The sequence below is a fragment of the Rhinatrema bivittatum genome, chromosome 4, assembly GCF_901001135.1.
Source record: "Rhinatrema bivittatum chromosome 4, aRhiBiv1.1, whole genome shotgun sequence".
In the NCBI taxonomy this organism is placed as follows: domain Eukaryota; kingdom Metazoa; phylum Chordata; class Amphibia; order Gymnophiona; family Rhinatrematidae; genus Rhinatrema; species Rhinatrema bivittatum.
The window spans coordinates 49,605,485-49,749,663 of NC_042618.1; the positions used below are offsets into that span (position 1 = coordinate 49,605,485).

The 144,179-nt window shown below is 44.0% G+C and overlaps 1 long non-coding RNA gene across 1 annotated transcript in view; it reads left to right on the forward strand.

Annotated features, from left to right (window-relative positions):
- The window catches only part of LOC115089304, a 4,862-nt gene extending 3,387 nt beyond the window's left edge, over positions 1–1,475 (forward strand). The window contains exon 3 of the long non-coding RNA XR_003856057.1: positions 1,069–1,475. This is a non-coding gene — a long non-coding RNA (uncharacterized LOC115089304). The remainder of the gene's footprint in view (positions 1–1,068) is intronic.
- The last annotated feature ends 142,704 nt before the right edge of the window (positions 1,476–144,179 follow it).

The following is a 144,179-nucleotide window of genomic DNA, read 5'->3' on the forward strand; positions in this document are numbered from 1 at the left end:
GAGCCCGCTGACAGCCACAAGTTTGGAAACCGTACGCCGGCAAAATTGAGCGTCCAGTTTTCAACCCGTGAGCCGCGGGCCTATTTCAAAATTTTTTTTCTACTTTTTTAAACTTTCGGGACCTCCGACTTAATATTGCCATGATATTAAGTCGGAGGGTGTGTTTTTACTGCTTTTCTGTGCACTTTCCCGGTGCCCGGAGAAATTAGCGCCTACCTTTGGGTAGGCGCTAATTTCTGAAAGTAAAATGTGTGGCTTGGCTGCACATTTTACTTACTGAATCGCGCGGGAATACCTAATAGGGCCATCAATATGCATTTGCATGTTGCGGGCGCTATTAGGTTCGGGAGGGTTGGACCCACGTTTTGGATGCGCTATTACCCCTTACTAAGGGGTAAAGCTAGCGCATCCAAAACGTGCGTCCAAATTCCGACTAACAGTGCGCTCCGTCAGAGCACACTGTACTGTTTCGCCCTGAATGTGAGCTCGGCGGTATGCTTGCAGGTCCTCTTCTTTCTGGGCAAAATTAGAAAATTTGACAATCTCCGTTTATGCTTGGTTGCAGTATGCTAGTTTCGTTTGCCTGCAGAGACCCTTTCCAGCCTAATGGCACCATGTTTGGAGTACACATCCAGTGCACATGGAAGCCAATCAGCCAGTTTCTCTGCTAACTCGTTATTGGGAACGCTTTCTGGAACTCCAATGAAGTGGCTATTGCTTCTTCTTGATCGGCTCTCCAGATCTTCCGGCTTAGCCATATGGGCATCGCAGGCAGATTTTAAAGCAGAAATGTTGGCCTTCAGTGTGCTTACACGGTCCTCCGTGCCCGACCCCCGTGACTCCACTTTGTGTTAGCGCATTGTCGCACCTGCAAAATAGTGAGTGCAGCTCGTAGAACTTCCCATAAGTTCTTTCAAAATGGCTTCTAAAATAGCTGCAATTATTACCACGGCTGTTTCATTTACCATTGGGTCTCTGGCCTCAGGGGAATGGGGAATGGGGAATTGCTTGCTACTCCCATCATTTTCTTCCCCTGACCTTGGGCCATTCTCTGTCCTTCTCTTGCAGTTTTGAAGCCATCACGGAAGCCAGCACTCACAGTCTGATTCCCTGCGGAGCCCTGAGACTTGGCCACAGTATATGTTAAAAGGTTGCACCCGAGTCAACACATTTAACTGTGCAAAATAAGGAAAAAATGGGGGCATCGGGTCCCGGAGCGTTACAGGAACACGTCCTGCACCTCACAGCCCATCACGTGACCTCTCATGTACTAAGACTTTTTAAAAAATGCTAAAGGTGCATCTGTTTTGAGTCTTTTCGATTATCTTTTTACCCTGTTTTATTACTCTCTTCAGTAAAAGTGTTTTTCTTTTTTACATTTGAATACATTTATGTCCAAGTATTTTAGACTGTTGTTTTAGGAATGTACTTTTATTTCATTTAAAGCATTATTTTATGATTGTATATAACATTGATGTCCAGTATTTTAGCCTGTGTTTTTTTAGAATTGCTATATTTCTAAGACATGAATCTTTGATTGCTTTTTTTTTTTTTTTTTTACCTTGAATTTGTAAATGTTTAACTTGTCGACCGCTCTGAGCTTCGGCACGGAGTGGTATATACATGGGAATAAAGATACAGACAGCGTTGATAAGTTCCTTTGAATACTTTAGCTGAACACAGGGTATAAAGACAATGCATTTGTGGGGATCTCAGGTAGAAAGAGAGAGAGAAATAGTATTGCAAGCTTAGCTCAGAGACTTGTTTGAAATGGAGGGCTGTTTGCCGGAGAAAAACAACTTCCCCAGCATGCCCTGGAATCACTAGGGGTGACCAATTGGGGGGAAAAGATTACAATCTGAGTCAGAAAACAGAGAATGTCTACTCAGTAAGTGTCAGAATACCCACAATACACCTATCATGACCTAGTGGATCAATGGTTACATGCTCTTATAGTATAACTGAATTAATCAATACAAAAACAGGTCACAGGGTGGCAGTATAACAAAAAAAAACCCCAACATATTAGCTATAACAAAACAAACTGCTTCATCCTGAGATAGCTGCTCTTAAATTATGAATTACATTTATAGATTAAAGAGGACTAGATCTGTTTCATGGACAGAGTATAAATTCTGAAGGGAACTGGTCTGAATGTCTGACCCTGAATGTTTATTATGTTTTTCTTATACTTATATTTTTTAGCTGCTTATTTGACAGAATCCAGTTTTAAATCATTTTGTATATGGTTAAGGTTTTTTTTATATCTTATGCTTTTATTCTGATTCACTTTTATATTTCATGTTGTGTATAATGTATTGTGCAATGATTTACTCTGGAATTGCAACTAATAAGAAATCAGTTTGAAATTGAAAATTGGTAAAATTAACATCCTTTAACGGGATTGCAAGTACGGCTTCTGCTTTCCTGTTTGGGCTGGTGATGTCACCCCTACAGTGCACTGCATTCCCACCTAAACGGTGATGTGCCTTGGGCCATCCCCTCATGGCTCTGTACTCTGTACTTGTGGCTCCTGTCTCTTTAAATTATGGCTACAGCACACTTTAATAAGGGCCCCAATAACATAACCTGTGGCATTCGCCACTTTACTTTTTAGAACCCCCTCCAATGTGGATCTTCAACCCAGCTTTTGCTGCCATCACTTTATTATCCTCTTCTTTGCAACAACCAGAAATGGTGAATTTCTTGTGCACCACTGCAGGCCAGGGCACCTGTCATCACTGCAGCCTGCCTCTGGTGCTGTGGCCCACTGGGGTGGCTGCTGCTGCTGCTTACCACCACTACAGCTCTGCTGTGCTGGGGAGCCTGCCACTGCCGTGGCTGAAAGCCAGGGTCCTACAGGGAAGTCAGCTGATTCTGCAGCTATCAATCTCCCACAGTATCAGCCAGCTCAATGGGGCAGTACCCCCACCTTCTGGGTGAGTAGTTAAATGACGTTTAGTAGCAGTAGTTGTATATTGTTTTAGTAGTGTGATTTGTCTGATGTACGTATTGTCTGTAAATTAAATGTTATGTAACCGACAGCCAGTCCGTTACCGTTACGGCCTTGTTGTGCCATAGTAAAGCTGAGTATGGGTGAGTGACTGGCGAGGATCCATTTAAATTCAGCGCCTCCCTTCGTGGGGTCTGGAATGGCCGTCCCCCTGAAACATTTTATAAGATCTCTCTTCCCAGAGGCTGTGAGCAGTCTTTGTTTTTGGAGCGTTAGGAGATGGTGAGGAGCTTAACCTGTTTAATGATTTTTCAGGCCCAGTCAGAGGAAGCAGGCTAATCCAGCCTGGGGATCCTGACCAGGGTCGGAAGGGGTTTTCCTTCCTGTGCGCTCGCTAGCTGGTTGGGACATCCTTCTGGGTTGTTTTTGGGCTTAAGAGTTTTCATTCTCTGGTCTCGGAGAATGGGGAATCCTGCATCCGGGGCTGTACAGGTTAAGGAAGACCGGCCCTTCAAACCCTCTACGAGGACAGAGGTGACAGTGGCCTGCTGAAAGCAGGAACTCCGGTGTTAATCTTGTTTGAAAGGGTAAAAGGGGCATTAAGTTAAAAGAGCCAGGAGGAAGATTGTTTTGGCTGCCCCTTCCTGGCTGCATTGGAGCAGGGTAAGTCACCTGCATCCAGGGATCCAGAGGAGAGACTGAACTGAGAAAAGATTAAAAAAAAAAAAAAAGATCCTGTAGATCTGTTAACTGTGAGTAACAGAACTGCAAAGAAAGATTATTGAGATTTGGACTCTGTGCAGAGACAGGGATTTCTACATTTTTGCCATTTTGGAAGGGGTCTATGGCCCAAGCAAGGGATATGCTGCTCGCTTGCGAGCTCTAATTATCCAAACCCTGGAGGTTAGAAGTTCTTGGACCCTGGTGTAAATTATTCCTGCACAGTAAAGAAAGCGAGAAAACCTGTGGTGCTGGAATCATATGTATTGTGCCATTATTCATCGGTGTGTGAACAGTAGAGACTTTTTAATTTGGACACTAACCCATGAGTCCAGTGTGGATTTCTGAAAACACAGCCTCAAACAGTGAAGAAAGTTACCCCTCTCCCAGGAGGCAACACTAAGGAGTCAGTCACCCCTTGCACCTGGACCCTGAAAGCAAATCTTTCTCTCCATTAAAAGGATCCACATCCTGGGGGAAAGGGGGAAAGAGAAAAAGGAAGAACTAGACAGGTGTCTCTGCCGCGAAGACCCACAAATAAGTTTATGGCCCCCAAAGGAGTGTGATGTACCTCCAAACGGTGAAGTTACAGTTACATGTAGTGTATTGTCACAACAAGCTGCCATGGAACTGCAGCTAATAATAATAATACATTGAAATGTAACAATAAGTAACACAAAATTCATGATTATATTTTGAGCCCTACTCATAATTTACTCCAAGACCCCCAATTCACGGAATAGAAGATCCATAATTCTTCACCAGCAAGCGGGAAGACTTGCACCTCCTGCAGGTAACCATTGCAGACTAGAAAAAGTGATGCTGACTGGCGGTGTCTCATGGCACGCATAGCAAGACTGACAGCATCCTTTGGCGGATGGGCCTTGTGTGCGTTATTTACTGCATAATTCAGTTGGCAAACACCGTTTTATTTAACTTCCAGTAGATGGCAAACTTCCCCTATTTTTATTAGAGGATTATGTATTATACTTTGAATTGAATAGTCTGCTTATGAAATTGTACATAACTGAAACCTATGTAATTCATAACAAGAAAGCCCCATATAAAACTAAAAATACATAACTGTGTGCACATTGTATGAGTAAATAAAAATTCAACAGAACAGATTCCATATTTCAATCCATGCAGTGCAGAAATTCAAGTTAATTATCTGCCACAATATATGTGGCAGAAAATCTTTTTATAGGATTCTCCTGTTATACCATGTGAAAAATTCTGATGTACCTTACTTATGATTCAAATATATGCAGATACTTAATGCTTCCTGTGGCTTCCAGATGGTCTAAGAGGGAAGTTTTGCAAGCTTTGATTTCTAGTGTAATTAATATTATCAGAAAAAATAGATTTTGAGAAGGAAGCAGAGCACTTGAGACTGATATCAGTGTCAAAATTTGAACCATTTCTCCTCATCTATTTCAATTTAGTGGAAAAAATAGGTTAGTTTTGACTCCCTAATACTGTGGACCACCTGTCTGGAAATAAAATCCAGAGGATAGCAGGATGATCTGAACGCACTTTATTCACTTTGGTACATTATTATCCTTTTTTGCAGAAGTCATTTATTCATTTCTTATTTATTTATAGAATTTATAGTCTATGATCTACAAAACTCAGCAGAGAACATATAGGGGTAGATTTTTAAAAGGTGTGTGCGGGCATACATATGCGTGCGAGACCTGGTGCGCGCACATGGATACCTGATTTTATATCTTGCGAGCGCAAGTTATAAAATCAAGGGTCGGTGCTTGCAAGGGGATGCACAATTGTGCATCCGTTCCCTCCCAGGCCGCTCCAAAATCAGAGCGGCCTGTGAGGGAACTTCTCTTCCCCCTAACCTGACCTTCCCACCCCTTCCCCTAACCTTTCCTCCCCCTAGCCCTACTCTAACCCCCCCCCCCCCCAAAATTTTTATTTTACCTTTTGCGCCTGCCTCTGGGCCACTGTGTTGCAAGCCTCTGACCCCACCCCTGCCCCCGGACCACCCCTTTAGTAAAGCCCTGGGAGTTACACACGTCCCGGGCCTTTATACGCATCGCCGGGCCTTTTTAAAATAGGCCCGGCGTGCGTAACCTTTTAAAAATCCAGCCCATAATCCATTTTCAGAGATTCAGGGAGCTCATTCAGGTAGATGGACGCAGCCACCCCAAACATATGGTCCTGAGATTCCTTCAGCCGAATGTGCTTATGTAAGGGAATCAATAATAAATGTTGAGAAGATAAGTACAACATTTGAGAAGGACAATATGCATTCAGTTCAGCAGATAAACAAGACTTAAACACCAAAGTTAAAATCTTATACCTAATACACTATTGAATAGGGAGCCAGTTAGTTAACACTGGGGAAATATGGACACACAAAGTTCACCTAGAAACTACCTGTGCTGAAAAATTATGTATTAACTGCAAGGACCTTATTGATGACTGCATAAAACCTAAAAGTAAAGAATTACAATAGTTTAACGAAGAAAAGATTAAGGCCTGCGTTACAGTCCAAAAATAAGCAAAACTCAGAAAAATGCTTTATGGAACTCAAAGGGCAAAGCTTACGTTAAGTTTACGCTTCCAATGCTACCTCTAGACAGGGAGCTAGAGGCAGTGCAGAGGTGCCAGGAGCAGGGTAAAGTGTCCCTTGCACCCGGCAAACTAATTAAAGGGGGTGTGATCGGGAGGGTCGGGGAAGGGGGTGGGGGCACCCCCATATTGTTTTGATAATTTTTGATACATGGGATGGGGGGGGGGGGCTTATTTATATTTTAAAGAGTTGGGGTTAAGGAGAGCATGGGCAGACAGGGCCTTTACACGATATCTTTTAGGGGGAGGGTGGGGATGGGGGATGGCTTGCTGTATGTATTTTATTGTCTTTCATTTTGACAGTGTTACTTAGGCAGATATCTTTAAAGATATCCAGTAGGGATGTGCATTTGTTTAAACAAATGCACAAAAAATGATGAATGGGGATGATTTGTTTCATTTCGGGGGTCCTGAATCTAATTGGAGGCCTCCCCGAATGAAATGAACCTTATTTGTTGCATTAGTTTTAAATGATTGCAACAGGCCTAGCCCTAGACCCAAGGCAATGCTGTACATTAAAATGGCACTGCCTGCTGGAGTGAATGCACTGGGGTTGATTAAATCTGGCATGACCCCAGCATACGGCATCAGTTGAAGAAGAAAAGAAAGGGCGTTTGACCTGCTCCAAGGCCCAGGCCCAGGTGACAGGTCCCGGCCTCCAGGCCCCAATGTTAGGCTTGGGTCCGGGGTGAGGCCTCAGTGTTGGGACCCGGTCTCCAGGATGGGCTGCAGCATTGGGCCTGGGCCCGGCCGAGGTCAAGGTGTCTGCCTTCAGTAGGCCAATGTAGGCCAAGGCTGAGGTCATGGCAAACTCAGCCTTGGCCTCAGTCATGGCGACCTCAACCTTGGCCTAGACAATCGCAAGGCCAAGGTGTCAGGACCTAGACTCTGGGCCGGGCCCCAGCATTGGACCTCAGTCCAGGTCTAGACCCTGGCATTAGGACTCGGTCTTTGGGCTGGGCTGCTGCATCAGGCCTGGGCCTGTGTTCCAGCTTAGGCCAAGGCATCGGCCCTACATAGGCTGAGGTTAAGGTCGTGGCAACCTACCACATCCCTAGCCTATGCAAAACTGACACATCGCCAGCAGTCTGTGTAAGTGACTGCCGGGGGAAGTCCTGGCTCTAGCATTTTTCCAGGTGGGTGGGGGGCCTTGGGAGGCCTCGTTTTTGTTTTTTTTGGGTGGGTTTTTTTTTAAATATTTGATTCCTTTTTTCACAGGAAAGAAATGAATCAAACATGCCACGAACTGAAATTTGTGGGAGAAAAACCTCCTGAAAACAAACCGAAAAACAAAGACACATTTTTTTCCTTGCACATTCCTAATATCCAGTTAAGTAGCAAGTTATCTGGCCACACAGAGTCAGATAACTTTAGACCTGCTTGGAAACAGGCCTAAAGTTAGCCAGCTAAACTAGCCTGATATATGCAATATTTGGCTAAGTTAACCAGCTAACTCCACCGCTCCCCAGAATGCCCTTGAAAAGCCCTTTTTATATCCAGCTAAATTATAGCTGGATAAGTAGTTATCTGGCTACAATTTAGCCAGATAAGTAGCTGAATATGCCTAATTTGTCATTTAGATGGATAACTTTTGAGTTATCCTTTGAAATGGCTTTTGAATATTGACCTCCTAGAGCTTCCAGTAGCAGTGGAAACCTAGCTAAAGAAGTGGAGTCACAAGTTTATTATATCTTTCTTCTCTTATAATTTATTGAATGGAATTAAGAAACACATAAAAGTGTAATCAACTATCAGCAAAGAAGTTGGAAACCACCATTCATTGCATGTTTATTGGATGCAGAGACAGTGTTAAGTAGCAGTGCTGTGTACATAGGACGGAGAGAGACTGATATTTAAAAAAAAAAAACCCAAAAAAACCCCAGATATAAGAACTATTGTTAGTCGCCACAGTTGGAATTCTGGAACTCAGAAAGTAAAGCTATCTGATGGGGAGAGTGAGAGATTGAGAGACATTTACGGAGTGATGTGCAGAAAGGGTCCATCTCTTTTCTTTCTTCTATGTGCCCGGGTGCAAGTTAAAGGATCCGTCCCACCCAGGGGTTACTCATGAGATAGCAAGAAAATCTCTGTCTTGCTGACATTCATGACCAGATTATTGTCAGTAGCCAAGCTCTAATTCACAGAAAACAATTAGAGTATTTTCAAAGCAGCATCAAAATATATAGTAATATAGCTATCCGAGTAACTTAATGGGGATATTCAGTGGTGTAGCCGTGCTGCTGAATATCCCCGACTAGCTTAAAGTTAGCTGGATAAGTATATCCGGCTATCTTTAGGACAGCCCTGCGGTGCGACCAGAGTTAGCTGTTGCGCGTCCCGGCCGCGCTGGTGCCACAGCCGGGCCTGCTCTCCTCGAGGCCTGGACCGTCCTCCCTCGCAACCGCAGCCAGCCCGCAGCATCCCACGACGTCTCCAGGTCCCTCGGGGCCTTCGACCTCGCACTGCTCCTGACGTTGGGGCTCGGTGTCCTCGTCTGCGTCGGGTCCGCCCCTAGGCGTGCGCGTATCACCCTTTAAAGGGCCAAGCGCGGGAAACTCCTCCGTGCTGTGTGACGATGACGTCACCTGAGCCCTGCGTAAAAGGCAGGGCTCAGGCACCAGTTCCTTGCCTTGACAAACGGGTCGTCTCATTCGTGAGAAGCTAGTTGCCGTCCTGTGTTCCTGCTTCCTTGATCCTGTGTTTGTTCCAGTGTTCCTGCGTTCCTGTGTTCCAGTGCTCCTATGTTCCTGTGGTCCTTCCTGTGTGCCAGCGTCTGTTCCTGATTCCTGCTTTGCTTCCCAGGTTGTACCTTCTCGGACTGATTCATGGTATTTAATTTATTTATTTAATGTTTTTCTTAACAGACATTCATCAGAGATATCAAGCCGGTTTACATGTAACAGGGGAGAGCGAAGTAGGAAATGAGCAGTTACAAAAAACGGGGTAAAGAAGAACTGGGAGGTGCATAAGAGGAATGCACGGTGTAGGAGCGCAAGAGGCATGTACTGACCGCGGCTTGCCTCTGACCATGTTTGGACTGATACCTGGTATTCACCTCTGCTCGCCACTGACCACGTTTGGACCGCTGCCTGGAACTGACCTCTGCTTGCCACTGACCATACTCGGACTGATAGCTGGAACTGACCTCTGCTTGCCACTGACCACGCTCGGACTGATATCTGGAACTGACCCTTGCTTTGGCTGACTACCTTTGGACGGATACCCTGGCTTTGACCCTTGTGCTTCACTCGGATACTCTTTGCTTTTCCTGTGACCACCAGGTCTGCCTGCTCTGACTCTGCCCGCGGCCTTCTACAAGCTAGACCACTAGGCGCTGCCTATCCTGTCTGGAGGACCTTCAGTTCCTGTTCCCTTTCAGTGGTCTCCGGTACACTCTGTTCCTATCTAGCTCAGCTGTTCTCCACTAGCTGCGCACCCTTGCTCTTGGTGGGCACACCTCTCCGCTGAGGCCCACCTCTCCTCTGAGGCCCACCTAAGTCCAGGCGGTCCGGGTACCCAAGGGCTCAACCTGCGGAACCCCTGGACTGTTATTGGTGAAGCTCCAGCTTGCCTCTGTCTCCTCATGTGCTCCGCCTCCTGGCGGCAGGCACCCTCTGGGACCTCCCTGAGGGCCGTCCAATCCTGCGCCAGGCCAAGGGTCCACCTCCAGCGCAACATTAGCCACATAAGTTAAGTGGCTAACTCCAAATATTGCCTGGAAATACCTCCTTCCTGCTCCTGGAATGTCCTTAACTTATGCGGCTAAATTCTAGCTGCATAAGTCATTAGGATTTTAATATAGCCGGTTAGCCTTTTAGATGGATAACTTTTCAGTTATCCATCTAAATGGCTTTTGAATATCAACCTCACTATGTGCAACTGTGATAATATCTTAAACAGAAGCAAATGAATGTTGAATAGAATAGCGACAGAGCCAAACCTTACGAAACATCTGTAAAAAGAGTACGTGATTTTGAACTAACCTTCCCAAAAACCACCTTAGAGTGGTTAGACAAAAAAGAAGAAAACCAAGATAGGACAGTCGATGACATCCCCAATGATTCAAGATGGCTCAATAAGATAGAGTGATCTAGGGTGTCCAACATGGCAGAGAAATCTAAGAGAACTAGAAAATATCTGACATGTGTCAAATCCTCATCATATCAAATCAAAACTAGATAACAGCAAAATATCTGTGCTGTGACAAGGACGGAATCCAAATTGAGATTCAAGTAGAAGATTATTATCTTCCAGAAATTTCTGAAACTGGTGAAGGACAACCTTTTCAATAATGTTTGCAAGCAAAAGGAGAGAGGAAATAGGGCAATAATTCGACAGATCAAACCCATTAGAATTAGACTTCTTAAGAAGCAGATTTTAGACCAGCCAGTAGCAAGGCTTGAACTAATAAAGCGTGTACAATAGCCATCATGTTTTATACTCATCGTGTCACACAATGCATGCACATTTTTGTACAGCTTTTAGGAAACGCCCACCATGTCTGCTTCAACAAAACAGATCCCAGAGAGATTAATTTAAGTTTTATGTAAAAGTAAAACAAAAATTCAAACAGCCTACAAGTCAGGATGTTGGTACAGTTTTGAAACAGTGCATCTTTTGCCAAACAATCATTTGCTGAAGCTTCAGGAAGGAAAAAAGAACTATTCCGCAGACATAGTCATACAGCACAAGCAAAAGCGTTTATGGAAAAAGCACTGTGGGATTTCTGCCAGTTTCAAAAGTAGCATTTTCAGGCAAAACCCCCAGAGTACTTTCTGCTTTAAATTTTTGCTTGCACAGTTTTCTTCTGTGAATTCCTTTCCTGTCTTGAAGTTGCAGGAAATAGCATAAGTTTAGGTGAAGGATACCATTTCAAAATTGTGCAAACAATGTCTGGTTTCAGTGCAGTGGCGTGCGGTGACATTCATGGTAGGGGATTCAGTAAATGCACACCACCCCCTCTTCCCCCCACAAGCATCTGGCATCATCACATTTCTTTACTTCCCTCCCACCCCCCACCACCCGTGCTGTACAGCAGTAAACTATGGCGCTTACACAGGGCTATATCATGGTGACAACTTCCATAGAAAAAAGATTTGATCACAACGGTATTGCAGATAATTCAGCACCTGCCACAGCCTGCACCTGTGCCATCCCATCCTCACAGATGTCTACGCTGCAGAGCAGTCCCCAGCTCTCAGAATGGCCCAGGGGTAGGTCTCCAAAAGAAATGCCATCACATGCTAGCAAAAAGCCCAAGGAAGGAAAAGGGCTATGACGCACACAGGTGCAAAAGCCTCAAAATTGCACTCAAAGATGACATTTCCAATCAAGCTAGGCCAATCCTGGAAAAGGAACTCAAATTTTTGTATATACCTAGATGTTGAAGTTGAACTGATGTCCAACTTTTTACCAATAGTAAATCAAGATCGGCTCAGTATGCTGTGATGGTCAAAAAAGCAAACAGAATGTTAGGAATTATTAGGAAGGGAATGGCAAATAAAATGTAGACTGTCATAATGCTTCTGTATAGCTCAATGGTTAGACTGCATCTTGAATACGGTGCAATTTTGGTTGCTGCAACTCAAAAAAGATATAGTTGCACTGGAGAAAATACAGAGGGGGGGCGAAAAAAATGATAAAGGGCATGGAATGGTTCCCCTATGAGGAAAGGCTAAGGGGATATGATAGAGGTTTACAATCATGAAAGGACTTGAACGGGTAAATGTGAAATTGTTATTTACTCTTTCGAATAATACAAAGCTAGGGGGCACTTCATGAAGTTAGCAAGTAGCACATTTAAATCAAAGAGAATTCTTTTTCACTTAGTTCACAATTAAGCTCTGGAATTCATTGCCAGAAGATGTGGTTAATGCAGCTAGTGTAGCTAGGTGTATAAAAAGTTCCTGAAGGAGAAGTCGATAAACTGCAATTAATCAATAGGGAATAGCCACTGCTTTTGTGGACATTAGTAGCATGGAATCTATTTAATGTTTGGGTATTTGCCAGATACTTGTAATTTAGATTGACCACTGTTGAGACAGGATACTGGGCTTGATGGACTCTTGTTCTGATCCAGTATGGCATATTTTATGTTCTTAACATCGCTGATTAATAATGTCAGCCAAGTGACTAAATGCAAAAAACATGTTTAACAAAACACATTTTAAATAATTGTGCCCCATTCAATGGAATCATTTAATCCAGAGGATACCATTGTGTTTAATCTGAATATCCACTGTATTTCATAGATATTCAGATAGGCTACATGGTCACCCACTCTAGGAGATACATGCATACAATCAATTATAGTCCAGCGTAAATCTGAAAAACTGTGCGCATTATCCAAACAATATGGACGCAAGAGGAGACAGCTCTGTGTTCTGTAAATGGCATTTAGTAGACCCAGTGGTGGGCCGGGTGGGCTGTGGCTCACTCACATTTGGCTCAGGCCCATCTAATCAGTATTACCCAGTGGCTTAACAGGAGACACTGCTGCAGGACCTCTGCGGAATTCATCTCATGGTGGCCGGAGAAGAGGAGGCCTCACATCAAGGAGGCTTGGGGGAGAAGGAGAGGCCCTGACAGAGAATGTATGTGTGAGAACGAGCATGGGAGTCAGAAGCCTGTGTGTATGTATGTGTAAGAGAGAATATGGGGGTGTGAGAGCATGTATGTGTGAGAGAGAGACAGCATGTAGGAGTGAGAGCCTTTGTGTGTGTGTGTGAGAGAGAGAGCATGTGGGAGTGGGAGCCTGTATGTGAGGGTGTGTGCGAGTGGAAGCCTGCATGTGAGAGCATATGAGAGTTAGTGCTGTGTGTTTGTGTGTGTGTGTGTATGAGAGTGGCAGCCTGCATGTTAGAGAGAGCATGTGAACCTGTGTGTATCTGAGTAGTTGTAAATTAATCCTGATTGTAGTGAGATTTGTTTTTCCATTGATAAGCAAGCTTAATTAGCCATGACATGTGGAAAATGCCTATCTCTGGTGTTCCTATTGTTAGAAAACTAGATCTGAAGTATAGAGTTCAGAAGTCACTGAGGTTCAGAGACATCCAGATGCCTCAAGAGTCCTTCATTGTTGAGGCCACACTGAAAACAGCAAAAAGGACAAGAATTTATTTGAATTCACCTCCAGGCAAAAACTATAGGCTACTAGACAATTTTGGAGCTCCATGCTTACCACTTATATCTCTACTCACCAGTTTGTTGTACAATAACTACATGACTGCATTCTGCCTTTCTATAACTTTAAAATGGCAACAGTTATTACCCCCAGTTGCTGTTGGATGTGAAGGAATGCATAAGACATCTTCTCCATTCTGTCTATGAATATTACTGCCTCACATACCTCTTCAGCCTCCATCAGAGCTCGACCTATGGCATGGCTTAGAGCAAGTAGCATTCGAGACAATCTATAAGAGAAGTTGGCAGATTTCCCTTGTCTGAGGGCCAAACGTTTTGGCGAAAAACTCAGCAAAATGATAGCTTAAATAGAAGAACAAAATGTTGCGGTCCAATCCCTCCTGATAGCCTTCCTTTTTTAGATGCTCCTTCATTTCTTACAAAAGGCCATATTTTCAGAAACTCCTGTCCCAATCTTTTCAACAATACTGCCCATCTCGTCTCTGGCTCAACAGCAACCTCTTCCAGCCAGTAGGGGTGTGCATTTGTTTTGAACGCATATGTAAAACGCAACTTATATTTTTAAAAGAGAAAAAAAAGGTTTGAGGAGAAACGCATCGCGAGTTCCAGCGTATTCAACATAGCTATGTTGAATACGTTGACGCTGACGTGACGCCGACGTCACGTGCTCCTCCGCTCCCGGACCCCCGCTGGACCCAACCGGAACTTTTGGCCAGCTTGGGGGGGTCAGGAGGCCCCCCCAAGCTGGCCAAAAGTTCCGGTTGGGTCCAACGGGGGTACCGGAGCGACCTCCTGCCACGTGACCTACCTGTCACGTGGTAGGAGTACAAGATGGCGCCGGTGACCATGTGACAGGGGCTGACCAATGGCACGGCAGCCCCTGTGACACAGGCTATCGGCGCCATGAGGAAATCGCAGACGAGTGCAGGGATGGCTTCCTAACTCCCCGCTGGACCACCAGGGAGTTTTGGTAAGTCTTGGGGGGGGGGATTAAGGAGGGTGAGGGGTTTACATTTTTATTTAGGGAACCGGTGAACGTATGGACAGACCCTCAACTTATGGAATTCTCCATATATCCATATTGAACGAAATCGACCCTCAACTTCAACTTATCAACGTAAACTTTTTGTCTGCACATCCCTACCAGCCAGACTTTGACAGCGGGAGCGCCATTAGCCTAAAATACTACAACAGGCCCAACCTAAACCTGGGTCTAGTTTTTGATCCCTCTACCCCAATCAGCATTCCTCAAGTACGGTGGGAGGAAGAATCTAGGCCTTCTTGGACTTGTGGTACCAGATAACCATGGAATTCTGAGTCCTCAAGTTTGTGGAGCCTGGATACAATCTGATATCTCCCAGCTACCACCCCTTCCATGTCATTCAACTCTCAATCCAGATCCATCTCACTTAACACAGCTTCATCTGGAAGTACACTCTTTCAACAGTTGATAGAAATTTCAGATCTATGAGTTAAAATTTGTAACCTATCATTAAAATCGTCCTTTGTACCTGAAGAATGGAGAGTGGCCAATGTAACCCAAATATTTAAAAAGGGCTCCAGGGGTGATCCAGGAAACTATAGACCAGTGAGTGACTTCTGTGCCGGGAAAAATAGTGGAAACTATTCTAAAGATCAAAATCACAGGGCATATAGAAAGCCATGATTTATTGGATCACAATCAGCATGGATTTACCTAAATCATCGGTTCAGTGTGCTGCGGAGGTCAAAAAAGCAAACAGAATGTTGGGAATTATTAAAAAGGGAATGGTGAATAAAACGGAAGATATCATAATGCCTCTGTATCACTCCATGGTGAGACTGCACCTTGAATACTGTGTACAATTCTGGTCGCCGCATCTCAAAAAAGATATAATTGCGATGGAGAAGGTACAGAGAAGGGCTACCAAAATGATAAGGAGAATGGAACAGCTCCCTTATGAGGAAAGATTAAAGAGGTTAGGACTTTTCAGCTTGGAGAAGAGGCAGGATATGATAAAGGAGTTTAAAATCATGAGAGGTCTAGAAAGGGTAGATGTGAATCGGTTATTTACTCTTTCGGATAATAGAAAGACTAGGGGGCATTCCATGAAGTTAGCATGGGGCACATTTAAAACTAATCGGAGAAAGTTCTTTTTTACTCAACGCACAATTAAACTCTGGAATTTGTTGCCAGAGGATGTGGTTAGTGCAGTTAGTATAGCTGTGTTTAAAAAAGGACTGGATAAGTTCTTGGAGGAGAAGTCCATTACCTGCAATTAAGTTGACTTAGAAAATAGCCACTGCTATTACTAGCAACGGTAACATGGAATAGACTTAGTTTTTGGGTACTTGCCAGGTTCTTATGGCCTGGATTGGCCACTGTTGGAAACAGGATGCTGGGCTTGATGGACCCTTGGCCTGACCCAGTATGGCATGTTCTTATGTTCTTAAGGCAAGTCTTGCCTCACAAATCTGCTTCATTTTTTGAAGGGGTTAATAAACACATGGATAAAGGTGAGCCAATAGATGTAGTGTATTTGGATTTTCAGAAGGCGTTTGACAAAGTCCCTTATGAGAGGCTTCTAAAGAAATTAAAAAGTCATGGGATAGGAGGCGATGTCTTTTCATGAATTACAAACTAGTTGAAAGACAGTAAACAGAGAGTAGGATTAAATGGTCAATTTTTTCAGTGGAAAAGGGTAAACAGTGGAGTGCCTCAGGGATCTGTACTTGGACCAGTGCTTTTCAATATATTTATAAATGATCTGGAAAGGAATACAATGAGTGAGGAAATCAAATTTGCAGATGATACAAAATTATTCAGAGTAGTTAAATCACAAGTGAATTGTGATAAATTGCAGGAGGACCTTGTGAGACTGGAAGATTGGGCACCAAATGGCAGATGACATTTAATGCTGACAAGTGCAAGGTGATGCATATAGGGAAAAATAATCCATGCTGTAATTACATGATGTTAGGTTCTCTATTAAGAGCTACCACCCAAGAAAAAGATCTAGGTGTCAGAGGATAATACATTGAAATTATCAACTCAATGTGCTGCAGCAGTCAAAAAACCAAACAGAATGTTAGGAATTATTAGGAAGGGAATGGTGAATAAAATGGAAAAATGTCATAATGCCTCTATATCGCTCCATGGTGAGACCGCATCTTGAATACTGTGTACAATTCTGGTTGTCACATCTCAAAAAAGATATTGTTGCAATGAAGAAGGTACAGAGAAAGGCGACCAAAATGATAAAGGGGATGGAACAGCTCCCCTATGAGGAAAGGCTAGAGAGGTTAGGGCTGTTCAGCTTGGAGAAGAGACGGCTGAGGGGGGATATGATAAAGGTCTTTAAAATCATGAGAGGTCTAGAATGTGTAAATGTGAGTCAATTATTTACTTTTTCAGATAATAAAAGGACTAGGGGGTAGTCCATGAAGATAGCAAGTAGCACATTTAAACTATTCAGAGAAAATTATTTTTCACTCAATGCGCAATTAAGCTGTGAAATTTGTTGCAAGATGATGTGGTTAGTGCAGTTAGTGTAGCTGGGTTTAAAAAAGGTTTGGATAAGTTCATGGAGAAGTCCATTAACTGCTATTCATCAAGTTGTCTTAAAGAATAGCCACTGCTATTACTGGCATCAGTAGCCTGGGATCTACTTAAATGTTTGGGTACCTGCCAGGTACTTGTAGTTTGGATTGGCCACTGTTGTAAACAGGATGCTGAGCTTGATGGACCCTTGGTTTGACCCGGTATGGCAATTTCTTATGAATCAGTCTGTGACCCAATGTGGACATGGCTTCTTCTCCCAATATTTCCTCATCCCCTAGAAATCAGGAGGCCCATTCTGGATTTGAACAAACATCTAACCTGAGAGAAATTCAAAATATATTTCCTCAGCACAATCCTTCCCTATATCCAGACGGGGAATGGATGCACGCTCTCAATCTGAAAGATGCTTATGCTCACACACCTATCTATACTTCCCACTGGTGCTATCTTCATTTCAAGGTGGATTCTTCCCATTATCAATGCATAATACGCCATTTAGCATGTCAGCAGCTCTGAGAGTTTTCACCAAATGCCTTGCAGTGGTAGCGCACACCTGCATCATCAGGGGATTTGTAGCTGGACAACTGGCTAGTCACAATGAGCTCTCGGGAAGAAGCTACCATCCCCACCACCAATCCCTCCTAACTGGAAAAATGTTGTGGCCAGGATCCCCCCGGTCTCCACTTACCTGGCCTGGTAGGGATCCACTGGCAAGACCTAGGCCCAGGCTAAAGCCTTGGCCTTGTGTAGGCTGAGGCCATGGTAGGTCTCTGTGACCTTAGCTTAGGCTCTAAAGAAAGCCAAGGCTTGGAGGTCTTGTCCTGTTGCCTCAGCCTAGGCCTGACGCCGGGACTTAAGCCAGATGCCAAGGCCCAAGCCCAGGCCCAACACTGGGGCCCGGTCCAGAGGCTGGGTCCCAATGCCTGGGCCTTGGCTTATTCCAAGGCCCAGGCCCAGATACAACATCATCCACTGGGTTTATGCCGAAGTAAATTAACTCCTGCACATCTTCCTCAGCGGAAGGTGCCATTTTGCTGTACAGCATTGCCATATAGCAAAATGGCACCCTGTGCTAGGGAGGATACGCTGGAGTTTATGAACTCTGTGACCCCAGCAGACAGCATCATTACCAAGAAGAAGAAAGAAGACCTATGAAGAGAACATCTGAGGCCTGGACTATGAGCCAGAGCTTGACCATTGGCTGAGGCCCAGGTGTTAGGATCCGGTACCAGAGTCGGGCCTGGATCCGGGTTGGGGACCTAGCACCAGGACCTGGCCTCTGGGCCAGAGTGCATTGTGCCTGGGCACAGGACCTAGTGTAGGCCAAGGCCCTGGTCAGGCCACTTCTTCAGATACCCAATAGATAAGGTAAGTAATTTTTAGAGGAGGCCTGAGTCTTTCCTCGGGTCTCACCTGAGGCCCCACAGTCAGCCAGGGCCTAGATTGAGATCCTGGTGTCACGCTCAGGCATAGACCGTGGCCCTTGCTTTAAACTTTGCCTATGCCCTAGGCCAGGCTCCAGCTTCGGGCCTAGGCATAAGCCTGACAGGAAGTTTTAACCAGGTCCCCTGAATGAAATTAATTGGCCATTATTCATTGCATTTTTGCAAGTTTGGTTAAAATTAATGCACATCCCTAATGGCGGCTGCCATTTACATGGTACCACCAACCTAGCTTCATATCTGATGCCTACAGTGGGATCTGCACTATCAATGGGATTAACTAACTCAACCTCTGTCAACTATAGTACAGATTTCCAGAAACATGAAGCGGGAATTGCGCTGCTGGTTGAACCCCTGCATGCTTCAGGATGGAGCCTCACTTCATGCTCTCCCCCATCAAGTAACCCTAATGATAGACACCTGCACAAAGGAATGGCATGCACACACACTCCTTTCAGACCCAAGGCACTTTGTTTCTAAAGGAAACCCATTTTTAGATCAATCTGCTGGAACTAAGAGTAATCAGATATGCTCTAATGACATTCACACATCTTCTTCAAGAAAAGAATATCTTGATTCAAACTGACAACCAAGTTACTATGTTTTGTATCAACAAACGAGGTACAGGGTCAAGGACTCTCTGCCAGGAAGCATTAGGGATTCGGCAGTGAGCAACCATGAATTGAGCTGTGGATCAACTCAGAGTGATTCACCCACAAGAGTGGTCTCTATAACAATCAGTAGCCTACAAATGTCTCGACTTATGGGGTTTACCATCATTCAATGAATTTGCTTTTGAGCAGAACAGAAAACACAAATTTTGCTCAGTTCTACCCAGCAATCTCAGGTTAGCTTATGAAGCTTTCCTGATCAATTGGGGATCAAGCCTTTTGCATGCTTTTCCACCAATTCCACTGATTGTCTAACCGGTACAAATGCTGCTGCAAGACCATGTTCGCTTGATTCTCTTAGCTTTGGTGTGGCCTAGACAGATGTGGTTTGCATAGCTCATGCAACTTTCCAGCAGTACCCTCATACATCTGGGGACAGACCCTGGCTTGCTAACTCAAGATGAAGGAATGTTATATAATGCAAACCTTCTATCCCTTAAATCTGATGTCATGGATGTTGACCATTCAATAATCTCTGGTCTATCTTTGCCCTGAAACTTTGAAGATATAGTGGTTTCAGCTAGGAAGCCTCAACTAGAAGAAACTATGCCTTTAAATAAAAAAAGATATTCCACATCATGCCATCAGAGTGCCTTGGATACGTTTTCTTTCAAGCCCAGCATTTGCTAATGTACCTGCTCTTCCTTTCTATCTCAGGCCTCATTACATTCTCTGAAAGAGTATCTCAGTGCCATAACGCCTTACCATGTTACAGTAGACAATAAGGGGTAGATTTTAAAAGCTGTGTGCGCACATGCACGCAGGATTTTATAATCCACGCACGCATGTGCGGGCAGCACATGCAGGGGGGCCTAATGTTAGAAAAATACACATGGCAACGAGATTGGGCCTCTCCCAGTTCCCTCCCAGTCTGCTCCATACTTCCTCCCTACTCTCTAAATCCTGAAGCCTACCCTCAATTTTTTTTTTCTGTTTACTTACTGCTCTGTTTGAGCAGAAGCAACTTGTGTGCGCTGTCCAACTGCCGGCGCATGTTTCCTGGCACAGCGGCAAATGGCCGCTGTACAGGCTGCCTCCAGTCCCGCCCCTCTCATAGGCCCCGGCACTTAATCGCGTGCCGGGGTTTGCGTGCGTGGCCGGACCCATTTGAAAATAGTCCCAGCACACGTAAAACCCGGCCACGCATATAAACCCCTGGGCAGTCCAGGGTGGGGCAGGGTCAGACACTCCCTGCACAGTGGCCATTTGACAGTGTCCTGGGGGATCGCATGCTGGCAGGCTGCCGGTGCACACAACCTGCGCCTAACCTGAGGCAGGTGCAGAAGGTAAGATAAAGGTCAGGGAGGGTCTAGGTTTTGCTTACGGGGCAGGTAGGTTAGGGGGAAGGGGAAGGGAGGTTAGTTTAGGGGGTTGGGAAGTTTCCTCCAGGCCACTCTGAAATCGGAGCGGCCTGGGAGGGAACAGGGGAAGGCCGCGGGCATCGGCGCGCACAGTTTGCATTGTGCACCCGCTTGCGCGTGCGCCAATCCCTGATTTTATAACATGCGCGCACCACGTGTACATGTTATAAAATTGTGCGTCCATGTGCACATGCCAGGTAGTGCGCACACATGGATGAGTGCACGTAGGTCTGAAAATCTACCCCTAAGTGTGGCATCTTTTTGTCCAGTTATTTCTTGTAAATATTCCTTTCCAATTTGTTGTGAACAGGGGCGGATTGGCCTATCGGAGGATCAGGCAACCTCTGGTGGGCCGGTTGCTCTAGTCATGTGGTCTGACGAGCGCGGCAGTGACAGAGCCGCACTCAGCAGACCATGTTCTACCCAGCAATCTCAGGTTAGCTTATGAAGCTTTCCTGATCCTGTGGTATCTCCTGGGCGGCGAATCCCCGGCTGGTCATCATCGGGAATTCGCCCCTGGTTGTGAAAGTGTTTTGTAAGTTTCCGAATTTTGCTTAAATTTTTCATTTTGTAATTTAGCTGTTGGTACAGCAATAGTTCTCCCATCTTAGGATTTCATCTTTTCTACCTGGTTTAATTATATTATTAAATCTACACTGTGCAAATAGTGCCTGCTTGCCATTGGTTTTTCACATGTTGAGTTGGGCTTTACTTCTCAAAACAGAAATGTAAACTTGCATAGAAACATGCAAAAATGCTTGTTTATGGTGGGCAATTGTAAAAACTGGAAGTTTTATATTTTATAACCAGCATATCAAATTCTGTAAAAATATAAACTGCTAGTGATAATCTGTATTTCACCTTGATACAGCAGCATGCTATTCTCCATATGGATTGATCTGCATACCTTGTCATTTGCAAACAAGATCTGACTTGTTGGTTTGCGTAACTAATTTTCACTAGACTAGGACAAAATTACCCCCACTAAGAAACTTGGGATGCACCATATTCTGTACAGGAATTTATGGGTATTCATTGTTGGTTCCCATTTCCATGAAAATAATATGTATCCTATGAGATTTATAAATAACCAGTTTAATATGTCAGCTGACTGAGTCAATCCCTTTTTGAGTTTTATATAATTTATTGTTTGTGTGGTGCTCTGATATATGTTTTAATGTTTTTATATTATCTGTTTAGAATTTCAGATAAATGGGATATAAGTGTTTTAAAATAACTAATACTGACAGGTCTGGTGGAATACTTTTTGACTATAATATAAAAACGAACTTTGTTTCAAGTCAGTTAACTTCTCCCCTAAGCTTGTGTTGTATAGTGATACAAGTTAACACTGCTACAAGAATTGGAGAGAGGTCATACAGCTGTACCAGAACTTCTTTATTGCATGGGCCATTTTCCCAGGGAAGCATACTATCTGACTATTGATAAAGAGGTGATGAAATATTTTTATCCTTAAAATAGTTTGTTTTATATAGGGCACACCTAGGTTTCTAGTAAGGCACATCTTACCATACAAAGCATTTGATCTATTAAAGGCACTATCCCATTCCGGGCCTTTGGGAAAACTTCTTGATAAATCAAGCCCATTCTTGCTTTGTATCCTAAAACAGCGCACATTTAGGAGTGTTTTATTGTTATTTATTGAACCCTGGAAACTGAGGCCCTGCTGTGACTAGACCACACCAAGTCACATAATCAAAATATTTTCTTCTGTTGCCTTGTCAACAATGTAGAGCACAACTTTGTAATCAATGGCTCCTCAGTCAACATGCAAGTTTGGGGTTTTTTATGACTATCAAAAGAAAACCACCCAAGTTTCTGCAAACAGGAAACAGTAAAGGTAGTAATGCTGCTATTCAAGAAAGGCTAAGAAGAAAATTAGGGAGACTGGAGAGATGAATTGTCCAGTTACAGTGAAAATTCCTTGCTTTCAAGGTAAACTTGAGATGACAATAATGTTACCATTAATATTATGATTACTAAGTCATGTTTTTACCCCCTGGAACATTTTCCACTGTACAATCCAATCCATACTTCCTGAAATCCTGTTTCACATAAAAGTATTTCAGGGAATATAAACCTGGTTATAGTAGATGATTTTCCTCCATAGAAGGGCCTTATGTTCTCAGAAGTTCATATACTCCACCCTCTTTAGATTATTCCTGCATTTGGTCCAATTAAAATACTACAATTTATAAAGATTTCAGTTTTTCAGGATATGGCTGTTAGAAAATACATTTCATAGTTGAATATTACTTGGCAAAATGTTCCTTTATGAGATATATGACTGGGGTAATAAATTAAATCTGTTTCACATCCTCTTACAAATTCTGTGAGAACATAATTCACAAATGAATCATAAAGGAGTTAGACTTGATAGAAACATACAAAAGTACCGTATATGCATTAAAAACTGCAGCCGCACACACGCCCCTTCTTTTCTCAGTGTATACCACTCCCCCCACTCAAGTCACAGGACACCCACCACAAGCACACTCACACTTCCACCCAAACATCCTCCCTCTAACTCCCCCCCCAGGGGATGGTGTTTTAAGAACAAACAGCAATGGAATCAAGCGTGAACAGTAACAATAAATCTGAAAGAGAAAATATGGCACAGTCCCGGCAAACTTGTGAACCTAAAGGCATTGGGGTAATCACGGTTCTGTCCACGTAGTATGGTATCCAGTGTTTAAGAGTTGGGTTTGTATATCCAGAGGTAGTAAGGCAAAACAGGCAGTCCAATGAGCCATAGAAGTAGCATCCAAAGTGTGGCCCGTTGAAATAGTATCTAGTCGTGCCAGCTGCATAGTTGACGCAAGTTTAGAGTACCAAGCTCTCAGTAGAGGCTGTGTCATGTATGGAACAGTAAAAGGCTCTGTCAAAGATGGCTTACATCTATCTGTAGCAGGAAAAAGGATCCTAATTGGAAAAATTCAAAACATATGTCATAAGGCATTTAAACTAGAAGACGGAGGTAGCAGGAAATTGGAATATCACCCGTGACATCTAAGAGGTGGGTGAAGAAATTAACAAATTCAGCTGAATAAGGCAGAAAAGATGTACAAAAAGAGCAGCAAACTGAGGGAGAGAAGCTGGAAAGATATGAGCACAAATGCTCGAAGTCTGGGCAATAAAATACCAGACCTGCAGGCTCTAATGGTGGAAACAGATTTGGACATCGCTGCGCTGGATGGTTCACAGAGTTACATGATAGGGATACAGCCATCTCATGTTATAACTTATTAAGGAAGGACAGAGGGGACAGGAAAGGGGGAGGAGTAGCAGTTTATGTCAAAAACAATATCCAAGCAACTGACGTGGAGTAGGGAAGAATCACAGACTGTTCCAAAAAAAGAAGATGGTGATTCCATTTTCATCAGTGTGGTTTACAGGCCTCCAAATTCAGTCAGAAGAGCTGGACAGAGATCTGATTGAAGACATCCATAAAGTGGGGAAGAAGGGAGAAATATTAATCATTGGAGATTTGAATCTGCCAGATATAGATTGGAGTATCCCTTCTGTGGAATCTACGAGAAGTAAAGAAATAGTGGCAGCCCTTCAAGGGGCCCTGCTCAAACAAATAATAAAGGACCCCACGAGGGAGGGTGTGAGACTCAACCTGGTGCTCACAAATGGGGATAATGTCTGTAATGTCCGAGAAGGTGCCCATCTGAGCAACAGTGATCATCAGACAGTAGGGTTTGATTTTGCAAATAAGATACACAGAAGTTGCACAAAGACCCAAGTTTTGAATTTCAGAAATATGGACTTTCAAAATGGCGATGTTCCTGGAAGAGGAACTAGAAGACTGGGAGAAAATGGGTGAGGTGGAACAAAAGTAGGCCAAATTAAAAGAAGTTATTGCAAAGGCAACAAATCTGTATGTTAGAAAAAAGTAAGAGGCAAAAGAAACCAATCTGGTTCTCAAAAAATAAAGGCAAAAAGAACAGCTTTCAGGAAGTATAAAGGATCCTAAAAAGAGGAACATGAGAAAGAATACCTGATAAAACTGAGGGAGACAAAAAGAAATCAGGAAAGCAAAAGGTCAAGTGGAAGAAAAGATTGCCAAAGAGGTAACATGAGGTGACAAAACATTTATCATATAAATCAGAGAAAGAAGGGAAACCTGTTGTGGTACAATGGAATTGAAAGGTGATGAGGAGCAATGTTGGAGAAAGACGAAGAAATAGCGGAAATATTAAACAAATACTTCAGTTCGATGTTCACTAAAGAAGACCCTGGAAAAGGATCATTGTTGATTAACAAGACCGTGGATGGGAATGGAGTAGATCCAACCCTGTTTACAGAAGAGAATATATGGGAAGAGCTAGGAAACCTGAAAGTGGACAAGGCCAAGGGGCTGGATGAGATACACCCCAAGATACTGAGGGAGCTCAGAGATGTGATGGCGGGTCCATTAAAAGACCTGTTCAATAGATCTCTGGTAACAGAGATGGTGCAGAGTGACTGAAGAGCAATTGTCCTGCTTCAAAAGAATAGTTGCAGGGAGAAGGCTGGAAATTACAGGCCAGTTAGCCTCACTTCTATGGTGGGAAAATTAATGAAGACTCGGCTACAGGAAAGGATAGCGAACTGTTTACAATCTGATGGGTTGCTGAACCCGAGGCAACATGGATTCACCAGAGGAAGGTCCGGTCAAAGAAATCTGATTGATTTTTTTGATTGGGTGACTAGAGAACTGGATTAAGGAAAAGCACGCGATGTAATTTACTTGGAGTTCAGCAAATCTTTTGATTCAGTGTAGCATAGGAGATTCATGAATAAAATGAGAAGTTTGGGAGTGGGTGCCAAAGTGGTGACATGGATTACTAACTGATTGACTGACAGGAAAAATTGTATATTGGTAAATAGCACCAACTCTGCTGAGAGAACGCTGCTAAGTGGAGTACATAAGAACATAAGAAAATGTCATACTGGGTCAGACCAAGGGTCCATCAAGCCCAGCATCCTGTTTCCAACAGTGGCCAATCCAGGCCATAAGAACCTGGCAAGAACCCAAAAACTAAGTCTATTCCATGTTACCACTGCTAATAATAGCAGTGGCTATTTTCTAAGTCAACTTAATTAATAGCAGGTAATGGACTTCTCCTCCAAGAACTTATCCAATCCTTTTTAAAACACAGCTATACTAACTGCACTAACCACATCCTCTGGCAACAAATTCCAGAGTTTAATTGTGCATTGAGTAAAAAAGAACTTTTTCCGATTAGTTTTAAATGTGCCACATGCTAACTTCATGGAGTGCCCCCTAGTCTATTATCTGAAAGAGTAAATAACTGATTCACATCTACCCGTTCTAGACCTCTCATGATTTTAAACACCTCTATCATATCCCCCTCAACCGTCTCTTCTCCAAGCTGAAAAGTCCTAACCTCTTTAGTCTTTCCTCATAGGGGAGCTGTTCCATTCCCCTTATCATTTTGGTAGCCCTTCTCTGTACCTTCTCCATCACAATTATATCTTTTTTGAGATGCGGCGACCAGAATTGTACACAGTATTCAAGGTGCGGTCTCACCAGAGGCATTATGACATTTTCCGTTTTATTCACCATTCCTTTTCTAATAATTCCCAACATTCTGTTTGCTTTTTTGACTGCCGCAGCACACTGAACCAACGATTTCAATGTGTTATCCACTATGACGCCTAGATCTCTTTCTTGGGTTGTAGCACCTAATATGGAACCTAACATTGTGTAATTATAGCATGGGTTATTTTTCCCTATATGCATCACCTTGGAGTGATTGTATCTGGTGATCTGAAGGTGAAAAAGCAAAGTGAAAAGGCGGTAGCTAAAGCCAGAAAGATGTTGGGCTGTTTAGAGAGAAGAATAACTAACAGAAAAAGGGAAGTGATAATGCCCTTGTATGGTTCCTTGGTAAAGCCTCACCTGGAGTACTTTGTTCAAATCTGGAGACCGTATCTCAAAAAGGATAGAAATGCTGTGAGGAAGGCAAACAAAATGGTGGGGGGGGGGGGGGGGGTGTCTGTTTCAGAAGACCTATGAGGAGAGGCTGAAGGATGTGAATATTTATACCCAGGAGGAGAGGAGGTGCAGGGAAGATACAGACCTTCAAATACATGACACTTGAAGGAATTAACAATGCACAAACTTCAAATCTTTTCCACTGGAAAGGAAACAGTACCACTATGGGTCATGGTAGGAAACTCCAGTGGAGAAGACTCAGAACCAATTATCAGGAAATATTTCTTCACGGAGTGCATGCTGGATGCCTGGAATGCTCTCCGAGAAGAGGTGGTGAAGACGAGAACAGTTAATTAATTCAAAAGGGCATGGGACACTGCGGTTCCCTAAGGGCATAAAGAAAGGGAAGGTGTAACATTTATACATTGGGGTAACCTGCATGGAGCGGCAGTTACTACCCGTAACAGACTGTATAGGGATAACCTGCACGGAGCGGCAGTTACTACCCGTAACAGAATGAATAGGGATAACCTGCATGGAGCAGCAGTTACTACCCGTAACAGAATGTATAGGGATAACCTGCATGGAGCGGCAGTTACTACCCATAACAGAATGAATAGGGATAACCTGCACGGAGCGGCAGTTACTACCCGTAACAGAATGAATAGGGATAACCTGCATGGAGCAGCAGTTACTACCCTTAACGGAACACATAGGGGTAAGCTGTAAGGAGTAGCAGTTACTACCCTTAAGAGAACGCATGGGAGTAACCTGCAAGGTGTGGCAGTTATTGCCATAAGCAAATGGCTTGTCAGACTGGATGGATCATCTGGTCTTTATCTACTGTCTTTACTATGTTACTATGCTACTATGAAGGAGTAGAACCCGGAGCAGGCAATGGACTTAGGTAAATGGCGCAGTGGGTGGTGGTGATAGTGCTATCTGGGGTAACCCTAATATGTGGGATGAACTTGACCCTAGAACCCCGACCACCAGCTTAGCTGGTGGCAGGCCAGATGAAAGGGAGTAGGGATTTGAGGTACTTCCCTGGATGGGATCCAGAGAGAGTGAAAACGCTTGGACCAATGGGCCCAAACTAAGGAAGATAATATGTGAAAGAGTGGCCCTAAACCCCTGCCCTTAACCTGTGCGGGACCAGGCTTCTAGCCTGCTACATCTTAAATCCTGTAGGAAGAGAGAACTCTGTGGGTGAGACCCTGCTGGGAGAGAGATGTGTGTGAGCCCAGCTGGGATCAGGAACCCCCTGTATCTCCAAGAGTAGGAGCTCCTAAACTATCTCTGTGTGAAGGTATTGGAGAAGTACACTACTAGAAGAACATAGGCAGTCTGATGATGTTCATGGTTGAATAGAAGAACAAAGTTTAAGTTGTATGAAGAAAGGCTGGAGTCAGTGTGGTTTCTGTTTCCAGCCTGTGAAGAATTGCTTGGCTATCCCACAAGGAGTTATCACCCAGGAAAAAGATTTAGGCGTCACAGTGGATGTTACATTGAAATCAGCTCAGTGTGGCTGCGGTGGTCAAAAAAGCAAACAAAATGTTAGGAATTATTAGAAAGGGAATGGTGAATAAAACGGAAAATGTCATAATGCCTCTGTATCGCTCCATGATGAGACCTCACCTTGAGTACTGTATGCAATTCTGGTCGCCACATCTCAAAAAAGACATAGTTGCACTGTAGAAGGTACAGAGAAGGGCAACCAAAATAATAAAGGGGATGGAACTGCTCCCTATGAGGAAAGAGGTTAGGGCTGTTCAGCTTGGAGAAGAGACTACTGGGGGAGGAGGGGATATGACTGAGGTCTATAAAATTATGAAAGGTCTTGAACAGGTAAATGTGAATCAGTTATTTTAAATTTTTATTTGTAACAAAAGCTGACAAGGCTTTACACTTTGACAGACAAACTGCTATGCAAAATTAATATTAACTCTTCCCATACAGAATAATTAAATTATATGTGGTACCCCGCTCTGACCCACTGATGTCTTGCCTACAAAAGATTTTAAGATGTGAGAGAAACCCAATACTGGCCCCATATTTTATCACATAATACAGATTTGTGCTGCAAGGAATATATGAGCTTTTCAACCTCTGCAATCACTTGAATCGCTTTCATATATTACAAAGACTAGGGGGCATGCCATTAAGTTAGGAAGTAGCACATTTAATACAAATCGGAGAAAATTCTTTTTCACTCAATGCACATTTTAAGCTCTGGAATTCATCGCTAGAGAATGTGATTAAGGCAGTTATAGTAGCCTGGTTTAAAAAAAGGTTTTAACAAGTTCCTGGAGAAGTCCATAAACTGTTATTAATCAAGTTGACTTAGGGAATAGCCATTATTTATTACTGGCATTAGTAGTATGGGATCTATTTAATGTTTGGGCACTTGTCTGTTGGAAACAGGATACTGGGCTTGATGGACCCTCAGTCTGACCTAGCATGGCAATTTCTTATGTTCCTATGTTCAGGCTGGCAAGACCCTTGCTTTGCAACTCTTTACCAGATGACTTAACAAATGAGGCCTTGGTTTACAAAGGTTAAAGTCCATCTTATTCAGACAGGCATTTAGCCATTAACTGGATTATGCTGGGAATAATATGATGAATGTTAATAACTCACGGAAGGCATTGAGAGTGAATTGGTAGGGGCTGCTCACGAGGTAGCTTCTTCCCATCCAAGGCAGGATGTCCCTCTGAGACAGCTTTTTCTGTATGGCTTAGATGTTGGGGAAAAGGGCACATGGTAATGTTGTCAGTTGCTGACTGGATTAGCTGATGTATGGTGATGCCTTTGCTATCAATGCTGTGGTTAGTTGGTGCAAAGATAACTGCAGATGTTCTGAGGCTTCAGGATAACTATCAAAGTTGCCACTGCTGCTGGAACAATACAGAGTGTTTGCAGAAGGTGGATGATGAGATGCTGACTCAGGACTGGCAGAGTTCCTCGCCCTGGTGACAACTGAATGAATGTGCCAGGGCTGGCCGAGGCATCTTCTGATGCCAGTCAGTTCTCATCTTGTCAGACATCTGAAGTGCCTGCTTTTGGTCTGGGATTCCTTCTCCTGTAAGTTTCATCTCCTGTCCTGGGGTCCAGATGCTCCCCCAGTTTTACTCTTAGAACTAACAGCCAGCCCCCTATTCCAGGCTTACTTTTATATACATTTTCCACTGGGGGGGGGGGGGGGGCTGAGTCATGAGAAAAAGAGGACTTTGCATATTCAGCTTAGCATATATAAACTATTCCTGCACTGGCCTTGTGGTAACTTGGGCGGGTAGCGGCTTGGGAAACAGCCAGGAAAACAAAGGAGGCTGACTTGGGCTGTTTCTTACCTGCACTTTTATTTATGGTGAAAGCAAAACAGAAAATCAGATGAAGCTCACATTCCTGTTCTGGCAGTATTCAAACAATTTGCAAGGCTTCCTCTCTGCGGCCTCTCCCAACCCTCTGGCTCTGGTCTGCAGTGATTCATCCTAGCCCAGAATCCCTTGAAGGGTTGGGACTTAAGGGGGACCAGTTCACATAGCTGGGGCTGGTCCTTTAAGGTGTTCTGAGGGAGTTTCTTATATACTCGCTCACAGGCCTCAGGTTATTTAGTAAACAAACGCTATAGTCTTATGGTTAGTCTGCATGATAGTAATGTTCCTGCCCTACTGAGTATATTTTTCCAGTGTGCATAAAAAATGTAATCCATCCAATGTTAAGTGGTGTTTTAATGTGCTCACTAAACATTTTTTTAACTGTGTGCACTAAAATCTTTTTAGCGCAAGATTAAGGGCCGGATTTTAAAACATAACGCGTGTGGCCTACATGTGCGCGCTGCCTGGTGCGCGCACATGTACACCCGATTTTATAACATGCACGCTCTTTCCCACCTACCTTTGTTGCTTTCTTTTTTTTTTCCCTTACCTCCTCCACCCTTTCCCTCCTACCTTTGTTGCTTTCTTTTCTTTTTGTTTTAAAACTTACTTCAGCCCTGGGGTTGAAGTAAGTTGTGCGCGCCAGCGACTGCCGGCGCGCGATTCCCAGCCCAGCAGCCATGCAGAGGCCTCTGTCCCCGCCCCTGCCCTGCCCCCAGACCGCCCCTTTTGTAAAGCCCCGGGGACTTAACATGCGTCCTAGGGCTTTACGCGCGTCACCGGGCCTTCTGAAAATAGGCCCGGCACACGTAAACTTTTGAAAATCCAGCCCTTAGTGCATAGGTTTAATACTGTTTGCATATTCATTGTCTATGTATTGAATATTGCAGCCATGTGAACATTTCTCTTAGAGATGGGGCAATCCAAAATTTGTGATCTGCACTTCATTATTCTCTGTATTTTGCACACCCTGTTAAATGTAAACCGGTTTGATGTGATACCTGTCATGAATGCCGGTATAACAAAAACAATAAATAAATAAAATCAATCAGTGAATATTCAGTTGTCTGGGGTTTTTCTCTCAGCCACACTCTTTTAAGGGTCTTAAATTTAACAATGAAACTAGGACCCTAAATTTAGGCACATGGCCTTAGTAAATTTTTAAAAGGATCAACTTAGATCCCTAAACCTTTTGAAATTTGCTCTCAGAATAACCAACCTTGTATAAAAAGTACAAGGGGGAAGCATCCAAATTCTGGCTTTCTAAATTCAGACAGGAAATTGAAGTAAAAATGAATCCACAAATAATGATCCATGAACTTTCTGACTAGTAGTTACATTTCGTTTTGCTTTTGCTGTCCTACCAGGTGATTCAGCAATTGTCTCTCAGAAGGGAATCTGACTAATGGGAAGTGATTTGACTCATTCTTGTCTCCTGTATGGTGCTTAAACCGCTTACCCACAAGTAAGGCTGATTGTTTAGCACGAATGGTATATTTACGGTGTCTGGCTGGGTCAAAACAATGACTAAAATTTGTGGCTACCTCATTTCCCACACTATTTTCACTAAACATCTGGCTGTGCTTCTGAAACACACCCCTTCCTGGCGGGGGTGGCGGGAGACAGCAGGCTGCCCTCAAAATGGATTGCAGTGGGAAGAGACAGTGTCTTAGGAGCTGACAGCTTAGGAACGTCACAACCAGAATGAAAAGGTGCTGTGAAGGTTAGCAGCTCCTTTTGTTAGAGGGATGAGTCAGAGTTTCAGGTTGGAGATTATCATATGACAGCCACCTGAGCTTTACTCCTGAACTGTAGTCAAATATCATTTTATCAACCAATAATGGCAAAATCCTAAATTGTAGGACTAAAAGAGGACTTTCTGTTGAAAGTGTATTGAAAGACAGCGTTAGTAAACAAACATGTCTTCTCCCTGAACGGAAAGTGTATGTGTGTGTGTGTGTGTGTGGTGGGGGGGGTGTCAAAATCTTTGGGAATTTTGCTTTAAGGGTAGATGAAAAAGATCAGACAGGATGGGAAAGCTTGTTCTCGCACTCTCTCTCACTCTCTCTCTCCTGCCACAATCTCAGTCTTATGGCTGTGAAGAAGGGTTTCTTCTAGCTGAATAAAAGTGGTTTAGTAGGATGTGGATTTAGCCAAGCCTGAATCACTTGAGAGCTATAATCACTGAACAATGGGCACCTCATGAGCCTAGCAAACTGTAAACTCTAGCATCAGAAAACCCCCTACTGAGGAAGGAGGCTGTGGGACTCTGGCAGTGCTGCCGTGGAAGCTGATACAGGAAGAAGATCCAAGGCCCCATATTTAGTTGAGATCCAGCTGTCTGAATTAGCTGGCATATTTTGCAGATTGGCTGCACCATTGAATATACTTGGCTATCTTAAAGTTAGCCAGATAACTTCATCCAGTTAACTTTAGGGCAACCAAATAGCATTCCCACTCTTATCTAGCTAAGCCGTATAACATTGAATGTTGGTGTTTATATGGTTACGTTAACCAGAAAAGTGTCCTTGCCCAAGAATGCCCTCCACCCCAAAATAAATTTACCATTCTTGTATAGTACTGACTGGATGGGAGGTCTGGGTAAACTGGGAAAAGTTCAGGCTGAAAAACCAGAAGGGCTCGAAGACTCAGAAAAGGCCTGATGTACTACTACTAATTGGTAAAACTAGTAATTTCCTTGATGTTTTAAAATATACCCCAGTGTCGACGGCTAAAGATGTAGGAGAGGTGTTCCGGGTTTTTTATTCTACATTATACAGAGCAGACACACCCCCACCTGCCGTTACCGAGCAGGATTTCTTCTCCGATGTCCAACTACCTCAGATTACTACTCAGCAGCGGGAGTTTTTGAACCATCCTCTACAGTCCTATGAAGTGATGCGGGTTATCACATCCATGGCCTCGGGGAAATCACCGGGCCCAGACGGGTTCTCGTATGATTTTTACAAGTTGCTTAAAACGCAGATTGCGGTCCCCTTAACAGAATTTTACAAAGACGGACTGGTCAAGGGTAGTTTCCCCCGGGAATTCAACCAGGCCCACATCATAGTTCTCCCCAAACCTGGGAAGGACCCTCAAAAACCAGAGTCATATCGACCAATTTCCTTACTTAACAGTAGGGATGTGAATCGTGTCCTCGATCGTCTTAACGATCGATTTCGGCTGGGAGGGGGAGGGAATCGTATGTTTGCCGTTTGGGGGGGTAAAATATCGTGAAAAATCGTGAAAAATCGTGAAAAATCTAAAAATCGAAAAATCGCAAAACCGGCACATTAAAACCCCCTAAAACCCACCCCCGACCCTTTAAATTAAATCCCCCACCCTCCCGAACCCCCCCCAAATGACTTAAATAACCTGCGGATCCAGCGGCGGTCCGGAACGGCAGCGGTCCGGAACGGGCTCCTGCTCCTCAATCTTGTTGTCTTCAGCCGGCGCCATTTTCCAAAATGGCGGCGAAAAATGGCGGCGGCCATAGACGAACACGATTGGACAGCAGGAGGTCCTTCCGGACCCCCGCTGGACTTTTGGCAAGTCTCGTGGGGGTCAGGAGGCCCCCCACAAGCTGGCCAAAAGTTCCTGGAGGTCCAGCGGGGGTCAGGGAGCGATTTCCCGCCGCGAATCGTTTTCGTACGGAAAATGGCGCCGGCAGGAGATCGACTGCAGGAGGTCGTTCAGCGAGGCGCCGGCTCACGATTCTAACGATTTATAACGATAAATCGTTAGAATCTCTATTGTATTGTGTTCCATAACGGTTTAAAACGATATTAAAATTATCGGACGATAATTTTAATCGTCCTAAAACGATTCACATCCCTACTTAACAGTGATCTTAAGATTCTGGCCAAGGTGTTGGCTGATAGATTAGCTTTGATTATCCCCACCTTGATCACAGAACAGCAGGTGGGATTTGTCCAGGGACGTTCGGCTACCAGTCATATTATCAAACTTCTCTCTGCATTACAATTTTGTCAGCAGACGGCTACTCATGCGCTGGTGATAGGTTTCGACTCTGAGAAGGCGTTCGACAGGGTGTCTTGGTCATATATGTTTTCTGTGTTACACAGATATGGGTTGGAAGGGGAGTTTGAACACTACATCCGGTTGCTATATGCCTCACCACTATCCCAGATTATTGTGAACGGAGTTAGTTCGGCCTCGGTGGAGATCCAGAGGGGAGTCCGTCAGGGATGCCCTTTATCTCCCCTTTTATATATCCTGACTATTGACCCGCTTTTGCGTAAAATTGAGGCACACCCGCAGATAATGGGTTTTGAGAAGGCTGGAGGGCGGTTCAAGGTAGCAGCCTTCGCTGACGATGTCCTGGTATTTTTGTCGCACCCTGCTACATCCCTGCCCCAGCTGCTTAGTTTACAAGAACAATTTGGCTCCTTTGCTGGCCTTAAAATAAACAGAGATAAGTCAGAGGCTATGGATGTTACCGGCGACCTACATGACACCTGGGCAGGAGCCTTCCCACTAAGATGGGCTCCTGGGGTGCTTACCTATTTAGGAGTGAAGATACCAGGAGATTTGGGTGATATTTATAAGTTAAATGTGCAACCACTTCTGAAGTATACTCACACTACACTTGATAGATGGCAGGCATTACCCTTATCTCTGAAGGGGAGAGTTCACTTGTATCAAATGGTCATTCTCCCCAAATGGCTGTACATCTTACAGATGGTGCCCCTTATGCTCTCGACACAAGACTTTCACTCACTTGGTCGAGACCTCAGAAACTACTTGTGGGGTGGAAAGAAGGCGCGTATCTCCTTGTCAAGTTTATGCCTGCAGACTCGGAGAGGGGGTTTGGGTTGTCCGGATTTAGTGCAATATAACTTGGCCTGCATGTTGAGGCTTGTACAGGATTGCCTGTGGGGTACATCGCACTATATACCGAACTCCTTATTGTGCAAATGGTATGGGGTTCCCAATCTTAATTCTTTGTTACACGTGAAGGACACCGCTGTCCTGCAGCAACTTAAGGCTCATTTATTGGTGGTCAGCTGTAGGACGGCTTGGGTACAGCTTTGTAAAAAACTCGGACAGCCTAAAGGGATTACCCCTTTGCTTACTTTATCTAACAATCCGTACTTTTTACCGGGTACCCAGGGGCTGGCATTTCAAAGATGGTGTGACCTGGGACTTACATACATTTATCAATTGATCCATCCTCTCACGGGTCAGTTATACAGCCTCTCGGAACTCCAACAACAATTCAGACTTCCAATGAGGGACAATTTTGCCTATTTACAAGTTAGACACTTTATGCAGTTTTGTAATAATAACTGGAGGGGGATTCCCACCACTGAACGATTAAGAAATATTTTCTCCACAGGGACCTCTAAAAGGCCTACTATTTCCCAATTTTATAAGGGGCTGGGTGAAGGTCTTCCCGATGCGACTCTGCAGCGACTTTATACTAGATGGACGAAATGGCCTCTATTCTCTTTGTCCTACGAACTTTTTATCAAATGTTTTGCCCAGATCGCCTCCATATCGGTAGCGGAAGACCTGAGGGAGACCCAATATAAATTTTTGTGGCAGGGTTTCATCACACCTGTAAGGGCTTTTCAGGCCCACCTTTGTGAGTCTCCTGTATGCCAGAAATGTGGTCTAGCCCCAGGGTCTTATTTTCATGTATTCTGGGAATGTCCTGTCATACAGACTTTTTGGACTGAGGTGCGGAACTTCTGTGTGACACTCTGGCACTGTGATATCCCCTTGGACCCCTTGCTGTGGCTTTTTGGGGTACCGTCTGATACCATGGTGAAGGGCCCACAGTTCAAAGGGTTGTTGAGATTCCTGGTCAAAGCTGCAATTCTGGGCAAGAAGGGGATTTTGGCTTGTTGGCTAGACGTTCAGGGCCCAGTGTGGGATCTCTGGTTTAAACTTATGTTGCGGCTTTGCTCCCATGAAATCTATTTATCCAGGCAACAGCCTTCACAGACGGTAGCGGTGGAGCACGTGTGGGACCCATTCCTTAAGCATTTGCAACCCAGTCCGACCACATTCTAGAGGACCCTTACCCTGGACAGGGGTTATAAGACACCTGGGAAGGCAATCTGGGGCAGCAGTACAGCCTGGGACCATCCTCTTGATAGCTGGCCATCCCGAATCCGGACACTGTACATCAGATCTTGTAAAATATCATCCTTTGCCTCTGCCACCGGACCATGTCGATTGTCTCCTTTTACATCTTCCATCTTCCATCTTCCATCTTACGTCTTACGTCTTACTTTTACATCTTACTTTTACATCTTACTTTTACCTATTACTTTTATATAAGCCCTTCAGTTCACAGCTTGGTTTTTATCCACCTACTGCAAACCACATACTATACCTCGGGGAGGATGGGGAGGGTGGGGGGGGGACGGTAGGGGACGGGAGTTAGGGTAAGGGGAGAAAATAAGAAACATTATTTGTATTTGGGCATAGTTTGGTACGATTGTTATCCCATCCAAATATCAGGATATGTTGTACGTACTGATACGCATTTCTGTTTATGTTCCATCTTTGAGATGTATTGTTGAACTTTTCCTGTTATCGGTTCGTTCTTTTTTATGTAAGGCTTTGGATTATACTTGTGTCTGAATACAATAAAATATAATCTAAAAAAAAAATAAAATAAAATATACCAACTTATGTGTGTAAATCCTGACCTTCTTTATTTTCGTACATAAAATATGTGTGCGTATATTTTTAAAATAGGTAGGAAAAATATGCTCATTCAATGCATTGATATATGTTCTTTCAATGAATTCCATGTGTTCGTGCATAAGCCTACACACGTGTGTAAGATGCAAGGTAGAGGTGCATGACATATTTTATAGAACATGTGTATATCATATGCATGGGTTGTAAAATACTAGCGTAGATCTGTTCACGGCCATATACACGAGTATATGCTGCTGCACGCATTTGTTTGAAAGCTATCCTGTTAAATTGTATATCGAGTCGTGTCCCCCCCCCCCCCCCCCCCCCCCCCCCCCCCCCCCCCCCATTCCTCATTCAGAGAGGCAGTCACTCATTTTGGTTAAAAAAAATTGATTTCAGTGCTCAGTCCCTTAAAAGAATTCCTGTTCTCCCATTTATTTGAATGGAAAATTTCAAGGTTGTTCCTTGTTTTCATATGTCCTTACTGTTTTCAAAGTTTTACAACTTTGGCTCTAAATAGAACATAAATAAGTAATGTAGTCCCTAAATCAGGGGTCCACAAACTCTTGACAGAAGGGCCTCAGTGAACATTTCAAATCACCAAGAAGTGTCCTGAAGGAGGGGGAGAGAGGGATTTGAAATTCTGGGAAAAAGAGGTAGGGGCAGAAAAACAGAGGCCAGAGGTTCTTAGAGTTGTGACAAATCAAAAGTAGTGATATTTCTCAGAAGTTGGCAACCCTGTCACATTCCCCCTGCCTACCCTTCCTCTCAGTGTCACACGTCAGAAAGGTGAACCCTTGGGCTACTGTCAGATTGGGGCAGCCTGGTTCATGCAAGCATGGACCAGGCTCCAACAAGTGGCAGCTGAGATGTTGCAGGCTGCATTCGGGGCAGACAGAGACGAGGAGTGGACAAAGGTCAGGGCTAGCAGAGTTCAGGCAGAAACAAAGGCAGGCTATGGCCAGGGCTGGCAGAGACAAAGGCAAGCTATGGCTAGGGCTAGCAGAGGTCAGGCAGAGACAAAGGCAGGCTATGGCCAGGGCTGGCAGAGGTCAGGCAGAGACAAAGGCAAGCTATGGTCAGGGCTGGAAGAGGTCAGGCAGAGACAAAGGCAAGCTATGGTCAGGGTTGGCAGAGGTCAGGCAGAGACAGAGGCAGGCCATGTGTATGGTCAGGGCTGGCAGAGTTCAGGCTGAGCAATGTCGAAGGTCAGGGCCATTTAGCAATGAGAAGCCAATCCAAAGGCAAGGGCAATGTAATGGGTATGGTATAGGAGAGCCCTTGGTGATGTGGCGTGGTTGGTGTAGCCTAGTGGATGAAACTACTAGGCCCATGCCAACAGCTGATGAAGGTGCCCTACAGTGGACAGGCTGGAACTTCGCCTTTACAAGTTGTCTTCCCCACAGGTTGAGCCCTTGGGTTCTGGTGGCCCGCAGGACTTAGATGAGTCCCAAGGGTGGTCAGGAGCACAAGAGTCCAAGGGCAAGTGAAGGACAGGTGATTTATTGGTGTTTTAGGGCCTGGTGTAATATTTGTAGTGTTGCCTTTTCAAAGGTAGGGTTGTTACTGTTTGAGTGCTGTTTTGATATGAAAGGTTTACCATATTGTAATAGTAATTCAGTTTACTGCGTGACAAGCCCACACCCAATATGCATTACAATAGGCCTAATACCATTTGGGTTCCAAGTGTCTTTTTTACTTTTGTAGCAGGGTTTTCTGTTTGGTATACAGCAGTGCCTGTAAATATAATATACATGTTGTAAGTGATAATTTTACCTCTGAAAATAATACTTTGAATGTCCATTTTTGTGTAAAATCTGTTATTATATATGCATAATTTTTCATTGTGAATAGGGCAGGCCCGGGTGAAGGGAGGAAGGGGCAAGGCTTTAAGATTTGCCTAGGGCGCTTAATACCTTTTGCTCCCGCCCTGTTGTAATGAATTTCATGGAATAATGCTGAGTGCTAATGCTTCCCATCCATGTGGTAAAGATATCGTGACCAAAGGCCAAGAAATCCCACAACAGTTCATTTTCAAAGGCGTTACGCATGTAAATGTAACGTACTATCTTAGCAATTTTCAAAAGCCACTTTGTCACGCTAAGTGCACTTGACGTGGATAAAGACTATTGACAATTCAACGACATATATTGTAGCAGTTTTCAAGAGCCCACTTACACGGGTAAAGTGCATTTCCACATGTAAATCCCAGTTTTAAGCGTGTAAATGCTTTTGAAGATCAGGCTCTTTCCCTTTAATACTTTGGATATTGGCTGAAATCAAGGAATTGCAGCTCTGTACTAGCCTATGATTGCTAGGAGCTGTGGTATGCTTATTCTCTTGGGCAACTCTTAGCTTATAGCTCCCTTTTGGCAATTTGAAGAAATTGCTGACCGTAACATATTCATGAAACCCATTTAAAGTGCTGTCCATAATTTGTTTCTGCGATTTCTTTCTATTACCTCTTGCACCCTCTATTTACAACTGCAATGAAATTCTAATTTAGGGATATATTTCTTAAAGCACATTTTTAATATGCATTAGTTTACTGCTGTTTAGCATCAAGTACCTAGTAAATACCATGTTAATGGTTTTACCATGGCCAGTAACACAAGGCTGATAAGAAACCCCCTCCCAAACCATGAAACCACAACCCCTGATACCTTACTAGAGGAGCCTTCAGCCCCCAGCCCACCCATCCCCCACTGTACCTTCCCACCCATCTAATCCCATCTTGTCTGATAAGAGATCCTGAGCAGGATCCTCCGAGCCCCACTTGCTGCAGCCACACCAGCTCAGATTTTAAAAAATGGTTCTGGCTGACCCAAGACTTCCATTCTGCACTGCAAATGCATTACGGCAGGTTTTCGAAGGGCAACAACGCACGCAGCTTCTCTTTGAAAATTAGCAGCCTCAAAGTATGCACGTGCTAGAAGTGCCTGCATATTCTGCTCCTGTTATTCGTGCCCATAGCGATTAAAATGGCATGTGGACATTTGAAAATGTGAGGGGTGTGTGTGATGCTTTCCTCCCCCAACCTAAACGCCCCTCCCCTCTCCTTTTAACCCGGCTAAAAGCACATGCACTAACGTAAGCCGGCTCGTTCTTTTAGCCAAGTAGAGGAGGGAGTAGCTAGGTAGTTTTATCTGGGTAAATGGCTTTGAAAAATTGTCTATGAAGACAAAAAAACCTGGTTGCTGTCTATGTTCCCTCTAATATTTTTCAGGGTATGGGGGGTGTGCACTGCTGTTGGGGACAAGATTTGAACAGTATGCAGTGGAGTGGAATATGTCTTCCCCATTGCAACCCTCCTACCAATACATAGAAACATAGAAACATAGAAATGACGGCAGAAGAAGACCAAATGGCCCATCCAGTCTGCCCAGCAAGCTTCACACATTTTTTCTCTCATACTTATCTGTTTCTCTTAGCTCTTGGTTCTATTTCCCTTCCACCCCCATCTTTAATGTAGAGAGCAGTGATGGAGCTGCATCCAAGTGAAATATCTAGCTTGATTAGTTAGGGGTAGTAGCTGCAGCAATAAGCAAGCTACACCCATGCTTATTTGTTTTACCCAGACTATGTTATACAGCCCTTATTGGTTGTTTTTCTTCTCCCCTGCCGTTGAAGCAGGGAGCTATGCTGGATATGCGTGAAGTATCAGTCTTCTCCCATGCTGTTGAAGCAGAGAGCCATGCTGGATGTGCATCGAAAGTGAAGTATCAGGCACATTTGGTTTGGGGTAGTAACCGCCGTAACAAGCCAGCTACTCCCCGCTTTGTGAGTGCGAACCCTCTTTTCTTCTCCCCTGCCGTTGAAGCAGAGAGCTCTGCTGGATGTGTGAATTATCAGTTTTTCTTCTCCCCTGCCGTTGAATCAGAGAACTATGCTGTATATGCATTGAAAGTGAAGTATCAGGCTTATTTGATTTGGGGTAGTAACCGCTGTAACAAGCCAACTACTCCCCTCTTTGTGAGTGTGAATCCTTTTTTCCACATTTCCTCTTGCTGTTGAAGCTTAGAGCGATGTTGGAGTCACAGTAAGCATGTGTATGTTTATTTAATAAGGGTATTGACTCCAGGCAGTAGCCATCATTCTGGCGAGTCACCCACTCTTCATTGGCAGCCTCTTGACTTTATGGATCCACAGTGTTTATCCCACGCCCCTTTGAAGTCCTTCACAGTTCTGGTCTTCACCACATCCTCCGGAAGGGCATTCCAGGCATCCACCACCCTCTCCGTGAAGAAATACTTCCTGACATTGGTTCTGAATCTTCCTCCCTGGAGCTTCAAATCATGACCCCTGGTTCTGCTGATTTTTTTCCTACGGAAAAGGTTTGTCGTTGTCTTTTGATCATTAACACCTTTCAAGTATCTGAAAGTCTGTATCATATCACCTCTGCTCCTCCTTTCCTCCAGGGTGTACATATTTAGATTCTTCAATCTCTCCTCGTACGTCATCCGATGAAGATCCTCCACCTTCCTGGTCGCCCTTCTCTGTACCGCCTCCATCTTGTCTTTGTCTTTTTGAAGATACGGTCTCCAGAACTGAACACAGTACTCCAGGTGAGGCCTCACCAAGGACCTGTACAAGGGAATAATCACTTCCCTTTTCTTACTCGATATTCCTCTCTCTATGCAGCCCAGCATTCTTCTGGCTTTAGCTATCGCCTTGTCGCTTTGTTTCGCCGACTTCAGATCATTAGACACCATCACCCCAAGGTCCCTCTCCTGCTCCGTGCACATCAGCCTTTCCCCCCCCCATCGAATACAGTTCATTCGGATTTCCACTCCCCATATGCATGACTTTGCACTTCTTGGCATTGAATCTCAGCTGCCATATCTTCGACCACTCTTCCAGTTTCCTTAGATCTCGTCTCATTCTCTCCACTCCTTCCGGCGTGTCCACTCTGTTGCAGATCTTAGTGTCATCCGCAAAAAGACAAACCTTACCTTCTATCCCGTCCGCAATGTCGCTCACAAAGATATTGAACAGGACCGGTCCCAACACCGATCCTTGCGGTACACCACTTAAAACCGCTCTCTCTTCAGAGAAGGTTCCATTTACCATCACACATTGTCTTCTGTCCGTCAACCAATTTGCAATCCAGGTCACCACCTTGGCACTCACTCCCAAGCTTCTCGTTTTATTCACCAGTCTCCTGTGCGGAACCGTATCAAAAGCTTTGCTGAAATCCAAGTATATGATATCGAGCGCTCTTCCTCGATCCAATTCCTTGGTTACCCAGTCAAAAAAGTCAATCAGATTTGTCTGACAGGATCTTCCTCTGGTGAATCCATGCTGCCTCTGGTCCATCAATTCTCCCGACTGTAGATAGTTCACTATTCTCTCTTTCAACAGTGACTCCATTACTTTTCCTACCACTGAAGTGAGGCTAACCGGTCTGTAGTTACCAGCCTCCTCTCTGTTCCCACTCTTGTGAAGCGGGACCACCACCGCTCTTCTCCAATCACTCGGCACCACTCCCGTTTCTAGGGATCTATTGAACAGGTCGCACAACGGTCCCGCCAGCACATCTCTGAGCTCCCTCAGTATCCTTGGATGAATCCCATCAGGCCCCATGGCTTTGTCCACTTTCAGATTCTTTAGCTCTTCCCATACATTATCTACTGTAAATGGATTTTCCTCTGTTCCGCTTCCCTCCAGTTTCTTGTTGTGTAGAGATGGTCCTTCTCCAGGGTCTTCTTTAGTGAACACAGAGCTGAATATTTCTGCCATTTCTTCGTCTCTCTCCACACATTGATCATTTCCACCTTTCAATTTCACTATACCACTTTGGACTTTTCTCTTTTCGCTGATGTATCTGAAAAATGTTTTGTCACCATATTTTATCTCCTTGGCAATCCTCTCTTCTGCTTGACTTTTTGCCAACTTGATTAATTTCTTAGTCTCCCTCAGTTGAATCAGATATTCTTCTTTGTGCTCCTCCCTTTGGGATCTTTTGTATTTCTTGTATGCAGTTCTTTTAGCTTTAATTTTGTCAGCCACCTCCTTTGAGAACCAGATAGGTTTCATTTTTCTTTTGCTTTTCTTTACATTTCTAACATATAGAGCAGTTGCCTTGGCGATTGCTCCTTTTAGATTGGTCCACTGTTGATCCACATCTCTCTCATTTTCCCATCCATTTAGTTCTTCCTCTAGGTACTTCCCCATTTCCTCAAAGTCTGTGTTTTTGAACTGTAAAACTCTGGTCTTTGTGCTTCTTTTCCAATGTTCCTTTGTTTTATGGGGGAGGGTGTGCACTACTGTTGCACACATAGCTGTGTGGGAAGGGGTCCTCTCATGTGCTGTTCCTACCTCTACACTCCCACCCCCACCCCGTGTGCTTATTCTACCATAATGCTGCCACGTACTGCTGCCATCATCAGGGACCCAAGCTTCATCCTTCTCCTGATGTCGCTCTCACTTGTTATCTCTCTTCTCACATATTTCAGCTCCCTCACCTACCCCCTCCACTCCATTTTCCTCTCTTCTGTGCTTCCATTTATCTTCTTTGTTTCCCATCTTCTCCATCTCCTCTTCCTATGCCTCCATCTTTACATCATTCCTCATCCCTATAATGCATCCTTTCCCATCCTTCCATATTTCTTATACCTTACCTCCAGCAACCCTCCTTCTTCTCCTTCTGCACCCCATCTACGCCTTGCATCTGCCTCTGGCCTCTTGCATCTCACACCATTCCCTTCTTCCTTTCCTCTCAAGGCAGGCCACAGGACTGAGGACTTGGCTGACTGGCCACAGGCAAGAGCAGAAAGCAGAAGGCCAGGAAGGAGAGCAGGATCAGCCTCTGTTCTACCTCCCCCCTGCCCCCACCACAGCAGGGCTGTAGGAGGCAGGTCAGACCACTCACTTAGGCTCACCTGATTGGCTGCAGGCAAACAGGAAGTGGAGCTGGAAGGCAGACAGTCAAGTCCTGATCTGTATTGTGACACGTGCTGTGTTTGGGGAGGAATTTGACCTTAGAGGGAACATTGGACTGTGCATTTGTCAAAGTTGAAGCTGATCCACATGCACAGCTCCCCATTTTATTTTTCTAAATTGTAACATTCCCCATATGAAAAGTTTACAAAAAGAGCAAGAACTAGCAGCAAGAAACAAGGTGTGTTGTTAGTGCTGCCTCTCAGATCTAGAGCTCGTGTCAATCTCATTACTTATTACATTAATCATCTCTCAGTTTTTTTTTTCTACCTAAGTAAATATATCTTTCCAATTAAATTTGTATCCTCTCTCTAGCAATAAGTCCTACCTTTCTTTTTCTAGTAATTTTCTGTTACGGTATTGAAATAGCAATCTCTGGCTTCCCTTTCCCCCTTCTTTCCCATTTATTTTGATCTTTTAGTGCCTAATACTCTAAATTATCCAGGCTTTAATTCATTTGCCAACCTTTGTTTTTATTTTCCATCTCTACTTCATTAGTAAATGGATCATTTTATTCCTTTATTCAGAGCCTGTAAGTCTGCAGTATAATTACTGTACCTATAAATATAAGAATAATTTCCACTGAGACAAATACCCTTTAAACAAAACATTTTTATTTGATGTTCCTCTAAACACAGTGTTCCTGGGAGGCTCTCGTGTAACTTGTTTCTGCATGTTTGCCAGAGGAAAAACTGAATGTTACTGAACATGGGAACACCTGCATTCTGGTTATGACATGTCCTTGGAAAAAATAGCCAGTATATTAAACTGTAAAAACAGAAACTTGAAACAGTATTTAAAAATGTCAGGTAATGCATTAATCATGACATTTGGAAAATTAAACTACTCTCTCAGTAAACTCTATCAGAAGAAATATTATAGCTTGAAACACTATAGTTCTTTCAATATAGGATCTTCATAAAAAATGAGCACAGTGCTCACACAACTATCCATTGAATGCACTATTATTTCTTAGTCCTGATATAATCATTGGTCCATACACATTTAGTTTTGACACTTTTTTAAGGCATTTTTCAATTTGCAATTAAAATCTTCTTATATTGCTGTCCACCATAGTCTCAATCCTCAACTATAAATTCTTATATCACAAACATTTGAAAATAAAGCATTTAGCATTTAATTTTAGTTTGAGATATGGAATCCAGACATGGTCCATGTTTTGGAAGACTTCCTACGTCAAGGAAAAGGCCTTTATGTTCTGCAATAACAAAATCGCCATTACTTTAAAATGCTTAGAGCCGATCATTGCACCATATGTAGACACCACTGATTCGTCAATGTTCCCTCCTATCAAAAAGTAAGGTTCATCACAAAGCCAATCATAGCTCAATACCAGTCCACTGAATAAGAAACTCAACTGCTTATCAGTGAATAACATTCAACTTCCTTATTCATTTCTATGGGTTGTACAGTATTCAGTTTGTAGAACCAGTATTGTTCTCTTTTATTTAAAATAGATTCCCTATTGCAACATTGAAAGGAAACTCTCACTCGGTGAACTATCAACCATTTTAAATCCACATATTCATGTACCATAGGTGCTGTCCCTTTCTTTGTTGTAATGCAGCTCTTATGTTCATTCAACCTAATCTTGATCATTCTTTTAGTGCGCCCATGTAGACGAGTACACACAGGCAGATAATTGTATAAACCAGCCTCAAAGACACACAGTCAGTGCTGGACTTTAATGGGACCTTTAACAATCTATGGGGGGACCTCCCACATGGTACCTGTGACTGCCTAATCACAATGCATGCAAGTGCCACAAGATGAATGACCCATTGACTGTTGTGCCTGCAATTCAAGTTCCAGTAACGCTGCCTGAGTACATCAAGAACATAAGAATTGACTTACTGGGTCAGACCAAGGGTCCATCAAGCCCAGTATCCTGTTTCCAACAGTGGCCAATCCAAGTCATAATTATCTGGCAAGTACCCAAATACTAAATAAATCTCAAGCTACTATTGCTTATTAATTATTAATGTAAGTTTATGGATTTTTCTTCTAGGAATTTATTCAAACCTTTTTTAAACCAGTTACACTAACTGCTGTAACCACATCCTCTGGCAATGAATTCCAGAGCGTAACTATGCGCTGAGTGAAAAAGAATTTTCTTTGATTTGTTTTAAATAAGCTACTTGTTAACTTCATGGAGTCCCCCCTAGTCTAACTATTACCTGAGAGAGTAAATAACCAATTTACATTAACTTTTTCAAGTCCTTTCATGATTTTTTAGACCTTTATCATATCCCCTCTCAGTCATCTCTTCTCCAAACTAAACAACCCTATCCTCTTTATCTTTTCTTCAGAGGGCAATCGTTCCATTTTTGTCACCCTTATCTGCTCTTTCTCCAGTGCAACTATATATTTTTAGAGATGCGACATCCAGAATTGCACACATTATTCAAGATGTGATCTCACCATGGAGTGATATAGAGGCATTATGACATCCATCGTTTTATTTGCCATTCCCTTCTTAATAATTCCTAACATTCTGTCTGCTTTTTTGATCACCACAGCACATTGAGCCGATGATTTCAATGTATTATCCATTATGTTGCCTAGATCTCTTTCCTGGGTGGTAACTCCTAAGATAGAACCTAACATTGGAGCAGATTTTAAAAGCCCTATACACACTGAGCCTATTTTGCATAAGCCCGGCAATGTGCGCAAGCCCCGGGATGCACGTATGTCCCGGGGCTTTGTGACAGGGGCAGGGGCGGGACCGAGGCCTCCGGCACAGCGGCTGTGCCAGGGGATTGCGTGCCGGCACTTGGCTGGCGCGAGCAACCTATGCCTGTCCAGAGGCAGGCGCAACTTATGCAATAAAGGTTAGGGGGGTTTAGGTAGGGCTGGGGGGCGGGTTAGGTAGGGGAAGGGAGGGGAAGGTGAGGGGGCGGAAGGAAAGTTCCCTCCGAGGCCACTCTGATTTCAGAGCGGCCTCGAAGGGAACAGGGAAAGCTATATGGGCTCCCCTAGGACTCGGCACGCACAAGGTGTACAAGTGTGCAACCCCTTGAGCATGCCGACCCCGGATTTTATTACATGCACGCGGCTGCGCATGCATGTTATAAAATCGGGCGTAGATTTGTGTAAGGTTATTTTTCCTTATAGGCATCACTTTGCACTTGTCCACGTTAAATTTCATCTACCATTTGGATGCCCAACCTTCCAGTCTCGCAAAGTCCTCCTGCAATTCATCACAATCTTCTTGAGATTTAACTATTCTGCCTAATTTTGTGACATCCGCAAATGTGATCACTAATCATACCCTTTTCCAGATCATTTATAAATATATTGAAAAGCTCTGGGCCAAGTACAAATCCCTGAGGCACTCCACTGTTTACCTTTTTCCATGGTGAAAACAGACCATTTAGGCTTCAAAGTGGATTACATTCAGGTACTGTAGGTATTTCCCTATCCCCAGAGGGCTTACAATCTAATAGGGTCGTTAACACATGCAAAAACATGAGAGTGAGAGAGAGAGAGAGAGAGAGAGAAGCCATAATGGTCCCCCCAACACTAGATAGATATTTATATCTCTATGGGAGGCCCACCTAGTAACTCGAGGTGAGGTTTAGGTATTAGTGTAAGGGTTAGGGACCACTTTGACATTCAACGTGAGACATACGAACAGAACAGTGCTCTCTTGTGAAGATTTGATGACCCTCGAAATGAGGAAACTCACTCAAAGATGAGATTTGTGCAGTGTTCTCTCAACCTAGCTTGATGTTACCCAGGTAGAGAGTCCATCAAGCTAGGTCAGTGATGGCCAACCTTTTGCGCTCAGTGTGTCAAAATTCATTAAAAAAAACCGAGCATAACTCGGGTGGTGTGTCACTTCTAGAACAATCCATAATTTTGTGATATTTGTAGCTCTAATTAATAACAAAAAGTTATAATTTTAATATATGTACTGAATTTATTAATAAAGCAAAAACAAATAATTCTTTACCTTACCTGCTTAGTGACTTTTTTGCTGCTGAATTTCATTGGCTAAATCTTCAATTAAAACACTCTCTCCCCCTCCCCCCCCCCCCCCCCCAACACACACACACACACACACAAACTCTTACTCCCCTGGATTCTCTCATACACACTTATGCTCTCACACTCACTGGCTCCCTCACATACACACAAACGCACACACCCAGACAGGCTCCCAGTCATTCTCACACACACACACACACACACACTGAACCCCAGGCAGGCTCCCATTCATTTTCACACCACTCCCGCTCCATCCTCCAGGCAGGCACCAATTCATTCTCACACACACATACACACCCAGGCAGGCACCTATGCATTCACACACATACACCCCCATGCAGAGTCCCATTCAAACACATGCACACACTAAAGGCAGACCCCCCTCTCTTTTGCCAGCAACCTCAGAACCTCTCTCATTCCTCTGCTGCCACTGTCACTGCTGCCGCATGGCTATTGGGGAGGCGCCGATTGCTGCTACTGACACTGAAGCCCACTCTGCTGCCTCCTCTGTGCAGGCCCCATGGGTTTCCACTTCCTCCATGCTGATCTCGTACATTGTGAGATCCGCATAGAGAAAGTGCTATTCTTGCACATTCCCAAAGATTATATGTGCCAATCGCTAAAAAGTAACTTATTTTTTTATTTTACCTTTGCTGGCTGATCTTAGTTTTCTAATTGGTTGGTCACAGGCTTTTTTCCCCCACATTCCCTTTCTTATTTTTTTCCATCTTCCCTTTCCCGCATGAGCCTCCCTGCACCTGGGGGCATTGGGGGGGGGGGTGGGGAAATACTAAAAAACTAATTTTAAAGGCTCGGCACAGCCGATAAAAAAAAAAACAACTCCCAATTGTATTCGAAACACTGCGCGTGTCAGCAAAAACGTCTCGGCGTGTCACCTCTGACACGCGTGTCACAGGTTAGCCATCACTGAGCTAGGTTGAGAGAACAATTTGCTGTAACTTAGCTCTTCACATAGGTATTAGCGCAAATTGCAATAAACTGCCTATTACCATAAAACATGCCTCTTTTTCTATCGCAGGTGAGATTTAGTGCATTTTGATAAATCCATGCCTAAGTTTGTACCTGAGGCAATGGAGGGTAAAGTGACTTGCACAACCAGCTTGCAATCCACAAAAGAACATTACCTCCTATACCATGACCTTTTTAGGTTTCGTAGAAGTCTCTCATGCGAGACTTTGTCGAACATCTTATGAAAATCCATATACATCACATCTACTGGTTCACCTTTATCCACATATTTACTCACCCCTTCAAAAAAATGAGGGAGATTTGTGAGGCAAGACTTCCCTTGGGTACATCCATGCTGGCTGTGTTCCATTAAATCATATCTATCTAAATGTTTTGTGATTTTATTCTTTATAACAGTTTCCACAATTTTCCCAGCACTAAAGTCAGGCTCACTGATCTATAGTTTCCTGGATTACCTCTGGAGCCCTTTTTAAATATTGGGGTTACATTAGACATCTTCCAATCTTCAGGTACAACAGATAATTTTAATGATAGGTTACACATTATTTGAAACAGGTTTGAAATTTAAATTTTTAGTTCTTTCAAAACCCTGGGGTGTATGCCATCCAATCCAGGTATTTTACTACTATTTAGTTTATCAATCTGGTCTACCACTTCTTCCAGGTTCACCGTGATTTGGTTCAGTTCAGCTGAATCGTCACCGTTGAAAACTGTCTCCAGAACGTGTATATCCCCAACATCCTCTTCAGGAAACACCGAAGCAAAGAAATCGTTTAATCTTTCCACATTGGCCTTATCTAAGTGCCCCTTTAACCCCTCGATCATCTAACAGTCCAACCGACTTCCTTGCAGGCTTTCTGCTTCAGATATATTTAAGAAAGTTTTTATTGTGAGGTTTTGCCTCTATGGCCAATTTCTTTTCAAATTCTCCCTTAGCCTATCTTATCAATGTCTTACATGTAACTTGACAATGCTTATGCTTAATCCTATTTTCTTCTGATGGATCCTTCCTCCAATTTTTGAATGAAGATCTTCTGGCTAAAATAACCTCTTTCACCTCTCTTTTTAGCCATGCTGGCAATCATTTGACCTTCATTCCACCTTTCTTAATGCGAGGAATACATATGGACTGTGCTTCTAGGATGGTATTTTTTAACAATGTCCATGCCTGTTGCACAATTTTTACCTTTGTAGCTGCACCTTTCAATTTTTTTAAACTATTTTTCTCATTTTATCAAAGTTTCCCTTTTGAAAGTTTAGTGCTACAGCTGTGGATTTACTTATTGCCCCCCTTCCAGTCATTTATTCAAATTTGATCATATGATGATCACTATTGCCAAGCAGTCCCACATCCATTACGTCTCTCACCAAATCCTGCGCTCCACTGAGAATTAGATCTAAAATTGCTCCCTCTCTCGTCAGTTCCTGAACCAATTGCTCCATAAAACTGTCATTTATTCCATCCAGGAACTTTATCTGTCTAGCATGTCCTGATGTTACAATTAACCAGTCAATACTGGGATAATTAAAATCTCTCATTATTACTGCACTACGAATTTGATTAGCTTCCCTTATTTAGCATTTCACTGTCTGTCTCACCATCTTGGCCAGGTGGATGGTAATAGACTCCTTACACTATACTCTTCCCCAACACGCAAGGGATTTCTACCTATAAAGATTCAATTGTGCATTTCGTCTCATGCAGGATCTTTATCCTGTGTTAGAATGCCCTAACTCTAATGCTTTATTAGTATCCTTTGAAAGAGACCTCCCTCTGAACCATGCAATGCTGAGCGACTGTCGGCTTTCCCCTTTGATTTAGTTTAAAAGCTGTTCTATCTCCTTTTTAAAGGTTAGCACCAGCAGCCTGGTTCCATCCTGGTTAAGGTGGAGCCCATCCCTTTGGAAAAGACTCCCCCTTCCCCAAATGGTTCCCCAGTTCCTTACAAAACTGAATCCCTCTTCCTTGCACCATTGTCTCATCCACGCATTGAAACTCCAGAGCTCTGCCTGCCTCTGGAAACCTGTGCGGCGAACAGAGAGCATTTTAGAGAAAGCTACCCTGTAGGTTCTGGATTTCAGCTTTCCACCTAAGAGCCTAAATTTGGTTTCCACATTTTCCTATGTTGTTGGTGCCCTCATGTACCACAACAGCCGATTCCTCCCCAGCACTGTCTAAAAACCTATCTAGGTGACGCGTGAGGTCCACCACCTTCACACCAGGTAGGCACGTTACCAGGCGATCCTCACGCCCATCAGCCACCCAGCTGTCTACATTCCTAATAATCATATCACCAACTATGACGGCCGACCTAACCTTTCCCTCCTGGGCAGTAGCTCTGGGAGACACATCCTCGGTGCGAGAAGACAAAGCACCACTTGGAGCGCAGATCCTTGCTACAGAGATCATTTCCTGCTGTACAAGGTTAATACTCTCCGATCATGAGACCTTCCTCCTCCAACGCAACACCAGGGCTACCAGACTGGAGTTGGGACTTGGTTATGAAGTGCCAGAATGTCTCATCTAATACCTCTCTGTTTGCCTTACCTCCTCCAGGTCTGCCACATTAGCTTCCAGAGATCAGACTCATGCTCTGAGAGACAGGAGCTCTTTGCATCGGATGCACACGTACAATTTCTCACCAGTGGGTAAAACATCATACATGTGACACTCGATGCAGAAGACTGGGAGGCCCCCCTCTTGTTGCTGGACTGCTGCCTTCATCTTAAATTTGTTCAGTTCCTAGTTAAGTTTTAGGTTCCTATGGGACTAGGACTGCGTACTAGGGATGTGAATCGTGTCCTCGATCGTCTTAACGATCGATTTCGGCTGGGAGGGGGAGGGAATCATATTGTTGCCGTTTGGGGGGGTAAAATATCGTGAAAAATCGTTAAAAATCGTTAAAAATCGAAAAATCGAAAAACCGGCACATTAAAACCCCCTAAAACCCACCCCCGACCCTTTAAATTAAATCCCCCACCCTCCCGAACCCCATCCCTCACCGGAACATCGTTAAAAATCGAAAAATCGAAAAACCGGCACACTAAAACCCCCTAAAACCCACCCCCGACCCTTTAAATTAAATCCCCCACCCTCCCGAACCCCCCCCCAAATAACTTAAATAACCTGCGGGTCCAGCGGCGGTCCGGAACGGGCTCCTGCTCCTCAATCTTGTCGTCTTCAGCCGGCGCCATTTTCCAAAATGGCGCCGAAAAATGGCGGCGGCCATAGACGAAAAAGATTGGACGGCAGGAGGTCCTTCCGGACCCCCGCTGGACTTTTGGCAAGTCTCGTGGGGGTCAGGAGGCCCCCCACAAGCTGGCCAAAAGTTCCTGGAGGTCCAGCGGGGGTCAGGGAGCGATTTCCCGCCGCGAATCGTTTTCGTACGGAAAATGGCGCCGGCCATACGCGTATGGCCGGCGCCATTTTCCCTCGCTGAACGACCTCCTGCAGTCGATCTCCTGCCGGCGCCATTTTCCGTACGAAAACGATTCGTGGCGGGAAATCGCTCCCTGACCCCCGCTGGACCTCCAGGAACTTTTGGCCAGCTTGTGGGGGGCCTCCTGACCCCCACGAGACTTGCCAAAAGTCCAGCGGGGGTCCGGAAGGACCTCCTGCCGTCCAATCTTTTTCGTCTATGGCAGCCGCCATTTTTCGGCGCCATTTTGGAAAATGGCGCCGGCTGAAGACGACAAGATTCAGGAGCAGGAGCCCGTTCCGGACCGCTGCCTTTCCGGACCGCCGCTGGACCCGCAGGTTATTTAAGTTATTTGGGGGGGGGTTCGGGAGGGTGGGGGATTTAATTTAAAGGGTCGGGGGTGGGTTTTAGGGGGTTTTAGTGTGCCGGCTCACGATTCTAACGATTTATAACGATAAATCGTTAGAATCTGTATTGTATTGTGTTCCATAACGGTTTAAGACGATATTAAAATTATCGGACGATAATTTTAATCGTCCTAAAACGATTCACATCCCTACTGCGTACAATTAGGGTCCTTTAAATGTATTAGTGTATTCACTATGGGGTCGATTTTAAGACCCACGTGCGCGTGTCCATGTGCGTGTGGTTCTTGGCTCGCGCACATGGATGCGTCAGTTTTATAACATGCACGTGTTGCCGCATGCAGGCTATAAAATACGATATCCGTGCACACATGTGCGCCTGATTTTATAATCGGCGCGCACATGTGCGGGCAGGTGCCCCATTTGCACGCATAGGGGGAGGGAAATTTTTCAATTACGTGTGGTGATACGATCGGTCTTTTTTCCAGTTCCCTACCAGTCTGCTCCAATTAAGGAGCGGACTGAGAGGGAACGTCCCTAACCCTAACTCTAACCCTATTCTTGCTCCCTCTTCCTCTCTCCTTCCTGACTCCTAAACCTACTGTACCAATCTCCAATTGTTTTGGTTTTGTACTTACTGCTTCTCCAGAGCAGAAGAAAATTCTGCGCACGCTGTCCCGGTTGGCCTCTCCTCACCCCTTCTCGTCCAGTCCATGCCCCCTGGCCACACGCATAACCCCTGATTTTACCGCACGCAAGCCTTTGAAAATTAGGGCTTATATATCTAGTAGTGACCTACAAGGGAATGATTAAACTCTTGATAAGGTGTGGGGAATTCCTGAATTTAAGTTAAAAGGCTGATTTATTTTTATTTTTATTTTTTTATTTTTATAAAAATAAAGGATTAAAGTAACATATTTTCTAATGTTTTTATTGCGGATATATGCAAAACACAACTCATATAATATTCCATGCATACTCAATATATTCTAATGTATTTTAATTATTCTAACAATATCACCAGATGTAACAGATGGGACTTATATGCTAGAAACAGTTGTCTATTCGCAGACCATTCCCTCATATATTGTTTTTATGCATGGTACAGGATATCCTTTCATTAACAACCTCTCTTTAAGGATCTGTGCTTGTATCTTAAATTCACCACCTGTGGAACAAAGACTTTGTGTCCTCTAAAACTGACCCATTGGTATGTTGTTTATATATGGTGCAATGATTGGCTGTAAGCATTTTAAAATAATGGCGTTTTTGTTTTTGCAGAAATGCTGACTCAAAAAAAGCTCTCTCTCAAGGATGCAGGAGATCTTCTGAAAAATGAACCATGTCTGGATTCCATGTCTTGAGTTACAGTTAAAAGCTAAGGGCCAGATTTTAAGAAGTACGCGCGAGCGTAGATTTGTGCATGCAACCCGGCGTGCATAAATCTACACCCGATTTTATAACATGCACACGCAGCCGCGCGCATGTTATAAAATCCGGGGTCAGTGCGTGCAAGGGGGTGCACACTTGTGCACCTTGCGCGCGCTGAGCCCTAGGGGAGCCCCGATGGCTTACCCTGTTCCCTCCGAAGCCGCTCTGAAAACGGAGTGGCCTCGGAGGGAACTTTCCTTCCGCCCCACCCACCTTCCCCTCCCTTCCCCTACCGAACCCGCCCCCCAACCCTACCTAAACCCCCCCTGACCTTTGTTTTTAAAGTTGCGCCTGCCTCTGGGCACGCACCAGCCAAGTGCCGGCGCGCGATCCCCCGGCCTAGAGGCCCTATGGAGGCCTCTGGCCATGCCCCCGCCCCGCCCCTTTTTTGATGCCCTGGGACATACATGCGACCCAGGGCTTGCACGCGTCGCCAGGCCTATGCAAAATAGGCTCGGCGCACATAACCCCCCCTGCGAGCATAAATCCAGATGGATTTACGCACGCAGGTCTTTTAAAATCTGTCCCTAAGTCTATTTTCAAATGTTTGTGATATATGAATTTATATTTGAGGATTGAGACTATGATGGAGAACAACATAAGATGATTTTAATGGCAAATTGGAAAAGTATAAAAACTAAATTTGGCCTAAATTGGCCTTAAAAAAGTATAAAATTTGTAAGGACCGATGATTTGTATGGACTGATGATTTGTATGGACCAATGATTATATCAGAGCTAAGAAAAAATAGTGCATTTAACTGATAGTTGCATGAGCACTGTGCCTATTTTTATGAAGATCCTATATTGAAAGAACTACAGCGTTTCAAATGTAATATTTTTGATAGAGTTTATTGGGTGTGTAGTTTGCTTCAGAATTCTCTATAATTTTAGACTTGAGGTAGGAGGTATATTTGAAAAATTAAACCACGTGAGAGAACAGCACAGCAGAATCAGGAGGTACAAACTGGAGCATTATTTTCTGACTTCTGTATTATGTATGGAGCAAGAAAGGGAGTAGGAATGGAACTGATCTGTACCCTCTACAGAGGGGTAACAGCCTCTTACACTCTGCCTACTGCTGGCGGGCATATTATTTGTATCTTTGGTGCTGAGCGTACATTCCTGAATATCAAGGGTCCTTGAAGATTAATAAAGCATGAATCACCAATTCTGTAACTGTTATATTTTTTGAATGTTATACTGAATATTTCAAACTTTTGGAACCTTGCCTTCATACCTTTCGAAGACAACTGAAGACATGGCTTTTCCTCCAAGCCTTCCCCTAGTCAAAATGTCACTTCGGACTCAGCCTAAAGAATGAGATAATTACTAATCTCATAACCCGTTGTATATTATTTATTTGTTGCTAATTTCGCTCTACCTTTCTTCCTGGCTACTTTAGCCCCCAAGTTGAATGCCCTTGTTTTATGTAACTTTGCTTGTTTCAGCCTTCTTGTTTGGTTACACTTGTTTATCCCCTAAGTTCCATGTAAACCGGCCTGATGTGAATTCTATTCGTGAAGTCCGGTATAGAAATAGAAATAAATAAAAAATAAATGTTTTGATGGAGTGAAATAAGTTTAATTCAAGATACTCATTAAGCACTCCTGCTTTTCCTTTCTGCCCAAATGTGAAGTCTATAAGTCTACAGTCCCAATCAGACAACCATCACAGAATGAATTGAAATTTTACATTTTAAAAACAAACACCCCCAAATCACATTCCTTCTGGAGCCTCTACTTATGATGTTCCGTGTCAACAATGTTTACACCAGATCTCTCCCTAGGCTTCAGAGTTAACTACTAAAATAATGAATCTATGACACAGTATTAGGGTAGTAATTACCTACAGGGTACAATTTCCATTCATTTCACTAATCCTCTTTCATTGCAAAGCTAGCATTTCACACAGAAATGGCGTTCAGTTATAAATGGCCCCAGTGCTCAGTATCCAACAGTGCTTTGCTTCCCTGGCAGGAGCTACCTCCAAGACAACCTTCTCATTATTGCAGTGATTAAGCTCTTTCTCTGAGTCTATGCAAAAATGCCAACTCTTCATGATGTAGTGCATCCTGTTTGGAAAAAAATAGCAACTAATCACACCTCTGTGTTTATTCACACTCATGTACCGCTTCACTAATCAGCGTGCACCTTTCATCTGCCTAACTGTTCTCACAAGCTTTCCTTTGTTAGCTTCTCTAAGCAACCTGCTCGGCTTGATCCCAAATGTACCAGCAAGAGAAATCTCTGTAGAGCCATGACTTTCAGCAAGGAGGAAGACATCTCATATTGCATTCTTTCACATTTTATTATGGAACAAAATACAGCAATAGAAAACTTGGTAACACAGATCTTGTAAGATTAATGTAAGGTATCAAATATACAGGTATAATAAAGATAAAAACAACACATACCTAACAGGTTACGGACTAGTGATGCTCATCATCTAGGCATATTCAGTAATTACCACACTAGTGCCAATATTTTCCTTTACATATGGGCTGATAGTCAAAGAAAGCTGAGCACCTGGCCTAGGTCACTAAAGTTAGCTGAATTTTCAGCTGAATTTAGGTGCCTAATTTTTGGGATGAAAATGTTCCTAACCTTTGAAACTTGACTGAGACACCTAGGGCCAAATTTTAAAATGTATGCGGGGGTGTAGATTTGTGCACGCAACCCGATGCGCACAAATCTACGCCCGATTTTATAACATGCGTGCGCCGCTGCGCGCATGTTATAATATCCGGAGTCAGCGCATGCAACGGGGTGCACACTTGTGCACCTTGCGCTGTCCGAGCCCTAGGGAAGCCCCGATGACTTTCCCTATTCCTTCCGAGACCGCTCCGAAATCGGATGCTCAGCAGAGGGAAATTTTCATTTAGGAAGATCTAGGTGCCTAAACTCCTTAACGGGCCGATACAGTAAAGCACGGCCGCAGTTACCCTGTTTCTAACCCGCTTTGGACGCACAATTTGGACGCGTAAGGCGAACCCGCGATTCAGTATCCGGTTTTACGCGTCCTTACCGCTTGCCGAAATGGACGCGTATCCGTCTCCGCCCGCCGCATGTATATGACATGTTAATGATCGATTTAGCTATTCCCTCTGATACAGTAACGTGCGCCCAGATTATCGCCTTTTTAACCAGCTTATTTGCCGCGTCTTTAACCTGCATATTTACCGCCTACCCTGACCCTGGCGTTAGTGTGGTGTTCAGTCAGCTTCCCGCTGCCTTGAGTGCCCGCTGAAGCCCAGCAGCAGTTCTCTGAATCTGAATCCGTTCTGTCGCGCTGCAGTTTATGCCACCGCTGGCTCCGGCCAAAGAGTCATCACTAACTACTGGTTGAGTTGCCCGCAGCAAAGAAAAAAAAAGCACCACATGCCAGCAACAAAGAGGACTGCTAGAACTTAGCCACCCAGTCCCAAACCAACCCAATCCACAGAAAAAAATGCTTCTCGCACAAGGGGGAAAAAAGTAACCCAACCTGGCACCACCACGCTTAACTTCAGAGTACTTCGGTTCCGTAGGGAAGAACGGACACCGTTTCCAGGGGCTCCTCTGGCCTTCTCATGGGTCTGGGCTCCTTGTCGCCGCTGACTTGCAATGGGCATGAGCTCCTGTATCAGGCCCTATCCCTACACACCCTACGCCGTGTCCTCGGACGTCCAGCCGGGCGCTCAAGGCAGCGGGAAGGTGCATGAACGCACGCCGCGATCTGAGCGCCTGGCTGGACGTCCGAGGTCCTCTGAATCTGCCGCTCCTTGCACGACATCATGAAGGAGGCTGAACTTGCTCTTTTATTTTTGTGTGTGTGTTTCTTGATAACTGCGTTCCCGTGGTTGCTGGGCCTCGGGTTCCTCCTGGCCATCTTGGTTCCTTCTCCTGAACATTGGCGTGGAGCAGAACTGGTTCTGGTTACTCATTCACCTTTGGGGGCGGTCGAACCGATTTAGCTGTGCCCGGCTGGACGTCTGAAGTCACGGCGTGCGTTCATGCACCTTCCCGCTGCCTTGAGCGCCTAGCTGGACGTGCAAGCCGCGACCTCGGACATCTGGCTTGGACGTCCAGCCGGGCGCTCAAGGCAGCGGGAAGGTGCATGAACGCACGCCGCGCCCTGACCGGCTACGACAGCGGCAGCAAGCCCAGCAGCAACCCATACAGCGGCATCGGCATGGGCTACGACCAGCGGCACGTCGGCCCTCACTCCAGCTACTCGGACTCACGCTATGGGGCTCCAGGCAACCCTGAGGCTGACGACACCGGCCCGCCGCAGGCCAGTCCACGCTCCAGCCTGTGCGGCCAGTCCCTGGAACTGGAGAAGGAGCTGGAGCTGCACATGAAGAAAGAGTATTTCGGTGAGTAACTAGTGTGTGGTACTTGCTTCAGTGCCGACAGACGTTCATGGGCCTTCCCCCTGCCTTGAGCGCCCGGCTGGACGTCCAAGCCACGACCTCGGACGTCGGGCTTGGAAGTCCAGCCGGGCGCGCAAGGCAGCGGGGTCTGTAGGAAAGAACCATCCACTTTCCTGGTGGAATGACATTTGAAATGACAGGTACCAGCGCACCCAGGATACTGTATAGGCGCTGTATAACGCTGTATATAGTAAGATGGATTGCGCACGTCTACCGCTTCATTGACGTGCTTTGGACGCCACTTGGATTTGCGTCTAATTTGAATACTGAATCGAGCGGTATGCGAACTAAAATATGCGCGCGGCAAACGAGGGTGCGCCCGGCACTGCCGCACTCTTTATTACGCGTCCTTACTGTATCGGCCCGTAAGTTAGGTGTTCAGATCGTTTCACTATCAGCCCCCATAGTCTTAAGAAAGGGAGCCTAATTTTACCAATTGATCCCTGGAGTTCCAGTGATCACCTACATTTACTAGCACAGCAGCTTATTTTCTATGCGGCCTCCTGTGCTGGTAAAGGGGTCTGTAGGGGAGGAATGTAAAGTCCCGTTAAGCAGGTAGGGGTTTGGGCTTCGATCTAAGGCCTTTATGAGAGGAGGGGAGAGAATTAGCCTCTAACAGGCCACCAAGTCCGCAAAGACAAATTCTGCATTTATTGCCACATTTGCTGAAGCCAAAGAATCATGGAAAAATGGGAGTGACCTGTACTTACATTGTGGTGTTATTGCCTGAAGATCTTTGAGATTAAATGCGCTCAGTGAGTCAGTATTGCTTTATAGCCCTTACATTCCAAAGGTCAATGATGCAAAAATTCTAACAAGATTTTAGGTCACCCAAAATAGCCATGTATAATAATTTTGGGGTATATTTTCATGATATCATTTTTTTTGCTCATGAAGAAGAGAGTGTGAGCGCCCAAAAGCTAATCAAGAAATGTACTGTTAGTCCAATAAAAAGGTGTCTCCTTATATTTATTTATTTTATTCCGCTTTTCAGGCATTTCAAAGCAGATTACATTCAGATACTACTGTTATTCTTTGTTTGTTAAAATGTACAAAAATAAAGATTAACTCAAATATCTTTTTATTTATTTAACTGTTTATTTAAGTGATATGATAAATAGTCATTTGATTATCTATGATAATGTCACTTTGGTGCTTTCAAAAGATTTTGTAGGTGAGCATCATAATTCTAGAATTCTACAAGACGCTATAAGGTTTAACTGACAACATCAGAGATTCCTTAACTTCCTAATACAAGAAATAAATGGTATATATATGCACACACACACATGCATGAATATTTGAAAGCAACATACCTATGTTTACTAAAAAAAATTGCTATGCGTGGTAAAAAAGAACTGACAATTTCAGTTTCTCAGTAATCACTGTCAGTATCTTGCCTTCAGGAAAATGCATGAAAAGAAGGAACTTTTATTCGGTTATTGAAGTTAAAAGATGAAAGAAAGGGGCTTAAAGTATATTTCATTGAAAAAAAAGTCTCTAGAAATCTAATTAGCAGCCGAGTGTGCCCTCTCATTCAGTAGACATGGAAAACTGAAGGCAGAGGCTTAAAAAATGACAGGTGAGGCATAAAACACTGGCCCCTGACGCAGAGAAGAAATATTGTGGAAACCCTGACAGTGTTGGGCTGGGCTGCGTTCTCCATGACTTCCCTCAAGGTGTGCCCACACAATCGAGACGGGCAGGAAAGAAAAATATCGCTAACAAGCTAAGGGGTAGATTTTAAAAGGTTGCACGTGGGCGTACATGTGCGCGAGCTACCTGTACGCCTGATTTTATAACTTGCTTGTGCAGGCATGTAAGTCCCGGGGCTTTACAAAACGGGCGGGGAGGGGGTGTGGCGGTTCGGGGGCGTGGCCAGAGGCCTCCGCACTGCCGCTGGGCTGGGGATCGCGTGCGCAAGCTATAAGCAGGAGGAAGTTTTTATTTTCTTTATACCCGACCATTTAAAGAGTTTCATAGAGCAACGAAAATTAACAACCTCATCCCCATTGTCATAAATTAAGTGAATGTGAATAGTATATCCAGTCTTGTATCGCCCTTTTTTAGTTTGAGAAAGCTTGTATGTAATGTTCTCCCTTTTATTTTCTATTCTTCCACATTTCTCTCAATATTGACTTGAAAAGTGATTGGTTTAGGGATAGAATTGGGATAAAGTGTTATCCAACTTATTAATATATTAGTTTCGTTTGTATTCATTTTGTTTCTCTAAACCAATATTTTGAATTTTCTTTGTTTAAATAATTTACTTGTTTGTTAATTTTGAAAATGGATAAATAAACTATTAAAAAAAAAAAAAATCCGGGGTCAGCGCACGCAAGCGGGTGCACAATTGTGCACCTTGTGTGCGCTGAGCCGCGCAGCCTTCCCCCGTTCCCTAACCCCCCACCCCACCTTCCCTTCCCTTCCCCTACCTCCCCCTTTCCCCCCTAACTTTTTCGTCTTCTTTTTTTATCGCCAAACTTACTGAAGTAAGTAGCACGCGCCGGCCAACTGCCAGCGCGCAATCCCCTGCCCAGCAGCTGTGCAGAGGCCTCTGGCCATGCCCGCCCCTCCCCGCCCCGCCCCTTTTGTAAAGCCCCGGGACGGTAAGTCCCGGGGCTATACGAGCGCCGCCGGGCCTTTTTAAAATAGGCCCGGCGCGCGTAACCCTTTGAAAATCTGGCCCTAAGTATTTCAAAACAGTAGTCATTTTACCAGCAGGACTACTGTTGACGCATGGGGATATGATAACTATGAGTTGGAGATTAGAAAACATTATATTTGAAAAATATTTGAAAAATACGTGAGCAGCCGTCACATCATTTTAATTCTTTTAATTGCATCAGAAAAAAAGATAAAAATGTGAAAAAGACATTTCCACACAGTTTAAGTCTGGAAAATGATTATAAGATTGTTCACTCGCTGAACACAAATAGCGTCTTTGCACTAAATATGATACCAGCACGGTTCTATATGTAAAACTCCTTCTTTTGATTCTGTCTACAACACTTTTATACGTTTATTCCTTTGGACTTTCATGGTTATGCAAAGTGACTGACAGCCTTTTGGCAATCTACAGATTTTTGGCCTTTAGCAATATCGATTGTGAAAAGATCTGGAGATTTTTTTTTTAACCTATTTCAGCCATCACTAAAAACCAATCTCCTCTTTGTTTGGGCTACCATCAGTGTGTAAGGATAAAATTGTAAAATTCTGCAGTTACAACGATGTTCCTAATTTTTTTTTTGGCATATTTTGCTTTTGCATTTTCCCATCAAATGTTCCTACCTTTAAAGCCTTCTAAGCATAACGCTGAGCCACAATGTTGAACTTTTCCCCACAGAATAAACAGTTGAGGAAATAGTAAGAGGCATTGTTTGTTGCAGCAGTATCCCCAGGATACTGGAAGGAAGTTAATCAGAGTAGCTGTTGATTGGAGAGTCAAACCCTAATAGTACTCCCTGTAAGACGTTAAGCTAAGCATTGTGCTAAGCACACTGAATGGAGTATTCTGATTCATCACCTGCCAGATGTGTGTGTGACATTACCACTGAAGAAGGGTTTTTTAAAAGTCAAGACTTCTTTCTTTGAAATAACAAATCCCATTTGCCCTGAGCATCTAGTTCTTGAGAGCAGACACCAGTGGAGCCCTGAAGTATCAGGAAAGAATCCCCCCCCCCCCCCCGCCCCAAAAAAAAAATCCTTTCTAGTAAGGACAGTAGCATGGGGGATGCTGCGTAAAATAATGAGGTTCTCCTATTGGCTCAGCTAGGGGAGCTGCTCCTTTAGCTCATTATTAGAACCCCTGGTCTGAAGTCAGAAGGTTGCTAATTCAAACTTCAAGATCCCCAGCTGCTTCAAAATAGTGCTTTCATTTTCTACGTTTTCCTTTCTTTTCATTGTCAAAATGCAACCACCAGCCCCGCTGTGCTGCCAAAATTAAAAAATGAAAGGTCCCCCAGCCTCCTTTAACCCCATTCATGGATCTTAGTTGTCCAAATGGGATAGGAATGATCCCTAGGCACTCAGCCCTGCCAGCTCAATATTTAAAAATGGCGCTGGCAGGCCCTGAAGCCTGCATCATTTTGCTGTTCAGACGGAGTACTCAATACAACAAAGTGGCTCCAGCCTCAGCACCCGCAGGGCGGCAGGTAGGAAGGAGGATGGGACAGCTCCCCTATGAGGAAAGGCTAAAGAAGTTATTGCTGTTCAGCTTCAAGAAAAGGTGCTGAGGGGGATATGATAGAGGTCTATAAAATCATGAGAGAACTAGAATTGGTAAATGTTAATTGGTTATTTACTCTTTCAGATAATACAAGGACTAAGGGGCACTCCATGAAGTTAGCAAGTAGCACATTTAAAAAAATTGAGAAATTTTTTTTTCACTTAATGCACAATTAAGCTCTGGAATTCATTACCAGAGGATGTGGTTAAGGCAGTTAGCATAGCTGGGTTTAAAAATGTTTGGACAAGTTCCTGGAGAAGTCTATAAACTGCTATTAATCAAACTAACTTAGGGAATAGCCACTGCTGATTACCAGTAATAGTAGCATGTGATTTATTTAGTGTTTGGATATTTGCCAGGTACTTGTATCGAGGATTGGCCAGTGGCCACTGTTGGAAACAGGATGCTAGGCTTCATGCATCCTCGCTCTGACCCAATATGGCAACTTCTTATGTTCGTATGTAAAGGATAATAATGCAGCAGACAGAGCTACAAGGTGAGAGGTATCAGTGATGGCAGGAGAAGATAGCAGCTCAGTTGCAGGTTTTCCATGATTACATGGAGAGTAGCAAATTCTGCAGTAGAAAACAAATCTTGTGACAGATGTTATAGTTGCAAAATTACAAGGAGGCAGGGAACCTGAGCATGCCTTAGAATGCTCAAGCAGAGGAAATCATTTCAGTACAATATGAAATGTGGAACAGAAAAAAGCAGGTACTTTAACTTGATCAAGAGGAAATCTTTCAATCACGCAGGAATCTCAAGTAAAATCGTCCTGCAGCTCATTGCTTTAACCCAAAAGTCTGAAAAAAAATTAGGTCTGAACTAGCATCTTAGGGTGATATAGGGATAGTGTGTATGGATTATTGGTTTTGCCTTTCTTTTATGCATGTCCCAGAATCTTTGTCATTAAAATATCCTTCAATTTATGCCCTGTTTATTCAATGCTCCATGACCTTACCTGTGTGTGATTATTGATTATCAACACCAGTTTGGCTAGGTATATCCTGAAGTTAAGTTATTCCAGTGAATGGAGAGTGTATACTGAACTGCAGTCATTGGTCCAGGTTTTTGTCACTGCATAGTCAATTAAATTCTGGATGCTGACGGTTTATGGGAGTGATGTTGATAAAAATGGAAAAAGGAAATTGATTTGTGATGAGGGCATGTCAGCAGATCTTCAAAAGATAATTATTCTACTAAAGCTGGTCAGGGAAGGGAGACTTCATTATGTGGATGAATGAGGCCTGAAATGGCAATTTGTCAGTTTAACTAGTACGGGTAAGCAACTTTAATTCCTTCTTGTCTTTCTGAGGTGATTTTTCTTTCATTATCACATAGAAATGTCTTTTACACGTCTCAGAGTCTCCTTTGGTTGACCTGAACATGAGAAAGGCAAGAGGCTTGCTCATGCTGAGTAAAAACATTAATTATTAACTTCTTATATGTGTAATCTGAGCTCTGAAATGTCTTTAAAAACGCAACCTAGGCTTATTGTTTGAAACAAGCTGTGGGGTATACTAGGGATGTGAATCGTGTCCTCGATCGTCTTAACGATCGATTTCGGCTGGGAGGGGGAGGGAATCGTATTGTTGCCGTTTGGGGGGGTAAAATATCGTGAAAAATCGTGAAAAATCAAAAAAACGTAAAATCGCAAAACCGGCACATTAAAACCCCCTAAAACCCACCCCCGACCCTTTAAATTAAATCCCCCACCCTCCCGAACCCCCCCCCAAATGACTTAAATAACCTGCGGGTCCAGCGGCGGTCCGGAACGGCAGCGGTCCGGAACGGGCTCCTGCTACTGAATCTTGTTGTCTTCAGCCGGCGCCATTTTCCAAAATGGCGCTGAAAAATGGCGGCGGCCATAGACGAACACGATTGGACGGCAGGAGGTCCTTCCGGACCCCCGCTGGACTTTTGGCAAGTCTTGTGGGGGTCAGGAGGCCCCCCCCAAGCTGGCCAAAAGTTCCTGGAGGTCCAGCGGGGGTCAGGGAGCGATTTCCCGCTGCGAATCGTTTTCGTACGGAAAATGGCGCCAGCAGGAGATCGACTGCAGGAGGTCGTTCAGCGAGGCGCCGGAACCCTCGCTGAACGACCTCCTGCAGTCGATCTCCTGCCGGCGCCATTTTCCGTACGGAAACGATTCGCGGCGGGAAATCGCTCCCTGACCCCCGCTGGACCTCCAGGAACTTTTGGCCAGCTTGGGGGGGGCCTCCTGACCCCCACAAGACTTGCCAAAAGTCCAGCGGGGGTCCGGAAGGACCTCCTGCCGTCCAATCGTGTTCGTCTATGGCCGCCGCCATTTTTCGGCGCCATTTTGGAAAATGGCGCCGGCTGAAGACAACAAGATTCAGTAGCAGGGGCCCGTTCCGGACCGCTGCCGTTCCGGACCGCCGCGGGACCCGCAGGTTATTTAAGTCATTGGGGGGGGGTTCGGGGGGGTGGGGGATTTAATTTAAAGGGTCGGGGTGGGTTTTAGGGGGTTTTAGTGTGCCGGCTCACGATTCTAACGATTTATAACGATAAATCGTTAGAATCTCTATTGTATTGTGTTCCATAACGGTTTAAGACGATATTAAAATTATCGGACGATAATTTTAATCGTCCTAAAACGATTCACATCCCTAGGGTATACTGTCTGGTAGGCAAGTGAAAAACCTTGGTGGCAAAGCATTACTATAAAGGACTGCACCCTACTGATGCTCACTTTCCTACTCATTCCTACTTCCTAAATAGTGACTTTGGTCAGCAGTCCCACTTTGTATGTGCTCAGTTTATATTTACCAACCAGAGGTGAATGGGGCCAGATAGGAAGAAAGAATTGCTTATGATAACTAACTAGTGTTACTGTTAACCATGTATACATATTGCATAAGTTGAACCACCAAAATACAATATTACATCTCTAAGACCTGGATTTTCTTATGATGCAGAACTCACTGAATCCCGTGGTAATGGAGGGGCGGGCGAAGCGAAGGGCGGGCCTACGAAAGCCGGCAGTGATCGCACCACCACGGTGTTATCACTGCTGGCTTTCACAGCCAATAGCGCCACCGTGAAAGGTGGCGCTATTGGGCGCGCTACTGGCGGTGATAACGGGTCTTACCTTATCGCCGCCAGCGAAGTTACCGCCATGTCCGCCCCGACACCGCCCTGGCTCCTCCTCTTCCGGTCCCAACTCTGCCCCGACTCCACCCCTATCAAGCTATTGCATAAGAAAAGGGACTTTTCGCGTGCGATACCGATAGAAAATGACCCCCTAAGTTACTTATTGATAATGGAACATCTCTTTAATTTTTTAGTTGAACTTGTATGGGTAGACATATGAATAGTGCCATTTTTTCTTTGTCTATATACTTTCTTTGTCTATATACTTTGGGTGCTTTATCCTCAACCAGAGGGGCTACAGATTTGGGTTCAAATCCAGACAGGGAGGAAGATTTCTCTTCCAGGGCCCCTGGTGCAGTCGATCATTATCTCAGTGACCACTTCACACACTAGGGTCATCAGGAGGTTCCAAACGGTGAAAATAAGAGCAAGGAAGCCAAAAGTAAAACAACCGGGAGTCACAAAAGGGTCCATCCATCCCCTAGTAAGTTCACATTGGGGTACACTCAAAGAAAAACACTGGAGTCTGTAGTTGGTGTTCCAATAAAAGATAGTCTTTACTGTAACTTAAAAACGAGGATCTAAGCTAAGATTACAAAAATAAGAATCAGCATACATTCAATAATCTCCAGCAAGCAGATGGTTTCTCTGTCCATTCTTCTTCTAATCACTCCCATTCCCACTCTTGCACCTTCATCCTAAGAAAAGATATCCTCACCAGTGAGGGTGGGATAGCTAGAGTGTAACTCCAACATTCACCAGAATATAGTGGGAGAATTAATCCCCAAGTCCTGAAAAAATAGTTAAATGGGGTTCCAACTTCCCAACCTCCTCTGTAATCCAAAACTTCAACAATTGCTGTGAAAATCTATTCACCCTTGCATTATAGATGCCTGGGCAAGCACAACTTTATCCCCAATCTTCAGGGAGATAAAAGGGGTAAACTTTCCCTTTAGATAATGTCCAATACAAAATCTCTAAATGTCCAATACCAAATCTTCTCCTCAGCAGAGACTCTGGATGAATCCTCAAACAGCTTTCCAAAAACGCTTCTTTCTCAAGCTCCACTGGCTTAAGATCAGGCGGTGATGTCTCACTGCTCTTCTGATCCTCTCCAACACCCTCTCCAACAACCTGCTTGAGATCCAGGGGGAATCTTTAACTCTTCAGCCCACTAACTCACTGGACATGCTCCCAGGGTTTTTAAATCCCATACGTTGCCTCTCCTCCAAAAGGGTGGGGCCAAAAATTATAGAAATTCCAAAACCAACACTCTTCCTACTGCCTACTGCCCCCAGCCCAGAAAGATACTTTTTATGGAAAAATATTTATGACAGGCAAGCCCCCGTCACATAAATGTATATATGCGGCAAAGCCCGTGTCAGCCACTAGATGGCCCTAGATTATTTCCTTTAGAATTTATCAGTTTAGTAGTGAGATTGCAATCTTGTTCAGCCCCCCCCCCCCCCCCTTTAGAGGATGGTTGTGATTGGCTTTCTCAGTCTATGTGGTAGAGCTAGTGGTGTAGAGAATGTAGTCAGTTTGAGTTAGCATCTGAAGATTGAGGAGCTATTTTGTGTTTCCCCATTGAGTGAGGCCTAATCACCCTACTCAATACTTTTGCGTAAGAGGAGATTCCTAGCAGTGCGCTCCCTACCTGTGAGGTTCTGCCACCCTTTTGAGAGAGGCTATGATGAGAGTATTGCTATTTTTGAGGGAGCTGACTGGTGTGAAACCTTGAACCATTATGGTGCTGGTTACTCCCCAGACCCAGAGGACAAGGACTGAAGACCTGTGAGCCATCCTTTTACTTCACAGAAGGAGCAAGTCCAGTGACAGCATCATCCCAGCCATAGATAGAGATTTTGGTAAAGAAGTATATTTATTTTCTCTTTTTTGTTGTGAGGAGGCTTTTGATCCACCCCCTCCTCCCAGGGAAGCTGGGCTATTATAGCGAGTTTCCTGAGTGCGTCAGACTTTTCCTTTTGAGAAGTCACATCAGATTCAGAAGGTTGAAGAATAAACCTTGGAGACCCTCCACAGGATTTCCACCCCAAAGGGACCAGGACAAAGGTTGTGGGTGAGAGACAGAACTTTGGATTCACATAAGAGTTTCCTGGGCTTTGGGGTTTCCCCACTAGGATTCCCCTCATTCTCTGGGACAGCTTATATACTGAGGAGAAAAGTGACAAGCTAAATTTACCCTTGATAACTGAGAAAAGGACACAAAGCCCAGCATTAGAAAGACATTGTAAATATTTCCATTCTATAGTTTCAGTTGTGTCCAGTCCATTTGTCCCTCAGACAATTATAGCACCAGAGAGATACACACACTTAAGGAGAAGTGACCATCATCTGGGCCACAAAGAACTACCTTAATCTGCCCAGAGAGAATCCACCCCTTGGGATCATGTTTGACAGGGAAAAAGGCGTAGGAAGACGGCCCCGAAGTATAAATATTTTTATGGCCCTAGGGGAAACAGCAAACCCCCAAGGAAAGGGTTACGTACGTACACACACAGAGACATACACGTTGAATAAAATTGATTTTGGAGAAGCAGGTTATATGAAGCTATAAATAAGCAGTACACAAACATAGGGTGAGACCATTCCTTCTACTTACTAGCACCCAGGGATATGTGTTTTTAATATTATGAATGTTATTTTGTAAACTGTGGTGATCTTGATTTGGAACGACGGCAAATAAAATGTTTAAATAGATAAATAAAGAGAGATAGATGCCTTCTGCTCCCAGTTCTCTCAGTCTCCCCACGGACAGCATTAAATCTGAGTTCCAGAATTCCCTGTGGAGGGCAGCTAAATCCTCAAGGCCCTTTTGCGGTTACTTCAATACCAGCCCCATTCTCAATCTTAGTAAACAGCATTCACAGAGTCTTTAACAGCAAAAAAATCACAAGACAGTAAGGTGGTTTCCAGCTCCTTCACTGATAGTTGATTAATCGAATGAAGATTTTCCTTTTTACAGCAAGTAGAGTTCAAATAATACTGAAGAACAATCGTGAAGAAGAAGATTAAATACATATGTGACTTCACTTCTTTTGTAAAGTCTTTGGTTTCCTTTTAGAAGGCAATCTCTTGGGAATTGAACTCCACTCACTTTTACAGTTCTCGGATTGCCATTAGTGCAGATCTCTCTGTTCAAGCCACTCCTTGTTCAATCCCACTTTATGTACAAGTCTCTCCCCGCCTTGCAGTGGTTAGAATTTAGTCTAAATAATGTATCAGAACCTGAGTTCCACATCTCATACCTTTCTTGAAGTCTCCTTCTTTACTGTAGCTCTCTTTCTGTCTGGAAGCACCCGTGGGCACTCTCCTCTCAAGCAAAACCCCCGCTTGAGTCCACAGTAACAATGCATTTTTTAAAAATGCCTTCAGATCTTTCCTCCTTGGTGGAAAGAAAAGATTCATTCCTCTTAGATCATTGCTCCAATCTTCAGTAATTTGCATTCTGAGTCCCGAGTACCAAGGGCGCACAGTTCCAGGTGGGAAAAATAGACTTTGTTACTCAAAGGGGAATAAATAAATAAATTAGAGACAGAAAGGGTAGAAAATCTTCCTTGCCTGAGACTGAGTCACTTAAAACAGGATACTTAAAGCTGAAACTCCTCTTCATCAGGTCACCAGACAGATCTATCCCCTGGAGGAGTGATAGAAGTCTGCCAAAATCTTCCCTAACTCAAGATCTCACCTATACATGGACTTCCCAATCCACTGTGAAGGGGTATCAAAGCTCTGCCAGGGAAAAGCCTCCAAAAATAGGATTACAAGACTGAAAACAAGTCCAGGCTGGCAGGCAGACCCTCAAAGGGCAAATATATACTCCAATCCTCCAATAGTTAGGAAAAATAAAGGGCAGGAGACAGAGAACTCTGGTCTGCTTGAAAGCCAAACTAAAAATCCACAACGATAGATGGTGCTTGAGGGTGATAAACAACTGGAGCAGGACTTCCCAAACCTGTCCTGGGAACCCCACAACTTGTCGGGGTTTCAGGATATCCACCATGAATATGTATGAGATGAATTTATATATATGGTTTCTCCATGATAAGCAATTTATCTCATGCCTATTCATTGTGGGTATCCTGAAAACCCGACTGACTGTGGGGTCCCCAGGACAGGTTTGGAAAGCCCTGAACTAGAGCACAACATCTGCAGTTCCCACATGGGGGGGGGGGGGAGTGACACCCAGACCTTCTTCTATTGCATTTGCTCTAAACCTCCCCAGAACAGTTGGTCTACTCCTTCAGTAAGGGGACCCGGAGGTCCCTTATACATTTAGAGGAGACCAAGGTAAGATATTCTTCCTATATTTTGATTTTGCATGTAGACTGAGAAAAGGGATGTGGTCACCAATGAGAGCTAAGCTTCTTTCATTATAGTTTGAATGTATATTTGGGCTGCTTAGCTCCACTCTCAATTTGAAGACATTCCTTCTCTGAGCTGGTACTATTATAAGATCAAGGAAGAAATAAGACCAGTCTGAAGCCAGCCCTCAGAAGCCATACAACCCTACCAAGGACAACACAAAGTACTGTAGTGCCCCTGCAGTTTACTTAACCTTATGCTGGTCCGGTTCCCAGTGGCATCATTGGATTCAAGTTGATAACATTCTTATCTGTCTGCTTGCACAGCCTTTGGATTTTAAAGTAACAGCCTCCATTTCTGACAGCTTGCAGATATTTTGTTTCTAGCTTTTTGTAAAAATAGGAATCTGCATTGTTTCTTCTTCTCTCACCTCTTCCAAAACTGTAAAATGCCACTGCATTAAAAGTACAACTAAGTCTTTGGTCCCATAGGTGACGCATATACCTTTCAGACGAGCAATGCTTGTAGGCAATGTCAGAACTCCTTTTGGACAAAAAAGCATTATATAAATTTTAAATATGACTTTCCCTGCAAAGATCGTGAAAGCAAATGCTTTTTACATCTCTTGTAAATTATAGCAAGTGCATGTGTAACACCCACGGTACAAGTACCAACCCTGTAAAAACAAGACCCATGAGATGTGTAGCGAGATTGAATATTATTTAATATGGCTTTAGCCATTATAGAGCACACAGAAAACATGAATAGAGAACAAGGAGATATGAGAAATTTCATGATGCCTAGTTTCATTCTCTCAAGCAAGATTTTGGGGATAGATTCAGCTGCACTTAACATAACATACAGTACAGTAGTAACCTAGTAATGACAGCAGGAAAAGGCCAGCTGGTCCTCCCAGTCTGCTCAGCAAGTTTCTTATGGCAGTAACTGCTGCTCTATGCAGGTTACCCCCATGTTACTGTTGAGAGGAGTAACTGCCGCTCCGTGCTGGTTACCACCAAGCCTTATGTTAAGGGTAGCAATATTTACAATCTAAACCAAGCAAGTCTCAAACCAATTACAAAATTGTTTTTCCAGGGTTAGCAGGCTTCATGATAATTTTTTAGACAATACTGTTGTGGTCCCGGTCACAAGCCTTGTGACCGGGCCCTTACCTGCCGTCCTTCGGCGACTGCAGCGGGTGGTTCAGGGCAGGTTGGCATCTCCTGGGGTCCCGCGGTGGGAGGCGCGCTTTGCCAGCCCGGTTCGGGCCTTCTCGTGGTGGCGTCTCCACAAGGGAGACGCTGCCAAGGCCCCGAATCCAGCTCCTCCCTCTCTAGGCGCGCACGCTCGGGGAAGCCCAATTTAAAGGGCTTTTCCCGCCAGACCGCGGCCCGCCCACTTGAATGACGTCAGACGCCGGCTAGTATTTAAGCCGGCACCTGCTTCTTCTCCCTGCCTTGCATCGAGGTTCCTCTTCTAGAGTGCTAATTGCTTCCTGTTCCTGCTCCTGATCCTGATCCTTGGTTCCTGCTCTGGATCCTGACTTTCCAATCCTGCTCCTGATCCTTGGTTCCTGCTCCGGATCCTGACGTTCCAGTCCTGTTCCTGCTCCTGGTGTTCCAGCTCCAGTTCCTGCCTTCCTGCCTTCTGTGCCTCAGTCCTCCCTGGTTGGTTCTCCTGGCTTTTACTCCGGCTCGTTCTTGGTTCCGCTTTTGCTGCCTGCCTCGACCTCGGATTGTCTCATCTTCCTCCATGCTCTGGTTCGCCTAAGTCCCAGCGGCCTGGGACCTCACGAGCTCCTCTCGGGGGTTCCACAGGCTTCCAGGGTGAAGTCTCTGCTTGGATTCCAGGTTTCTCCTAAATCCCAGTGGTCTGGGACCTCACGAGCTCCTCTCTGGGGGTCCGCAGGCTTCCAGGGTGAAGACTCCGGATCTTCGTGTGACCTGAAACCGCCCACCGGCCTACTCCTTCTTCGCAGAGTGCCATCCTCTTCTTCCATCTCACTCTGTCAGGCCGGCCCAAGGGTCCACTCCTACACCAGTAACAAATACTGCTTGAATGTGCTTTGCTTTTTGGACTTGGCCATAGAAGCAGTCCTGTGCTTTATCCCTACTATTTACATATCTGCATCCTGACCGTAAAAGTCAGGCTTATCGTTGGCTGTCATCTGAATCTAATTCCCCCTTTGCCCCCCTTGCCATCGAAACAGAGAGTGACATTGCAGTTGTATCACAAACCTCAGGTTAATTGGTTAAGGGTAGTAATCCTCATGCCTTCTGTTTAAGGTAGTAACTGATGCTTCATGATACAGTTACCCCCATGCACCCTTTTCTTTATTTCCAACATCTAGTCTTTAGGGATCCACACTGTTTATCCCATGCCCCGAATCTCAAGTTCAGTGCCCAAGTCTCAGCGGCCCCGCTAATTCAGGCCGTGGTGGAATTTAAAGGGGAAGCTGCCACGTTGGGCCCGAGCCGATCCCTGGACCTTTCCACAATCACATGACTGAGGCAAGATCGGATCAGTGCCATTTTGGAAAATGGTGCCAACCAAGAGTGTGCTCAGGCCCCAACATGAGAGTCCCTAATTGAATTTAAGGTTCCGGGAGGATACAGGAGGGGGTTGGATATTTGGGGGGGGGGGGGGGGGAGCTCGGGAACCTCTTTGTTTTAGCTCTATGCGGGAGGGTATGGAATAGGTGGCCTCTGGGGGGTATTGGGTGGGTGCCCGGGACCTTATTTATGCTAATCACCTTTGGGGCGGGTGGGAGGTGTCGGGGGCCCGGGACACTATTTGTGCTAGTCACCTTTTGGGGTGGGGGTGTTGGGGGTCCAGGACCCTATTAGTGTTACTCACCTTTGGGGAGGGTGGGGGAGCTGGGGCTGGGATCCTATTTTTTATTGTTGACTTGAAGATGGAGGCAGGGGCCGTTGCCGCACAAGCTCATTTTTGTATTTTTTAAGTTTTGGGAATCGGGACTACCTTGAGTTGTGGTCCCGGGCCAAGCCGGGGTCAGCACTGACACCTGCTCAACCTCTTCATGTGGCCGCAAGATTTTTTATTTATTTATTTTTTTTGCCAGCTTTTAAATGTGAGGTGGGAGCCTCAGGACCTGGGTTAGGGTCCCGGGCTTCCTGACGCAATAAAATATTTGCATAAGATTGTCTATGCATGACCTTCTTTACATGCATTCACATTATTCATGCATGCAAATCACATGCAAAGAAGGTCATTATAATAGGTGAGGGTAGACTGTCTCCATCTACAGTTCCCTATGGAATCGGCATTATTTTCATAAACTTAGAAAATATTCTGAATGGAAGATATTCTGACCCTTTGTGAACTGGATTGGCTTTGCTATAGAGTTTCAGACTTATGAAAACTCTCAGCTTCTGCATACCACTGCATATCTACTGTAATCAGAATTTTGGTACACAACTCAGTTTTGGAGCACAATTGCTCGTGTATGATGCCAGGTATGATGTCTGATTTATTTCTTGTTTGATTACATTTATATTATGTGTTGACATAATATTTTTGAGATTATGGTTTCTATGAAACTTAATGTCTCTTTTTTTTTTTTACATATGTTTGTTATGTTGTTGTTTTAATGATATTATGTATGTATGCTGTAAATCGCCTAGACCTTTTGGGTTAGGCGATTAATAAATTTTAATAAATGAAATGAAATGAAGTGTGGAATATCCAGTGTGAAATGTAACATCATCCAGACGCTCAATGTCCCAGAGTATCTAGCTCCCAGCAGTACCCGACAACAGCAGGCATTGATCATAATTTAGCCTTATTAATGAATACATATTAAAAACAATAGGAGAATTGCTTCATTTTTTATCTGTGGCAATATGTGTTTACCTTTTTTTTATGTCCCTAATTGTCATGGTGAATACCTGCTGAAAATCCTTTTTCTTTCAGCCCATATTTTATTTATCATGTCAGTTTCAGATTTAGGATGATGAATCAGTCACTGAGGAATTAAAATAACTATTGGATATAGGAGAGGCTAAAGATATGATTGACTAATACTGTACAGAGTACATGAACCATTGCTCTTTACTCAGGAGTCCAGGAGCAGATCTGATTGATTTTCCGTAGGAAATCAGTCCTGGACGGTCTCATTCTGATTTAGCCTAGTGCAGCCTGACAAAATTATGGAACTGCATGAGATGCGTGGACTAATGACACGAAGGGAGCAAACTGAGATAGGAGACGGAATTTGAAATGAGATGCAATATGAGGCAATCAAAAGTCTGTGGCTTATCTTCTTGTCTTTCTCATCTTTAGCCTACCTTAACACTAAAATGGAACTGCCTGAATAAAACCATGGATAACCCAGGTAAGCTTTAAAGTGTCTCCTTCATCTTAAATATTTTCCTGAATGATACTTGAACTAAAATGCATTTTTGGTTAATCTGCAAAAATGGATCTGTGCCTAGTAGAGTTGAAATGAAAGTAATGGAGCTTAACTTTAGAGCCTTAAGTCAATCTTCTATTTGCTTCGATATGACTAAGGCCTCCTCTCATCCCGCTCAGCTTAAAATAATCTAAACTAGAAAAAAGTCAAAGGCCGGCGAGCTCAAGATACTTTGGATGGAGATCACACTTCTTGTCATCACTGTAGCAGCTTAAGCTTTTTAACTGGGGAAGAGAGGAAAGCAAATATGCTAGTGATATGCTATTGGAAATATAAACTGTTGTAATGTGATAGACACAAAAGGTGAAATGGAAACTATAGTGATTAAATTTCTTTATACATTTGCCTGTGCCCTTCTTAGATGATCTCTAAGCTCAGGACTGTACCCTGCAGAAAAGTGGTATAGAACATTTAAAAACTGTCGTTATCATATGCCTATATGTAAGACTATTCCACTGTAATAGTAAATTAATTGATATAGATTTTGGCATAATTCGTTATGGGGCCGATGGACTAAAGATTTGCTCCCATTTCATGTCGAGGGGAAACATGCTTAGTAGATAGGACCCACAGATCAACGAATATGCCGAGTTTCTTTAAATGGCATTCAAATTCATGCAATGTAAAATGGAAACTGGTCATATCATTCTGAACTGCTAATCTATTAGCAAAGTTTCTAAAACAATAACCCTGCACACCAATTGTTTTGCAAAGAACACTGTTGAGAAACCTGTCTGTAGATCAATACTAAAATGAACCATGTCCAAACCATAAACAACATTCCTTCTTTTTATAAACAGAATTGAGCTTCTCCCTAAACAAAGTTTTGCTTATTAATCAATACACTGAGTGGGGATTTTTAAAAATTATATATGCCATAAATGCATAGTAGACACATATGCGGTATAGATGGAGCATTCATTTTGCTTTCATATATGATTAGTGATATAATTGTCCCAGAAACAGCCATCTTTATTTTTTCACCTGTTTGGGAATATCCAGGGAAATTACGTCGCTTCCATTTGGCACTCTCATTTTTCTCTTATAAGGATAAAATGACAATAGAATTATAGTGATAAGACTCCTAAAAACAAACCATCCTGTAATGCTGTAGTTGGCTTGTAAACAACGAGAGGGCAACTACTAAGGTCAGTTACTGGATATAAAACAATATTGGGGATGATGTTTGATTGCAGTGCAGATCTTCCTAGTGCTAATTTTCTTTTGCACTGTGTAGTGCTGAGCTGAATATCTTAGTGCCAGATGAAGAGATTCAGCAAAAGCACACTAGGGCACATTACATCCATTCAAAAAACAAAAGTTCTCACAAGGCTGAAAATGAACCCATCCATATCTAAATCAGAAACTTGGGGGCCCAACTCTAGCCCTCCCTGACATAGAAACTAGGGATGTGCATTTGTTTCAAACAAATTTGAAAGATGCGATGAATACGGGCAATTTGTTTAATTAACAAACCTTATTCGTTGCATTCATTTGAAAAGAATGCATCGGGCCTAAGTCTAAGGCATAGGCCAAAGCCCAAAGCAGAGGCCATGGCCTACACCCATTTATGATACCGACACCTCGGCCTAACCCTGGGCCCAAAGCCAGGGCCTCGCTAATATTTTAAAGTTAGAATGCATGCTAATTATGTGTGATCACTCTAAAGATATATATTTTTTTCAGGTGCAAGCTAAAATTTATTGTATATGTTTGTAAGGATAATTTTATAACAGCTCAACTAAATTAGGTGGCAACTAGGCAGGCCTGGCCGACTGGATGTGCAAACCATGCAATTGTACGGAGCGGCCCACCCGGGGAGGTGGCAGGCCAGCCGGTTGGTGGGTCGGCAGCGGCAGAGGATGCCGTGGGAAGAGGGTATGAGCTCATATCCTCTTCTGGCGGCCGAAGAAACGGAGGGCCGTCCGTACATGCCTAAGTTGCACCAATTTTCAAAGTGGACTGATGCGCAAAAGTCCACTTTGAAAATTATTCCACCAAATTTATCCACGCATAATTACACCTGCGTACAAAATGTTTGTGAAAACACACATACTTTTGAAAATGAGATAGCATGCGCTTAAAACCCCTCTCCAACTCCATCCCCAGAAACACCTCCATATTGGATGGGGAATTTTAATAAAAGCCCAGTTCTGTGGGAGAGGCACTCCTTGAACTGTGGAAACAACTTTTAAAATTGCCCTTTAAGTGGCATTTTTCATATATGCTAAGAGAAAGATTTTCATAGCCATTTGCCTAGTTAAACTGGCTGTCTGAAAATTGCCGGGTCTGAGCACAGGCATTCCTGGTGACGTATTTTAGGCGGGTTCCAAAAACAGCCCAAGTAGATTAGGGTTTCGGATCTACACATGCTATTTTCCAGAATTCCTGCTGATTTTTGAAAATCGCCTCCTGTAGTTTTAGCTCACGCACACAAAAATTCTTTGATGTTGTAATGGATTAATGCCGTAGTCTTATCAGCCTCACTTGCCCTGCCTCACATCTATAAACCTCTCTCCTGCTCAGAGCTGCTTCCCAGCTAATAGAAATGGTTAATCATGACAGAAAAGGTCTTTACTGCTAATTATGTCTAGCAATATTATTATGTTTACGATTATAAATAAAGGGAAAAAGGATTAGAGCAACACTGCTGCGGTGGGGCTGTGGAACTAAATGGATTATCCATTAGGAGTGTTTCTCTATACAGAGTGAGTCTAAGGTTTATTGACAGTAATGAGGCAAACAGTAATTGATGCAAAGGAAGATGCTAGAAAATTAATATTTTATTGCTTTCCTCTGATTAAATTTTGAAACGATTTTAACCCCAGTCACACACAAAGACAGAATTAAACCTGGTACATTACACATCAGGTTTAAACTTACATATCAGGTTTAGTGTGCTTTCCAAAGGGAATCAAGAAACCACTGTAAACTGATTAAGGGAAGGAATTTGTAATAATTAAAAAAAAAAAAGAAAGAGAAGGAAAGATGATTCAAGCTCAGCTTTCACTGATTTCCTGTAGGAAATCGTATGACCTTAACTGTTAGAAAGAAATTTAGACTCAATGTCTTTTCTAAATGTAAATTTCTTTATGAAAACCTTTGTAGATCCTTCACTTTGGTGAAACGGATGTAATGTGCATATCAGATAGCATTTCCGTATATTTATAACATTATCTACCTTATGGACTGGTTTTCCCAGATCTCTGTCTCACTGATCTATATTCAATATAAGAAACAAGCTGTAGTTAAACCCTTCTGTCAGAAGAAGGAAGAAAGTGCATTTCATAGTCTCCTTCAGGCCAATATTCAAAACTATTTAGCCAGATAAATTATCCAGCCAAATGGCTAGTTTTCAACTTCCCCAGTACTGATCGGGCTAAGTAATGGGTGTTTCAGGACATTTGGGGACAGGATTGAGTTAGCTTAAAAAGTTTTTTAGCTAATATACCCATGCCCTAGATCAAATCTATAGTTATCCAGTCTCACCTGGCTGGAGAACTTTAGACTTAGCCAGCTGTATTTAAAATAACATAGTCTTTTAACTGGCCATATCGTTCCAAAAAAAAAAAGCTAGACCTGCCGAATTCCAGGAGACAAAGTTAACATACTCCTGGAATAAATAAAGGACTTGAGTTGCTCAGGAAGCAAATTGCCATTTCTAAGCTCTCGTCCTCCTGCCTCCTCAGTCGTCCTGAGATGGGAGCCCTGGTTTCAGGGTGCCTTGCTGGGGAAGGATCAGGTTCTGCCTTGGTGGTGGGTGGTGGGACTGCCTTGGAAGAGGCAGTGCCAGGAGATTCTACGTTTTGGAGGGCATTTTTCCCTGCTAACTGGGCCATTTGAGCTGCTTAACATGGGAAGAAAATGCACTAAGGAGATCATGCAAGGACACTCAATTTTAATGTTGTCCTTTGAGCATATGCTATGCATATCATTATTCTAGTGCATATCAGTGTACTGGGGGAGTGCACACTGTGAATATGTATGCTTAAACTGGAGTAGACAATTTTAGGAAGCCTTTTAGTATATAGATCTCTTATTGACGAGTAAAAATTTGGGGGATTTTAGTTGTGTTCTTTGTGGACTCTGGGTGCCTTGGGTTGTTCTGTGTGAGATTGTTCATCTGTTCCACACTGCTTTGAAGGAGAATATCATCAGGGCCAAGTGAAACAAGAGGCAGATAAACCTGGACCTTGCCCCTTTGGTCCTTTCCATACAAATTAAACACCACAAGTGTTAAATATACAAAAATATACACCTTCAGACTCATTTGTGATCCTACTGAATGGATTCTTGATCCCTACTGTTAATGTGCAGCAAGGATTTCCCCAATAAATATGCATGAGATAGATTTACATGCATTTTAAGCAAATTAGTCTCATGCATATTCATGGTGGCTATCCTGAGAACCTGACTGGTGGGAGGTCCCCCAGGACAGGTTTGGGCACCAATGCTCTAGAGCAGAAAACCAAGAACCTGATTTCTTTTCCCTTTGGAGAAAAGAATAATCTTCGAGGCTCTCTGGTGGGGGGAACAATATACTTTAAAACAGTGCGTCCCTTAAATGCAAATGCTACACAAGTGCTTATTGCTCCCAAGGACTTTTTTCTGATGGGTAGATAATTTGCACATACTTACATGAGAATGAACAGTTTGTAAATAATAAATATTAGTTAGCATTAAACTAATATTTAGCACCTCTCCTCCTTCACTTCTGTATAAGAGGGGAAAACAGACTTTACCATTTCTGTCACTTGTTGGATCTCTGGCTACAAATTATTAGGAATGGATTTCACTTCTGGACAAAATAGACCCCTTTAAGTCCAGCTCAAGTGGTTTGGTTCAATGGTTGGTTAGTACCTGGTTGCCACCCGAATATCTGAGGTTTCTCATTTCTTTCCCATAACAGCAGTTACAGTAGAGAGGTTGATCAGGGATGCTTGCTCCAAAATAGAATTGATTCATAGATCACGTCTTGTTGATCTAAGATGATCATGAGCTTCACCTACATCACATACAGTAAATGCACACCTCCACCCTCCCCTCTCAAGCTATTAAGAGGAAAGCTCTCTTGCTCTTATCGCTCCTGCAGCCTGGTGATGAATTTTGTAGATTCCTCCTAACCCCTGAAACCTCCTCTTCTAGAAGATCTAACATAAAAAGGCCGATATTCAGCCACTGTTTGGCTGAGCAAACCTATCCGGCTAACTTGGCCAAGATATTCAGTGGCTTGGCTGTCCTACTGAATATACTCAGCTACCTAATAAATGTATCCATTTAACTTTAGTGCAGCTGAATAGCAGGTCTAACTTATCCAGCTAACTTAGCTGGAGGGGCTGGCTTTTAGGTAAAAATGCACTTACCTAAATGCACTGTTTGATATAATGACGACGTATTAAGTAAGGCCAAGACACCTTACAATTGTCACTTACCATTTGTATTGGTGTTTTTTTAAATCTTTTCCAGTGACCTGTGGTTTCAGGTCTAATAGTTATATCTTTTCTATGAGAGTAGTTAATAAAAGTAAACCTTAAGGGAAGAAAGTTTTATGAAGCTATCATAGCTTTGACTAATTGCTCTATTTTTGCCCCTTTGGTAACTTTGTGTACACAAGATATATTCCCTAATCATCCTTTTTATTACCTGATGTAACCCGGGCACCTTTTTGGGTTACCAGTAAACCCTGGGAAAGAGTATTAGTTAGAGAGAGATATAATTATGGGAGGATCCATTTGTGTTCAGTCCCTGTCCCTCTCGGATGTTTTTTAGCAGAGCTCCACTAAGGGGGCAGTCTAAGTTTGCAGCTCAGGAGGAAGGTTGGAGATTTTGGCCTTAGTTATATTTTTGGCTCCATCCTGCCTGGAATCCTTCAGGGCAGGTCGAGGGCGCCACTGCTGTACTCTTCTCTCAAGGTACAGAGTGGTTATCCTGGGAATATTTTGGATTTTTTTGGACTTTTACTTGGTAGGAGCCTTGCTGGACCCCTGGGCCTTTCCTGGATCCAGGGCAGGGGGAACCTCGTTTCTGGGATGCCCAGGGCTAGGGAAGTGCTGCCCCTGAAGTGGTGATGACACATTGCAAGGGACAGCTCCGGCTTTAGGTTAGTTTTAGGGATCCGGGAGGAGATATTTTCTGCCCCTCTTTCCACCCATCAGCGGACCTGTGGAGCAGCAGTCTATCCAGGATCCCTCCCCAAAGGGTATCCCCATTAAGGAAACGGAAAGAAAGAACTAGTGACTGTGAGTGATTTGGAGGGCACCCGGTCGGAGTCATCACCTGGGGAGAGAGAGAATTTGCTCCCTGAGCAGAGACAGGTTCTTGGCCAGCTTGGAAGGGGTTTTCCCAGCCATCTGAGAATTGCCCTGCTCACTGGGAGTACCACAAACAACACCCAGAAGGGTGGACAGTGCCCTTACCTACTCAAAATACTCCTGCATAGCTAGAGGACAGAGGATTGTAAAAAAAAAGCTGGGAAGAATGTGGTGCTGCAAACATATTTATTGTGCCCTTATTCAATCAGTGTTTACAGTAAAAACTTTAATTCTGGACACTCATCCAGTGACTCCAGCCTGTTTATTTGGAAGCTCAGCACCCAGCAAACAGAGATTACCCCTCTCCTAGAGATATCTATAATGATGTCAGCCACCCCTGCACTGGGACCTGAAAGGAAACCTTTCCCCCCAAGCCAAAGGACCCACACCCTGGGGAAAGGGGCAAAGTAAGGAAGTAGTCAGAGAACTTACAAATGAGTTTATGGCCTCCCCCGTGCAGGACGTGCACACTGGGGGGGGGGGGGGGGGGGGCAGGGGTGTTTGCAATTATAATAGATAAAATACTTCTAACACGTTATATATTCTTCTCACAGGACTCTTATTAAACAAAGAACTAATGCTTTGAAAGCAGAATAAACTTTAACAGCATAAACTTATTTTATAAGCATAAACTCTAACAGGTACATTTCCGAAAACTTACACAGCAACAAGCGCACGTGTGGGCGTATGTGACCCGTTCACGCTCAATCCATATTTTATAAATGTGTAACACATGTCGAGGCACGGTTAGTACGTTACGTGTGTCATGAGCTATTTTAAAAGTGACATATGCACAAACGTCATCCAAATTACCCGCGTACATGTACTACTGCTCATTTACGCATACAACTTCAAAATCATGCTGTTTTGCCACTTGGCGTTTGGTGGGCTGGCTTCTCCGGATGAGTGAATAGGGCAGCAGCCTTGGAGTGTCCCTGGGACAGACTGGCCCTGTGGTCCAGACTCCATACTGTGGATTAACTAGGACGGGCGGGCGGGGAGAGTCAGTGGTGTAGAATCTGTATTCAATATGACTCTAATGGACGTACGTGTACTCATATCACAAAGGTTGAGAAGGGAAAGACTACAGAGGAGGAGGAGGGGGCACCCCTTGCAGAGAGTATACAGGACTCGGGCACAGTTTTTGGATCTGTCAGAGAAGCAACGTTGCACAGATTCAGATTTAACAAGGAAACCATTCTATACCTATGCCAGCAGTTAGAGCCGGACCTGCACCTTTCCACCCGCAGGGGCCACGCCTTGCCAGTACACATCAATGTCACTATCACCCTGGCATTTTTATCCACTGGCACCTTCCAGACCCCTCTAGGGGTCACAGCTGGAATATGCCAGTCTGCAACCTCCCTGTGTAGAGAGCAGATCTTTGAAGCTTTTCTCAGGAAAACTCACCAATATATCTTTTCCTCAGAGCAGATAGCAACAACAACAAATAATGTCTGATTTCTATAGCATTGCATGCTTCCACTCTGTCTTGGAGGCTATCAATTACACTCATGTCCCTATTAGCACACTAGACGAAAACAAGACCATCTTCAAAACGGCTAAACAACAAAGATACACTCTGATACAAAGACATTTTAGATGGTTGTATTAGTGAGGGACAGGTTTGCTCAAGACGTCTGGATAGAAGCACAGGTCAGGAGACAGGTTTAACCCCCTATGTGAGAGAATAAACCACAGAAGGCATCAGCAGGGTCTGTGAACTCTGTGAGGAGAAGAACATAAGAATATAAGAACATAAGAACAATGTGCAATTGCAGGCCATGTGACTCAGATAAGCATGATGTAAGCTCACGGTCTGGAAGGGAAGCAGGTGACAGTCTGTGTAACAGAAACTGAACACATGGCCACCATTTGTGTGACAGAAACTGGGCTCATTGACAGTTTGGGCAGTGGTCTGGATGCTATAAAATAGGTATTTGGGCAGCTCGCAATTTGGTACAGATAGAGCCCCGACTCCAATGCCTGCTCTCCGACCACTGTACGCACAGCTCTGTGTCCTCCCGCAGACTGACCCACAAAGAACACTGCTGATTTGCTGAGGACCAAGTGTTCAGGGAAGTGTTCTTGTACATATTTCTAAATATTATTGCTTTGCTGATATACTCCAGTTATATATTTTCATTATATACTCCCATTACTATTTGTTTGTTACAGCCATAGTGGCTGCTCATCATGCACAGAAAAGGAAGGATCTTGGTAAGCAAGCCTTACATGAGTGCCTTGGCGCCATTTCCTGACAACAGTGAAGGTGCATTTATTTACATGGAGTGCTCAATGATTTGATGATTAAAATCAAATATTTATGCACTTCCTTGGCTGTTCTCTTTTTTGGGGTTGGGGAAGCTCTGTTGACTTGGCTTGGGCAATCTTGTGCTCCTCCGTAGTGGTGTCCTATCACAGCTTATGTTGCCCTCAGAGGGCCTAGGACCTGGGAGCAGTGAGTGACACATCAACATAGCTGCTGGAGGGGCCTGAAGGGCGCAGCTAAGAAGATGGGTCGGCATCAGTGATGGGCATATCCTCATCAGACACCTGTGCCCTTGGAGAGGGGGAAGTATCTCTCTTTTGTGGTGGTGCTGGTGGTAATGCTGCAGGCTAAATCAATGCAGATGGTGATGTGGCAGAAGAGGAGGTATAACCACTATGGACATTGGTAAAGGAATAAGTGGAGTGGCCCATGGAGCAGGTGGGACTCCAGCTTAGGGAAGCATCATTCAGGGTGGTGGTACTGCCAGGGCTGGTGGAAACTGCATCCATGGAGGCATCATGTAGTATGGAGCTGGTGAGGGTTGCGGCTGGCAAGTGGGCATCCTCTGCTGCATCTCCCTCCACACTGTTGAATGGACCTCCATCTATTCACGAATTCCCCTTAGCTCCTGAAGTACATTCTTCATTTCCTGCTGTATAACCTGCACCTATTCTTTAACCACATTCCTCAGGCCCTGCAGGTCATGCCTGATGCCTCTGATTTCTTCCACCACTTAGGCATTCAGGTCCATTAGGCCCTCTTCGCTGAGATGGCCTACACATCCTCATCCACTGAGAGCTGTGATCCTACTTAGCGGAGCTTTCCTCCTCTGACCCAGCAGCAGGCTGCAAAAGCTCATGGTATGCTGGGTCTCTGTTTACTCCTCCTCCTCCTCCAGGTGTGCATGCTCTATCACTGGGTGTTCCTTTGCTACTTCATCTTCCTCCTCTCTGTCCTATTCTGGGCTAGCAGGCAGCACCTGAGCATGCCGCCTTCCCCATCAGAGACCACTGGGTCCTGGCACATCTGGATCGTCACGTAGTTATTCACCTGCAAATAGGAAGAGTGCACATACTGTAAATATACTTGTTATGTGGCTTATTCTCTTCAAAATCACTGGACCATTCTTTCTGACCTACCAAACAGATGCATGGGCCTTACACTAGCACCTCCAGCTACATCACTAACAGCATAGAAAGTATTCCCATGTATCTACACCTACCCTTAATACACTTGAAGAGCATTAGCACACAATGACACATAGATGACTCATTAATTGATGTAGCTCATGATTATGGTTGCTAATTGGCTCCAGAATTCCAGAACCAATTGATGTATCGAAAAACATTCTGGGAATTGCAGTTCCTTATTGCATTCTCTTAAAAAACATATAATACTAGTCCCTGCATGCAGTGTGGCAAAATCTGTTCTGAATCCACCTGTCCTAAAATTATAGACTTTTCATTGCTTATACTATCTGACTTGTGCATCATTTCATTTCTCTAACCATTAACATATAAGTATGTAAGGCGGTGGTGGTGGGGGGGAGCATTTTTTGTAGTCCTCCCCTTACATCCTGATTGTGGCTTTTGCTGGTCAGTATGCCCTCAGTATGACAGAGCTATCTACCCTGGATTTCTTTTTAAATATATGGCCAATGTAACCCCTATATTTAAAAAGGGCTCCAGGGGTGATCCAGGAAACTATTGACTGGTGAGCTTGACTTCAGTGCCAGGAAAAATCGTGGAAACTGTTATAAAGAATAAAATCACAAAACATTTAGATAGACATGGTTTGATGGGACACAGCCAACAAGGATTTACCCAAGGGAAGTCTTGCCTCACAAATCTCCTACATTGTTTTGAAGGGGTGAATAAACATGTGGACAAAGGTGAACCGGTAGATGTGGTGTATTTGGATTTCCAGAAGGCATTCGACAAAGTCCCGCATGAGAGGCTCCTAAGAAAAATAAAAAGTCATGGGATATGAGGCGATGTCCTTTTGTGGATTGCAAACTGGTTAAAAGACAGGAAACAGAGAGTTGGATTAAATGGTCAGTTTTCACAGTGGAAAAAGGTAAACAGTGGAGTGCTTCAGGGATCTGAACTTGGACCAGTGCTTTTTAATATATTTATTAGGGATGTGAATCGTTTTTTGACGATTTAAAATATCGTCCGATATATTTTAAATCGTCAAAAATCGTTAGGGCCACGATACAATACCAATTCCCCCGATTTATCGTCAAAAATTCGTAAATCGGGGGAAGGGGGAGGGCAGGAAAACCGGCACACTAAAACCCCCTAAAACCCACCCCCGACCCTTTAAATTAAATCCCCCACCCTCCCGAACCCCCCCCAAATGCCTTAAATTACCTGGGGGTCCAGCGGCAGTCCGGAACCGCCTCCTGCAATTGAATCGTGTTGTCTTCAGCCGGCGCCATTCTGCGCCGCCCCTGGACCCCCAGGTAATTTAAGGCATTTGGGGGGGGGGGGTTCGGGAGGGTGGGGGATTTAATTTAAAGGGTCGGGGGTGGGTTTTAAGGTGTTTTAGTGTGCCGGTTTTCCTGCCCTCCCCCTTCCCCCGATTTAGCTACAGACCGCCGCTGGACCCCCAGGTAATTTAAGGCATTTGGGGGGGGGGGGGGTTCGGGAGGGTGGGGGATTTAATTTAAAGGGTCGGGGGTGGGTTTTAGGGGGTTTTAGTGTGCCGGTTCACGATTTTAACGATTTTCATGATACTCTAAACACCCAAACGGCGATGATACGATTCCCTCCCCCTCCCAGCCGAAATCGATCATTAAGACGATCGAGGACACGATTCACATCTCTAATATTTATAAATGATCTGAAAAGGGGTATGACGAGTGAGGTGATCAAATTTGCAGACAACACAAAATTATGCAGAGTAGTTAAATCTCAAGTGGATTGTGATGAATTGTAGGAGGACCTTGTGAGACTGGAAGATTGGGCCACCAAATGGCAGATAAAGTTTTTTTTATTTATTTATTTATTTATTTATTTATTTATTTATTTAACGATTTTATATACCGACATTCATCAGTGATATCACATCGGTTCACAGCGTAACTTAAACTGGTGCCTGGGATGGCGCTTTACATCGAACAAGTTTAACATAAAAACACAAATAACATATTAACAAGAGAGTAATTAAAAGGAAGGAGGAATATAAAGAAGAACTTAATATAAAATAACATATTAACAAGAGAGTAAATGAAAGTTAATGTGAACAAGTGCAAAGTGATGCATATAGGGAAAAATAACCCATGCTGTAATTACACAATGTTAGGTTTTGTCTTAGGAGTTACCATCCAGGAAAGAGATCTAGGTGTCATAGTGAATAATACATTGAAATTGTCAGCCCTGTGTGCTGTGGCGATCAAAAAAGCAAACTGAATGTTAGCAATTATTAGGAAGGGAATAGAAAATAAAATGGAGGATGCCATAATGCTTCTGTATCACTCCATGGTGAGACCGCACCTTGAATACTGTGTTCAATTCTGGTCACCGTATCTCAAAAAGGATATAGCTGCACTGGAGAAAGTGCAGAGAAGGGTGACCAAAATGATAAGGGGTAGAGATGTGAATCGGAACCGGAATCGGTTCGGATTCCGGTTCCGATTCACATGTGGGGTTTTTTTCATTGGCCCGATCGCGGTTTTGTTTATTGGCTGCGCCTGAGCCGATAAAAAAAAAAACCCACCCCGACCCTTTAAAACTAATCCCTTTCTTTCCCCACCCTCCCGACTCCCCCAAAGCATTTTTCAGGTACCTGGTGGTCCAGTGGGGGTCCTGGGAGCGATCTCCCGCTCCCGGGCCGTCGGCTGCCACTAATCAAAATGGCGCCGATGGCCTTTGCCCTTACCATGTGACAGGGTATCCGTGCCATTGGCCAGCCCCTGTCACATGGAGGGATCACTAGATGGCCGGCGCCATCTTCGTGGGGTTTTCCTATCTTTTGGGGGGAGCCCCCGATTTCTGACGATTTTGAAAATATCGACGATATTTTCAATCGTCCAAAGCCCAATTGACATCCCTATAAAATAGGATTCCCGTGTGCACATGCATACCGGATTTTAATATCCATGCGTGCATGTGCGGGCAGGAGGGCTCTTCCGCGCGAAGGGGGGATTTTTTAAATTACATACAGCGATGCGATTTATCTTTTTCCCAGTTCCTTCCCAGTCCGCTAGAATAAAGGAGTGGATTGGAAGGGAACTTCCCTATACCCCTACCTGGCCTTCCTACCTTTTCCTCTCTCCTCTCCTCTCCTCTCTTCTTCTCCCCAACCCCTAATCCCTCTCTAACGTTTCTAAACGTATTTGTTTTTTTACTTATGTGCTCTAAGGAGCAGATGTAAGTTCCATGCGCCGGCTAGCTGCTGATGCATGCTTCCCCAGGACAGTGTCTAATGGAGCTGTCCCGGCCCACCCCTTGGCCCACCCCTTTCTTCTGGCCAGCACTTCAGCATGTATTGGCGGTTACACATGTGGCTGGGCCCTTTTGACAAGGCCTAGCCACACTCATAAACCTCAAATTTTACATGTGCGGGCCTTTTAAAATTCGCCTGTTAGTAGTCTGAACTATAGTCATTAGCAGCCTATGATTTGCAGGTAGAAACTGCTGGACTCTGGAAGCAGCATTAAGTCTTCCTGTCTAAATGTTACTGCAGAGGGAGGCAATGAGGTCAAAGAAGGGTTACCTGGAACATTCATCAGCCCTGGATTATCCTGGGTGGATCCTGGAACAGCTTTGGATTTTTCAGGTACAGAATTACAATTATTTTGGCCAGTTATAGCTGTCTTAGTAGTGCTTTTTAGGCTGTGCTAGCTCTTTGCTAAGAGGCAACTCTCATGCCTTGAATGTCCAAGATACAAGGTACAGGAGCAGGAAAAATGTTGATCCTTGCCCGAGTTAAGACAGATGTACTTGGAAACCCCCTCCCCCCCACACATGCACAAGAGACATAGGTTTGAGCATGCTACCATTTAAGTGAACTGCAGCAGAGCAAAAAAAAAAGGAGGACAATGCAACTATGTAAGCTGAGCTGCAAGGCCAGAAAATTGAAAAGATCTTCAGACTCCTTACTGTGAAGACACTTAAATGACCATTGAATAGGTAAGGCAGGGGATTTGCATGTCACAGCCCCCTGGACGTCTGCTGGTAATTTTGTAGGAAATATCACTAAAAATCAGAGGATTCAAACTCCTTAATAACTGAACTATGACTGGAAAGGGGATTTATGAGAGAAATGTCCTGGAAAATCAGTCCTAGGAAGCAAGCAGATTTCACCCAGACAAGTGTATTCAGACACATGGGTACCGAGTTCCCAGACAACAGTGGGAATTAGCCAGGCAGGATAGAGGGGTATGAACAGGGTCTCTCTCCATGTCCTGCCTGGGTCTTGGCCTTTTGGCTGAGAGAAAGTGACCCATACAGGGTCAGACAACAGGTAAAGCAAAAGCTAGGCTGAGAGGAGTTGACTTATCCAGGCTGGGTAACAGCACATAACTGGCCATGAGCTTAGCGGAGCTAAAATCACTGAAAGCTGAGACGCAGAGGGCCAGAACCACTGAACGCTAAACCAGCCATGAGCCTAGTGGAGGTGTAAACCCAAGCCAGGGAAAACCTTCCTACCGAGAGAGGAGAACTGAAGGACAGCAGCAGGCCGGGAGGTAGAGTAGTTCCCCCCATTGAGTGGGGGGACCCCAGCGATAGATCTGGAGATCAAGCGGCTCCCCCTTAAGCAAGGGGGTCCCAGTAGCAGACCAGGAGGTGCAATTGGGTCTTCCAGGAGGGAATGGATTCCAGTGGCAGATCTGGAGGTGGAGTGGTCCCACTTGAGCAAGGGGACGCCAGCGGCAGTCCAGGAGGAAAAGTCAGGTCCCCCAGGAGGGCGTGCAGCCCAGTGGCAGATCCAGAGGTGGAGTGGTCTCTCTTGAGCAAGGGGCCCCAGCAGTAGACTGGGAGCCAGAGTCGGGTCCTCCAGGAGGGTGTGAACCTCAGCGGCAATCTGGGAGGTGGAGTTAGGTCCCCTAGGACGGTGTGGACCTCAGCGTTGGCACGGTTCTTACAGCGGAGTGGAAGGAGATGGTTTAGATACAGCAGACCCCCCTCAGGCCAACACTGCCCACCAGCCCAGTTGCATCTTTTCACATGGGTGAGACTTGGGATAAAGGGGGAAGGATAATAATAATATCTGAATAAGCAGGAATGCAAAAGGTCCTTTCTATTCTATTTGGCGGTATACTGTGGGTGGCCAACACCCCCAATTACCAAATACTAAATGTTCTTGCTACCTTGTAGCAATGTATATAGTTGTGTAGACTGAGACTATTAACCACGAGTAGATAAGTGTGCTGTTTGACCTTCTATTAGCCATGTACATATTCATGTAGAAATGTATATACTTATATAGTCTAATAAACCTGCATATATTACTGTACATACTGCCAGCCTTGTTCATAGTCCCATTCATTTCCTGGGGTGAAGGGAGGGAAATCCCACCCACTAACACCTTCTTCCCCAGGTGGAGGCACCAGGCACCAAGAAAGTGAGGACTGATGGAGTCTGCCCTAGGGGGGCTCCCCCAGGTCAGTCCTGAACGCAGGAACACCCTGCGAGGTAAGCAGTCAGGGGGGTGTTACATGCTAAATCAGGTTGTTGTTAACTGTTATGCAATGTTTCTATAAACAGATTTCAACATAAAACGGAAGCAAGCTAATTCAGGGGTGAAAGAACAGCAAGACAACTAGATTGCAAAGCAGTCTTTAACTCTTTAGGTATTAATTTTGACTTATGTTGGTTGTTTTCAGTTGTGCTTGGATATGCTAGGAATCCCAAACAATCAGAGCTGAATCTGGAAGCAGGCTTTGCTTTTACAGGTAATGAACTAAGGTCTCTTTGGCAAATTAGGTTTGCAGTTCTAATGTTTTTCAAAGAAGGTATGCTAGGTATTACAACAGATTTTTCTTCCCCTGATGCTGATTTTAATTTTCTTTGCCTATATTGGCCTGTGCTTGAATGGACTGTGGTCTCCAAGGGAGCTGGATTGGTTGCAGAGGAGATTGGACAGGCTAGGTCTGGTGGCATATAGCCAGGGAAGCACTGACATTTCCACCAGGCTGGCTTAAGAGAGCCGCATCCCCAAACACTCTGGGAATTTATGGCTGGACTTTTGCTGCACTTCCAATAAGCTGGGACCCGTGGTAAAATTGTATTGTCAGAAAGTGGAAGTCTTAGCTTAGGGGTCTGGCTGTGGTGCAGCACAGCTGCTACAAAAATGTGTAGACACAGGATTAGAAGCCCCACACTTTGAACAGTCCCACAATTTAAAGTTGGGAAAATGGCTTGCAATGCAATCTAGGTAGTGCGCAAGATTCCAAATTTGGCAAGCAGGCAAGATACATTATCTAAGAAGTCTTGTGATGCTGAGGTAGGAACACAATTATCCCTGTCTGTGCTAAGAAAATGAAAATCAGACTCACTGGCTGGACTAGGCATTCTATCCCCATACCTGTGGAGATTTTTGGGCCTCTTCATACTGTCATGTGGGTGCAGGCTAGACTCTGGGTGCCTCCCCCACAGGAGTAGTGGAGGACTACAGGGCAAGGCTTGGGTTTATCTTCTGTCTAGCGAATTCCCTCATCTGCAGGTTGAGCCCGTGGGTTCTGGGAGCCAGTAGAGCTTGGTTTCTTCAGCAGAACATTATGGTAAGTCAGGATGGAAGAGGCAGGATAAGCTGAACGAGGCTAGAGAGGCTGGACAAAGCAAGGTAAGCACAGGATGGATATTGGAGCAGAGGTGGGATGGAAGCTGAGGATTGGATACTGGCGCAGGCTGGAAGCTGAGGAATGGATTTGGATGGGTCTCGAAAGCTAGAACTGAGGACTGGATACTGAGCATGGGCCAGAACATGGTACAGACTCCGACTGGGAACGGGATGCAGGCTCAGGCAGGGGATTAGATAAAGTGTACAAGCTGAACAAGGGCAAGGATTGGAAACAGAGAAAGGGCTGGACAGGGTGGCACAAGACGGAACAAGGACTGGACAGAACTAGAACAATGCACAGTGAATCCCAACAGAGAGCAAAGCAAGAAGCCTGGGACGCCACAGAGCAAGGCAAGGAGGCCTGGGAGACCACAGGGTGAAGTAGGAGGCCAATAGAAGCCACTGGGCAAGGCAGAAAGCCTGGGTAGGCTGCAAGGCAAGACAGGTATGAGAGAACAAGGTGATGTGGTCAAGGAGCCATGGTGACTCAATGAAGAGGCAACTAGGTCATGACTAGGCAGGCTTAAATGTGGCTGATGCTTGGCCATGATGTAGCTAGAGAGGACGTCCTTGGCAAGGCTATAGGCAAGGTCACTGAGGACTCCTGCTGGAAGGAAGTCTGTGGAGCAGACTGAACCTTGGCACGGAAAGCAGTGTAACAAGCGAAACCATGACAAGATGGTCTCCCACTTCTGCCCTCAGCACTGACAACCAACACGTACCAGGCTTAATTTCATATAGTTTGCAGCAAGGGGACTGAGCTATTAGGAAAAAAGGATTGTGCATGCTCAGTTTAGTTTGCATGCACTAATTTGTGTAACATTCACATGCTCTTTAGTTGTCATGTGGATACAGCACAGAAAGCATAAAGGTAAATTCCATGGTGATAGTAAAATAGTAACCTAATAAATGATGGCAGATAAAGACTCAAATGGTCTATCTAGTCTGCCCAGCAATTTATTTAGGGTAGTAACTTCCGTTCTGTGCAGGTCCCCTGTACCTCTTGTTAAGGGTACTCCCATGCAGAAATATTGCACTTACAGTTTACCGTTATTTCTTTGTTTCCATCCTCTAGTCACTAAGGATCCTCTGTGTTTATTCCGCGCTCTTTTGAATTCCATTACCATTCTTGTCTTCACCACCTGCTCTGGGAAGGCATTCTATGCATCCAATACTCTTTACATGAATAAATTCTTCCTAACGATGCTCCTGAGTCTCTTCATTGGAGTTCCATATCATGACCCCTAGTTCTACAACTTCCTCTCAATCAGGAAAGATCACTCTTTTAAATTAAGATTGACATTTAATATCAACATTCTCCTCACAAAAAGATTTTTACTGAAGCCTCCAAAAACTGAATGTTCAAAAGTTGATATTTTAACTTCTGTAACATAACAGACTGTAGATGTGTTTACATTTTTCAATAATAGGTGCTTGTATCAAAGTGGAAAACTGCCCTTCTCTCAGCGTGTTCACCATGTTCCAGCTGTAGCCTAACTAGCCTGGCTAAGGGTAGTCAGGCTTTCTCCTTTGTCCTTTGAAAGCCACCAGCAAGAAAATGTTCTGCTTCCAGGCCAAAGGGAGGAGAAGAGAGAACACAGCTCCGTGATCCTCAACCAGGGTGGCTGTGCAGTTCACGAGATTAGCAGGATCTTGTGAACTGGTGGATGGTGGTTGTATAGCAGTTGTGTCTTATGGGAATTAAATGGTCTGCTGCGGGTTTGATAGGTTTATTATAACCCATCTCTTTCCTTCAGAATTCATTACAAACCCGCAGAGAATTGCTGCAGAATTCTAAGCATCCAAAATAAGGATAATTGCTGTACCTTATTTCCATTAAATACCTTTCCTGTTGGCACTGAAATAATATTTCTAAACCAGAAATAGAGCTCTGAACAGTAAGGTAATTTTGGTACTTTGATTCCTATTTTCCATGTTTGTGCAGGCTGGAGAAGACATAAAATGGTATATTAGTCTAAGGGTATTACATTTTAAAAATGACCTTACCTTCCTCTCTCCCTTCCCATCCCCCGCCCCCACACACACACATTTGATGAAAAGTAGAAGAAAATAATTAACGTGAGAGCAATGGTTAGCCTGCCTAAAAGAAGGAGCATTATCATCAGATTACAGGTAGATTAAATTCACTTAGCATGAGAAACTTGCTTTCTATGCTTTCATTATCTATTAAATTTTGCCCTTGAGATCCTAAATTATACTGATGTAATGCTACTAGTTTCATCTTTAGACAAATGTTACAATCTCCCAGTTCCAATTTCTTTGCTGCCAGAATCATTTGAAAACCATGGCCCTTTGTGTAATGAATTTGCTGCTGAACTATTTTGTGGATGTAATTTTGGTTTCCAGCTAAATATCTATAGGTTCATTTACAAAATGTTGTGCAAGACATGAATGCAAAAAAAAAAAGAACCCCATCTGAACATTTTCTTTAAGGCAAGAAGTAGGGATGTTAGCCATTACAGTACTCTGGCAAATCGAGTCTGAGGTTTTCCCAGTAGAAAATTCCACTTGCTGGGGGCATACAGAGGAAGACTGCTCACTTGTTCTGTTTGAAACAGATTGTGTGAACTTCTGCTTGTTAATTTACAGTGTTAATATGGATGAACGCCATCTAAATTTAACTTGGTTGTTTTTACCAAAAAGCTCCGAAAGTGTACAAGTAATACAGAGGCTACAATTTGAAATATGAACAAGTGCATTGGCTAATGTCAATGATTTCACTTTTTAAGTTGGGAGAAGGAGGAAATGCGATGTAGAGACCCCTTGGAGCATGCTCAGTTTAGTTTGTATGCCCTAATTTGTTTAGATGGCTCTAGCTCCCTGCCCTTGAGTTAACCTGCTTAGAGAGAAGAGGACAAGGACATCGGGAGTCTCCCAAAGAAGTTTCCACCCTGGGGACACAGGACACGGTCAGATTGGAGATTGGGAGTACTCATGGACTTCAGGTACTATGGGGAGGGGACTCAGCCCCACCTAGGACAGCCCGGCCAGCTTGGGACAATTATCTCTCCACCCCATGGAGGATAAGCAGTTCTGAAGTCCCTGTACTGAGTGACACCTCCACAGAGGTAGAGACACTTACTATACTCCCCTGTGGCTGAAGAACCTGGATATAACTAGACATTTCATTATTTACTTATCTTAATTCTTTTGAAATCAATCACAGAAAACTTTAGTTTGAACACCCGTCTAGTGAGTCCAGCCTGTTCTGTCAGTGTGCCTGCCCCAAAAAGTCATAGTAACACACTCAGGAGGGATTCCACCCTAGCTCTGGGCCTTGAAGGATATCCTTCTCCCCAAGAGATAAGAACCCACACCCCAGAGCAGCAAGGGCTATTGACTGAGACATTGGGACTCTGCCCTGGGATTTTTATGGCCCCACTAAGATTCAGCCCATATCTGAATTAGGGTTATAACTATGTGCTCACCTGGGAGATTCCATCACTTCTTCCACTCATTATTAATTTGTTTTGATACAGTATAGCTTTATTTAATGCTATAGCTTAGCTGTTATTTTTAATTTATGTATTGTATGATATGTTTTTATAGGGAAAAATAACCTTTGCTGTAGTTACAAAATGTTAGGGTCCATATTAGGAGCTACCACCCAGGAAAAAGATCTAGGCGTGAAGGAAGATAATACATTGAAATTGTTGGCTCAGTGTGCTGCGGCAGTCAAAAAAGCAAATGGAATATTAGGAATTATTAGGAAAGGAATGGCGAACAAAACGGAAAATGTCATAATGCCTCTGTATCTCTCACCTTGAGTACTGTGCACAATTCTGGTTGCCACATCTAAAAAAAAATATAGCTGCACTGGAGAAGGTACAGAGAAGGGCGACCAAAATGGTAAAGCAGATGGAACAATTCCCCTATGAGGAAAGACTAAAGAGGTTAGGGGTGTTCAGCTAAGAGAGAAGACGGCTGAGGGGGGATATGATAGAGGGCATTAAAATCATTAGAGGTCTAGAATACAACATAAAACACTTTGCACCATACATAAATTAATACATAACGAAAAAGCGGAATGGCTTAACACAGCCCTCCGCGTACACGTACCAAACAAAAACCTGAGATCAGCCAACAAAGCACTCCTTACTATTCCAGCAATAAAAACAGCAAGACTGACACAAGTAAGAGAGAGAGCACTATCCTTGGCAGGACCCATCCTGTGGAACACCATGCCTTTAGAGTTAAGGTTACAAACAGACAGCAAAACCTTTAGAAAAAGCTTAAAACCTGGCTATTTAAGCAAGCTTATCAAATTGAGAAGGGGGAATAGTGAAGCCAGTGAAGTGTGAGGTACAAACAAATGAACATCAACACACACCAATAAATCAATATGTGTGTGGCTGTATTTTTATTCTTTTACTTTATCTTATTGCCCATCACTCTAAGATAAAGCAACACTTTTAAAGATAGCATTATTTTCAAACCTGAGAGAAAATTCTGGACAATATTGTATCACAAACCAATTATTTTGTTTAAAAATTATGTACCTAATCATTATGGCACCTATGTAAATTAATATATTGCAGCATCCTATTTTATGTGCCCTATTGTAAACCGTTGTGACGGACCCCTCTTAACGACAGTATAGAAAAGATTTAAATAAATAAATAAATGGATAAATGTGAATCTGTTATTTACTCTTTCGGATAATAGTAGGACTAGAGGGCACTCCATGAAATTAGCAAGTAGCACATTTAAAACTAATTTGAGAAAATTCTTTTTCACTCAATGCACAATTAAACTCTGGAATATATTGCCAGAGGATGTGGTTAGTGCAGTTAGTGTAGTTGGGTTTTAAAAAATGTTTGGATAAGTTCTTGGAGGAGTAGTCCATTAACTGCTATTAATCAAATTGACTTAGAAAATAGCCACTGTTATTACTAGCATCAGTAGCGTGGGATAGACTTAGTTTTTGGGCACTTGCCAGGTACTTGTGACTTGGATTGGCCACTGTTGGAAACAGGATGCTGGGCTTGATGGACCCTTGGTCTGACCCAGTATAGCAATTTCTTAAAGTCTTATTATTTATTTTTTGTGTTGTATAGGATTTGTTTTTCTCTCTGAATTGTAATCTGCTTTGGATGAGCTTTTGTTCAAAAAGATGGAATATACATTTTTTAATTAAATTAAATTAAACTTGAATTAAAAAGGGTGATGTATTTAATTTGGGCCTTAAGGGAGGAGTAAATGATGCAGCAGCAGCTGTGGGAGAGAGGGATCTGGGGCAGTGAAATGAGGAGGAGCAGGTATGGTGTCCCGTTGCTCTGACTGATTTGGGAGAGAGCAAGACGAGTTCTTGGAAACGGCCACATCACCCCATTTTGTTTCAGCGAGGAAAAATGGGGAAGAAGGAATTCCTCCTTCTTCCAATACAATCTTCTCAGCAAACCTACTTGAACCCTTAGGATCAAAATTTTGCAATCTGCAGATCATGAATATTTTATTTGTTAATCCCCTTTCCATTAAAAAACCCATAATGTTCAAGGTGAGTTACAGTGCACACAAAATACATCCAAACACATACAAAAATACAATTCAGGGCCGATATCATTAAAAATAAAATTGACATCTTATAAAAACTAAAAAAAAATGGAAAAAAATACTAAAATAAAGCAAAAACATTACTAAACGTTACTCGTAGTAGTATGAAGTTACACAATCAAGGTATTAAAAAGATAAATAGACCAATGGGAAATGGGATAATCATAATCTAGAAAACCTTTCTTGATTTACCACCCAAGTGGATCACAGATTATGATGATCACCACTTAGATCATTTAATCTCTGATTCAAGTAGCAATGCTTTCTGCTCAAAGCAAAATGTGTAAATTCCACATTCAGGATTACAACTAGCACTAAAATTAAGGAGTTAAACCACTGGGGACATTTTTCCTTTTTTTTTGAGGGGGAGGTATGGGGGTGGCATTTTTCTTTCTTCTTCCAGCTCAGTTGGGATCTGGCTTGAGATCTAGTGCCATAAGCTTTTATTTCCAACCAAACATAGATTTCTTCCCCTTCTATTTTATGTCCCTTCCCAACTCATCTAGCCCAATTGTCACAGCAATAGTCTTCTGCTGAAGGCTATATATCATAGTTCATTTTGGAAACCTGCAATTGTGAGACCTAAATCTAGCCATTAAGGACTGGGACTCCCTGCCGCCAGGGGCTGAGGGCTGCCTCCTCAGCATTTCCATCTCTGACCAATCCAGAGAACAAAAGACCTAACTTGGGAATTGTAGAGATCTTGTTAGATCTCTACCAGTAACCATGAGGAATATGCCATTGTTAAAGGGGGAAATAGAAAAGACGTTAATGTGCGTATGTAACTCCCCCATCTAGGAACCTAGAATGGTGTGCTCTTAGGGGCGGATTTTAAAAGGATTATGCGCGTAACTGCTCCTGCGTGCGCCAAGCTTATTTTACATAGGCCAGGCAACGCGTGCAAAGCCTCGGGATGCGCGTATGTCCCGGGGCTTTGTGAAAGGGGCGGGGCGGGGGCAGGACCAAGGCCTCCAGCACAGCGGCCAGAGGCAGACGTAACTTACAAAGTACAGGTGGGGGGGGGGGATTTAGGTAGGGCTGGGGGGCGGGTTAGATAGGGGAAGCGATGGGAAGGTGGGGGGGGGGGCCGGAGGGAACAGGGAAAGCCATCGGGGCTCCCCTAGGGCTCAGCACGCGCAAGGTGCACTAGTGTGCACCCCCTTGCATGCACCGACCCCAGATTTTATAACATGTGTGTGGTTGCGTGGGCATGTTATAAAATCGGGCGTACATTTGTGCATGACGGGTAGCGCGCACAAATGTACCCCGCGCGCGTAGGATAAAAAATCTGGCCCGTAGAGTATGTAAACCCCTGCCACCATTTTAGGGTGTGGAATTTTAGGATACCTTTCCAGGGTTAGCATGTCCAAGGCTGTTCCCTGGTTTTGTTTATTTTTCAGGAACAAGGCATCCGGGGTCTCTGGATTGAAACCTGGGTTCAGAAAAGGAGACAGAGAGCTTTCAGTCCTTTGAAGGGCTGTATCTGAAACAGTGCAGACCATGTCTGGAAACTTGTTAACTTTTGTGTGTCCTGAGTAGGAGTTTTCCATCCTCCTCATCTCATGTTTTGGTTTCCCTTTTTTGACTTTTTTGTGTTTTAACATACCCGAGTACTCAACCAGGGGCTCAGTGTATGTCAACTGAAGGGGTGGAGTGACTCAGTCTGAGAACATGACTAAACTGTAAGGAGTTCTGAAGAAGAATGGGTTTTTATTCATTCCTGGAATGAAGGTGAGAGAAGGAGTTTGGACTGTCATTGGGTTTGTTATTATCTTAAGGCGAATCAAGGAGAAAAGGAGTAACAAAGATACTTATCAAGTAACGTGAATAAGGAGAAGTTTAGGAGAGATTGGAGTGATTGGGATTTTTCCTTATGGACTTTGACTAAATTGAACAAAAGGAACTATCTCCAATCAATTGGGAGGAGCTTACAAAATGCCCCATAAATGATTGAAGAAGAAAACAAAATTGGATTTATAAACTGGAAATTATTTGAACCATCTGTATAAATTTATTGGAGAGAAGAAAAGTCACAAGTCTACTTAAATACTTTGATTTATACCATCATATATTAAAACAACCGAAGTTATAAAGAACTTTCATTAATTCCATTATGAATCAGTAAAAGTTATGTTGGAAACTACCCCTGATTCAAGTGTGATTATTGCTGCTGTGATTATCAGTGCTGTTTACAACTGACTTTAAACTGGGGTTTGAGTAACAGCAATGCACAAGGACTAGAAGAGAATTCTTTCCCCTGCTCAGGAAATCTGGACACTCAGAAAAATTAAGAACTTGGAAAGAGAGAACTGTAAGGGACATTGTTTTAGCTGTGGTTCCTGGGGCCTTTATCCAGATCTATCAGCCCAGGGGTTACAGAATCAAACCCAGGTCCACTGCATGATAGTGCACAGTACTACCACTGAGCCACCAGGCCAACCCTAGGGACATTTTTCTAAAAAAAAAAAAAAAAAAAGTCTTTGGTCTTTCTTGTCCAACTCTTCTTTTACTTATTATTCCTCAATCACAATTTAATTGCCTTTTTGAAATTTTACACCAGTGATGGTACCCAGTTGGGAATCACTTGCTTGAAGCTTTTAAGCATGTTGTGTCTGTCACAGTGAGTAGAATATGCCATGACATATACCAGTTTTGCATCTAAGATCTAATTAAGGTTAAGCATAAGGCCCCTCTTTGATATAAAATCTCGCTGTGAATTATGATGATGAGTTGCATAATATTTATTGCACTTTACAGTTGACATGGGAACAAGTATGAGTCTATCTCAACATCACAGTGCAAGAGGAAAAGTCAGATGTACTACTGTCCGTTAGGGTCACTTTTTTTAATTACATGATTGACAACTGAGAAATTACTCATAAAAAGGAAGAAAGGGTGATGAATGGGACACTCCCTGAAGTTAACATTATAAAACAGTGCAAGAATCTAAAATCCTTTCTACATGCTAATGCTAGCCTGAGAAATATTGCAAGATGTCTGCAAAAGACGTTCGGTATTTACAACTCTTCTTGTCCAATCTATAACACATTCTGAGGTCCATATCAGGCCTTGTGACTTGGCTAACTTAGCCACGCCACTGAACATATCGTCTAACTTTAGGACAGATCTAAGAGCCAACCAAAGTTAGCTCTGAATATCAGAGTTAGCTGGATAACTTAAGGGGTCATTTATCAAAGTGCTATATGGCGTTTTCGCCTGCGTTAAGGCGTTTACGCATGCAAAAGCACCATAACGCATGGTGCGATGCAAATCAGAAAAAGGGGAGGCGTTTGTGGCCAAGTGGGCTGGGTTCACAATTTTGCAAAGCCATATTGCATGCCTATTTTTATTATTTTAAGCTCTTGGAGGCCAGCCTAGCTCTCAGGGTGGGTGAGAGAGAATGTTGCACAAATCTCATCTTTGGGTGAGTTTCCTCACTCCGAAGGTCATCAAATCTTCACAAGAGAGCACTGTTCTGTTCATACATCTCACTTTCAATGTCAAAGTGGCCCCTAACCTCCACACTAATACCTAAACCTCACCTCGAGTTACTAGGTGGGCCTCCTATAGAGATATAAATACCTACCTAGTATACAGGCATTATGGCTAGGCTTGCGTGCTCGCTCTCTCTCTCTCTCTCTCTCTCTCTCTCTCTCATATGAGGGTTAGGCTGGCTCACCATACAACAATTCTGGCACTAATCACAAAAAAGTTATCACAGTTTGTAATAAACTGCTTATTACCATAAAACATGCCCCTTTTCCTATCACATGCAATATTTAGTGCATTTTGATAAATCCAGGCCTTAGCTGGCTAACTGAATTCTTCGTGCCAATAGTGCCCACAATATATGAAAGACGCTTACATTTGTCAGAATTGACCAGTCATAATAAGCTTCAACGTGGGAGCAGTTCGCTATTCGATGAAGCCTATTATGACTGGTCAGTTCTGACAAATGTAAGCGAATTTCATTTATTGTGAGCACTGTTGGCACTCTGTTTGTTGCACTAGTATCTGCCATAGTGCTTAAATTCATACATCGGGGATAACGTGATTTATTACTGATTATAACTGAATTCTTCTCCATTATCTCCCCAGAATGCCCCAACTTATCCGGCCAAATTTTAGCCATATAATAAGTAATCTGGCTAGAATTTACCCGGATAAGTACCCAAATATTATTTAGCCGGATAACTTCTGAGTTATCGGCTGCCTTTGATACGGTCAACCATTCAATTCTACTAGACAGACTCAAGGATATTGGCATATCGGGCTCTGCCTTAGATTGGTTCCGTTCCTTCCTTCATAATAGATCTTTCAAGGTGAAAATCAATAATAATCAATCACATTCAATCAGTTCCAAATTGGGTGTTCCACAAGGCTCTGCCCTTTCACCAACCCTCTTTAACATTTATCTACTTCCTCTCTGCCTCCTCCTCACTAAGATGAAAATCAAGCATTACATATACGCGGATGATATCCAAATTATCATCCCCATCAAGGAGTCTTTACAAAAAACCATCACCTTTTGGGATAGTTGCTTTCAGGAAATCAGCTCTCTCCTATTCAAGATTAACCTAGTCATCAACAAAGACAAGACGGAATTCCTAATCATCTCTCATGATGCAAATCTCTTTATTAGTGAAACAACCTCTCTCCCAAATGCTCAACCTCAGATTGATAACCACTCTCTTCCTACCTTCCCTTCAACAATACCTGATTATTTCAAAAATTCTTCGTACGTAAGAGATTTAGGCACCCTCTTAGACAACCAGTTCAACTTTAAAAGATTTGTTAACAATACAACTAAAGAATGCTTTTTCAAATTACAAGTCCTTAAAAAACTTAAACCCCTTCTACACTTTTATGATTTCCGTTTGGTTCTTCAATCAATCTTACTCACTAAAATCGATTACTGTAACTCTTTGTTGCTCGGACTCCCTGCTGTTACTATAAAGCCACTACAGATGTTACAGAACTCAGCTGCCAGGATTTTGACAAATACAAAAAAGAGGGATCACATCACTCCAATCCTGTACCACCTCCACTGGCTCCACATTAAATATAGAATTATATACAAAGTACTAATCATCATACACAAAAACTTACATAATCTTGCCCCACTCAATCTCACTTTCCAGATTCGCCCTAAATACTCCACCAGACCTTTGAGAAGAGCTTACCTTAATACCCTCTTCGTCCCTCAAGCTAAAACATCTCTAAGAAAAAGGGCCTTTTCTACCGCTGGTCCCTCTAACTGGAACACTCTCCCTCCTGACCTCCGACAGGAGATTTGCCCTATCTCCTTTAAGAAAAAACTTAAAACTTGGTTATTCAAGCTTGCCTTTCCAGAACCATCTTGTTAGCTTAAAGCCTTCTCTACATATCTTACTACACTTCTCTGTTTATTTCTCTCCCTTATATGTTTTGATCTGTTATTAATCTTAGTCTTTTTCATTTATTCTGGTTCCCTCTGAAGAGACCCTTTAGTCACTCTTTCGACTTTCCCTTTTATTTTATTTTTTGATTTATTTTTATTTTATTTATTTTATGTTATTATTATTTCATTATATCTCATTCCATTTATGTCTTCTGCTTTTCCCCACTCCTTTTTTATACTTACCTGCTCCCTAACTAAGCCTAGTACAAGAACAACAAATTTTGTATTATACATTTACTGGACTTTTATCACTTATGACCTTCATTACTATGTAATCCAATCCAATTCTTATTTACCTTGATTACTATGTAATTTAAATTGTATATTTAGTTTATCTTCTCATTGACTATTACTTAAAGTTGCTTAAATGTTCATTGTTCCATGTAAGGCCGTCTGGCAAGTTTTTGTTATTTGTAAACCGGTTTGATTTGCATCTAATGTAGGAAGATCGGTATAAAAAAACAAAAAATCAATAAATAAATAAATAAATCCTTCTGAATGTGGACCTCTTTCTTTTTGGGCGTGCAAGGATGCAGGGTATAAGCAAAGCACTGCAATCATAAAACGTAGGCAAGATAGATTTTGCAAAAATCAAGACTTTTTATGAGTAAGAGCTTTGAAAAATCTCATTTAATGTTTGGTATGCATGAGTTTTCCAGACCTCGGGCTCTATTTCAATAACACACCCACAGAAAAAGTTAAGAAAACCAATGCATGATTTCCCTACAGAACCTTATGTGGGCATTGAACTTTATCTGCAAATCTAATACATTCTGAAGTTCTTTCATTATGCATTGGTGGAGCAGCATGAATATATAACTATAAAAGTGCAGGAGGCACCCAGATACAAAATAACGTGACGAGGAACTATAAGCCTAGAATCAAATGCTTTTTCCACATTACAAGGTCTGAGAACTGTTATCTCACTTTGTGTAAAATTTGACAATAAGATCAGCTCCACTTGTTTGTTCTGCTTTTAGTTACCTCTAAATATAATAATATCATCCACCCCTCAGGTTTATTTATTTGTTTTTTGTGATTTCCATCTTGCTTTCTTTACTGTACCAGTGCTCAAAGAGAGTTAAGGCTAATAACATTTAATTACAATACATAAGGTATGTCAGTAGAAGAGGATGGTACTAGAAGCATGAGTTAAAAGATCTAAAATGTGTTTGTTATTCCACCTTGAGCAATCTTGTCTACAAATTGAATTAAAAAAATTAATAATTTAAATTAATAAAATATAAGGAGGTCAATATTCAAAGCGCATTCAAGGTTATTTAGCGGATAAGGAGGACTTGTGCGACTAAGTAGCGGCCGCCGAATATGAGTCCATGTTCAGCGGCCGCACTTAGCCATCAAAGTCCCTTATAAGACCAAAACTGCATAAGTTGTGGGCGGATCAGGGCGGAGCGAGTTAGCAGTACAACTTATGTGGCTAACCACCAATATTCGGACTTAGCCGCATAAGTTGTACAGCTAAGCTAGATGTTTTACTGTTTTATTGTAATTGCAATCTGCTCAGCATGTTTTTATCATAAGCAGAATATAAATATTTTTAGTAAAATAATAATAATAATAGAAGTGCCATAGAGCAGATCTAGCCTTAAAGGTAAATTTTAAAAGCAGCATGTGGGCTCGCACATGCCAGCTCGCGCAATAGGACGCGGCCATTTTGTAACATGCGCTTCTATATGCGCATATGCTATGAAATAGTCTGAACACGTGCACATACGCGCACAAGTTTATAATGGATGTGTGCATATGCACGCAAATGCCACCTTTAGCATGTAACTGGGGGAATTTTATAAGGGACTCACGCCGACACAATTGGCCGTTTTCCCAGTTTGTTCCCAGTTCGCCCAAGTAAGGAATAGGACTTCCTAACACCCTACTTAAATAGCTTCCCTTTTACCCTGTTAACCCCGACCCTTAAAACCCTGCTGACCTCTTTAGTTTTTTTTGTTTCAGGACTTACACGCCATCCATAGCAGAAGTAAAGTTATGCAGTAGGGGACCCTGATGTGCGCTTTTGCGCATAATTCTGTACGTGCTGGTTTCACTGAGAAATCCAGCAACACCCATGCCATGCTCAGACCACGCCCACTCTCTGCCTCTTTTCTGAGAAAACGTTTTTGGGTGCGTAGCAGGAGATATGCTTTTAAAATCCATGCTCATCTCACGTAGCTCCCGGTTTTGGCGCGCACAGGGCTTTTGAAATTCACCTGTTAGTCAGTTAGACTTATCCGGCTAAGTGCTCAGATATATATGTATATTCAGCAGCATAGGTGTGCCACTAGATATGCAAACAGGCCCAAACATTAAGCTGCGCAGGAGAGCCGGCGCTCCAAGGCGAGCGCCCGCTCTCCCAACGCGCACCCAGGCACCTCTCCTGGGAGTGCGATTCAGTATTTAAATTAGGGCTCGTGCTAATAAGGAGGCGCTAGGGACACTAGCGCATCCCTAGCGCCTCCTTATTGGCGTAAGTGGCGGCTGTCAGCGGGTCTGACAGCAGACGCTTAATTTTACAGGCATCTGTTGTCAAACCCGCTGACAGCCACGGGTTCGGAACACAGACGCCGGCAAAATTGAGCGTCCGTTTTCCAACCCGCGGGCCACGGGCAAATTTGGGGTTTTTTTTAAGGAAGATTTTTCTTTTTTTTATTTTTGGGGCCTCCGACTTAATATCGCTATGATATTAAGTCAGAGGGTGTACAGAAAAGCAGTTTTTTCTGCTTTTGTGTACACTTGGCAAGTGCCCTCAGAAATGTGCAGCTTGGCCGCACATTTTGCTTTCTGTATTGCGGGTGAATACCTAATAGGCTCATCAACATGCATTTGCATGTGATGAGCGCTATTGGTTTCGGGGGGGTTGGCTGCACGTTTTCCACGGTAATAATAGCGCATCAAAAACGCGTGTCCAAACAGGGGCTAACAGTGCACTCCGAGCGCACCGTTCTGTATTGGCCTGATAGTAACTTAGCCAGATAAGTTCCCAAAAGCTAAGTTACTTAAATGTCCAGTTCTGAATATTGACCCCAAGAAGTAGACTAACTATGACTGTATTGAAAATGAGAGATTGCAACTGGACTTCATTAACTTCACTTGGTAGAAGATATGTGGTCCATGTACAACAACAGTCACAGACTTGTTGCTCACAATTTACATTTCAGCCAAAACCTTGAGGACTCACAGATCATAAACCATGCTGGAAAAATAAACAAAGAGAAAAGGAAGGAAAGGAAGGGGAAGAAAGAGAAAGAGACAATTATTTTGAAATGTTATGCCTTGACACAAATTTTTATTACATTTTTTATCGGCTTATCATCATCTTGGAGAGAACACAGGAGCATGAATAAAAAAGGAAATGGAAAAGGAATTGCAGATGTTCATCTGGAACAAAAATGGCCTTAGAAGCCTGATTAGCTGACATGGAAAAATTTTTAAAAAAAGAAACATAATGGATTGTGAGTTAAGTCCTGGGAGGTTCATATTCAGAAGCATTTAGTTGAATAACTCACAAGTTATCTGGCCTAAATGCTGACTCTTGAATATTTGAGGCATTTATTTGGCTAAACTTTAGCTGGATATCTCATTAGCCAGATAATGTAGGAGTGTTTCAGCGGTGTTTCTGAGAGGAGTTAGGTTAGTAGTGTAACATATTCTGCTAACTTCTGGCAATGCTGCAGAGCTGCCCTAAAGTTAGCTGTCAGCTGGATAAACCTATCCAGCTATCTTTAAGATAACTATCTACTGAATATCCCTCCAAAGTTAGCAGGATAAGTTTACCTGGCTAACTTTGCAATCCAGCCAGTGATTGAATATGGACCTCTTGGTGTCTTAGAGAAGAACAGAAGTGACAATGCAGACAGGTGACTAGAAGGTCATGATAGGAATCTTAGATAAAACACCTAATAAAATTGGAGGAAGCAAATATTTATAGAGATTGAAAATAAATGTTGAGATAAACATAAAATATTGCCTTATACATGAGAACATCCAATGTGGCAGTGCATTAGTGAACTTTCAACAGTGCAAATTTATCAAAGCATTATTGGAATTTATTTTCCTTATAGCACTTATCCAGGAATTCCATTGAACCGTAGTGGAAGACTGATGCATGCTTTAGCTTCCTCGGTTCCCTAAAAAACAATTAATCTCAGAAACCAATAAGAGCTAAGTCACAATGATGGCTCCCAGTTCCAGTTCTGGAAATAAGGGTCAGCGGCAAAACCAATGATTTATAGAGCTCACAGATAACCTAAGGAAGACAGCATTTCCATAATGGCAGGTATTATTCCATCTTGCTTTAAATGGGGCTCCTAGATTGATACCTCGAAGATTAACGAGACAAATATTGCAGATACTTAAGATGACAGATTTTGCTGCAAGAGGTAACATTGATAAATGCCTTAGCACTATTCCAAAATCCTGCTACAGAGCCACACCTGTGTTATTTCTTAGCTGTGTGCAAACATTTACCCAACAAGCTTGTACAGCAGTCCAGAAAATAATACAATAAAGACAGCAAACTAGTACAGAATTAATTACCTCTATTGTGGAGTAGGGATGTGCAGAGCAAAAGTTTATGTTCATAAGTCCATAAGTCGAAAGGGGGGGTCATTTGCGGTCAATATGGACATATGGAGAATTCCATAAGTTGAGTCTATGTCCATATGTGCAAATAAAAATTTAAACCCCTCACCCTCCTTAATCCCCCCCCCCCAAGACTTACCAAAACTCCCTGGTGGTCCAGCGGGGTCAGGACGCCATTTCTGAACTCCTTTGCAAGGAGCACGTGACGTCGGCGTCACGTGATTCCCCGCGGGTTCGCTCCGGGACCCTTGTTGGGCCCAAAAGGAACTTTTGGCCAGCTTGGGGGGGCCTCCTGACCCTCCCAAGCTGGCCAAAAGTTCCTTTTGGGTCGAACGAGGGTCCCGGAGTGAACCCGCGGGGAATCACGTGACGTCGGCGCCACGTCGGAGTGACGCGGCGTCACGTGATTCCCCGCGCGATCGCTCCGGGGGACCCTCGTTGCACCCAAAAGGAACTTTTGGCCAGCTTGGGGGGGCCTCCTGACCCCCCCAAGCTGGCCAAAAGTTCCTTTTGGGCCGAACGAGGGTCCCCCGGAGCGAACCCGCGGGGAATCACGTGACGTCGGCGCCACGTCGGAGTGACGCGGCGTCACGTGATTCCCCGCGGGTTCGCTCCGAGGGACCCTCGTTGCACCCAAAAGGAACTTTTGGCCAGCTTGGGGGGGCCTCCTGAAGATACGAGCTTGGGGGGGCCACCTGAAGATACGAGCCCTGGATTCAGCCAGCCAGACCGATTCTAAAGAAGCTACATCTAACAAGTTTGAAAAGGAAGATTGAAGCAGACGGCAAGGGCGATAGTTCTAGAACCATGTTCAATCAGTTCAGGGGCCACACCACTGATGGCCTTAAAAACTGTTGTCAGAACGTTGAACTTGTTTCTTCCTAAAACAGGGAGCCCATGTAGCCTGTGAAGTAAGCGAGTGACGAGTTCCAGAAAGCAGGCGCGTGGTCACGTTTTGGACCAGCTGAAGGGCTGTATGGTTACTTTGAGGCATACCCATTTAGCGTGTTGCAATAATCCATTGAAGTTACAACATAAACTTGAATGATAGCTCTAAAATCACCTTCATGCAAGAATGGTTTGAGACCGCATAGAAGCTGAAGCTTTGAAAAGGAGGCCCTGATGGTATTTTTAATAAGGGGACGTAATGATAAAGAGGGGTCCAACTGAATACCCAAGTTACGAACTGGCAAAACAAAAGCGATGGATCTGTAAACCATTAAACATCAGAGTAGCCTGGCTGCAGCAAAACCAATCCCAGCTTGGACTTTGCCTCCTCATTTTCCCCTCCCCTTCCTCTCCATGACTTGCTCTGACAGCATGGATCCCACCACTGCCACCAAAGCAGCCTGTCTCCAGGGCCCCGTGCAACTCTCACCGCTGTAGTCTGTCCTGCCACCTTCCGTCACCATAGCTCTGAGATTTTCCCTTCACATGGCCAAACTTAGCTTGCGGGGGGAGGGAGCCTGAGCACCCAGCGCCACATTGGTGCAGGCAGAGGCTGGAAGGAGGGGAAATAAAGGGGGAAGAGGAATGATGCTGGTGGTGTGGGAGGGTAGAAGCTGCAAGCTGACGAAGGGAAGTAGCTTGTGGGAGGGGGAGCCTCAAAAGAGTGAGGAATGCCGCTGGCAGGGAAGCTAGAGGAGGAAAGAAGCTTATGTAAATTGCCTGAGCAGGTGAACGGTTACATGCATGGTCTCATTGGTAGCTGGAGCATTTAAGGCTGAAAAAGACTTCCCTTGAATAGTTAAAGTTTAATAAAATTCACCAGATGTTGTCTGCCAGGTAATTCACAGCGAACTGAATAAAATAACATTGGAAATAAGAAACAAAGAATTAAAGAGCTTCTTTGAAAGGAAATGTTTTTATTTTAAAAGAACTGAACTGGCAAAGGAAATAGGTTTCAGATTCAAGAGCTTGCAATATCTAATTATCTAGTCTATCAGGAAAAGGGGAATTTTAAAAGCCCAGTGCGCGCTGAAATTAGGGGATGCACGCGTATGTTGTCGGGCTCGCGCGCGCCGAACAGGTTTTTAAAAGCCGCCCAGCTGCGTGGGTAAATATCGCTGCATGCACATCTGGGAACTTTTCAAATAAGGGTGGGGCGCGGGCAGGGCACGAGAGGTACATGGGCATTTTAGAATTTCACACCAAAATTTGCGCATAAATACTTGCGCGATCTGGCGCACACGCCAAGGCCCCCTGCTGTGTAACTTTCCTTCTGCTATGGATGGCGTGCAAGTCCAATAAAAAAAAAAAAGAGTAATTCTGGAGGGGTTTAAAGGGTCTGGGGTAACTGGGGGTTGTAGAGGCTCTCAAACCAGGGGGGTGGGGTGGATGGCCTATTGTTAATTGGGAGAACTGGGAACGAACTGGTAAAACTGGCAAATGCGTCGGCTCACATCCCTTTTAAAATCCCCCCACTTTTGTGAAAGAAGCGGGATTTGCGCACACTGGGGTAGATTTTCAAACAAGGCGCGTTGGCGTACTTTTGTTGGCGCTCCAGGCGCAAACAAAAGTACGCAGGATTTTAGTAGATACGCGCGGAGCCTCGCGTATCTGCTAAAATCCTGGATTGGCGCGCGCAAGGCTATCAATTACGTATAGCCGGCGCGCGCCGAGCCGCGCAGCCTACCCCCGTTCCCTCCAAGGCCGCTCCGAAATCGGAGCGGCCTTGGAGGGAATCCTCTAACGCCCTCCCCTCACCTTCCCCTCCCTTCCCCTACCTAAGCCACCCGCCCGGCCCTGTCTAAACCCCCCCCTTACCTTTGTCGGGTGATTTACGCCTCCCGGACGGAGATGTAAATCCCCGCGTGCCAGCAGGCCGGTTGCGCGCCGGGACGCGACCTGGGGGCGGGTACGGAGGGTGTGGCCACGCCCCCGGACCGCCCCGGGCCATAACCACGCCCCCGGACCCCGCCCCCCAAACGCTGCCGACACGCCCCCTAAACGCAGCGACGACCGGGCCCACCCCCGACACGCCCCCGACACGCCCCCCTCGGAGAACCCCGGGACTTACGCAAGTCCTGGGGTCTGCGCGCGCCGGTGAGCCTATGTAAAATAGGCTCACCGGCGCGCAGGGCCCTGCTCGCCTAAATCCGCCCGGATTTGGGCGGATTTAGGCGAGCAGGGCTCTTAAAATCCGCCCCACTACGTAGAGCGAGCCCACTTAAAGTTCAGTGCACATGTACACACGGCCAGGCTATTTTATAACATATGCGTATATACGTGCATATATTATAAAATAGCTGCCTCCTTGGGCACAGGCCGATGAATGTGCGCACATGTACGCCCATGCACCAGTTTAAAGGTTAACGACTAAATGTATATTGACATATATTTCAATTCACTGACTGCATCAACATATATTTAAAAATATTCAAGATTTCTCTGAATCTGTACTATTCTTGTGTTTCAACTGCAGACCATAGAATTGGAACTGGTTCCCAGCAATTTGGTAATTACCAAATTTCAAGAAATTACAAGGTACAATCAACAAACTATTTTCAGATAAGTTATTTTCTTTTTATCACTATTGTGTTTCTTTCTTTTCTTTTTTTTTAAATGTACTTTGTTTTTATTAAGAACTGATTCTTTGTGTGTTTTTTCCCTTTCAACAGCTGCTCAGAGAAGATTTTCTTCAGAAGTTAAAGGTCTCACTTCAGATAAGTAAACTTGTTGGTGCCTCTAGTATTGTTTTTGCATGTCAATCTCTATTCTTTGTGTATGCCTCCCGTCTTTCTTTCACCAGTTATCTCTAACTTTCTCTTCCTGCTTATTGACTTTCTTTGTTGGTACACACTTAGCTTAGTCTCCCATCCATGCAGAAGCTTGGGAGAGGGGCTAACTTTCACAGTTAGGGTAGATTTTATAACATGTGCGCATGCGTTCATGTGTGCGCGGTTCCCGGCGCGAGCACATGGACGCACCGATTTTATAACATGCATGCACCGGCACGTGCATGTTATAAAATAGGGTGGCGCACACATGTGTGGGCAGCGTGCGCAAAGGGGGGTGAACTTTTACTATTTCTACACAGCGATGCAATTGGGCCTTCCCCAGTTCCTTCCCAGTCTGCTCTAGTTAAGGAGTGGACTGGGAGGGAATTTCCCTTCCCCCCTACCTAAATTCCCTCCCTCTTCCCCTCTCCTCCCTACCCCCTAAACCCTATCGATCTATCAAAATTTTTTTTTGTTTTGGAACTTACTTCAGGCCCAGAGCTGAAGTAAGTCATGCATGCCGGCCTGCTGCCGGCGCACGAGTCATTGGGACAGTGTTCAGTGATGCTGTCCCGGCCCGGCCCCCCACCCTGCCCCTCCCAGCCCAGACCTCGTTCCCCTTGCCCGCCCCTTTGAAGAGGCCCGGCACTTGTGCACGTACTGGGGTTTATGCGCACGGCCGTGCCTCTTTGAAAATTCATGTGGCGCGCGCAAGGCCCGGCCAAGCGCGTAAACCCTGGGATTTATGCGTACAGGCCTTTTAAAATCTGCCCCTTAGTGATCATGGAATCAGAAACATCCAGAATGTAGAGCAACTTTAGATGCTAGAGTCCGATGCTAGGATTTGCTATTTGGGTACGCAGATTTGTAGATCTCTAACCTCTTGACCAAATAGTCTTTACAGGACCTACTATTCTAGCTGTGACAAGTTAAAAAGAGATACTAACTATCCTGTCTCCGAGTTGTCTTCTGTTTACTTTATGTATACTCAGTATATGTCCGAATGGCTTATTGTATTGATATTCTGAATAAATAAAATAAAAGATAATTAAATATCCTTAACTAATTCACTGTTTACTGAGAGAGTTGTGGCTTTCATAGATATGAGGCAAAATGGGGCAGATTTTAAAAGCCCTACGCGCACCGAGCCTATTTTGCATAGGCCCGGTGACGCGAGCAAGCCCCGGGACGCGCGTATGTCCTGGGGCTTGAAAAAAGGGGCGGGGTGTGGGCGGTCTGGGGCAGGGTTGGGGCGTGGCCAGAGGCCTCCGTAGGGCCACTAGGCCGGGGAATCGCATGGCCGGCACTTGACCGGCGTGCGCAACCTACATCTGCCCAGAGGCAGGCGCAACTTGCATAACAAAGGTATTGGGGGGGGGGTTAGGTAGGGCTGGGGGCGGGTTAGGGAGGGGAAGGGAAGGGAGGGGAAGGTGGGGGGGGGGGGGCGGAAGGACAGTTCCCTCCAAGGCCACTTCAATTTCGGAGCGGCCTTGGAAGGAACAGGGAAAGCCATCAGGGCTCCCCTAGGGCTCGGCGCACGCAAGGTGCACAAGTGTGCACCCCCTTGCGCGCGCCAACCCTGGATTTTATAACATGCAGGCAGCTGCGTGCGCATTTATAAAATCAGGCATAGATTTTTGCACGACGGGTTGTGCGCACAAATCTACGCCCGCGCTTAGGTACTAAAATCTGGCCCTATGAGCAGAAATGTACTAAAATAGAAACTATCACTAGTCCTTTATACGTAAGCTTAAATGCCTCAGTTTAATTGTTATGGAAAATGGACAGGACTTGAATATTCATGCATGCACTCATTCATATACTCTCCAAATTCCACTGTTTGTCTCTGTCAAAGTTAGATTTTACGGAAATTGTAACTCAAATTAAATTGAATGTTGGCTGATTGCAATACCATGGTCTTTTATACCATAAGCCCCAAAACACTTGTTCTTCACTAGCCTACCTTTCAAAACTTCACATTTACAGTGACATTAGGCTTAGAATGTTACAAGTATTCTTTCTTTCACATGGGCTTTAATAACATAACAACTTAACTGTTGCTTGTTAATGCAATATAGCCAGGTTTGTCTTAATCTCCCCAGTCCTTTACTATAGGCCAGAGTAATTGTATTACTTAAACATTTTTGTTCCTCTAGGGACATAATATTTTTTATAAATTTCTAGCTTTAGTGTTGAAATCTTTGTGAGGATGTTATTTTTCCATTCAGCTTGCTACATTCACTCAAATAACTGTATTTTAAGTTTTAATTTTCCCGTTTGAATTCCTTAACTTAAATTAGTTTTTTCTGTCAACGAGTTTTCCCACAGAGCGCCCGAAATGAAACCCGACCCGACCCAGAACAACGAAACTCATCTCTAGTATGCATAGGGTTTCGTTATAGTGACATCAATAAACAAATTCACTGCTGTCATGGCCCAGATTCTGCAAAGAATGTCAGAGCCAGCACGTGTGCCTTCCCCAGCCTCACAAGACTCAACCCCATGCAGCAGCCACCATTCAGAGAGATGACTGAGGGGGAGGCCCCCTGAGGACAAGCCACCCCCAAGTGGCAAGCCACGGCATGGCAAAGGTCCATGAACCCACCCAAACACTTGGCCTCTAAGGCTGAAGAACAAGGCTTGTAGGGCAAGCCTGGAAAGGCCTCGGTACAGAGTTCCTGTGCCAGCTAGATGGAAGAAGACTACTAGGCCCACACTGACAGCTGGGAACTAGAGCTGGAGCTTCACCCTTGCCAGCTCCATTCCCCTCAGGTTGAGCCTTTGGGTTCCAGGGGGCCATCAGAATTTAGGCGAGTCTCCCTTAAGAAACAGGCAGAGAGAGAGTCCAGATATGGGCAGTAGTCAGGGCTGGCAGCGAAAAGACAGGATCCAAGTACAAGCCGAGATTGAGGCAGACAAAGTACAAGGAGAAGCCAGAATCTGTAGCAGAGGTCAGTACCAGGCGGCAGGGAAGAGAGTAGTCAGGGTCTGAAGCAGAGGTCAGTAACAGGCGGCAGGCAGATGGACAGACAAGACAAGACACAGGGGACCAGGACACAGGCAGGGTGGACAGGCAAAGCAAGGCAAAGCAGGACAAGGCAAGGCAGAGAAGCAACAAGGAGCAAGGGAATAATGAGTAGACATGGAGGCAAGGCACAGGATGCCATAGCAACATGTAATGCAACACAGAGGGCCCTATTGCTGAGGTGTTGAGGAACAGGACAGCTGGGCTTAAGAGGGTAGCCTCTCATGATATCATGAGGCAGAGCCACCGGGACTTTCCCGCTTCAAGGCCTATTTTAGTGGAGAGAGCGTGCGCTCCCACACCTACGGGTGCACATGGTAGCAGCAGCATTCCAACTGTGAAGGATGCGTCGGGTGGGTCAGCGGCTCCCAGGGGTGAGTGTGGACGGACTTGGGGCCGTTCTGCGATCTGCCAAATGATACAGTTAGCAGTCATAAATTATAACAGATCACCAAAAAAATGAAGACAGGCAACAATATCTGGAATAGCTATGGAAAGCTGGGAAAATATTCAGGAGAATGAAGATGCAAATGGAAGAAAAAAATAGCTAATACAGTAAAAGATGGGGAAAGATTTTTTTTAATATAAAAATACTAGTGGGATTGTAAGACTCAAAGGTAAAGGGGAAATATATAGAGACTGATAAGGAGAAAGCAAAATTGTTTAACACATATTTCAATTTGGTGTTCATGGAGGAAGGGCTTGGGATAGGATTACTGAAAGCTGTGACAAATAGGAATTAACTTTTAGAAGACTGTTCACGAGGAGCTAGTAAAACTAAAAGAAGATAAAGCAGTGGAGCTGGATGGGATACATCTGTGGGCATTAAGAAAATCTGGGGAATTTCTGGCAGCAATGCTTTCTGACCTTTTCAATGTATCTTTAGAGTCAAGAGTAATTCCAAAGGACTGGAGACAGGCAGATATGGTTCCTCTTTACAAAGGCTGAAGTAAAGAGTAGGCTGAGAAGTACAGGTCAATTAGTTTGACCTTGATGGTAAGTAAATTAATGGACTCATTGCTGAAACCAAGGATAATGCAGTTTCTGGAATCCAACAAATTACAGAATACAAAATAGCAAGGTTTCATCAGAGGAAGGTCTTGTCAATGAATTTAATCAATTTCTTTGACAGAGTGGCCAGAGAGTTAGGTTAGGAGAGAGTAATAAATGTAGTGTACTTGGATTTCAGCAAGGTTTCTGACACCGTTCCACATAGGCCTCTTGTAAACAAACTGAATGCCCTAGCTATGGGCCCTAAAGTGTCTTGGTTAGAAGCTGGTTGAGTGGGAGGTGACAAACGGTAGCAGTAAATGGAGTTCATTCTGAAGAAAGAGGGGGTTCACGGAGAGGTTGGTGGATGCCTGGGAGAGAGGACGAAGATGAAAACAGTAAATTAATTCAAAAAGGCATGGAATAAACATTGTGGATTCCTAGAGGCTAGAGGTTGGAAATGAAGTAAAGGGTGTGTTAGGATTTGTGAGTATGTGGGCCCTCGGCCGAGGTGAGAGATGGTACCGCCCATGGGGAGGAGCCCCGTGAGCCTCACCGTTGGGAGGCGAGGTCTCAGCTAAGGGTGCATAGAGCAACAGGTGCTGGAGAGAGAGAGTGGAGAGGAGAAGGCAGAAGAGCTAGAGATGGTTCCCCCAGGGGGTGGAGCCATGGGGCGTCAGCTCAGGGAGCTGACATCAGTTCTAGCTAGAATGTCCTTGAGTCTTTATTAAAGAAACAGAGTGACACTGCCCATGGAGCAGGGAGTGAAGCAGAAAGTCACACAGACACTGAGGTGTCACAGGTCTGTGCAGTGGGGTATGCCCACGGAGGAGTCCACTGTAGAGATGAATGGTGATGGTCCGTAGAGCGGGGTACACCGGTGAGGTGAGGTGCGTTGCTACGGCAATGGTCTGCAGACGGGTTACACCGATGAGGGGTCCTCAGTAGAGATGGTGCGGCATGGATCTGCAGAGCGGGGTACACCAATGAGGGTTCCTCAGTAGAGATGATACAGTAGTGGTCCGCAGAGCGGGGTACACCGGTGAGGGTTACTCAGTAGCGTTGGTACGGCAATGGTCCGCAGAATGGGTTACACCGAAGAGGGTTCCTCAGTAGAGATGGTGCGGCATGGATCTGCAGAACGGGGTATACCGGTGAGGGTTCCTCAGTAGAGATGATACAGTAGTGGTCCGCAGAGCGTGGTACATCGATGAGGGTTCCTCAGTAGAGATGATACGGTAGTGGTCCGCAGAGCAGTGTACACCGGTGAGGGTTCCTCAGTAGCGTTGGTATGGCAATGGTCCGCAGAGCGGGGTACACAGAAGAGGGTTCCTCAGTAGTGAGGGTATGGCAAAGATCCGCAGAGCGGGGTACTCACTGTAGCAGAGTGAAGGTTCAAGAGGAAGCCCCGGGGAATGGGGCAAGTAGTAGTCTAAGATGCAAGGCCCTCTGAGGAGCGGATAGCCAGAAACAGGATAGGGCCCCTGAGGAGCAGATACCCGGAACGTCTCTTGTCAAGGAAGCAGGAGCTGGAACATAGGTCCGAAGTGAGTGGATTCAGCAATGAGGGAACTCGTACCAAGTTGTAGGCAGGCAGGGCCAGCCAGCTTAAATGTCCATGAGAAATGACGTCATCTGGGAGGAAACGCCCCCAAGGTTCCCGCCATGACGTGAATAAGACTGGCCCAAGGGTGCGCATGCGTGCCTAAGGAACTCCCAGGGCAAGATAGCAGTCGGCAGCGTCCATGCCGTGCGGAAAGGCCCGAGATCTAGGGCATGCAGGCCGGCGATAGCTGGTGGAGGCCACCAGTCTCCCCAGAGGAGTTGATGCAGGAAAGCGTAAGATGAGCAACAGCGGTAGCAGCCGTCTGTGACCGACGGGCGTAACAGGGTGCATGTGGTAACCTGCCCAGAACAGCAGTTACTTTCCTTAATAAAAGGCATGGGAGTTACTACCCTTAACAAAAGGCATGGAGGTAACCTGAACAGAGCAGCAGTTACTATCCTTAACAGAAGGCTTGGAGCAGCAGTTATAAACATAAGCAGCTTGCTGGGCAGATTGGATGGACCATTTGGTCTTTATTTATTTTATTTATTTAGCATTTTTATATACCGACTTTCCAATAACAGAATTACTGATCAATTCGGTTTACATTCTAAACAATAACATTGACAAGTAAATGTCTTACAATGAACAGGTCGATATAACTTGGATTAGTACATATGGGGTTAATAACATAGGTAAAAGATACAGTGCCTAATGTAGGCTAAATGAACAGTTGATAGTTATAAGACTGGTTTTGATATTAGACTGCCAAAGTTCAAGTGAGTTCTAGAGATGATCTAAATAGTTCTCTAGTGGATTACCACCGAAGGGATCATTGGCAGGGATATTCCGCAGGTTGATGTTATGGGAAAGCTTGGTTGAATAACCAAGTCTTGAGTCTTTTTTTAAATGTAGTGGAGCATTGCACTGATCTGAGTTCTGGCGGGAGAGTGTTCCAGAGTTTGGGACCAGCTGTGGAGAAAGCTCTTTTGCTTAATGCTGACTTCATCGGTGGGATATGAAGGTTGTTTCTATAGGCTTGTCTCACTGGTCTGGTAGAGGAGTGGAATTGGAGAGGGATTTTGAGCTCGAGTGGTGCCACGTTGTGTAGTGCCTTGTGGGTTACTGAGAGCACTTTGAAAAGTATTCTGAATTTGACAGGAAGCCAGTGTAGGCTTTTTAAGATGGGTGAGATGTGGTCTCTTTTGTTGGACTTGGTTAAGATCCTTGCTGCAGCGTTTTGTAGCATCTGTAGCGGTTTTATGGCGTTAGCAGGGAGACCTAGTAGAAGTGCGTTGCAGTAATCTATTTTCGTGAGAATGATTGCTTGTAGAACTAATCGGAAATCTTGAAAATGGAGGAGAGGTCTCAGCCTTTTTAAAACTTGTAATTTGAAGAATCCATCCTTTACGATGTTATTTATGAGAGATCTGTAATTCATTTGGTTGTCAAGTATAACACCTAGATTTCTGACTTGTGGGGACATTGTTAATTGAGTAGACAGGATGGTACTGGTATGTGTATAGGTTCCGTCTTGGGAGATAAGGAGGTATTCTGTTTTGTTTTGATTTAGGATCAGATTGAGGCTAGAGAGCAAGTTGTTGATGGCTTGTTTGCAAGAGTTCCAGAAGTCCAGAGTTTTTTGGAGAGATTCAGTAATTGGAATCAGTATCTGAACATCGTCTGCGTATAAGTAGTGGATGAGATTTAGGTTGATGAGGAGCTGGCAGAGTGGTAGAAGGTATATATTGAATAAGGTTGGAGAGAGTGACGATCCTTGTGGGACTCCCAAGTTGCAGGTGACTGGTTGAGATTCTTCCTTGTTGACCTTGACCTTATACTGTCTGTTCTGTAGGAACGATTTGAACCATTTGAGGGCCTCATCTCTAATACCAATGTCTGACAGACGATCTATTAATGTGTTATGATTGACCGTGTCAAATGCTGCTGTAAGATCTAGGAGGATGAGAAGACAAGGGTGTCTGTTTTCAAGATTCAGTAATATGGAGTCCGTTAATGAGATTAGGAGGGTTTCCGTGCTTCGAGATTGGCGGAAACCGAACTGCGCTGTGGAAAGAATGTTGTGGTCGTTAAGGTATTCTGTTAGTTGTTTATTTACAACTCGTTCCAAAATTTTTGCGATGAATGGTAGATTTGCAATTGGGCGAAAATTGGCCGGGTTTTCTGGAGAAAGATTAGGTTTTTTTAGAAGTGGTTTTATGATTGCCATTTTTAGAGGGTCAGGTACTAGCCCTTGGGAGAAGGAACAATTGATGATTTGTGCAATGGGTTTGGAGATGGTTTTAGCGCAAGCTATGAGGAGATTGGTGGGTATGGTATCCTGAGGTGTGAAGAAGGTTTGAGCTTTTTTAGGATGTTTTCGATCTCTAAGGATGAGGTCGGTTCGAATTCCCTAAGGCTAGCCTTTTGTGATGGGACGGCAGCTTGAGGTGTACCTGGCGTAGTATTATTATTGTTCCTGGACTGAGTTAGTAGGTTTGGGATCTTATTTTTGAAGTAGGTTGCCAGTTCTTCTGCTTTGCTTGCTGCTTTATCATCTGGTATGGATGTCAATGAGGGTTTAGTGAGGGATGATACCAAAGAAAAAAGCGCTCTGGGGTCGAAGATGAAGTGGTGTATTTTTTGCGAGTAGAAGTCTCTTTTTGCTTGGAGGATGGATATTCTGTAAAGGTGCATCGTGGACTTGAATGCCGAGATGTTGGTAGCTGTAGGGTTTTTTCGCCACTGTTGTTCTTTTTTTCTGAGATCCTGTTTTATGGATTTTAGATTTGGTGTGTACCAAGGTTTTCTATTGTCCTTGTTTGCTTGCTGAGCTTTGGTGATAGTTGGGCATGTAGTCTCGGCCACTTTTTTGGTAATGTTGTTCCAGGACGATATGGCTGAGTCCGCGTTCGTGAAGTCCAGTTGGTTAAGTTCCCCAGATAGGCTATTGCTGAGTGTTTCCTGGTTGCACATTTTCTTGAATTGGATTGTGTTATTCTGCTTTTCTGGATTAGATGGACCATTTGGTCTTTATCCACCATCATTAACATGTTACATGTTACTCAGAGGAAAGTGTACTGCAGGGATTGCTCCTCAGTCCGGTTCTGTTCAACATTTTTGCTTAACAGTATTGTAGAAGGGCTATCTAGAAAGGTTTGTCTTTTTGTAGGTGATACCAAAATCTGCAACAGGGTAGGTATCCTGGAAGGTGTGGAAAACATGAGGAGGGATGTAGTGAAGCTTGAGAAATGGGGTAGAGTCTGGCAGCTAATATTTAATGCTAAAAAATGCAAGGCCATGGATTTTGCAAAGGTCCAAAGAGAAAAGTACACATAGGAGGTGAGGTTCTGTGCACAAAACAAGAGCAGGATCTGGGGATGGTCATATCTGATGATCTTAAAATAGCCAAACAGGTAGAGAAGGTGACAGCAAAAGCCAGAAGGATGCTTCAGTTCACAGGGAGAGGGTTAGCCAGCAGGAAAAAGGAGATGATGTTGACTCTCTGTATAAGTCTCTGTGAGGCCACATTTGGAGTACTCTGGACTTCAAAAGGATATAAACCCAACAGAGTTGGTTCAGAGGGCAGCTATTAAAATGGTCATCAGTCTATATTATAAAGCACATGGGGATAAACATACAAATCTAAATGTGTATATGCTCACCTCCCTCCTTAAACTGTTCATTTAAAACAAATCGAAGGAAATTATTTTTCACTCAGTGCATAGTTAAGCTCTGGAATTCATTGCCAGAGGATGTGGTTACAGCAGTTAGTGTTACTGGGTTTAAAAAAAGGTTTGCATAAGTTCCTAGAGGAAAAATCCATAAACTGCTATTAATCAATAAGGAATAGTAACTTGTGATTTATTTAATGTTTGGGTCCTTCCCAGGTACTTGTGACTTGGATTGGCCACTGTTGGAAACAGGATACTGGGCTTGATGGACCCAGTATGGGCCATTCTTATGTTCTTATGTTCCTATGCCTCTGTCTCCCATCCCCCCTTCACTCTCCATCCAGACTATGGCTGACACTTTCCATGAAAAGACTGACAAGATTAATCATGAATTTTCCTCTAGAGAATGCCACTTCTGCCTCCACTTCATTCACCTCCATTTCTGCCTTTCCTGAAATCCTGGAGGAGGAAGGCACCCATTTTCTCTCTTTCTCCAAATTCACTGTTGTACTTGGACCTCTGACCTCATCCCCAACCAATGAATAAAGAGGGGACAGTCACAGCGGCAAGGGATTGATTGAGGATGTGCCAGATAGAAGGGATGATTGCAGGGAGGACAGGACTCCTCGGTTTTATCTTCCCTGCAGCCATCCCTTCCATCTGACACATTCTCAGTGGATCACTTGCCACTGTGACTGTCTCATGCATGCTGTGATCACGCCTTCCTCGGTGTTAATGGGAGCAGATGTATACAGGCAGTGTGTAAGACAACCTGAATAAAAGTGAAATTGGCACCCACTGAAAAATTAGACAGGGACACATTTTCTTTCCAATGTTTGCTAAACACATGTAGGGATCCTGTTAGTCCCCAACTAGAATTAGGTAAAACAAAATAAAGCATTTCGTGAGGGGAGAGTCTTGGTGGTAATATTGTAGGTTTGCAATGCCCCCGTGTGGAAGCTGGCAATGGTATATCCCTCTAGCACTTAGAGCCAGTGCAGCATCTTACTTTGTGAATTCTCCTTATGATTTTGGAGAGACAGCATGTCCTGTGCTCTTATCTAATTTTTCTATTGATTGACGTCTGTCCCCATAGAGCATATTATTTGGATGGAAGTTTCTTTCCACCTTCCCATTCTACTCTTTTACAATTTAAATTCATTTCTTTAAGACTGGAGTGCCCAATCTTTTGGGACTCAGTTAAGTTTACTTAATTTTGCTCATCTATTAAATGGGAGAGGTTCCATAAGAACATAAAAAGATAAGATATGCCGTTCTGGGTCAGACCAAGGGTCCATCAAGCCCAGCATCCTGTGTCCAACAGTGGCCAACCAAGCCACAAGTACTTGGAAACCAAACATTAAAGGGTGAATTTTAAAAGCCCTACACGCGGCCAATCTGAGAGATGCGAGTGTGATGGGACGCACATGGGTTGCGCAGATTTTAAGACGCCCGCAGCCATACAAGTATTTCCCAGTACGCGCACTGAGAAGGATTTCTTAAAAAGAGGCCGGCTAGGGTTGGAGTCTGGGCAGGGAGTAGGTGGGGCATGGGTGGGTCAGGACAGCGCCATCAGCGCACAAGCACACGCCAGGATCCAAGGACTGTGTAACCTACTACTGCTATGGACAGCAGGTAGGTATAAAAACAAAAAAATCTAGGATAATCAGAGGGCTTTTAGGGCTCAGGACTGGTAGGGTAAAAGGGAAGCAGGTTAGGTAAGGGGTTTAGGAAGTTCACTCCTTTCTAGGGCTGAATTGGGAGGGAACGGGAAATGGGGCTATCCCGTTGCCCCACATACCTACTAAAATTCCTCCCTTACGCAATTGAGACAGGACTCATGCACACATACGCTCAGCGATGTAAAATCGTACTCGCATGTGCATGCAGGTAGCCAATTTTATAACACATGCACATAAATGCATGCATGCTATAAAATCGGTGTGTCCATGTGCGAGCACCGGCAAATGCATGCCCATGTGCGCCCGTACGCAACTATTAAAATCTACCTCTAAATGAATAGATCTCAAGCTACTAATCCTTATTGATTAATAGCCATTTATGAACTTATCTAAACGTTTTATAAACCCATTTACACTAACTGCCCTAACCACATCCTCTGGCATTGAATTCCAGAGCTTAATTATGTGTTGAGTGAAAAAGAAGTTTCTCCAATTTGTTTTAAATGAGCTACTTGCTAACTTCATGGAGTATCTTCTAGTCCTTCTATTACCTGAAAGAGTAAATAACCAATTCACATTTACCTTTTTAAGTCCTTTCATGATTTTGTAGACCTCTATCATATCCCCCCTTAGCTGTCTCTTCTCCAAGCTGAACAGCTGGAATGCCCTCCTGGAAGAGGCGGTGAAAAGATAATCAGCAATGGACTTCAAAACAGACTGGGATAGACACAGACCTAGTGGCAAGATTGTAAATGAAGAACTGGAGTAAGCTTAGGGTCATTTTTGGTGAAGCCTTTCTGCATGCGAGTAACCTGGATGGATGCATTCAAGGGATCCATCTGGGCATATCTTACAGTTAATGTAGGTTTTAGCTGTCTGGCTGTTTACATTACTTTAACAGAGTTGATCAAGTTCAGTCATGATGGCGGTAGGACAGGGGCAGTCCACTCTGTGCCCCGCAAGAAGCAATGAATACATAAAGTTGGGGGAGGGGGAGTTGGCTATCACCTGCTTTTATAGCTTGCATGGGTCCTCCTTACTCTTAGGGTAACCTGCATGAAACGGCTATCGCAATGCCAAACAACTTGCTGGGCAGACTGGACAGATCATGTTGGCCTTTATTTGCCATCCTTTGCTAATGTTTTTGTATTTGCTTCCTTTCACCCATTTTTTTTTAAAGATAATTACCAGTGCATAAAATGTTGCTTTAAACATATTAATACTGTACTTGTTCACATCTTTGCAATAAAATTTTACAGTAAATAGTCTTTCTGTGTTAGAGTTGAATGTAGAGAGCAGACAATAATTTGCTGGTTTACTGCTACACACTGTTTCCAATCAAACTTTATTCAAGCAAAACCGTATCCTACATAGTATTATTACCATAGTTATTATTTTGACATTGTGAATATTGCTCTTAAATTGGGGGGAAAAAAAACAATCCCCAGAGAGATTCTAGGTACTCCATTAGATGGACAAAGCTTACAAGTAAAAACCATTAGCGTGCCACCATAAAAATTCCTTGATATTAATTCTCGAAAGACATTAGGTGGGTTCTTTTCCTGATGCATGGATCAGGATAACGTAAGCCTGGGCATTAAAGGAAAATGCCTTTTCACAGCAGCCTGATCAGAATCAGGCTCCAGTGAAGCTTGTCATAGAACCAGCTGTCTCATTGCTAGGATGATTAACTTAATAAACTGCATCCCTGGGAGAGCAATCACAGTTTTAGATTTCAAAATATTTTGGAAGATTTTGAAATGCTTGTTTTTTTCTAACTCAAACCTTCCAGCTTGAAAATAAAATGAAAACAAAAAAACAAAAAAAACAATTTCAAGTCACCATTGTTAAATAGAATTTTTTTTTTTTTTTACATGTCCATGATATGTGCTTGTTGTCTCTTTGTTGCGTGATGAGAGCTTTTAGTCCTCATTAAAAATGAATGCTCCACTGGGGAAGTGTAGAACACAGGCACTTAATAAAGCGTTCAGGGCCATTTAAGCTACTCACCCTCACAAATAAAGGTGCAGAAATAATTTGCAGGTGATCTCGAACCCTGCCAGACTCAGCCTGGCTCAGGATGTTTTTTGGATTATCCCCAGATCCACTGAGAAAATGCTGTGGAACTTTTCTACTCTGTGGATCAAAAGGAAATCTGCTGTAGATCTCTCTGCCCCTGCTGATGCTACCGATCCCCCCACCTCCTCCCGCCCATCCTCCACTGAGACTGCCAAGCCCGTTGTGGCCTTCACTCTGCCCTCCCTCCCTCTTTCCCATGCAGAGAGGAGGAGGGTGGGAAGAAGAAAGGGGGGAGAGGGTGTGAGGGAGTAAGGAAGCAGGGTTAGAAAGTATCAGTGAGATGAAGGAGGAAAGGGCCTGGCCAATGGAGGAGGAGAATAGAAAGAGAGGAGTAATTAGAGGGGAGTGATTGCTTTTTAAAAACAAAGTTTAGTATATTAATTTGATGAACCTTCAGAATTTTTCAAAGGTTTGTTATTTTATTTGCAAGTTTGCTTTCAAGAATTAATGTGCACATCTCTGCTCATCAATATATTTTTGCTACAGAGATGTTATTGTTACCATGGTTCTGCCACATATTATTATTTCACTGGTGTGTGAACCCTCTTGGTATGTATGTAACCCCTGTGATGGATAACAGCTCTAAAGGCCATATCTCAGATTTATATTCAAGTGGGAACACCATCCTTAGGCCATAATATATAATTTCCAGGGTTTCCTGCACAGGGGAGGGAATTTCCTTTCAAGACCCTCACATTGCTCTTATGTCTCTCACTTTTAAATCTTTCTGCACACAGCACAGATAATCACAGCATACAGAAAAATGATCTCTCTCTACTCAATGAAACACAAGGAGAGTTGTGTGGTAGTTTCTAACATTTCTCTTTTTTTACTGATAAGGTGCAAATGATGATTTAAGGTCTATACAGCTGAGCTGATTCACTTTAGCTGATAAAAGTGATTTTAGTAAGTTTGTGACTTCTTTCAGTCTTGTAATAAATCAGATGGTAAAAGCTACTTAATATAGTTCTTTAAGTCAATGACTTCTCATAGTCTCATGTGTAAGAGATAAAAGCAATTTAATTTACTTCTTAAGCCAATTTGGACTTTCCCTCCCATTGGATATAGGGCAAGTTACTAGCTTCCCTCCCAATGTAAGTCATGCATCCATTGATGGAATTTATATTAAACAGTTATTTTAGATCCTACCTCCTTCTTGTAGATTTCTCCTTTAATTCCTCAGTTTCCTCACTGTTGTGAAAGGCACATGTCCTCCTCCTTTCTCCCCAGTTCAGTATCATGATGATACCAGCAGCTACTCTTCTTCTCATGGCCTGGTTGAGGTCCATTCCAGCTCCTTTCCCCCCTCTCTCCTTCTTTCTCTCTCACACAGGATGACTGAATTCATCTTCTCCTTGTATCTTAGTGATCTCAAATTCCTCTTACTGGAAAAGAAGAGTGGTAATAGTGGAAACAGTGATCATAACATGATCAAATCTGAATTCATGACAGGAAGGGGGACAGTAAGTAAATCCATGGCTCTAGCACTAAACTTCACCACTGGTGGTCAGCGGTCCCCCCGGGAGGAGCCCGTAGGGGACCCGACCGCTGGGACTTAGGTGGACCTAGGGAGGTCAGGGAACAGTGCAAGGGCCAACTGGAGCTTCGCCCTGGAAGCCCGCGGTCCCCCCAGGAGGAGCCCGTAGGGACCCGGGCTGCTGGGACTTAGGCGGGCCCTTGGAGGCGGTAGTCTTGAAGAAGTCCTAGGTCAAGTGCCAGAGGGTCGTTGCTCACCAGTCCGAAGTTGTACGCCAGAGAATCACCACTTGCCAATCTGAAGTCAGGAACCAGAGAATCACCGTAAGCCAATCCAAAGTCAGGAACCAGAGAATCACCGTAAGCCAATCTGAAGTCAGGAACACCAAGACGGAACAGGATCCAAAGTTCAAGGACTCACCGAAGCAAGCAGACTGGACAGTGCTGGAGGACATTGCCAAGTCACTGGATGAGCAGAGGAAGGTGCGTTTTATACTTCCTCTGCCCTGGCTGATAGAGAACAGGTGAGGCCATTTAAAGGGATGGGTCCCTTTAATTCTGTGGCGGGGGCGTGGCCTCATGCCCAAGCATGGCGGTGGCCATCTTGGATTTCCCCTGCGGAGGGGAGACGTTGCTGGGGGGAAGCAGGATGGCTTCCCCTGCAACGGGCAGCGCCGGAGGCTGCGCAGGCACGATGGCCCGAGTCAGAGTCCTCCCCCGGGGCTCGTGCAGCGCCGCGAATCAGGTAGGGGGCCGCGGTCGTGGGGCACCACGGCCGCGGAGCACAACAGGTTCCACATTAGGAGTTACCACCCAAGAAATAGATCTAGTGAATATACATTGAAATCATCAGCTCAGTGTGCTGTGGCAGTCAAAAAAGCAAACAGAATGTTAGGAATTATTAAGAAGAGAATGGTGAATAAAATGGTGGACGTCATAATGCCTCTAATGCTCCAGGGTGAGACTGCACCTTGAATACTGTTTGTAGTTCTGGTCACCACATCTCAAAAAGGATATAGCTGCACTGAATAAAGTGCAGAGAAGGGTGACCAAAATAATATGGGGCTTGGAACGGCTGAAGAAGTTAGGACTGTTCAGTTTGGAGAAGAGAGGATTATTCAGTTTGGAGAAGAGGCGACTGAGGGGGATATGATAGAAATCTACAAAATCATGAAAGGACTTGAATAAGTTAATGTAAATCAGTTATTTACTCTCTCAGATAATAGAAGGACCAGGGGGCATTCCATGAAGTTAGCAAGTAGTTCATTTAAAACAAATCAAAGAAAATTCTTTTTCACTCAGCGCATAGTTAAACTCTGGAATTCATTGCCAGAGGATGTGGTTTCAGCAGTTAGTGTTACTGGGTTTAAAAAAGGTTTACATAAGTTCCTAGAGGTTAAATTCATAAACTGCTATTACGGTAATTAATAAGCAATAGCAGCTTATGATCTAATGTTTGGGTACTTGCCAGGTACTTGTGACTTGGATTGGCCACTGTTAGAAACAGGATACTGGGCTTATGGACCCTTGGTCTTGTTATGTTTTTGTAAGAATGTGTACCGTGGGCTTAGATGAGAGGTGTCTCCACCCACAGGGAGGAGCCCTATGAGCCTCACCATCAGCAAGTGTAGTCTCAGCTGCGTGGGACACAGCTAGAAGTAGAGACTTTATTATGAAGGAAGGAAAAAGTAAATGTCCACAGAGCTGGAGATGTAATAGTACAGTCCTGTGCAATGGGGAATACCCAGAGCGAGGCCACAGCTGAGAAAATCCGGTAATGACCCGCGGAGCGGGGTACGCCGAGGATCCCCTCTGACGAGTGTAGGCACCTCAGGAATACAGATCCGGTAGTGGCCCGCGGAGCGGGGTACGCCGGGGATCCCCTCTGACGAGTGTAGGCACCTCAGGACTACAGATCCGGTAGTGGCCCGCGGAGCGGGGTATGCCGAGGATGTCTGCACAGTACATGTTGAAGAACTGGTAGAGATGCCAAAACCCAGAAGTGGCTCCCGTAGTTGGTGTGTCAATACTCTGCAGCGCAGGAAGTGCTGAATAGCTTCTACTGAAGGAAAGACGGCAGTGGCCCGAGCTCGGGGTACACCGCGGGAAGTCAGTAGAGATACTCACAAGAGATGGTTCCAGGAGAGAGAGAGACCTGAGGAGCAGATCTGGTAGCGGTCAGGCAGGTAGACCCTCCGAGGAGCGGATAGCTGAGAATGCAGGGGAGCCCCGAGGAGCGGGTACTCAGAGCGTTGGATGCCAAGACCAAAGTCAGGAACAGGAAGTCCTGGAATGAGGCGGAGTCAGCAAGACGGAGCTCCTTGCTAACTCGTAGAAGGCAAGGGCCGGCCAGGTTAAATACAATAGCGGATTGACGTCATCGGGAGGGGCCGTCCCCGAGGTTCCCGCCATGACGTGTACAAAGGAGGCCCTTGTGCGCGCGCCTAAGTAATTCCAGATCCAAGATGGTGGTGGGCAGCGCCCACGCTGTCCCAGGAATGCTGGAGAGGTTGGTGGGGATTAGCAGAGACCGCCATTCTTCCCAGTCTTGACGGTGCAGGGAGAAAAGAGGTGAGCATAAGAGGTCGCAGCCGTCTGCCTCTGACAGGCGTAACAGGTCTGACCCAGTTTGGCATATCTTATGTTCTAAACAAAAGAACTTGAATTTTTGCCTTTTGCAGATCCTCCTTTTCATAAATCCCATGTTTCCCTTTGCTTTATTTTTTTCACCTTTCCCTAAATTTAACTATTAATTCATTCACCCTAACAAAGTATAAACATCAGAAAATATATTGCAAAAGAATAAGACCTAGGGAAATGTTTACTTTTTTTGATATAAGGTTCTATTCCATATGCTCAAAACAGAAGTTCCCAGACTGTGACTCAGAACTATTACTAGATCCCAAAAGACTCGCTGAGAAGTCTACAAAATATAGCAATTTTGTTGGTGACTTAATCATGAAAATGAAAAGTACACAGCAGGTCAGAAAGACAACAGTGCATAAATTATTTCACACAAAAACTGTCACATCTGCAGCTCTGAATACTGAAAAGCACATCTTAAATTTTAGAACTGTAATCCCCAGGCAGGATGGCTCCCATAGACTGAACCCAGGGACACATAGAAAGGGAGATAGGGTCTATCTGCTCTCAATTTCTCCATGGATAGCTTCACACATCTGAGTTCCAGGGCTCCCTGTGGGGGGAAGTGTACCTTCAACGCCCTTTTGCATGAACCCAGTACAAGCTCTTTTTCCTTCTTTCTAAACAGCACTGATAATAATCGCAGTCTTTTGCAACGTAAATTACACTGAAAACAATGTGGTTTCCAGTTCTTTACTGATTGTTGATTAGAAGACAGAAGAATATTTACAGCAATCAAATCAGATTTCAAATAAAGCCAAAGAAGAATTAGGCAGAAAAATTAATAAATTTGTGACCTCACTCTTCTAGTGAACTCTCTGATTCTCTCTGGAAGCCAATTCCTCAGCATTTAATCTCCTTCTCTTGCCAGTTTCTCAGACTGAAGATAGTTCAATCCTCCTGACACTCCCAAATCCATCACACATCTTCTCCCCACTGTAGAATGGTTAGAGTACAGTCCCAATAATTTATAAGAACATAAATCCCATTCTCATACCTTTCCTGACGTCTTCTTAAATATTTTAGATCTCATTATGACAGTACCAGTAGGCATTATCCTATCAAGTGCAACACACTTGAGTCAGCAGCGAACACAGTTCTTAAACATTTTCAGATCCTTCCCTCTGACAATGGACAGGAATTCATTTCTTCTCTGATGAAAACCTTCACTCCTCAGGCTCTTCCTAGGTGAAAGACACCTCTTCCCAATAGAATGTGTTATGATAGTCCAAGAACACACAAAACAACTTCTCTTGGGGCTATCGCCTTCTGCCACTTCCTTAATTTTAACAAGTCTCAAGGAGTGGATTCTTTCTATGAGGAAAGCCTTAACCTTTTAGGCCTGGTGGTGAATGAGAATCCCTTCTGAAGTGTGTTACTATCCCCTTTGGTGATGTTATAGTGCTGTATAAACAGGCAGGACACACTATGGGCTAGATTTTAAAAGCCCTGCGTGCGTACATCCTCCTGGATTTACGTGAGCAAGCCACTTGTGCGCCGGCGGCCTATTTTGCATAGGCCGCCGGCGCGCGCAAAGCCCCGGGACGCACGTAAGTCCCGGGGCTTCGTAAAAGGGGCGGGAGGGGCATGTCTGGGGTGTGTCCGGGGTCAGGGGCGGTCCGGGGCGGGTCCGGGGGCGTGGCGATGGTTGGGGGCAGGCTGGGAGGGCGGTCCCGAGTCCCCCGGCACTGCGGCCTGTGCCGGGGGATGCGAGGCGGCGCGCGCAAGTTACACCTGCTTCAAGCAGGCGAAATTTGCCCAACAAAGGTAGGGGGGGATTCAGGTAGGGCCAGGGGGTGGGTTAAGTAGGGGAAGGGAGGGGAAGGTGGGGGGATGTGGAGGGAACGAAGGCAGGCTGCGCGGCTCGGCGCACGCAGGCTGCCGATTTTGCGCAGCCTTGCGCGCGCCAACCCCGGATTTTATAAGATACGTATGGCTACGCGCGTATCTTATAAAATCCAGAGTACTTTTGTTCGTGCCGATTGCGCGAACAAAAGTACACACATGCGTACTTTTTAAAGATCTACCTCTATGAGTGTTCAAAAGAAATTGTACTTTGATTTTCAGACATTAAATAAATGTCCAATAATGTGTTATGTGTTTTACTTCACTTCTGTGTTTGATCTGCGTCATACAGAGGGACGTCTCTCCTCATCACTCTGCGCAGGTGTACTTGTCACTAGAGATGTGAATTGGAACCGGAATCGGTATGGCGCCGGCCATCCAGTGCTCCCTCCATGTGACAGGGGCTGGCCAATGGCACGGATACCCTGTCACATGGTAAGGGCAAAGGGCCATCGGCGCCATTTTGATTAGTGGCAGCCGATGGCCCGAGAGCGGGAGATCACTCCCGGGACCCCCACTGGACCACCAAGTACCTGTGAAAAGTTTTTGGGGGAGGTCAGGAGGGTGGGGGAAGCTAAGGGATTCGTTTCAAAGGGTCGGGGTGGGTTTAGGGATTATTTTTGTGTGCCGTTTTTCCCGCCCTCCCCCAAAACGATAAGAGAACCCCACAAACAGTATCATGGGGTTTTCCTATCGGTTTCGGGGAGCCCCCGATTTCTGACGATTTTGAAAATATTGTACGATATTTTCAATCGTCCAAAATACGATTCACTTCCCTACTTGTCACTACTTTCTGGGAGCAGCTGACCCCCTTACTTGTCTTTAGGGCAAGGGTCCCAGCCGGGAAGGGAAACCTATGGAGGGGAGTCTCCTAAATCCCAGAAAAAGTCTTGTACCTGCAGTCCAACAGAGTCCCAGATGTTCCCAGCTTGTGTCCCGCATTCCCCGAGATGGAGATCCGGTTGGGGTCTCCAATTTGATTTTGAACTCTTCTGTTCTGGACTGTTTCTGTAGTTTTAACCTCTTAGGGAAAAAGGTCTTTTAATGGATACCAGCAGGGCTTTTGCAGTCCAGCCACACAGTGAGGAGGGGTTGTACAAAAAACCTCCTCACTAAAACACAACTCTCAAAAATCCAAAAACGTCACCACTAGGTAAAGAGTCACTGTAGTCTTCTCACTGGCTGGAGAGGAATAACCAGGTCTTCTCCCTCCTGCCTGATAGTTATGGGGATTGCCTCACCAGAAAGAACAGGAGTCACCAGGCACAAACTAATTTAGAAAATCTTCTTACTAAAGTCCTTTCTCCTCTCAGGAAGGGATAGTCCCTACCAGGCAAGGGGGTGCAGCAGAAAAAGAGCAATCTCCCAATACAAAACCACAACAGGACAATAACCAGCTCCTCTCTCAACAAAACCCAAACTGAACTGACCATACACTAAGGCTTCGACCCCCCCCCCCCCCCTTTCTGGACAAGGACTGAAATATTGCAGGCATCCTGTGGGGGATGAGCTGTTGCTGGAAATGGTCTGTCCTCTTCACTGTCACCTGCAGGCAGGCATTTAGTGCCAGCCTGTGGAAGACCAAGGGTCCCCCACTAATGGGAACTGATTATCTGGTACCAAGGGTACTCAGTTCCAGGTGGAAAACAATAATCTTTTATTTCAAAAATAGGGAAAAGAAAACAGAGACACGAAGGTTAGAAAAACGTCTATGCCTCCAAAACTGAGGAGATACTTATAGAAAAACAACTGAAGGTTGTACCCTGAAGGAGTGATAGAACACTGCCAGTGTCATCCCTACCAAGGATACCCCAATCCACATGGAAAATCACAAAATTTGGACAAAAAGAGTAAAAACAACTTCAAATTAGGGATGTGCATTTGTTTGCAACGAACTAGGAAATATAGACGATATTTCCCATTTTGTCGCGGTTCGGGGGTCACCGAAACAATAGGAAAACCCACGAAATTTCGTGTGGTTTATCTTATCTTTTTTTTGGGGGGGGGGGGGGGGAAGGTACATTAAAAAAACCACACCCTCCCCAACCCTTCAAATTTAATTAATTGCAAACCCCCACCCTCCTGACCCCCCCAAGACTTGCCTGACCCACCCCCAAGTCTTACTGAAAGTCACTAGTGGTCCAGCACAGCCCCGGGAGCGATTTCCCCTTCTCAGCCCATTGGCTGCCACTAATCAAAATGGCGCTGATGTCCCTTTGCCCTTACCATGTGACAGGGGCTAACGTTGCCATTAGTCGGTCCCTGTCACATGGTAGGAGCAATGGATTGCCCACGCCATTTTTTAAGATGGTGCCGGCCATCCATTGCTCCTATCATGTGACAGAGGCTGGCCAATGGCACCGATAGCCCCTGTCACATGGTAAGGGCAAAGGGCCAACGACGCCAACTGGCAGCTGATGGCCTGAGAGTGGGAGATCGCTCCCGGGACCCCCGCTGGACCACCAGGGACTTTGGGTAAGTTTGGGGGGGGGATTGTAATTAATTAAATCATGGTTTGGGCCAATAACAAATCACATCCCTACTTCAAATATCAAACATCCTCTAGCTTCTTTTTCATTCATTAAGTTACAAAAATTAACAGACCAGATGCAGAGAGCTCCTGCATTCCAGGAAATCTAGCTAAAAATCCCACAACCTAAAATGGTGCCTAGTGTTGAAAAAGGCAAAGGCAATTTACAACACACTGTTTAATAAATCTATGAACCTCCCCAGCAAGTTAGTACATTCCTTCTGGTAAGGAAACCAAGGGTTCCTTACAGAATCATTGAATGACATATTGGGAACAGTAATTTTGACAATGTTCAAATATTTGGCTTGAATTAAAAGATTAAGATACACTGGATCAAGGAGACTAAATCATCTCAAATGGTTGATAATTTTTCATGGGATTCTTGATCAAATATGGTACATACAAAAATAAGAAAAAGCTTCCAAAATAGGAAGATGTGAGCAAGATTTAAAAATTAATCATCTGTTGTTTAAAAATGTGGGTTATGCCATAATGTGGAATTTACTTATTTTTAAACTTCCACAAAATAGATACTAACTCTACCATCACCCTTTTGCATTTCACCATGATTTGCTCCTGGGTCTATAGTTTTTGCAAGCCATCACGTTCTGAGGCTCATTTTATCCTTGACAACAGGTCAGTGCACCTTGTTTTTCTGAATATCTTTCAGCTAAACCACTAGATGGGGTTGCACTCAAGAAGAAAGTAGAAGGGGATTATTTTAGTTTTATTTTACATGTTTGCTTTTTAGTTAATATTTTGAGATAGTATTAATGGGCAGATGATGCAAACTTTAAAAATAAATTTGGTTAAAATATTGATCCTCCTTGTTCCTTTTCTTTCCAAAAAAAAAAAAATAAGAAAACCAGTTTGCTTAGTGGCCATCTAATGAATGATAAAAAGCTTGATTCGGCCAAATTTGAAACTTTCAGACATTTCCATCACAAAGTTATCAACTAACTTTGGTGGATGAAAATAATCACATCCTATGTAAAAAAAATTTTTTAAAAAAGGATTCAAAGACCCTGCATATCTCAGGAAAGACAAACCCCCTTTACATGGATTTTCTGATAATCCCCCAGCTTTACATTGTATAATACATTATTTCAGCAGTATGCATAACCCTTGATCTTCAGTGGTAGGGTATTTTAAAAAATAGTTTGTACGTATTCAACATTATTGGGATACATTTAACATTTGAATATAAAAGAAAATATTATAAATATGCATGCATGGCCTAAATATATGTGAGAAATGAACCCATGGCAACCATCCTTTGAAAGGCTTATGACATCAGAAATCCCAGGTAGTGAAATAAACAGCAGTACATATACAGACAGACATCTTTTTTTTCCTACTGAGCTGCAGTTCCCTGAGTTACCTGCTGATCCACTGTAACGTGTGCTTCTGAATCTCATCTTTTTCCAAAATATGAAGGTTAAATATGCTTTTGTTTGTTAGCTTTGCAAAATGAGTTCCAAAGTGTGTATCGCTGCAAGATGTATTAAACTTTTATGCAAAAAAAAGCTGACAGATAATGTCTCTCTGCAAGCTCTTTACCCTCCCTGTTTCTGTGGCCAGTAGTGAGCAAATCTTCCAAGCTATAGATGATAAAATGTGCATTCTTTCCTCAGTGATGCAAGAAAAACTTGTTGGGTTATCCACTTTGTCAATAGAACATGATATTGTACAAAACATTGACATGAAGAAACTTGTTTCTATATTTGCTAAACCAAAAGCATATAAAGTAAAATTCCAATGTGCATGTTTTTCATACATATTCTGCTGAAACTGAAGAACAAATTGAACAGTGAGAATGTACAATCAGTATCATTCTCTTTTTTTCATGCAAAATCTATTTTAAATGTAGAATTTTTATTCATACTAATGCACAATACTATCACTCATTTACATTGCTGGAAAATTCATGGGAGTATTTTATTTTCTGTCTACTGACTGGAATATAGAACAGAGTCATCTGGTAACTGTATGACTCCTGGGGTAAACTGGATTTTCTGAAAATTGTGATAGCTTCTTTGGATTTATGTAAAAATTATCCAAAACTATTTTACATGAGCTATCCAGACTTTATAGGTCTTGTCTTCAGATGTGAAAAATGTGATCTTTACTTGGAACAACGGTATATAAAATGTCTAAATAAACAAAATAAATAATGATGTGATATCTGAAGAAGGGGCCTATGTAATTTCAAAAGCCTGAGTACAATATTTGTATGCTGATCCAGTAAAAGGTTTCAGAATGTGCCAAGAAGCCCATGACTGGAATGCAATTTTTAGCATTAAGTTATCTTATGTTCTTCGTACAATTTATTTTGTTACCTGGAGAGAGGTGGTGGAGGGTTAAATAGTTTTGTGAAAACATGGAGTACCTCATCAAATGGAACAGAGTTGGTGATCACCCCATGATAAGAAACTGACAGCACATCATTGACAGTGTTAGAATCAATCAGAATGGTGATAGTGTATCCTCTTGGCTCTTCCAGTGTGGTGGGTGCATATTATAAGGCCAGAAGGAACTCAGTTTCATTCTCTTCTGTGTTTTTACAGAATTGTTCAAGAGGGGCGGGGAGGGTGACTTCATCATGATTGCAGAGTTTAATTATGAAAATCTAAGGCTGGGGCCCCTATGGGCCTAATCAAGGGGCTGACAACTAATCCCAGGTTGACTGAACAGGTTGAGCCATTCCTGATTTTGTACCATTGCATGTATGGAGTTGTAGCTCTGATTGTCTCAGAACCAATGTCAGGAAATATTTCTTCATGGAGAGGGTGGTGGATGCCTAGAATGCCATTCCGGAGTAGGTGGTGAAGACAAAAACACTGGAAGAATTCAAAGGAGCATGGGATAAGCACAGAGGATCCCTAAAGACTACAGGATGGAAATGAAGAAATGAGTGCATGGAGGTAACTTGCTGGTGTGGCGGTTACTACCTCTAACCAATAAGCCTTCATACTGTTGATGCAATTCTACATCGCTCTCTACTTCAATGACTAGGCAAAAGGGTAATTGGATTCAAACAGTAACTAACCAGAGCTTGACTTTTACAAATTGGGAATCTGTTAAGCAAGGGGGAAACCTGCACAGCACGGCAGATGCTACCATGGGCTTGCTGGGCAGACTGGATGGACCATTTGGTCCTTTTCTGCCGTCATTTCTAAGTTTCTATGTTTCTAAGGGAACTGGTTGGGACAATCAGACCTTCAGCTCCATGCATGCAATTGGGCAAAATTGGGACTGGACCAACCTATTCAATCGACCTGGGGTGAGTTGGCAACCCCTGGACTAATCCCTGAGATTTTTAGCAATGCATCTGTAGAAAGGAAAAGAAGAAAAGAGATGTTAAATTTATGTTAGAAAATTAAATGTAACAACAGGGACCTCCAACACCCCTCTGAGCCCTCCCCCCAACCTCCACCCCCCAGTCCACAGGTTTTGTGGGGTGTCCAGTTATGGTCCATGGAAATATTGTCCAACCTAATGAAATCCCTCTCTGCTATGACGCATTAAATACATAAATAAATAAAAGTCTTTTCTATACCGTCGCTAAGTTATACACCATCGCAATGGTTTACATGTAGGCACATAAGTAAGTTTGGAGTAAGCGTACTATAGTACATTCTAACAGGTGCCATTAAGTTTCGGTTACATTAAATCATAAAAATACGTACAAATGTTTAGTGATGTAGGTTCTGGCCAGGTGTACCTAGAAGGTACTTTTACAGGTTAAAAAAAAATCACATTTACTGTGTTACATTATTACATTCATTGTGTACTCAATTTGTTAAAATATTGTAATGCACATTTATGAGAATAGTGCTGTGTGCCAGTGCTCTTCTGTTTATTCCAGTGTATTTTCTATTCTCCGGTCTCTTTATAAAAGGCTTGTTTAAAAAGCCATGTCTTTAGACTTCTCTTGAATGTTTTGGGGTCTCTCTTTAATCTGGTCTCCAAAGGCATTGTGTTCTAGAGATGTGAATCGTGTGATCGATCGTCTTAAAGATCGATTTCGGCTGGGGGGGGGAGGGAATCTTATCGTCGCGGTTTTGTTTTTTAAAATATCGTGTAAATCGTAAATCGGGGGAGGGCGGGAAAACCGGCACACTAAAACATCCCTAAAACCCACCCTGACCCTTTAAAATAAATCCCCCACCCTCCCGAACCCCCCCAAAATGCCTTAAATTACCTGGGGTCCAGAGGGAGGGTCCCGGTGTGATCTTTTACTCTCGGACCTCCGGTGCATTGTAGAAATGGCGCCGGCGCTACCTTTGCCCTGTCATATGACAGCAGGGCAAAGGTAGCGCCGGTGCCATTTTGTTTTTTGGTCCCCCGACGTCAGGAGCGTAGGAGATCGCTCCCGGACCCCCGCTGGACCCCCAGGGACTTTTGGCCAGCTTGGGAGGCCTCCTGACCCCCACAAGACTTGCCAAAAGTCCAGTGGGGGTCCGGGAACGACCTCCTAAACTCGAATCGTTTTACCGTACAGCAAAATGGCGCCGACCATGCCGTACGGTCGGCGCCATTTTGCTGTATGGCAAAACGATTCGAGTTTAGGAGGTCGTTCCCGGACCCCCGCTGGACTTTTGGCAAGTCTTGTGGGGGTCAGGAGGCTCCCCAAAGCTGGCCAAAAGTCCCTGGGGGTCCAGCGGGGGTCCGGGAGCGATCTCCTGGACGCGTGACGTCGGGAGCTAGGAATCAAAATAGCGCCGGTGCTACCTTTGCCCTGTCACATGATAAGGGCAAAGGGCCACCGGCGCCATTTCTCTTCACAGCAGCCGTGGGCAGAGAGCGGGACATCGCGCCGGGATCATCGCGCCGGGACCCCAGGTCATTTAAAACTTTTTGGGGGGGTTCGGGAGGGTGGGGGTTTGTTTTAAAGTTTCGGGGTGGGTGTTAGGGTTTTCTTGGTGTGCTGGTTTTCCCACCCCCTATTTAACGATACAATACAAATGCCCCTGACGATAAATCGTGGGCATTTGCATTGTATCGTGCACTCTAACGATTTTGGACGATTTTAAAATTATCTGATGATAATTTTAATCATTCAAAAACGATTCACATCCCTATTGTGTTCCAGAGTGTGGGTCCTGCTAAAGACAATGCCCTTTCTCTTACCTTGGTTAGTCTCGCTGTCTTGACTGAGGGAATAGTTAAGAGAGCTGTTTGCTGAACAAAGGTTCCTGTGTGGTACATGTACCCATAGTGCAGTGTATATAGCCAGTCCGCTTTTTCATCATGTATTAGTTTATGTATGGTGCATAGTAGGGATGTGAATTGTTTTTTGACGATTTTAAAAAATCGTCCGATATTTTTTAAATCGTCAAAAATCGTTAGAGTGCGCGATACAATAGAAATTCCCCCGATTTATCGTGAAAAATCGTTAATGGGTTAGTGTCCACTAACGGGAGTTATTTAGGGGGAGGGTGGGAAAACTGGCACACCAAAACAACCCCTAAACCCACCCCAACCCTTTAAAACTAAACCCTTACCTTCCCTCACCCTCCCTCACCCCCCCAAAACTTTTTACGAGTACCTGGTGGTCCAATGGAAGCCCTGGGACCGATCTCCTGCTCTCGGGCCATCGACGCCATTTTGGCTACCACTAATAAAAATGGCGCTGATGGCCCGATAAAAAAAAAAACCCACCGACCCTTTAAAAATTACCCTTTTGCTTCCCCCACCCTCCCGAACCCCCCCAAAACTGTTTTAAAATTACCTGGTGGTCCAGTGGGGGCGCAGGGAGCAATCTCCCACTCTCGGGCCATTGACTGCCACTAATAAAATTGGCGCCGATGACCCTTTGCCCTTACCATGTGACTGGGTATCCGTGCCATTGGCCAGCCCTTGTCACATGGTAGGAGCACTGGATGGCTGGCACCATCTTTAAAGATGGCGCTGACCATCTTTAAAATGGCCGGCACCATTTTTATTAGTGCAGCCGACGGCCTGAGAGCGGGAGATCGCTCCCCGCGCCCCCACTGGACCACCAGGTAATTTTAAAACGGTTTTGGGGGGGTTCGGGAAGCAAAGGGGTCATTTTTAAAGGGTCAGGGTGGGTTTTTTGTTTATCGGCTCGGGTGCAACCGATAAACAAAAAAACAATCGTGCTGGACTATAAAAATTGTAAGATTTGAATCGGAACCGGAACCGAACCGATTCCGGTTCCGATTCACATCTCTAGTGCATAGTGCTTTGTATTTTATTCTTTGTTCTATGGGTAGCCAGTGAAGTTCGGCCAGAGTTTCAGTTATATGGTCTCTTCTTCTTTTTCCAGTTAGTATTCTCGCTGCTGTGTTTTGTAGAATTTGAAGTGGTCTTATTGTTGTATTTGGGAGTCCTAGAAAAAGTGCATTACTGTAATCGGTACTGGAGAAAACTAGTGCCTGATGCACTGTTCTGAAATCTGCAGGAGTTAGTAACGTTTTAAGTTTTCTAAGGATCATGAGTTTAGCACAGCCTTCTTTTACTTTTAGCGATATGTGTTGTTTTAGATTAATTTCGGGGTCCATTATTATTTCAAGGTTCCTTACTTTTTCCACTAGTTCTATTTTCTGGTTGTTTTTGAGTATAATTGGGGTTTGAATGATTTCGATATTTTTTTCTTTCTGTGTAGAAATTCTGTTTTTTCAATATTGATCACTAGTTCCATTCGGTTTAATAGTTGTTTTATGATGTCTAGTTACATGTTAGCTAGGTTTAATGTTTTTTCTATTATGTCATTGATTGGTAGAATTAATTGAATATCATCTGCATAGATGTAATGTATGATTCCTAATCCTGCTAGTAGATGGCATAATGGAAGCATGTATATGTTAAAAAGGGTTGCAGACAAGGCTGATCCCTGCGGTACACCTGTTTCAAGATTGAATTTGTCTGACAGCGTGTTGTTGATCTGAACTTGAAAGAACCTATTTTTTAGATATGAGCTGAACCAGTTTATTGTTTCGTTGTGTAGTCCAATCTCTTCTAGTCTTTTTAGTAGAATTTTATGGTTTACTGTGTCAAAGGCTGCTGATAAGTCTAACATTATTAGAATGTACTGTTTTCCACTATCAAAACCTCTTAGGATGTTGTCTATAAGTGAGAGGAGTAGTGTTTCGATACTGTAGTGTTTGCGAAATCCATTTGTGATGGATATAGTAAGTTATTATTATCAAGGTGTTCCGCTAGTAGTGTCTGTACTGTTTTTTCTATTAATTTGGCTAATAAGGGTAGATTTGAGACTGGACGGTAGTTGTTTAGGATCAGGGGGTCACTGTTTTTCTTCTTATGATTGGTTTTATAATTGCTCCTTTTAGTACATCTGGAATTGTTCCTTCTTTTAGGGATAGGTTTATAATCTTAGCTAAGGTTAGGGAGACTGTGTTGGCTGCTTTTTTTATGTCAAATGTTGGTATTGTGCACAACCCCCCCTCCCCCTTCCCCCAGTGCTTACATTTATAACTCGTAGGTTATTATAATGTCACAAGCACTGGATTCTGTTTTTTTCAAAGCACAATTGATAATGATTACAGATAAAATGCTCAAAGCGCCGCCTGGCAACTGTCATTCTGCAGTAAATGTTCGTGGATTAAGTAATCGTTTGGCTGACAGTAAATCAATAATTAAAATTAAAATAAACACACTTGTGTTTGTGTTTAAGGACAAAATATTAAAGAAGCCAGTCACACAGCAAAAACATCTTTTTGTTTTAACTTCACAACACTAATTTGTTTCTGTTCCACAAGAAACAACCTTTAATTTTAAGCAGTTTAAAGGTAATTTTGTGTGTGAGGCAGATGACTCCATGCTGTGTTTGTTTATAACTTTAAACTTACAGGTTCCTTCTCTGTTATTAATTTAACGTTTTTTTTCTCTGCTCCTTCTCCTCCCCTTCCTCTTCATGCTTGCACACTCATACGTGCAGAAGGAAGCACAAATATTTATGCCAAACTGCAACATGGAAGAAAGGATAGATCTTGCAAAAAAAAAAAAAAATCACTGTTTTTAGGCCTTTTGAAACTATAGTACAACTTGCAGTGCTTATTTTAGCCCTGGAGGCTATATTACAGCTGAATGATATAATCTGAAATAGCAAAATAGAAGAACAAATAAATAGATTATATAAACAAGGCCAGCTGTCCCAATGAGGAAAGGGACAACATTTAGGGCTGGATTTTCTTTCTTCGCACCGGTTTATGAATCCCGGTGCTAACGGGGGGCGGACCTGCGAAAGCCGGCAGCGATCGCCCCACCGCGGTGCTATTGCTGCCGGCTTTCGCACCCAATAGTGCCATCGTAAAAGGTGGTGCTATTGGGCGCGCTACTGGTGGCGATAAGGGGCCTTACCTTTTCGCCGTCAGCGAAGTTTCCACGGCGTCCGGCCTGACACTGCCCCAACTCCTCCTCTTCTGGTGCTGACGCCGCCCCGATCTAGGTATCGCATGCAAAAAGTCCCTTTTCATGTGCGATACACTTACAAAATGACCCCCCTTAGGAGCTTATTTATTAAGCTGCAATAAAATCATCTGTTAACATCAGTATTAGCAGTAGAACACAAACCAGGGAAGTCGAGGTTCAAATCCTGCTCATATTTCCTGACACTTTGGGCAAAAGTCACTTCACCCACCATCGCCTCCATTACAAATTGAGGGGCTCATTCATTAAGACAGGTGAGACCATTTACTGCATGGTAAATGGCCTACAGCAGAGATTACCCAAGGTATTTCAAATGCAAGCAAATCAGCTCATGATACCCTAAATAATGCAAATCAAATAACTCGGCTTATAGGAATGTGAATCGTTTTTTGACGATTTAAAATATCGTCCGATATTTTTTAAATCGTCAAAAATCGTTAAAGTGTGCGATACAATAGAAATTCCCCCAATTTATCGTGAAAAAATTGTTAATCGGGATAGTGTCCACTAAAGGGAGTTATTTGGGGGGAGGGTGGGAAAACCGGCACACCAAAACAACCCCTAAGCCCACCCCGACCCTTTAAAACTAATCCCTTACCTTCCCCCACCCTTCCAAACCCTCCCAAAACTTTTTACATGTACCTGGTGGTCCAGTGGAAGCCCCGGGACCAATCGCCTGCTCTCGGGCCGTCGGCTGCCACTCATAAAAATGGAGCCGATGGCCCGATAAAAAAAAACCCCACCCGACCCTTTAAAAGCGCCCCCTTAGCTTCCCCCACCCTCCCGATCCCTCCAAAACATTTTAAAATTACCTGGTGGTCCAGTGGTGGTCCCGGGAGCGATCTCCCGTTCTCGGGCCGTCGGCTGCCACTAATAAAAATGGCGCCGATGGCCCTTTGCCCTTACCATGTGACAGGGTATCCGTGCCATTGGCCGGCCCCTGTCACATGGTAGAAGCACTGGATGGCCGGCGCCATTTTTAAAGATGGCGCCGGGTCAATTTTAAAGGGTCGGGGTGGGTTTTTTTTTTATCGGCTTGGGCCTCACTAAAAAAAATTAGAGATGTGAATCGTAATCTGAATCGATTCCGATTCACATCTCTACCGATCAGATTTTTTTCTCCCTCCAGCCGAACCCGATCGTTAAAACGATCGGGCACACGATTCACATCCCTATCGGCTTACGTTATTTGATGTGCAGTTAGCTACCACTCTTGAGTTGTAGTTAACTTCCCCTGGGAGCACTGGGGTGCTAACACACATCCCAAAATTTCCTGGGTCTAGCCTTCATGAGGCTAATAGGCCCTGAATACCCCCCCCCCCCCAAAAAAAAGCATTAAAAAAATCCCTGGTGTCTGTATAGGCCCCTGGGGCCAGCCCACCCCTACCCCCACTGCACTTGGAGGCAGCCATAGTAGAAAAAATATTGTAATCATTTAAAAATGTAGTTCATGCCCTGCTCCCAAGCAAGAATTACCTGGCAAAGCCATTGCTTGTTGCTCACTCCCAAGGATAAGCAATGGTTTTATCCAAGTCTATCTAGCTAATAATTGTTTATGGACTTTTCTTCCAGGAACTTATCCAAACCTGTTTTAAAGCCAACTACTCTAGATGCTCTGTTTGCATCCTCTATCAACAAATTCTAAAGCCATGTGAATTTTCAAAGAGGCACGGCCATGCACATAAACCCTGGTACGTGCACAAGTGCTGGGCCTCTTCAAAGGGGCGGGCTGGGGGGTGGCCCGAGACAGCGCCATTATACTCTGTCCGTAAGCTGGAGCCTACAACTTTCTTCAGCTCTGGCTGCAAAGTAAGTTGTGAAACAAAGAAAAAAAAAGATTGGCAGGATTTAGGGGGTGAGGAGGAGAGGGGAAGAGGGAGGGAGTTTAGGTAGGGGGGTAGGGAAGTTCCCTCCCAGTCCACCCGCACATGTGGACATGGATTGTAAAATCCGGTGCACATGTGCGCACAGCCACCTGAATTTATAACATGCACGCTTGCCGGCGCGCGCATGTTATAAAATCGGCATGTCCATGTGCGTGCTCCGGGAATCGCGCGCACATGGACACGCGCGCATCTTTTAAAATCTACCCCACGGTGCATACAAGACATATGTTACGGAATAAAAAAGTCAAATATAAACAAACCATATATATAACAACATGATGTCATAAGTGTACATTTTGTGTGTGTAGATATGTTGTACCACATCTCATCACAGAATGACATTTTCCTTTATATAGAAAACAGAGAGAATAACAAGCCAAAAAGAAAACAGTCATAACATCACCTGTGAAAATCAAAAGCAAAGCCCCTGAATCTCCATATCTTACCCCACATCCATGCATACCTCATTGTAGCCATAACCTCCTCACATTCCATCAGAACCTTAAAGTTTACATTTCCCACCATCCTACCATACCCACAAATAGCCCAAATCTTGCAGGGTTTTTTTTGTCCTCTTCTTATACAGAAACCAGCACTGTGTACCTCTGGTATGATTGTTTTTCCCTATGTGCATCACTTTGCATTTGTCTCATTATATTTCATCTGCCATTTAGATGCTTGGTTCCCCAGTCTGTCAAGATTCTTCTGCAGTTCCTCACAATCTGCTTGTGTTTTGACTATTTTGAATATTCATGTGTCATATGCAAATTTGATCACTTCACTCATTAAATAGCACAGGTCCCAGAAGAGATCCCTGGGGCACTCCACTCCTTTCCTTTGGGAGAACTATTTAATCCTGCTCTTTGTTTCCTATCATTTACTAGTTACCAATTCACAGTAAGGCATTGCCTCCTATCTCATGCCTTTTTAATGTCTTGAGGAGTCTATCAAACACCTTCTGAAAACTTAATGCAACATTGACCAGCTCATCTTTGTCCAAATGCTTATTCATACTTTTAAAGAATTCTAGTAGGTTAGAAAGGTACATCCTACCTTTTCTAAATCCATGCTAGCTCTTCCCCATTAAACCATGTGTATCCATTTGTCTAGTAATTTTGTTCTTAACACGAACGTCCTGCCATTTTACCCGGCACTGACATTAGACTCACCAGTCTGTAGTTACTTGGGTTACTTCTGGAGCCCCTTCTTTGAAAATAGAAGTCCCCCGTCCATGTGATGGCAGTAACCTCCACACCCATGAATCAAGGAAAAGGGCATCCGGAGGGGCAGCAATAACTCTCCCCACCTCCAATGAAATGTGAAATGCAAAATGGTGCCAGGTGTTAACATTTTGGAATCGTTGGGGCAAAAGGCAGTCTTGCACTCTCCTGCCCCCAGCATTATTTGGACATCAGCAGATGGGGTAGGTAGGAGGAGAGGGTTAACTTGCTGGGGAAAAGGACAGGGTTGAAGAGAAAATCTGTTGGGCCATAGGCGGGTTCATAATCTTGAGCTGGGGTGAAGTGGTTACTGCTGTGGCAGTGGGGAGGGGCATCTTCTTGAGTGGAGAGTAGATAAGGAGATTACAACTCATGTCAGCTGGCGGAGGTAAATGGTACAACTTGACCCCCCCCCAAAAAAGTGTATCTTCAGTAAGTTTTAGCATTAGCTGGTGGATTAACACAAACCATCTTACTTCTTCAGCGGTAAAAATCTCAGACTTTCCTTTTCTGCTGCAGCAGAAGTGCGAGCATAGTCAGAGACTATAATGCTGTAATGTTGTGAAGTAATATAAAACCCTGCAAAAAAGTCATGCAAAACCTACATAGCACATCTGCCATACTAAAACAGCACTAACTCCTAGAACTCAAACAGCAACAATACTATTTATAAAAAGACAACATTACAAATATTACACCAGTCTATAGAACACCATTACTATCTCCCCAGAAGGGAAAAATAGTAGTCTAGTGGTTAGAGCATTGGGCTAAAAACCAGGGAAACCACTTCTCTCACTAACTTGCTTTGTGAACCTGAGCAAGTCAATTTATCCTCTGTTACCTCAGGTACTCATTCAGAATGCAGGCTCTTTGGGACAGTGACTCATTATAACCGATTTCTAAAAATGCTGTAAGCTGATGAGCATTAATTAGAAAGGTGAGCTAAAAATCCAAATTAATTATTGACAGTACATCTCCTACATCGCCATTTTCAGGACTGGCAGCCGGCGGCCCTTTGCCCTTACTATGTCAGAGGAGCTACCGCTGCCATTGCTCCACCCCACTGACATAGTAAGGGCAAAGGGCCGTTGGAACCCGTTTCAGTGCTCGCAGCCGACGGACCAACGCCAATACATCTCTCCTGGACCGCTCCCGAACGCCCGCTCCACCGACAGACATTTTTATCAGGTCTCGGGGGGGTCTGGAGAGTGGGGGGTGGTAATGAATTTATTGCGAACATCTTGGGGAGGGGTCACAAGGGGGGGCAGGTTTCATTCATTCGGCAACTCTGGGGAGGGCAGGGGGTGGGCTACTGTTTTTCGCAGGGCTGGGGGAGGGGGGCAGGAGAGTGTGGGGT